Source organism: Oncorhynchus masou, chromosome 31, assembly GCF_036934945.1.
Source record: "Oncorhynchus masou masou isolate Uvic2021 chromosome 31, UVic_Omas_1.1, whole genome shotgun sequence".
In the NCBI taxonomy this organism is placed as follows: domain Eukaryota; kingdom Metazoa; phylum Chordata; class Actinopteri; order Salmoniformes; family Salmonidae; genus Oncorhynchus; species Oncorhynchus masou.
The window spans coordinates 54,940,358-55,084,536 of NC_088242.1; the positions used below are offsets into that span (position 1 = coordinate 54,940,358).

At 42.0% G+C, this 144,179-nt stretch overlaps 2 protein-coding genes and 1 long non-coding RNA gene across 3 annotated transcripts; all 3 read left to right on the forward strand.

Annotated features, from left to right (window-relative positions):
- The first annotated feature begins 42,746 nt into the window (after nucleotides 1-42,746).
- On the forward strand, nucleotides 42,747-100,908 carry LOC135524135 (terminal nucleotidyltransferase 4B-like). Its single transcript, XM_064951348.1, has 12 exons — nucleotides 42,747-43,608; nucleotides 67,605-67,728; nucleotides 82,177-82,223; nucleotides 82,321-82,450; nucleotides 82,575-82,682; nucleotides 82,820-82,948; nucleotides 84,530-84,743; nucleotides 85,225-85,351; nucleotides 92,718-92,821; nucleotides 92,968-93,137; nucleotides 93,437-93,583; nucleotides 98,355-100,908. The coding sequence occupies exons 1-12, from the start codon at nucleotides 43,028-43,030 to the stop codon at nucleotides 98,532-98,534; spliced, it is 2,061 nt and encodes a 686-aa protein (XP_064807420.1). The 5' UTR covers nucleotides 42,747-43,027; the 3' UTR covers nucleotides 98,535-100,908.
- Nucleotides 70,653-79,808, forward strand: LOC135524136 (uncharacterized). Its single transcript, XR_010452910.1, has 2 exons — nucleotides 70,653-70,776; nucleotides 77,545-79,808. It is a non-coding gene; the product is annotated as an uncharacterized LOC135524136 (long non-coding RNA).
- Nucleotides 100,909-119,778: 18,870 nt separating the features above from the next.
- On the forward strand, nucleotides 119,779-131,215 carry LOC135524137 (sal-like protein 1). The gene is given in 4 exon segments (XM_064951349.1): nucleotides 119,779-119,869; nucleotides 124,408-125,303; nucleotides 125,306-127,807; nucleotides 129,191-131,215. Coding segments are annotated over 4 exon segments (3,906 nt in total). The 5' UTR covers nucleotides 119,779-119,796; the 3' UTR covers nucleotides 129,626-131,215.
- Nucleotides 131,216-144,179: the final 12,964 nt, after the last annotated feature.

The following is a 144,179-nucleotide window of genomic DNA, read 5'->3' on the forward strand; positions in this document are numbered from 1 at the left end:
CACCAGTTTTATAAACAGATTGTACAGATGTTATTTTGTGTTGTGCTGTGTAAATAAATACATGCCCAGCCAGTGATCCCAGTTCTTTGGTGTTATTTATTCTGACATTAGACAAGGGAAGCGCACATACGATGAGAAGCACTTGCAATTACAGTACCTTGCAAACACTATCAATAGTAAAAACATAATAAAAATACATTAATATAAATAAAACATAACGTAATTATTAACTCCACATGTTTCAATCAACCATACAGATGTGCAAAACACGCAAACATGGCGAATCAAAAAATATGTGGTTTAAAATGGCAGGATCCTCTGTGGAAGTCTGTCACTGAGATCTCTCCCTGACTTTACTTCCAGGCCCTAGGAATCCCAACCCTCATGGTCCCTGCTGCAAAAGTGCAGAGAAAAAGCTATCAAAATGTAACAACCTTGCTTTCTAACAGAGCTTACTGTTTCCTCAAGTTAAACCATAGCCAGGAAGTAGACAACATTCAGGTCCATCATTTCCTCTTTTCATTATCTTACACAATATCAACATTTCTCTTTAATAACTTTAACTGGGCCTGGTGCTGCTCTGATTGGACATCTGATGTGGACACTAGACAACACCTGTGAAGATGAGCACAACAAAAAAAGACCATTCAAATACATCTGCCAAAAGAGAGCTCTTCAATGATAATATACTGTACAGTGCCTTCGGAAAGTATTCAGACCCCTTGACTTTCTCCACATTTTGTTATGTTACAGAATTTTTCTCATCAATCTACACACAATACCCCATAATGACAAAGCAAAAACAGGCTTTTAGAGACTTTTGCTAATTTATAAAAAAATGTAATATTACATGTATGTAAGTATTCAGACCCTTTACTCAGTACTTTGTTGAAGCACGTTTGGCAGTGATTACAGCATAGAGTCTTCTTGGGTATGACGCTACAAGCTTGGCACACCTGTATTTGAGGAGTCTCTCTCTGCAGATCCTCTCAAGCTCTCTCAGGTTGGATGGGGAGTGTTGCTGCACAGCTATTTACAGGTCTCTCCAGAGCTGTTAGATTGGGTATAAGTCTGGGCTCTGGTTGGGCCACTCAAGAACATTCAGAGACTTGTCCCAAAGCCACTCATGCGTTGTCTTGTCTGTGTGCTTAGGTGAACCTTCGCCACAGTCTGAGGTCCTGAGCACTCTGGAGCAGGTTTTCATCAATGATATCTCTGTAGGATAGCTCTGTTCAATTTTGCCTCGATCCTAACTAGTCTCCCAGTCCTTGCCGCTGAAAAACATCCCCACAGCATGCTGCCACCACCATGCTTCACCTTAGGCATGGTAACAGGTTTCCTCCAGACGTGATGCTTGGCATTCAGGCCAAAGAGTTCAATCTTGGTTTCATCAGACCAGAGAATCTTGTTTCTCATGGTCTGAGTGTAAGAACCGACACTGGAGTAGAGAAGCAGGTACGGTTAGTCAAACATTTAATCGGAACAGACATGGAACAAGACAGGAACAGCATCAGCACACGGGTATACAAGGACATATGATAATCAATGCTGGGCCTCCCGGGTGGCGCAGTGGTTAAGGGTGCTCTACTGCAGCGCCAGCTGTGCCACCAGAGACTCTGGGTTTGCACCCAAGCTCTGTCGTAACCGGCCGCGACCGGGAGGTCCGTGGGGCGACGCACAGTTGGCCTAGCGTCGTCCGGGTTAGGGAGGGTTTGGCCGGTAGGGAAATCCTTGTCTCATCGCGCACCAGCGACCCCTGTGGCGGGCCGGGCGCAGTGCGCGCTAACCAAGGTTGCCAGGTGCACGGTGTTTCCTCCGACACATTGGTGCGGCTGGCTTCCGAGTTGGATGGCGCTGTATTAAGAAGCAGTGCGGCTTGGTTGGGTTGTGTATCGGAGGACGCATGACTTTCAACCTTCGTCTCTGCTGAGCCCGTACGGGAGTTGTAGTGATGAGACAAGATAGTAGTTACTAAACAATTGGATACCACAAAATTGGGGAGAAAAAGGAGTAAAATTCAACAACAAAAAACGAAAAAAATAAATAAAAGACAATCAATGCTGAAGAGTGGAATAAAGCGGGGGAACAGACAGATATAGGGGAGGTAATGACATAGGTGATTGAGTCCAGGTGAGACCAATAATCACTGATGCGCGTGACGGGGAAGGCAGGTGTGCATAATGATTGTGGCAGGTGTGCATAATGATTGTGGCAGGAGTGCGTAATGCTGGGGAGCATGGCGCCCTTGAGCGCCATGGGGAAGAGCGGGAGCAGGAGTGACATTGAAAGTCTTTAGGTGCCTTTTGGAAAACTCCAAGCGGGTTGTCATGTGCCTTTTACTGAGGAGTGTCTTCCGTCTGGCCAGTTTAAAATAAAGGCCTGTTTAGTGGAGTGCTGCAGAGATGGTTGACCTTCTGGAAGTTTCTCCCATTTCCACAGAGGAACTCTAGAGCTCTGTCAGAGTGGCCATCGGGTTTTTATTTTTTTATTTTTTTACCTTTATTTAACTAGGCAAGTCAGTTAAGAACAAATTCTTATTTTCAATGACGGCCTAGGAACAGTGGGTTAACTGCCTGTTCAGGGGCAGAACGACAGATTTGTACCTTGTCAGCTCGGGGTTCTTGGACACCTCCCTGACCAAGGGCCTTCTCCCCTGATTGCTCAGTTTGGCCAGGGGGCCAGATCTAGGAAGAGTCTTGGAGGTTCCAAACTTCTTCCATTTAAGAATGATGGAAGCCACTGTGTTCTTCGAGATCTTCAATGCTGTAGAAATATTTTGGTACCCTTCCCCATATCTGTGCCTCAACACAATCATGTCTCGGGGCTCTACGGATAATTCCTTCGACCTCATGGCTTGGTTTTTGTACAGACATGCACTGTCAACTGTGGGACCTATAAAGACAGGTGTGTGCCTTTCCAAATCATGTCCAAACAATTGAATTTACGACAAGTGGACTCCAATCAAGTTGAAGAAACTTCTCCAAGAATGATCAATGGAAACAGGATAGATAGGAGCTGCATTTCGAGTCTCATAAAGGGTCTGAATACTTATGTAAATAAGGTATTCCTGTTTTTGAACTTGCAAAACATTTTAAAACCTGTTTTTGCTTCATCATTATGGGGTATTGTGTGTAGATTGCTGATTATTTTTTTAAATATATAATCCATTTTATAATAAGACTGTAACGTAACTAAATGCGGAAAAAGTCAAGGGGTCAGAATACTCTACAAAGGCACTGTATATTTCAGTCACACAGCTCAGCTTAGAAGCAGAAGGCAACAAATAGGTAGGTGCCCAGGCTAAGTAAGTGACTGTATAAAAGCCAGCTAAGTAACTGTATAAACACCAGCAAAATATACATTAAACCTGTTTTCTCTTTTGGAAAGGAACATGTTTAGCCAGGAAACTCTGTACCCCCCCCCCCCCCCCGACTCACTTGATCTGGTCCTTCTGCACAAAACAACAATGAGTATGAAGATGACGGAGAAGGCAATTGGGATTGACACAATAGTGATTCTTGTTTCCTTGGATGGCCTGCCAGTGCCCTCAGGGGTCATTGTTGGGGCAATTGGTCCTGTGTGCGGGAGAGGAGGACAGGGGGAGCAGTTGAAGGACAAAGAAAACAAATGATCATCATCTAACACTGTTAGACACTACTACTATCTTCAGATCAGATTTTTGGAATTTCCTCGAACAACAACGAAGTCTCTATCACACACGAGCAAGAACTCAGTTTGTCTCTTTAATTCTTGGTACACACGATCTTGAGCTGAGCATTGCTGTTCTGTGGGTTTCTGCACTCACCAGGACTCCAAGTTAAACCTCCAGCTCCATCTGTTGAAGACAAAACACATATAGAATATCCAGACTGCTGATCTCTGTTATGGAATTTGCTCTTGTAATGTAACATTACCATAAGATGTGTTTTGTTTGAAATACAGTTTGAATATTGAATGGAACTCACCCATCTGATCAGTTGGAACAATGCCGGTGCAATCTGTAATGACAGTACAGGAACGATTAGTTGAAACAATGCTGGGACAATATGTAACGACAGTACAGGAATGATTAGTTGAAACAATTCTGGGACAATCAGGAAGGACAATACAGGAATGGTTAGTTGAAACAATGCTGGGACAATCTGAAATGACACTACAGGCATGATTCCCTACAACAACAGAGAGCTGGATAAGCTGGGAAATGCTCATAGCAGTGACTGGTTTGAGACACTGCTCTAAAGCATCACGTCATGCTCTATAATAAAATACAACTTCCAACAGCCCCTTAGCATTAATAATTGACACCTATGACGATTTTCCAGAAATCTGCTTTGTTTATTCCCTCTATTGACTATCCTCTTCCCCAGGTTGTACTGTCATGGGCCCTTACAGAAACTCACTGGCTTCGATGACAGGCATGGAGCTGCCTTGGCCCTCAAAGGCTGGCTTGATGATCTCTGAGTCACACACAGCGTAGACCTTCTGTCTCTTAACACACAACAAGCATTTTCCAGATGGTGGAGGGGAGGTTGTGGGACAGGGAGGCAGCTTAGCCATTTCACCTCGTGACCACAGGGTCAAATTAGTCGTCAAATGGTCATAAACAGACTCAATATTTTGGCATTGAGTATCGTTACAGAGGTAACAGACAGAGGAGATCTTCTGAGCTGCAAGAGAGAATGCAACAGGAAGAAGAGAGCTAGTTAAACAGAGCCCCCAGACAATATGAAATATCAGTTACTACACTTGGGTCAAAACACGACTATACAGTAATATACTATGCATACTCACTGTGCTTTAATATACGAATATAGGAATTATTTTTATGGAATTAAAATGCCCAAATTAAAATGGTGAGATCAAGTTGTCACCACTTTCATATTTCACTTTGAAACTTTCACTGACTGATCCGTGTTTCAGCACCAATACTTTGTGAAAATACTTTGTGAAACTATGACAATCCGGGGGAAGTGACTTATTTAGAGTGTATAAAACAAGGTACAGTATTCATTTCATGTTTACGCCATAATGAACACATGCATGGCAGGCATGAGAACAGCTCACCTTCAATAGAAGCGCCAGATACAGCCCAGCCAGCCAGACATAGAGCCAGGCAGACTGCAAAAATAAAAATCAAGGGTTCACGCATGTGGATGTCACTACAGTACAAACACCCATTCATGGTCTTGTTAACGGTTTCTCACTTTCAGTAATCTATATATGACTAAAACTCCAAACGCATTGTTGACTTACTTGGAAGTATCGATCCATTCATGTTTGGATGTTTCTGTGGAGTATCTGCAAATTAGAAAAAACACATTTAATCTAAACATTATGTAAACCATTGCTGCCGTTCATCAATCTAATATCCTCAAGAGTACTGAGCAGGTGGATCTAGGGGTGTGGGGTTACAAATATTTTGACAACACAACAATGATTCTGGTCAGGCTCCGGAGACAGGCACATCGCGCACCACTCCCTAGCATACTTCTCGCCAATATCCAGTCTCTTGACAACAAGGTTGATGAAATCCGAGCAAGGGTAGCATTCCAGAGAGACATCAGAGACTGTAACGTTCTTTGCTTTACGGAAACATGGCTCACTCGAGAGACGCTAACGGAATCTTCACGCATCGCGCCGACAGAAACAAACATCTTTCTGGTAAGTGTAGTAGGATGTCCCTTGGGGGTATCCGTACCTATGTAAGACATGCAAGGGTTAGCTTAATAAACAGGCTGGAGCTAGAACCTCGTTGTCGCGCGTCTTTATTTTAGATCATACTACATGGTGTCAGAAGTGGTTTTAAGTAAATTATAATAATATAATAATATATCCCATTTAGCAGACGCTTTTGTCCAAAGCGACTTACAAGTCGGCTGGGGCCACTACTTTTACATATGGGTGGCCCTAGCGGGAATCGAACCCACGACGCTTGGCGTTGCAAGCGCCATGCTCTACCGACTGAGCCACACAGGACCCAAATTACCAAGTAAATCATACATTCAGGCTGTTTCAAAGCAGGGAGGGCACAGTGTTGGAGATAAAACAGCGCATATCATTATTTTGCTAGCTAACGAGCAAGGACTAAGCCTGTCTTCGTCATTGACTCTCTGGCCAGACCGTTGCTGGGGCTGCCAGCAATTGAAGCATTGCAACTCATTGAGAGAGCGAGCGAACTGGAGGACCCAGGTGAGGTTTTCAAAAATAAATTCCCAAAAGTGTTTTCTGGTCTAGGAAGGATAGAAGGTGACTACAAAAATCTACCTGAAAGAGGATGCTGTCCCCTATGCCCTTACCACCCCCCCCCTCCCGCCGGGTGCCTATCCCTTTATTGGCCAGAGTAAAGGAAGAGTTGAGGAGGATGGAAGAAATTGGGGCGGTGTCTAAAATAGTCCCACAGACTGGTGTGCAGGGATGGTGGTGGTCCCAAAAGCCAATGGGGAAATAAGGATCTGTGTGGACATGAATAAAGTAAATGAGGCACTCTGCAGAGAGAGACACATCTTACCATCAGTGGAGCAGTCACTGGCTCAGTTGGATGGCTCACAAGTCTTCACAAAGTTGGATGCCTGCTCAGGTTTCTGGCAGATACCGCTGTCATCAGAGAGTAGGGCACTCACAACGTTTATAACACCGTTTGGACGTTACTGTTTTAATGTTTTGCCATTTGGAATCGCTTCCGGTCCTGAGCATTTCCAAAGACGCATGTCCCAGCTGTTGGATGGGCTGAGTGGCGTCATAGTCCATGCGGACAATGTGCTCGTATGCGGAAGGGACAGAGCAGAACATGATGTAAGGCTCACAGCAGTTCTGACCCGACTCCAGGAGACTGGCCTGACACTCAATGAAAAATGCACTTTTGCACAATCAGAGGTCTTGTTCTTGGGACACAAAATCAGTGCAGCTGGAATAGAGCCAGACCCAGAGAAGATCAGCGCCATCACAGATATGCCCACACCCCAGAATGTGGCTGAAGTCAGGACCTTCTTAGACATGGCCACATATGTGGGTAAGTTCCTCCCACAGTTCTCAGATACAACCAAACCTCTGAGAGACTTACTAGCCAAAGAGAATGACTGGTCATGGGGTCACATGCAACAGGTAGCGTTTGACAAAATCAAAGGAGATCTGGCCTCACAGAGAGTGCTGGCCCAGTACCGTCCCCACGCTAAGACAAAAGTATCAGCAGATGCATCATCCTTTGGGCTAGGGGCGGTCCTCATACAGATGCAGGGCGACATGGAGTGGCATCCAATAGCATACATCTCCCGAAGCTTATCCGACACAGAGCAAAGATATGCTCAAGTGGAGAAGGAGGCGTTGGAGGCATTGGCTATCGCATGTGAAAGTCTCAGCCAATACCTTATTGGCCTGCAGTTTACAGCAGAGACTGACCACAAACCACTGTTGGCTCTGTTAGGGACAAAAGCACTGGACGACTTGCCTCCCAGAGTTCAGCGCTTCCACCTCAGATTACTGAGGTTCAACTACAAGATGGTGTATGTGCCAGGGAAGGCACTGATCACAGCAGATGCACTCTCCAGGGCCCCAATTAAATGTCCATTATCAGAGGAGGAGCAATGTCTAGAGGGTTAGGTACAGGTGTCCATTAATGCAATAAGGGACAGCCTACCTGCATCTCAGACCAAACTGCAGCAGATTGCAGAGGAGCAACAACGAGACCACATCTGTCAACAGATAGTGCAGCAGTGCAAAAAGGGATGGCCCAGGCAGGAGGAACTGCCTCAGCTGCTGAAGCCCTATTGGGTGCACCAAAGTGACTTCCACTGTAAAGGAGACCTTCTCATGAAAGGACAACGGATAGTTATCCCAGAGACTCTACAACCAGAAATGCTAGACCAGGTGCATGATGGACACATGGGGATAACCAAATGCAGACTGAGGGCTCAACAGTCAGTGTGGTGGCTTGGTCTGAGTACTCAGATTGCCAAGCTAGTGGCCCAGTGTGAGGTCTGTACAAAATGTCAACCTTGTCATCCGGAGCCAATGACGGCAACGGAGCTGCCAAAACGACCATGGCAAAAGGTAGGGGCGGATATGTTCTATTGGAGAAATGACACTTATCTGTTAGTGGTAGATTACTACTCAAGATACATTGAAATTGCAAAGACACCCATAACCACATCAGCTGGTGTTATCAATGGATTAAAGTCAATTTTTTCCAGGCAAGGGGTCGCTGAGGTCCTGGTTACAGATAACGCTCCCCAGTTCTCTGCGAGCTCCTTTTCTGCTTTTGCCGCAGAATATGACTTCATACATGTGACCAGTAGCCCCTACCATGCACAGAGTAATGGTGAGGCAGAGAGAGCTGTGAAAACAGTCAAGGGACTGCTGAGAAAGTACAAGGATCCATACAGGGCTCTGTTAGCTTACAGAGTTACACCACTGCATCATGGGCCGTCGCCTGCCGAGCTCCTGATGGGCAGGAGGCTGTGTTCCCCATTGCCTGTCTCGCCGGCTCACCTTAAACCCCGATGGCCTAACAGAAAGGCCTTCGCTGAGAGGGACAAACGTCTGAAACAAACGCAAACTGGAGACTTTAATCTGAGACACCGTGCTAAGGAGAGGCCAGAGCTGACCGAAGGTCAACGCGTGTGGATTACAAACTAAAAGACACCAGCAATAGTGCTGAGGAAAGCGGATGCCCCACGCTCCTATGTGGTGGACACAGGCTCAGAAGAGGTACGAAGGTATAAAACACACCTCAGAGCTCTTCCAGATCTACCAGCCACACAGACCGAGACCACAGAAAAGAGGGTGAAGAAGAGAGAATGCTCACAGAGCCACAAGCGCGCCCAATAAGGGATGTGAAGCCACCAGAGTGGATGAAAACTATGTTACGTGAAGAGAAAACATACTGCTGGGGAACATACCCAGCAAAAAGAGACTGTACCTAAGTTAATGTTCATACTGTGTGATTTAATGCTTTCATACTGTTTCAGGATGGGACGTAGCATGTTAGAGAATAATACTGGTTTCCAAATTGCATTTCAGTTATGCTTCAGTGGTTATGCATGTTGAGTTCTTGTTAATGGGAGAGGGGAAGATGTAGTAGGATGTCCCTTGGGGGTATCCGTACCTATGTAGGACATGCAAGGGTTAGGTTAATAAACAAGCTGGAGCTAGAACCTCGTTGTCGCGCGTCTTTATTTTAGATCATACTACAGTAAGAAGAGGGGCAGGGGCGTATGCCTTATGGTTAACGAGATGTGGTGTGGTCACAACAACATACAGGAACTCAAGTCCTTCTGTTCACCTGATTTAGAATTCCTCACAATCAAATGTCGACCGCATTATCTACTAAGGGAATTCTCTTCGATTATAATCACAGCCGTATATATTCCCCCCCAAGCAGACACATCGATGGCCCTGAACAAACTTTATTTGACTATGGAAACTGGAAACCACATATCTTGAGGCTGCATTCATTGTAGCTGGGGATTTTAACAAGGCTAATCTGAAAACAAGACTCCCTAAATTGTATCAGCATATCGATTGTGCAACCAGGGCTGGTAAAACCCTGGATCATTGTTATTCTAACTTCCGCGACGCATATAAGGCCCTCCCCCGCCCTCCTTTCGGAAAAGCTGACCACGACTCCATTTTGTTGCTCCCTGCCTACAGACAGAAGCTAAAAACAAGGTCTGTTCAACGCTGGTCCGACCAATCTGATTCCACGCTCCAAGACTGCTTCCATCACGTGGACTGGGATATGTTCCGTATTGCGTCAAACAACAACATTGACGAATACGCTGATTCGGTGAGCGAGTTCATTAGAACGTGCATTGAAAATGTCGTTCCCATAGCAACGATTAAAGCATTCCCAAACCAGAAACCGTAGATTGATGGCAGCATTCGTGTGAAACTGAAATCATGAACCACTGCTTTTAATCAGGGCAAGGTGACCGGAAACATGAACGAATACAAACAGTGTAGCTATTCCCTCCGCAAAGCAATCACTCAAGCTAAGCGTCAGTATTGAGACAAAGTAGAATCGCAATTCAATGGCTCAGACACAAGAGGTATGTGGCAGGGTCTACAGTCAATCACAGATTACAAAAAGAAAACCAGCCCCGTCACGGACCAGGATGTCTTGCTCCCAGGCAGACTAAATAACTTTTTTTGCCTGCTTTGAGGACAATACTGTGCCACTGACACTGCCCGCAACCAAAACATGCGGACTCTCCTTCACTGCAGCCGACGTGAGTAAAATATTTAAACGTGTTAACCCTCGCAAGGCTGCAGGCCCAGACAGCATCCCCAGCCGCGCCCTCAGAGCATGCGCAGACCAGCTGGCTGGTGTTTTTACGGACATATTCAATCAATCCTTATCCCAGTCTGCTGTTCCCACATGCTTCAAGAGGGCCACCATTGTTCCTGTTCCCAAGAAAGCTAAGGTAACTGAGCTAAATGACTACCGCCCCGTAGCACTCACTTCCGTCATCATGAAGTGCTTTGAGAGACTAGTCAAGGACCATATCACCTCCACCCTATCTGACACCCTAGACCCACTCCAATTTGCTTACCGCCCAAATAGGTCCACAGACGATGCAATCTTAACCACACTGCACACTGCCCTAACCCATCTGGACAAGAGGAATACCTGTGAGAATGCTATTCATCAACTACAGCTCAGCATTTAACACCCTGGGTCTCGACCCCGCCCTGTGCAACTGGGTACTGGACTTCCTGACGGGCCGCCCCCAGGTGGTGAAGGTAGGTAACATCTCCACCCCGCTGATCCTCAACACTGGGGCCCCACAAGGGTGCGTTCTGAGCCCTCTCCTGTACTCCCTGTTCACCCACGACTGCGTGGCCACGCACGCCTCCAACTCAATCATCAAGTTTGCGGACGACACTACAGTGGTAGGCTTGATTACCAACAACGACGAGACGGCCTACAGGGAGGAGGTGAGGGCCCTCGGAGTGTGGTGTCAGGAAAATAACCTCACACTCAACGTCAACAAAACTAAGGAGATGATTGTGGACTTCAGGAAACAGTAGAGGGAGCACCCCCCCCCCCTATCCACATCGATGGGACAGTAGTGGAGAGGGTATTAAGTTTTAAGTTCCTCGGCGTACACATCACAGACAAACTGAATTGGTCCACCCACACAGACAGCATCGTGAAGAAGGCGCAGCAGCGCCTCTTCAACCTCAGGAGGCTGAAGAAATTTGGCTTGTCACCAAAAGCACTCACAAACTTCTACAGATGCACAATCAAGAGCATCCTGGCGGGCTGTATCACCGCTTGGTACGGCAACTGCTCCGCCCACAACCGTAAAGTTCTCCAGTGAGGTCTGCACAACGCATCACCGGGGGCAAACTACCTGCCCTCCAGGACACCTACACCACCCGATGTCACAGGAAGGCCATAAAGATCATCAAGAACAACAACCACCTGAGCCACTGCCTGATCACCCCGCTATCATCCAGAAGCGAGGTCAGTACAGGTGCATCAAAGCTGGGACCGAGAGACTGAAAAACAGCTTCTATCTCAAGGCCATCAGACTGTTAAACAGCCACCACTAACATTGAGTGGCTGCTGCCAACACACTGACTCAACTCCAGCCACTTTAATAATGGGAATTGATGGAAATTGATGGAAAATATATCACTAGCCACTTTAAACAATGCTACTTAATATGATGTTTACATACCCTACATTATTCATCTCATATGTATATGTATATACTGTACTCTGTCATCTACTGCATCTTTATGTAATACATGTATCACTAGCCACTTTAAACTATGCCACTTTGTTTACATACCCTACATTACTCATCTCATATGTATATACTGTACTCGATACCATCTACTGCATCTTGCCTATGCCGTTCTGTACCATCACTCATTCATATATCTTTTTATACATATTCTTTATCCCTTTACACTTGTGTGTATAAGGTAGTAGTTTTGGAATTGTTAGTTAGATTACTCGTTGGTTATTACTGCATTGTCAGAACTAGAAGCACAAGCATTTCGCTACACTCGCATTAACATCTGCTAACCATGTGTATGTATGTGTATATGTGTATTTTTGATTCCCCCAGTCATGAAGGTACATATATTATACTCTAGTAGGCTATAGTCTTGTCCCCACTGGACTGATCATTCCCAGGGGACTGTCTTAAAAGGGTTCTGAGTCTGTGTGTGGATATCAACCAACCTCAGGGATATCCATTTTAGCCCCATGGTTTCATGATCCCTCAGCTGTACCTCACCTACACTAAAGCTCAGTTTTATACAATGTTAATAGGCCTATTTCCACCTTGATTTATCCTGGTAAGTCTTATTGAGGCAATAAAAAAAACTCAAATCCACCTCAGTTGGATATTGCAGATCTATTCTTCTTTTCCGTATTGTAATATGAACCTTTAGACAAGCATGTATGGCATTCCTGACCTATAGTCTATGCTTTGGTATAACACAATATCACACTCAATTCGTGCAAATATGCATACAAATAATTTCAGCAGATTTCGTGCATTTTTGTGTGTCTTAATTTGTGTGAAAATACATTTTTTTTGTGCGACTTCATTCATAGGAAAATACATTTTTTTGTGGGCAAACTTCGGAACAATCTTTTGAAATGTATTGGAGCAATGCATTTTGGGCAATGGTGTTGTACACTGTCTTTTTTTGTATTCCACATGTTAACAACCCAATATTGTTAATCAAACAGGTTGTCAATGAAATAAATATAATATAATAGTAGCCTTACAGGTTTTATTTTTATTAATACCAATGCTGTTTTCTATGCTTGTTTTTGCTTAATACTTTGGCATACTGGTGCTATGTCTAACATTGTAAATAAACCCTTTTAAAGCATTTCTCACCATCTATTTACAGAGAGCAATTTTCGTTTTATAACAGGTAGTGTCCATTTATTTACAGTAGGGAATTATTACTTTCTTCAGTGGAAATACAGATTATATATAAAAATGTCAAATATACCAAAGCTAATCAAGCAGAGAACTACAAACATTTAACCAGTTAAAGAAATACATGACAACTAGAATATTTTATTATAAAGAATGCAAAAGAGTTGGCGATAACAGCACAAACAAACTGAGTGTGTGTAAACAGTGGGGAGAACAAGTATTTGATACACTGCCGATTTTGCAGTTTTTCCCACTTACAAAACATGTAGAGGACTGTAATTTTTATCATAGGTACACTTCAACTGTGAGAGATGGAATCTAAAACAAAAATCCAGAAAATTACATTGTATGATTTTTAAGTCATTCATTTGCATTTTATTGCATGACATAAGTATTTGATCACCTACCAACCAGTAAGAATTCCGGCTCTCACAGACCTGTTAGTTTTTCTTCAAGAAGCCCTCCTGTTCTCCACTCGTTACCTGTATAAAAGACAGACTCCAACCTCTCCACAATGGCCAAGACCAGAAAACTGTGAAAGGACATCAGGGTTAAATTGTAGACCTGCACAAGGCTGGAATGGGCTACAGGACAATAGGCAAGCAGCTTGGTGAGAAGGCAACAACTGTTGGCAAAATAGTTAGAAAATGGAAGAAGTTCAAGATGGCGGTCAATCACCCTCGGTCTGGGGCTCCATGCAAGATCTCACCTCGTGGGGCATCAATGACCATGAGGAAGGTGAGGGATCAGCCCAGAACTACACGGCAGGACCTGTTCAATGACCTGAAGAGAGCTGGGACCACAGTCTCAAAGAAAACCATTAGTAACACACTACGCCGTCATGGATTAAAATCCTACAGCGCATGCAAGGTCCCCCTGCTCAAGCCAGCGCATGTCCAGGCCCGTCTGACATTTGCCAATGACCATCTGGATGATCCAGAGGAGGAATGGGAGAAGGTCATGTGGTCTGATGAGAGGAAATAGAGCTTTTTGGTCTAAACTCCACTCGCTGTGTTTGGAGGAAGAAGAAGGATGAGTACAACCCCAAGAACATCATCCCATACGTGAAGCATGGAGGTGGAAACATCTTGAGGGGAGGATGGATGGGGCCATGTATCGTGAGATATTGGCCAACAACCTCCTTCCCTCAGTAAGAGCATTGAAGATGGGTCGTGGCTGGGTCTTCCAGCATGACAATGACCAGAAACACACAGCCAGGGCAATTAAGGAGTGGCTCTGTAAGAAGTATCTCAAGGTCCTGGAGTGGCCTAGCCAGTCTCCAGACCTGAACCCAATAGAAAATCCGTATGAAAGTCTGTACTTCCCAGCGACAGCCCCAAAACCTGAAGGATCTGGAGAAGGTCTATATGGAGGAGTGGGCCAAAATCCCTGCTGCAGTGTGTGCAAACCTGGTCAAGAACTACATGAAACGTATGATCTCTGTAATTGCAAACAAAGGTTTCTGTACCAAATATTAAGTTCTGCTTTTCTGATGTATCAAATACTTATTTCATGCAATAAAATGCAAATGAATTACTTAAAAATAATACAATATGATTTTCTGGATTTTTGTTTTAGATTCCGTCTCTCACAGTTGAAGTGTACCTATGATAAAAATTACAGACCTCTACATGCTTTGTAAGTGGGAAAACCTGCAATATCGGCAGTGTATCAAATACTTGTTCTCCCCACTCTATGTGTGTTAGTGTTTGTGTGTGCATGATTATTTCCAATCATACAACTGTATCTTCATTCCCCAATTGAATACCTTCATTGATAACACAAAAAAATATATATACTGTATGTATATATTTTTTGGTCCTATCTGGCAACCCTCATAAAGTTCAACTTAGCCTTGTATAAAATGCATTATGAAAAGAAATTGTGTAATGTACACGAAGATCCTTGTATTAAATGCATTATGAAGAAAATGTTTTCATGTATGATGATGGCCTACTTTCTAATAAGGTGGTAGGCCTAATTTGGTGTTTTACGATAAATAAATGTAAAAGTATATTCTAAACTTATTTTATACAATAGGCTTCATGTCGGTACCAACTTTCATTCAGAAATGATGGCTAAATAATAATAATAAAATGGTGCTCCCATAGGCTACATTAACAAAATGGCACTATACCACTGGTTATAATACATATGAAGTAATTGCCATGGGTGGTCAACTGATAATTCCAGCATCGTTTTGATTGGGACAGTATTATTTCGCTGCTTTGAGGCAAGCATGGGAACTCATCTTGATAAATCAATCAATGTCAGATCTTTGTTTTCACCGAATCTCCGTTTTGATATTTGGTTACAATTAGGCTGAGAAACGTTAGCTAAATTGAGGTGAGTGCTCATGATCATTAGTCTAGCAATTGAAGGCAATGCAGATTTTTCTCTACACACATAGATTAGGCCTATAGCATACCTGATGAGCTTCCCTAATGTTTTCATGAACTTTCCTGATGCATTTCAGTCACTTAGTCTACTGATGCGAATACACATTTGTATTAATTAAACAGCTGACTGTTTACTTGTGGCTGTCAATGAATAGCAGGCAGTAGCTAGAAGGTTTTTCAAAATACTTCAAAATACAACTGGGGGAAAATTTTGTTTGAATAGGTGAGTGCAACTGGAAAATTGTAGATGATAATTTCCTCATATTGTAGGCCTAAATTTGGTGTATCCACTTTTCATCAGAATATATGCTATTGGTTGCCTTTAAGTCATTGGTCGTTCATTGTCTTGATCTCGGTATGTAAATGTACGCTTGTCATTTTGATAATTTGTGTGATATAAAAAAATATTGTAACCTCTCCAGTCGTGCAAAATTATTTTTTAGAAAAAGCCAATTTTTTTCGCTCAGAACGACAAACCCCTCAGACCCTGGTCTTCAGGGCTGAGCCCCGAATGCTATGGAACTTTGGAGACGGCCGCGGCCTGCCCTATACATTATCTGTAGCATCAGAAAATATATTTAATGCGCCATAAGAACGAATTCAACATGACAATTCAACATGCGAAAGGCAAAATACTTTTCAATGTTGAAGGGACACAATTAACAGAACAACTAGATACATTTCTATGAGAATGTAGGACATTCAATTAATCAAATTAAATAGTAAACTCACGCAAATTCAATGTGTGTTGGTTGAAATCGTCTGGAATGCCTTTGGGTCTCTGAAACACTGCATTCGGCAACTTGCATTCAACGTGCTCGCTCTACGCGTATACTCCTTTCCACTCCGAGAAGTTCAGAAATGAATGAAAGTGCGGAAGTAAGGAAGAGCAGAATAGAGTCTCTTGATATGCTGGCTTGATAAACTTTGATTCCGCCCTCAACAACCAGCGGTCATAAAACCTGTGAAAAAATGTACGGATTGAGAACGAGTACTTGGAGTTTAAACTGAAGGCCAAATCCTCCAGACTTAGTTTATTATCGATAACGAGGGAAAATGGTTGGTGCAGTAATGTGCAACACACAGAATATTATTCTGGTTGCCTAACATATACTTGGAGTATTTAGTAGGCTATTTTGTTTCAGAAGGCTATAACGAATGTGTTATCAAGTAATTAGTATAGCCTATTTTAATGTCACTTTTATTAGTCCTATATTTTTGTGAATTTGTGGTAGAATATTGTTATTATGTGGGCTATTTTCTTAATTTTCAACAAAGTTTAATTAGCCTACCAATGTGGAATGACTCGAGTCAAGCTGTAGTGTGCTGAGCGGAGCGGGACTCGCTTCAAGATCACTTCCACCAACTGCTGGTCACAGCATGTACACAAGGACCATGCAGCGAACATATTTTACTCTTTGATTTCAATGTGTGTACAAGGTACTCAAAACAGCATTAAGTCAAAATAAAGTGTGGTCAAAATAAAGAGCTGGCTCTGGGGGGGCCCCAAACACGCCAATATATTTTGTAGAATAGCATGAGATATATTTTCTGGGTTGGGGTGATAACAATAGACATGACCACAGACAATTGTCACATAAATTTAAAGTATTGTATTCACAGTCTGAGATAAATATATGGGCTGCTTAGGTAAATAATGTATAACACAACTGATTCAGCTAATCAACTGACTGTTAATGGTCTTCAAACTAGACCAGGTATTCCCAAACTGTGGTACGGGTATCCCGAGGGGTATGCCAAATAAAAATGTGATACACATAAAAAAAAAAAAAAAATTGTTAAATTTTTTTCTTCACATTTTCAAACAGTACATTTATATTTTATGACAGGGCTACACATTTGGGTGAGGTTTTTTTCTCACCTGAGTAGCCTCGTTTCACCTTTAAAAATAAAATGAAACCATCTAGTGTTCAGCGAAATAACAACAATGTCAAATACAGGTAGCCTCGTCAAATAATTGACATCCAATCACATTAACTGTTACTCTCTCGCGGGAAACCTTTACTCTTGCGCAGACATTTAGAAATTAAACATGAGGGTGGGTCAATGTAAATTGTCCGGTGGCGATTTTATTAATTGTTCAGCAGTCTTATGGCTTGGGGATAGAAGCTGTTGAGGAGCCTTTTGGTCCTAGACTTGGCGCTCGTTCACACAACCCTCTGTAGCGTCTTATGGTCAGATGCCGAGCAGTTGCCATACCAGGAGGTGATGCTCTCGATGGTGCAGCTGTAGAACCTTTTGAGGATCTGGGGACCCATGCCAAATCTTTTCAGTCTCCTGAGGGGGAAAGGGTTTTGTCGTGCCCTCTTCACGACTGTCTTGGTATGTTTGCACCATGATAGTTCATTGGTGATGTGGACTTGAAAATCTTGACCCGCTCCACTACAGCCCCGTCGATGTTAATGGGGGCCTGTTCGCCCTGCCTTTTCATGTAGTCCACGATCAGCTCTTTTGTCTTCCTCACAATGAGAGGTTGTTGTCCTGGCACCACACTGCTGTTGTTGCCTTCTCTTACCACCTGGAGGCGGCCCGTCAGGAAGTCCAGGATCCAGTTGCAGATGTAGGTGTTTAGTCCCAGAGTCCTTAGCTTAGTGATGAGCTTCGTGGGTGCTATGGTGTTGAACGCTGAGTTGTAGTCAATGAACAGCATTCTCACGTAGGTGTTCCTTTCGACCAGGTGAGAAAGGGAAGTGTGGCGTGCGATTGAGATTGCGTCATCTGTGGATCTGTTGGGGCGGTATGCGAATTGGAGTGGGTCTAGGGTGTCCGGGGGGATGCTGTTGATGTAGGCCATGACCAGCATTTGAAAGCACTTCATGGCCTGGTAATCCAGCTGCTTTGTGGCCCAGCGGCTTTGTGAATGTTGACCTGTTTAAAGGTTTTGTTCATATTGGCTATCGAGAGTGTTATCACACAGTCATCCAGAACAGCTGGTGCTCTTGTGCATGCTTCAGTGTTGCTTGCTTCAAAGTGAGCATAAAAGGCATTTAGCTCATCTGGTAGGCTCGGGTCACTGGGCAGCTCACGTCTGGGTTTCCCTTTGTAGTCTGTAATAGTTTTCAACCCGGCATCAGAGCCGGTGTAGTAGGATTCAATCTTAATCCTGTATTGACGCTTTGCTTGTTTGTTGGTTCGTCTGAGGGCATAGCGGGATTTCTTATAAGCGTCCGGATTAGTCTCCCACTCCTTGAAAGCGGTAGCTCTAGCCTTTAGCTCGATGCAGATGTTGCCTGTAATCCATGGCTTCTGGCTGGGATATGTACGTACAGTCACTGTGGGGACGACATCATCGATGCATTTATTGATGAAGCTGATGACTGATGTGGTGTATTCCTCAATGCCATTGGATGAATCCCAGAACATATTCCAGTTTGTGCTAGAAAAACAGTCCTGTAGTGTAGCATCCGCGTCATCTGACCACTTCCGTATTGAGCGAGTCACTGGTACTTCCTCCTTTAGTTTTTGCTTGTAAGCAGAATTATGGTCAGATTTGCCAAATGGAGGGCGGAGAAGAGCTTTGTATGCATCTCTATGTGTGGAGTAGTGGTCTAGGATATTTTCCCCCTGGTTGCACATGTGACATACTGGTAAAAATTTGGTAAAACTGATTCAAGTTTACCTGCATTAAAGTCCCTGGCCACTATGAGTGCCACTTCTGGGTGAGCATTTTCTTCTTTGCTTATGGCCTTATAGAGTTGGTTGAGAGCGGTCTTAGTGCCAGCTTAGTTTTGTGGTGGTAAATAGACGGCTACAAATAATACAGATGAGAACTCTCTTGGTAGATAGTGTGGTCTACAGCTTATCATAAGGTACTCTACCTCAGGCGAGCAATACCTCGAGACTTATTTAATATTAGAGTGTGTAGAAAATGATTTAAGACTGAGACTCTCTTCAATACAACCCAACATTACAGAGTTATGTGCATCCTTTCAAACACACCCCTCTCATTAACCTGTGGTGAGTTATTCACCATTTTTGATGAACAAATAAGGTTTTATATGTAAGATGGCTAAATAAAGAGCAACATGATTGATTATTATAATACTATTATTTGTGCCCTGGTCCTATAAGAGCTCTTTGTCACTTCCCACGAGCCAGTTTGTGACAAAAACTCACACTCATTCTTTTGTTTAATAAATGTATCCTATAGTGTGTGTGTGGCAGGCTTACAATGACGGCAACAACAAAAAACATTTGAGAGTGCGCTGACCCTGGTGCTAGAGGGGTTACGCAGCTGGAGGTTGAATTTTTGAAGGGGTACGGGACCATAAAAAAATTGGGAACCACTGGTCTAAACCATAATTAGTTTGAAGCAGTGTTTTTAAAACTTGCCTGTTGTAAATGTGCAGAGTGGAAGCTATCATACTGTAAAAACCAGCTTGATGGGGAGACACATTGTGCTACTGCTACAGTAAGCAACCTGGCTGATAGAGCTGAAGGCCACCTGAACTTAAGGAGAACACTGTCCCCTCCAGTTGCAGGATAAACACACACCATGGGGTTAAATAGGACCTAGACAACATTTACCTTGTTAGAAATATATTGGAGGAGATATTCACATCTTGGCACACCACTATTCCCTGCAGGTCCAACTCTTCCTCAGCTGACAGTATCACACTCTTCAGTTAATCTGAATAGCACTGGGGTTCCCCTGATTTGACTGCTGGAGAGGCCACTGGAAGACACCTGAAGAGACAATCACTCAAATAAATCGGCCAAAAGACAGCACATTGATGATAATGTGTAAATCACTCACAGAGCTCTTAAAAATGCAGAAGGCAACAATTATAGTTAAATGATGAGAGTCAAGTTAGGTGGCTAGGCATAGTGACTGTATAACACGATACAGTTATCCGATAGAGAGGGACATGTAACAGCCAGCTTACTTAATCTGGCCATTGTAGCACCAAGCAACGAGGATGGCGAGGAAGGCGAGGGTGGCAGCTAAAATTCCAATAGTGATCTCTTCTTCTTTAGATAACCCCCCCAGTGCCTCCAGGGGTCGAAGTGGGGACATTTGGATCTGTGTGTGGGAGAGGAGGACAGGGGGAGCATTTGAACACAAAGAAAACTAATCATCATCGTCATCTAACACAATTATACACTACTACACATTGCTGATATCCAGAATTTATTTGTAGAATTTCCTTGATGAACAACAAATTGAAATACAGTTTGAATATTGAATGGCACTCATCCGTCCAATCAGTTGAAACAATTCCAGGACAATCTGTAATGACAGTACAGGAATGATTAGTTGAAACAATGCTGGGACAATCTGTAATGACACTACAGGAATGATTCCCTACAACAACAGAGAGATGTTCTGGGAAATGCTCATAGCAGTGACTGGTTTGAGACACTGCTCTAAAGCATCACGTCATGCTCTATAATAAAATACAACTTCCAACAGCCCCTTAGCATTAATAATTGACACCTATGACGATTTTCCAGAAATCTGCCTTGTTTGTTCCTTCAGTTGACTATCTATCCTCTTCCCCAGGTTGTACTGTCATGGGCCCTCACAGAAACTCACTGGCTTCGATGACAGGCATGGAGCTGCTTTGGCCCTCAAAGGCTGGCTTGATGATCTCTGAGTCACACACAGCGTAGACCTTCTGGCTCTTAACACACAACAAGCATTTTCCAGATGGTGGAGGGGAGGTTGTGGGACAGGGAGGCAGCTTAGCCATTTCACCTCGTGACCACAGGGTCAAATTAGTCGTCAAATGGTCATAAACAGGCTCAATATTTTGGCATTGAGTATCGTTACAGAGGTAACAGACAGAGGAGGTCTTCTGAGCTGCAAGAGAGAATACAACAGGAAGAAGAGAGCTAGTTAAACAGAGCCCCCAGACAATCTTTTATATCAAAGTTACTACACTTAGTTTAAGATCAGTCTGGATCAAAAAACTACTCTACATGCTCACTGCCCTTTAATATAGGGATTATTTTATGGAATTATGGAATTAAAATGCCCAAATTAAATGGTGAGATCAACTTGTCACCACTTTCAGATTTCACGTTGAAACGTTCACTGACTGATCCCTGTTTCAGCACTCTGGATTTTCTTGTTCTGGGCACCAAGATTCCAATACTTTGTGTAAATATGTGAAACTGTGACAAGGTTTGAAAAACCGTTATGTCAGGGAAGTGACTTAGAGTATATAAAACAAAGTACAGTATACATTTTATTTTGACGCCATAATGAACACATGCATGACAGGCAGAAGGGCCAGATACAGCCCAGCCAGCCAGGCAGACTGCAAGAAAAATAAAATAAAACAAGGGCTCATGCATGTGGATGTCACTTACAGTAATCTATATGACTAAAACTCAAAACACATTGTTGACTTACTTGGATGTATCGCCCCACTAATGTTTGGATGTTTCTATGGAATAAAGCAAAAAAAATGTTTTAAATGTAGTCTAAACATTATGTAAACCTTTGCTGCCGTTCATCAATCAAATGTCCTCAAGAGTACTGAGCAGGTGGATCTAGGGGGTGTGGGGTTATTTTGACAACACAACAATGATTCCCCCAGTCATGAAGGTACAGTGCCTTGCGAAAGTATTCGGCTCCCTTGAACTTTGCGACCTTTTGCCACATTTCAGGCTTCAAACATAAAGATATAAAACTGTATTTTTTTGTGAAGAATCAACAACAAGTGGGACACAATCATGAAGTGGAACGACATTTATTGGATATTTCAAACTTTTTTAACAAATCAAAAACTGAAAAATTGGGCGTGCAAAATTATTCAGCCCCTTTACTTTCAGTGCAGCAAACTCTCTCCAGACGTTCAGTGAGGATCTCTGAATGATCAAATGTTGACCTAAATGACTAATGATGATAAATACAATCCACCTGTGTGTAATCAAGTCTCCGTATAAATGCGCCTGCACTGTGATAGTCTCAGAGGTCCGTTAAAAGCGCAGAGAGCATCATGAAGAACAAGGAACACACCAGGCAGGTCCGAGATACTGTTGTAAAGAAGTTTAAAGCCGGATTTGGATACAAAAAGATTTCCCAAGCTTTAAACATCCCAAGGAGCACTGTGCAAGCGATAATATTGAAATGGAAGGAGTATCAGACCACTGCAAATCTACCTAGACCTGGCCGTCCCTCTAAACTTTCAGCTCATACAAGGAGAAGACTGATCAGAGATGCAGCCAAGAGGCCCATGATCACTCTGGATGAACTGCAGAGATCTACAGCTGAGGTGGGAGACTCTGTCCATAGGACAACAATCAGTCGTATATTGCACAAATCTGGCCTTTATGGAAGAGTGGCAAGAAGAAAGCCATTTCTTAAAGATATCCATAAAAAGTGTTGTTTAAAGTTTGCCACAAGCCACCTGGGAGACACACCAAACATGTGGAAGAAGGTGCTCTGGTCAGATGAAACCAAAATTGAACTTTTTGGCAACAATGCAAAACGTTATGTTTGGCGTAAAATCAACACAGCTCATCACCCTGAACACCCTATCTCCACTGTCAAACATGGTGGTGGCAGCATCATGGTTTGGGCCTGCTTTTCTTCAGCAGGGACAGGGAAGATGGTTAAAATTGATGGGAAGATGGATGGAGCCAAATACAGGACCATTCTGGAAGAAAACCTGATGGAGTCTGCAAAAGACCTGAGACTGGGACGGAGATTTGTCTTCCAACAAGACAATGATCCAAAACATAAAGCAAAATCTACAATGGAATGGTTCAAAAATAAACATATCCAGGTGTTAGAATGGCCAAGTCAAAGTCCAGACCTGAATCCAATCGAGAATCTGTGGAAAGAACTGAAAACTGCTGTTCACAAATGCTCTCCATCCAACCTCACTGAGCTCGAGCTGTTTTGCAAGGAGGAATGGGAAAAAATTTCAGTCTCTCGATGTGCAAAACTGATAGAGACATAACCCAAGCGACTTACAGCTGTAATCGCTGCAAAAGGTGGCGCTACAAAGTAATAACTTAAGGGGGCTGAATAATTTTGCACGCCCAATTTTTCAGTTTTTGATTTGTTAAATTTTTTTTGTGAATGTTCATTTTTTTCTTCAATTTTCCAAAATATATTTTTCTGGGTATGTTTGAATTTTTTTTTGTATTTTGTATATAGTTATTTTCAGCAATGTACCCATGTACCAATTCGGCCACTTGGGTACATTGGGAAACTTGTGAGGGACACCTGGGTGACTTCATACCCAATGGCATGTACCTCACTCATTCCTAGAGGTATCTGTCTGAAACTTTGGGCAAATACTGTTGCATGCTTTTTCTCTTATTTGAAAGTATCCACAGTAGCCTAACTGAATATGTTGATGTTCTAGTTGATTTTACAGTTGTGTTTTCTTCTACCAGATCTATTGTGTTATATTCTCCTACATTCAATTCACATTTACACAAACTTCAGAGTGTTTCTATCAAATGGTAACAAGAATATGCATGTCCTTGCTTCTGGGTCTGAGCTACAGGCTGTTAGAATAGGGTATGTCTTCAGGCGGAAATTGCACAAAGGGGGGGGGGGGTAGCCTTAACGAGATCGGTGTCCCTAAACCGGTTGCTCAATATGCGATAATGTGACTAGCCAACCTTCCGGGACATAGACATATCTTATTCGGGCAGAAAGCATAAATTCTTGTTAATCTAACTGCAGTGTCCAATTTACAGCAGCCATTACAGAAAAAAATACCATGCTATTGTTTGAGGATAGTGCACAACAAAACACTTTTATCACGGCAGCTGGTTTGATACATTCACCTCTGAAGGTAAATAATGTACTCACATTTGAGTAATCTTGCTCTGATTTGTCATCCTGAAGGTCCCAAAGATAAAATGTAGCATAGTTTTGTTTGATAAAATCCACTGCTGTCTCTGGCTCCACACCCACCCTGCCTATGCCATCTAGATGTGTGAAAGTTAGTGTATTTTCTGTAGGGAAGCTAATGATTCATCATGTATGACATTCCTGGGAGTGTTTAAACTTAAATGTTTTATTACCTTAGCATTTTATATGTTCTCTATAATTATGTACTTGAATATGTATAAACTGACCAATTCTGCACATTTGGGCAAACTCCTGGCAGACTTGATACAAAATATTTAGTAGTGATGTAATTATTCACTTAATCAGTCTGAAACTTTACACACACAGCTGCCATCTTGTGGACAAAATATAAATTACACATATGATCCTAACTCAAGGTAATGTGTTATATTCTCCTACATTCATTTCACATTTCCACAAACTTCAGTGTTTCCTTTCAAATAGTATCAAGAATGTGCATAACCTTGCTTCAGGTCCTGTGCTACAGGCAGCTAGTTGGGTATGTCATTTTAGGCCACATTTGAGGGATTGGGTGTGCCATTGGGCGGCGCACAATTGGCCCAGCGCTGTCTGGGTTTGGTTGGGGTAGGCCGTCATTGTAAATAAGAATTTGTTCTTAACTAACGTGCCTAGTTAAAGTAAAGGTTAAATAAAAAAATAAAAAGATTCTCTGGTCTGATGAAACCAAGATTGAACTCTTTGGCCTAAATGCCAAGTGTCACGTATGGAGGAAACTCGGCACCATCCCTACGGTGAAGCATGGTAGTGGAAGCATCATGCTGTGGGGATGCTTTTCAGTGGCAGGGACTGGGAGACTAGTCAGGATCAAGGGAAAGATGAACGGAGAAAAGTACAGAGAGATCCTTGATGAAAACCTGCTCCAGAGCACTCAGGACCTCAGTCTGGGTCGAAGGTTCACCTTCCAACAGGACAACGACCCTAAGCACACATCCCAAAAAAATGTCCTAGTGGCTTCGGAACAAGTCTCTGAATGTCCTTAAGTGGCCCAGCTAGAGCCCGGCCTTTGAATCTGATCGAACATCCCTGGAGACTTGAAAATAGCTGTGCTGAAACTCTCCCGACCTGACAGAGCTTGAGGGATTTTGCAGAGCAGAATGGGAGAAACTCTCCAAATACAAGTGTGCCAAGCTTGTAGCGTCATACACAAAAAGACTCGATGCTGTAATTGCTGCCAAAGGTGCTTCAACAAAGTATTGAGTAAACGGTCTGAATCCTTATGTAAAGGTATTTACATTTTGGGATTTTAATATATTTTTTTTAAATCCATTTGCTTTTTCATTATGGTGTATCATGTTAAGATTGAGGATAATTATAATTTTTAAAAATCAATTCTAGAATAAGGCTGTAACGTAAGAAAATATGGAAAATATCAAGTAGTCTGAAAACTTTCCGAAGGCAATATATACAGCCTAAATCAGTGGTTCCCAAACTTTTTATAGTCCCGTACCCCTTCAAACATTCAACCTCCCTCCAGCTGTATACCCCCTGTAGCATCAGGGTCAGCGCACCTGCAAATGTTGTTTTTTTGCCTTCATTGTAAGCCCGCCACACACACACTATAGGATACATTTATTAAACATAAGAATGAGTGTGAGTTTTTGTCACAACCCGGCTCGTGGGAAGTGACAAAGAGCTCCTATAGGACCAGGGCAAAAATAATAATATAATCAATCATGTTGCTCTTTATTACATATTAAACCTTATTAGTTCATCAATATGGTGAATAACTCACCACAGGTTAATGAAAGTGTGTGTTTGAAAGGATGAAAATAACTATGCAATGATGGGTTGTATTGGAGACAGTCTCAGTCTTAAATCATTTTCTACACACAGTCTGTGCCTGTATTTAGTTTTCATGCTAGTGAGGGACGAAAATCCACTCTCACATATGTACATGGTTGCAAAGGGCATCAGTGTCTTAACAGCTCAATTTGCCAAGGCAAGAAACTCTGAGCGCAGACCTATCCAGAAATCTGGCAGTGGCTTCTGATTAAATTCAGTTTTCACAGAACCGCTTGTTGCAATTTCGATGAGGCTCTCTTGTTCAGATATTGGTAAGTGGACTGGAGGCAGGGCATGAAAGGGATAATGAATCCAGTTATTTGTGTTGTCCGTTTCGGGAAAGTACCTGTGTAATTGTGCACCCAGCTCACTCAGGTGCTTCGCTATATCACATTTGATATTGTCCATAAGCTTGAGTTCATTTGCACACAAAAAATCATACAATGATGGAAAGACCTGTGTGTTGTCCTTGTTAATGCAGACAGAAAAGAGCTCCAAATTCTTAATCATAGTCTCAATTTTGTACCGCACATTGAATATAGTTGCGGAGAGTCCCTGTAATCCTAGATTCAGATCATTCAGGTGAGAAACTACATCACCCAGATAGGCCAGTCGTGTGAGAAACTCATCATAATGCAAGCGGTCAGACAAGTGAAAATCATGGTTATTAAAGAAAACTTTAAGCTTGTCTCTCAATTTTAAAAAATGAGGAAAAAACGAGAGAAAAACTAACCTAAATGCATAGCTCTGTTTGGACATATAAATGTACTGTTTGAAAATGTGAAGATATATATTTAATTTAAAAAACATTTTTTAATATAAAAACATGTTTTATGTGAATCACATTTTTATTTGATGTACCCCGACGGCATTGCGCTTGTACCCCAGTTTGGGAATACCTGGACTAGAGCTACAAAATCAAATTTCTCCGGGTGATTTAATGCTTAATTAAACAATCAAAATAGTACCGACATCACAAAAACGTTCTGCAGAAAAATCCACAAAAAATGTCTACGACTCTGAAGACATTCCCGTTAAACCTGCGTAGACTACAGCTATCCAAGTAATGTTTTTCTTTTTAGCTGAACTTTGCATCAATCAGAGAATTGTGTAATTGTCTAATATAAACATTTTTACTCATAGGGTTAGCCAAATGAGCATATGGTATTTGGTCCGTCATACACTTGTCAGTGGCATTAAGTCGAAGTCTTTTGTATGGTTGGATATTGGCCTGCAGTAGGTGTCATTAGTACTGTTCTTAATAACAATTACAGAGGTTAACAAATGCTAACATATGTGCTATTGTCAATTATCTTCAGTTATTGTCACGCCCTGATCTGTTTCTCATGTCCTTGTCTCGACCCCCTCCAGGTGTCGCTTATTTTCCCCGGTGTATTTATCCCTGTCTTTCCTGTCTTTCTGTGTCGGTTCATCTTGTTTGTTCAAGTTGAACCGACACAGAGAGAGTGTTTTTCTATTCTCTTTTACTAGTCCTCCCGGTTTTGACCTTTGCCCGTTTTCTGGACTCCATTCCCGACTGCCTGACCATTCTGCCTGCCCTGACCTCGAGCCTGCCTGCCATTCTTTGCCTGTCCACGACCATTCTCTTGCCTACCCCTTTTGGATTGTTAATAAACATCTTGGCCTCCTGTGTCTGCATCTGTGTCTCGCCTTGTGCCCTCATAGTTGTATTTATAGACATAGAACAGAAGTAACCTCGCTCTCAGTACAATAGTATTTCTCCCTCAAGCTTATAGAAAATAAATATTGATAAGCGTTACATAAATGGTACACAGGTAAGACGAGTGTGATCTTAATGGTCATTCGCTGTTGTGATGGACAGTGTGAGCAGTCTTCATGATCATAAACAAACCAATCATATTTGATAGTTTGCCAAATTCAAAAGGCCTATTCCGAAGAATTGCATTTTCCACAAACATTTATTTTCACTCTGAAAAGCTGTAAAAGAACTTGTCCTTGATGTAACACATAATATAATACAAACTTTGTTGATAGGTTTGACATTTTCAGAAATGAGCAGTCGCAGAGTAGACCTGCTCATTCCAGGACAACACAAAGACGAAATGTAACCGCTACGTTTCGGGTTAGTCTTCTTAGGGCAGGAGTCCAGCGCTTCACTGCTGAGGGTGGTAAGAATATTTTGGAGCTATAGATTCATTTGCCACCATTGTTGTTGTTACATTCGTAAGCAGTATGCCCTTATTCAAAACCATATTTTTTAAATTAACATTTGCCTTTTAGATGTCACTACCGCTCAGAGAATAGTGGTCTCAAGAGCACAATCTGATGAGCTGATGAGGATGGTGTCACGGTTTTCTTTAGGTGAAAGAGAGTCGGACCAAAATGCGGCGTGTCTATTGCGATCCATGTTTAATAAAACACGAATCAATACAAAACAAACAAACGTAACAAGAAAACCGAAACAGCCTAATACTGGTGCAAACTAGCACACGACAGACATAAGGACAATCACCCACAAAACCCAACACCAAACAGGCTACCTGAATATGGTTCCCAATCAGAGACCATGACTAACACCTGCCTCTGATTGAGAACCATATCAGGCCAAACACAGAAACAGACAAACCAGACACAACATAGAATGCCCACTCCGATCACACCCTGACCAAACAAAACATATATACATACAAAGCAAACTATGGTCAGGGTGTGACAGTACCCCCCCCCCCCAAGGTGCGGACTCCGGCCGCAAAACCTGAACCTATTGGGGAGGGTCTGGTTGGGCATCTGTCTGCGGTGGCGGCTCTGGTGCTGGACGTGGCCTCCACTTCACCATAGTCTTTGTCCGCCACCTTGTCCGCTTCCTTGGCCTCCTAACTACGGCGACCCTACTACATAACCCCACTGGACTGAGGGGCAGCTCGGGACAGAGGGGCAGCTCGGGACAGAGGGGCTCTTCAGACTCCGGCAGCGCCGGACAGGCGGGAGACTCCGGCCGCACAGGAGAGGAAGAAGGCTCTGGCAGATCCTGGCTGGCTGGCGGTTCTGGCAGATCCTGGCTGACTGGCGGATCTGGAAGAGTCTGGCTGACTGGCGGTTCTGGCAGATCCTGGCTGACTGGCGGATCTGGAAGAGTCTGGCTGACTGGCGGATCTGGAAGAGTCTGGCGGATCTGGAAGAGTCTGGCTGACTGGCGGATCTGGAAGATCCTGGCTGATTGGCGGATCTGGAAGAGTCTGGCTGACTGGCGGATCTGGAAGAGTCTGGCTGACTGGCGGATCCTGGCAGACTGACTGCTCTGGCTGCTCCATGCTGACTGGCGGCTCTGGCTGCTCCATGCTGACTGACGGCTCTGGCTGCTCCATGCTGACTGACGGCTCTGGCTGCTCCATGCAGACTGGCAGCTCTGGCGGCTTCTTGCAGACTGGCAGCTCTGGCGGCTTCTTGCAGACTGGCAGCTCTGGCGGCTTCTTGCAGACTGGCAGCTCTGGCTGCTCCATGCAGACTGGCAGCTCTGGCAGCTCCTTGCAGACTGGCAGCTCCTTGCAGACTGGCAGCTCCTTGCAGACTGACAGCTCCTTACAGACTGGCAGCTCTGGCTGCTCCATGCAGACTGGCAGCTCTGGCTGCTCCATGCAGACTGGCAGCTCTGGCAGCTCCATGCAGACTGGCAGCTCTGGCTGCTCCATGCAGACTGGCAGCTCTGGCTGCTCCATGCAGACTGGCAGCTCTGGCTGCTCCATGCAGACTGGCAGCTCTGGCTGCTCCATGCAGACTGGCAGCTCTGGCTGCGCTGAACAGGCAGGAGACTCCAGCAGCGCTGTAGAGGAGGAAGGCTCTGGCAGCGCTAAACAGGCGGGAGACTCCAGCAACGCTGTAGAGGAGGAAGGCTCTGGCAGCGCTAAACAGGCGGGAGACTCCGGCAACGCAGGAGAGGAGGAAGGCTCTGGCAGCGCTGGAGAGCCGAGGCGCACTGTAGGCCTGATGCGTGGTGCTGACACTGGTAGTACTGGGCCGAGGACACGCACAGGAAGCCTGGTGCGGGGAGCTGCCACCGGAGGGCTGGTGCGTGGATGTGGTACTGGGTAGACCGGACCGTGCAGGCGTACTGGAGCTCTTGAGCACCGAGCCTGCCCAACCTTACCTGGTTGAATACTCACGGTCGCTCTGCCAGTGCGGCGAGGTAGCCCGCACTGGGCTATGCAGGCGAACCGGGGACACCGTGCGCAAGGCTGGTGCCATGTAAGCCGGCCCAAGGAGACGCACTGGAGACCAGATGCGTAGAGCCGGCTTCACGGCATTTGGCTCGACGCTCACTCTAGCCCGGCCGATACGCGGAGCTGGAATGTACCGCACCGGGCTATGCACCCGCACTGGGGACACCGTGCGCACCACAGTATAACACGGTGCCTGCCCGGTCTCTCTAGCCCCCCGGAAACCACAGGAAGTTGACGCAGGTCTCCTATCTGGCGTCGCCATACTCCCTGTGAGCTCCCCCCCCCCAATAAATTTTTAGGGCTGACCCCCGGGCTTCCTTGCCAACCGTGTTCCCTCATATTGTCGGCTCCTCTCTCTGGCTGCCTCTGCGATACATGGACATTGGAGGAGAGGGATGCCCTGGTGGAGTCAGCCACAAAGTTCTACTTAGAAAGCAGGCTCCGGGATGTTCTTGAGCCGTGAGTTTCCATATATCTAAGGAATATCATAAGCTGAGTTAAATTCTTCAGGGCAAATACATTATGTGACTTTTTTAAAACTTTATAGATTCAAAGAGGGTCTGGAGTGTCTAGGTCTCCTGCCTTACATGAATAGGCACTCAGGCCTCTTCAGAGAGGTTTTCATCTACACTGAGCCTCTTTTGGCCAAAGACAAAGCTTCTCTCTGCAAAGCAGAGCTCTCCCCACCTGGTACCAATCAAAAAGCAATAGAGAGCAGAATCGTATGTTTCTGAAGGGACTGGCTGCTGGAGGTGGAAAGTTAGATGCAAAACCATGATCATTAAAGTTACACGGCCCACGTCAAAATGTATCACCTAATCACTCTCACAGCTGTGGGACAGCATTTTATAGCCTTGTTCTTTCATAGCCCCCCTAAGAACGTAATAGATCAATTAAATCCCTAACTACTTTCACTTAGAGTATTGTGTTCTCCAATAAGTGTTAATTATGGACTTTAATGCCCCCCCCCCCTTAGTTTTTCAGAGGGGAACGCATACCATTTATTAACGCTGGAGGAGGTTCTCATTTTCACTTCGGGGGCTTCGGCCATTCCTAGGCTGGAATTCCCAGTGGAGCCAAAGCTACAGTTCTTACACAAACAAGAGAATGAGGCTGCCAGGATCTTCCCGGAAGCAAATACATGCAGCATTGTTTTAAGGCTGCCAAATACACCCTAGTAAAGTTCGGAATACTGCAACCAATGTTAATTGGTGATGTGTCCCAAGAGGATTGATATATTATGAAAGTTTCTGACAGGATCGGCCATCAGCAAAAGAAAGTTGTTTAGCGAAGGTTTTCAAAAACATTACAACCAACCAGAATCGGTTGGACACAGTAATACATATTGCAGCTTTAATATTTTTAATAAATGTATGATTTCTTAGTAGAGTGGGTAAACGGAGCATTATGCTAAGTAGTTAGGTCATGTATGTCAACTGACTATAATGTTAAAAATATGTTCAATGTTACCATAAATACATCTTACAGTAAATATGGACAACATTTCACTTACATGTGTTACGGCAATAGAATACACTGTAGTTGGAACATAGGTTGTGGGGCAGCAAGTTGATGAGGAAAGTGGAGGTGCACTGGTGGGACTTTGAGTGAAGTGACTGAGGGCAGAAATGGATATCAGGGAGCCCAGGAACTTGAAGCTGCTGATCATCTCCATGTCAATGTGCAGTAGATGGGAGAATGGTCAAGTCTCACCATCTACTTTGTTTTGCTTAGGCTGAGGCTGTTGTCCTATCACCATTATGTCAGATCCCACAGCACCTTCATGTACTCGTGATCAGGTGTACCATGGTATTGTCGTCAGCATGTTTAGGTGTTGTGTCCATTCTGGGGATACACATTCTTGTGATAATGTAAAAAATGTAATTAGTTTTACAGGGTTTACACCCAGAGACCTGAGTCTGCTAACCAGTTTGTGGGTCAGGATGGTGTTGAAAGCAGAGCTATAAATGAAACCACGCTCTGACGTAGGTAAAAATGCATAACTGACAAATATGTTGGGACAATAGGCAAACTGGAGTTGGGCAAGTGAATTTTTGCTGCCATGTGCAACACGATATCTATTGTTCCAGTTTTTAAAATCGATATCGACTGGGCTGCAGTGAAGATGGTAAGAAGCTTTGATATCATGGGGACCTAACTTCTAACGTCCTTTCCTGGTACACCCACACAGACACCGCTGTCAAAAATGCCAACCAGCGGCTTTCCATCCTACGGTGGCTGAAGACGTTTTGCCTGATGTCAAACATTAACAAGAGTGTCGGATTGAAGTGTCTGGAAAAAATGTAAACAGAACCATAAGACCAGATCCCTTTTTTAAAATCTTTACTGGCACAGTGGTTTTTAAATCATTCCTAATTGTAGTCACTTTCAATTAATTTATTGACTCCAAGAACCGTAGATTGTTTGTAGTTCATTACTTTAACACACAACTGACATTAAACGTTGCTTGACAATAGATTGGGATACATGTTTTAATAGCATTGGATATTTGATTGGCCTTAATGTTGCATACCTTGCCGTGTTGCGCATTCCAACCAGGTCAGAATCACCAGAATAAACTGTGATACTTGATGAATCAGGTCTTCTCTACTGCTTTATCAGCCTCTCCCTTGCCCACTCCAAGCTCCTCTTCATGGCTCCCTTCTGCAAGACACAATTGTGTGAAAATAAAGCAGAAGGAACCCTATTCCTTTGTAGCAGTACTATATAGTACTGGGTATATGCCTGAAGTTGTTATTTTACCCTAATAGGCATTGATGGAATGTAAATATTCAAAAAACGAAGTGAACGTCCACATTAAAGTCTATTCTGTTCGAAAACTGATAAGTTGTAGATGTTAGCAAAGGTTTTACAAGGTTGTCACTGGACAAATGTGTTTTATGTGAGCTTTTCAGTGTCTTCATGCTAATCGTGAGCTAGCGCAGCTAACGCTAGCATTGAAATGACAGCCAGTCAGGCTGAAGAAGTTGCCTACCTTCAGCTGTTGTTTTGCTTAAATACAAGGTTTTGGGCTAAAAACGTAACTAAAAAACATGTCCTTCAATGCTGGCCGATAAGTCACGTTTAGGTAGCTTGTCTTCCTTTAGTCTATGATAAAGCAAAATAGAGACAACATAGTACAAAAATCAACAACTACCAGGATTATGAGTAGGGTGTTTTTTGAGTATCTCTGTTGTCTAATCTATATATGCCTGGCCCTGCATTCAAGCAACAATCTTGCTAGCATGTAATTTACCTCGATAGTGTTAACATAGTCCAATGTGTTCCCATGGCTGTTGTAGTTGATGTTTTTTCATCAGAGCTTTTAATAAAACACAAGATGGCGCCGTTCACTGCGGTTAGCAGTATGGCCGGGCAGAGGTTGAGGCTAACTATAATATAATATGGCCTGGGTTCGAGGCTACCTACGTTAGCTAAATTAGCTAGCCAGTATCTGACTTAGTTTATGCTAAGCACGGATCCTGGTGCTTGATTGTTAGCTGAATTTTATAGCCAATGAAACAGATCTTTCCACTGCAAACTAGCTGATAAACATTATGATTCAGTAACAACAATTTTCAAAGACAAAATCGTTATCTTGTGAAGGTTCATACTTTGCTAGCAGTGGAAAAGGAAGTTCCTTCAAACTGTGAAATATGGTTGAAAGGAGGACCTAGAGAAATTGGATGGTAAAAGAACATTAAAGAACAGCTAAATTAGCATGTGTCCATGTATATTTCGCAGCTGTAGGCGTTAATTTGACATGTGCAGGACCGCTTGCAGACGTTTATTTAGCACATGCTGGACCCCCTGCAAGCACATTTGCACGAGCTTAATTTAGCGAGTGAAGACGCTAATTTAACGCGTGTACGTGTTCATTTAGTGCTTGCACCTGCTTACTTTACATAAGTAGCGTTAAAAAATATTGTTTTGACCACGTGCTTTATGACCCAAACAGCGTTCCATAGACTGCTGCAACTGGTGGTACACGACTCCAGGATTTTTGTATTCGACCCGGACTCCTGTGTTTCCCAAAACATGCTGAAACGAATGCGCACACACGTACACACCACCTCATTATTGCGTATTCATACTAGGAATAATACATGTGTATTCTAGAGAGGACTTGCATGTGCATGATGCTGCCAATTTGCTTATCAACTTATAAAAAGGCATATTTTATTTGAATACATATGTATAAACTAGAATATTTCAGTGACATTTCTGCTGTGCGCAGCCTTGACAGCTCCCCTGGTTTTAGGCATCGCACTCTCTTCGTTGATAGGCATATTCGTTAACGATAGCTTGTGTAATTTAAATAGCCTAAAACCAGAGAGGAAGAAGCGAAGTAAACAGGTAAGTTAAGTGTTATAATAATCAACACTGTAAAAACAAAACAAGAACCCTGTCTAACATGAATATATTAGACTAATTAAATCCCTATGACAGGCGCGTAGGTCTATGTCAAAATGCAATTAAAAAAACAACAGTAGCACCAATTACACATTTACAAAAATTGCAGGGTTAACTCATGCCCATTCACAGAGACAGCGGAACAATGTTTTCACAGTTGGTTGCAGAAAAAAAGTTCCAAGCAACCAGTTGACTGGTTTCAAAGAAATAAAAAACTGTGAAAACAATCAAACATATTTGTCATAAGATTTCAGTTTGCCTTCAAGAAAAGGTTCCTGGAGTATCCTTTAGGCGTTCTTCAATTTGAAACGGTGGGGTACCCCTATAAGTTCTTTGAATAACCCTTTTTAATGGATCCTCAAAGAACCTTTTGAAGAGAATTTGAGTAATTGTTTTACATACCCCACCAGCCCAGTTATTATTATTATTACTATTCATTATAATATGCATAATAATAACAACAACACAAACTTCTAGTTCTCAGTGTTTGTTATGAATTTAGTAGCAAAGTCCAGTGGGTATATCCTCTGGCGTGTTGATGTTCTCCGTATCCATAGCCAGAATGATTTTGCAGCGAATGGTGATCGAGCAGGTTTCCTGTTATATTCATCAGAGGTGTAGGTATATGCCTCCTTGTCTGTATACCTGCAGACAGACATAAAAGTGAGCATTTTTGCCACAAAAAAAAACGATACCGATAACCGATATTTAAAAACGTAAGCATTCTAGTACAGTTAAATAGTTTACACACCCACATGGATGCAGCGGTCTAAGGCACTGCATCTCAGTGCAAGAGGCATCCCTACAGTCCCTGGTTCGAATCCAGGCTGTATCACATCCGGCAGTGATTGGGAGTCCCATAGGGCGGCGCACAATTGGCCCAGCGTCGTCTAGGTTTGGCTGGGGTAGGCCATTATTGTAAATAAGAATTTGTTCTTAACTGACTTGCCTAGTTAAATAAAGGTTACACACACACACACACACACACACACACACACACACACACACACACACACACACTGGCGGCTCAGGACAGACGGGAGACTCTGGCGGCTCAGGTCAGACGGGAGACTCTGGGGGCTCAGGACAGACGGGAGACTCTGGGGGCTCAGGACAGACGGGAGACTCTGGGGGCTCAGTACAGACGCGAGAATCTGGGGGCTCAGGACAGACGGGAGACTCTGGCGGCTCAGGACAGACGGGAGACTCTGGGGGCTCAGGACAGACGGGAGACTCTGGCGGCTCAGGACAGACGGGAGACTCTGGCGGCTCAGGACAGACGGGAGACTCTGGCGGCTCAGGACAGACGGGAGACTCTGGCGGCGCAGGACAGATGGGAGACTCTGGCGGTGCTGAGCAGGAGAAAGGCTCTGGCGGCGCTGAGCAGGAGAAAGGCTCTGGCAGCGCTGGACAGACGGGAGACTCTGGCAACGTTGGAGAGGAGGAAGGCTCTGGCAGCGCTGGACAGGCGGGAGCACCTGTAGGGAGAAGACAGAGAGACAGCCTGGTGCGGGGGGCTGCCACCGGAGGGCTGGTGCGTGGAGGTGGCACCGGATAGACCGGACCGTGCAGGCACACTAGAGCTCTTGAGCACCAAGCCTGCCCAACCTTACTTGGTTGAATGCTCCCCGTAGCCAGGCCAGTGCGGCGAGGTGGAATAGCCCACACTGGGCTGTGCTGGCGAACCGGGGACACCATGCGTAAGGCTGGTGCCATGTATGCCAGCCCGAGGAGACACACTGGAGACCAGATGCGCAGAGCCGGCTTCATGGCACCGGGCTCGATGCCAACTTTAGCCCGGCCCACACGAGGAGCTAGGATGTAGCGCACCGGGCTAAGCACGCATACTGGGGACACCGTGCGCTCCACCGCATAACACGGTGCCTCACTAGTACAATGCCCTATCTCCACGGTAAGCACAGGTCTCCTACCTGACTTCGCCACAAGCCCCGTGTGCAAGACATTTTTGGGGCTGCCTCTCGGGCTTCCTTGCCAGCTGTGTTCCCTCATTGCTGGCTCCTCCCTCCGGCTGCCTCTGCTCTCCTAGCTGCCTCCACCTGTTCTTATGGGAGGCGATCCCTTCCAGCCATGATCTCCTCCCATGTGTAGCAACCCTTACCGTCCAAAACGTCTTCCCATGTCCAGGAATCCTGACATTGCTGCTGCTGCTGCTTCCCGTTACCATGCTGCTTGGTCCTTTTGTGGTGGTTGTTTCTGTAAGGGTTTTCATCGGGAGAAAGAGAGGAGGACCAAAGCGCAGCGTGGGAAGTGTTCATGATGATTTTAATAAAAGAAAGACTGAACACTGAATCAAAACAAAAAAACGATGAAACAGTACCGTGTGGCCCAAACACTCACACGGAAACTCACACGGAAACAAACACCCACAAACCAAAAGTGAAAACCAGGCTACCTCAGTATGATTCTCAATCAGGGACAACAATTGACAGCTGCCTCTGATTGAGAACCATACTAGGCCGAACTCAAAAACCAACATAGAAAAACAAACATAGACTGCCACAACCAACTCACGCCCTGACAAAAACAAAGACAAAAACAAAGGAACTAAGGTCAGAACGTGACAGCTGTGCTGTTTTGTTGTTCATTTGTTCAGTCGTTTCATTCATGTCAATCAGGACATGAATATAGCTAACTATATAGCTAGGTGTAATCATCTAAAATAGCCCGTTCTTATTTGATTAATGGTGGTCGGACCCATCTATGTGAAGCTAGCCACAATAAGGATTAGCCACAATAATGGACTTTGCGGTTGGCCTTTAAAATAAAAGTATGGCATAATTCTACTATTTGTATTCATTTGCATCATTGTCAATGACATAGTTTTATTTTGAAGGCAAACCACAAATTCCACTATTGTGCCTAATCTTTATTGTGGGTAGCCTCACAACACATAACCCGGTCCGGTCTTGCCTCACTAGCCAGATGATGCTAGCTGGCTGCTTATTCGGGTTAGATTTGGGCAACAGGGTTAAGTAGCTGGCTAGCTATTTATTTTCATGAACTGAAGTTCAATTTCAATAGGTGAACAATAAGTGGCAACCTAGCTAATACTTTCTCACAAGGATTCCGAAATCATTGCTAAGAATAATGAAAATGACTGCAGTTCCTACTGGTCATTGTTTTCAGGCTGGTTGTATTGGTACTAGCTAGGTACCAAGCTAAAGCTAGCTACCCCAGAAGTTGCGGTCGAACAAATGATGCTTTATTATCAATGCGGTATTGTAAACACATAGTTCGTGGCTGGTGTTTGCATGTTTTCAGACTTTTTTTGTACAGCTTTGACAGTGGTACTGCATCTTTTTTGACACCCAAAGACCCAAACAGCGTTCCATAGTATGTATGTTGTGAAGCTATTACTGTGTAACTCCGGTAGGGCAACATCTGAAAAATAGCGCACTTGGTAGTGTGTACCGTTGCTCGACCAGTCGGTGACAGCCAACATCACCCACGACAGAAAACGGTTGATTGTCAAGGGCAATGAATTCCATTATCTTGGCTTTGATGGATTTTGCCTATGACTTGTCTCGCTGAAAATGTGTTACTTTTTAAAAAGACTGCTTGACTTGTTGACTGCTCGATCCACACAGCAGACATTGTGGGCTAGTTTAGGAATGCTGGGTTTTGCACATCGACGTTAAACTAGACATCGGCCGATACCGATGTTAGCATTTTTAGCTAATTTTGGCCGATTCAGATATGTTCACCGATCCCTAGTTCAGATATCTGCATGCAATACAGCTAGCCTTCAACATATTCTTATAGCCTACATATTCTTACCCGTTGATATCTGTTGAATTGTGTCCATTTTCTGTTTTAGAACGATGGGCACAAATATGAAAAGATAGATGGTATCATATTAAACAATATACATTTAGATTTAGGACAAACCTGATATTGAAGAGATATTTACATTTTTCAGTTAAGTGTCTGCACCTGTTGTCCTTTCAATATGTGTCTGTACTTACACTCTGTGAAGCATTTATTTGGCTGCAATCTGAGGTGCAGTTAACTCTAATGACTGTATCCTCTGCAACAGAGGTAACTCAGGGTGTTCCTTTCCTGTGGCTGTCCTCATGAGAGCCAGTTTCATCATAGCGCTTGATGGTTTTTGCGACTGCACTTGAAGGAACTTGCCAAATTCTTGACATTTTCCGCATTTACTGACCTTCATGCCTTGACCTTCTCACACATACCAACAAAGGGGTGTAATTATTCTACAGTGGTCTCTGCAGCGTACACCACTGTAGAATGTGGTTAGAACTTCAAGTTTCGGTTGATGCAACAATCAGCAATTGAGCTGCCCACACTTCTCTCACAGAAACATTTTGCACAAACACGGTCCTTACAAAGTTATGTCCAGAATGTGACCAGTTTATTTTTGGATGCAATGTTCAGACATTCACAGAAGTAGCTACAGCATAACACAATCATCCAACCTGGAAAATGTAGGCTACATTTGTCCTAGTGCCAACGGAGAAAAAAATTGACATAACAAGTGGTCATAACTTTCGCCTGACAGAAACTACAATATGAATTAGCTAATAGCAATTACTATTTATAATTAATCACATCATGGGTGAACTCACCATTGATGTAAATAATTGAGTAAAACACTTTCTAGAAATCTAAAGTAATCCGACGATGGGTAGTTTGTGCGTGCTGCCATGTTTGTTTTTTCGCATAAACCAAAGATAAGAGGAGACAAGATGAGTTTTGTCTGTTTATAGTATGCATGTATAGTATGCATGTTGAATGGGGTGTGTCTTCTAAGATCATTCACTTCCCTTCATTCACTTCCGGAAGTTTACCCGAAAGATGAGTGAACTATTCCTTCAACTCATTATAACATCTTTGGTCTGACAGATCTTTGGTCTGACAGCTGGCAAATTGCATAGCATTATCTCAGTACAACCTAAAAAAGTATTTTACACACATCATAAGTGTCCATTACAATCTATGCAATAATCACAATGCATTATTTGTCACCAGTACTTGAAAACATGTGAATAAAACTGTAAATACATTATGCTACATACATACATACTGTATACGCCTACAGTAGAAACGACAACACAATATACAGAAAATAAGGAACTTACTGTGATAGGAACGCACACATGTCCAAAGTTATTATTTGTAAGGAAAACAACAAGGAGGGCAATGCGAGCGCCAGCCAGAACATTTTCCAATTTGTGCAAGACTGTCTGCAAACATGATCTGCGCAAACATTGGTGAAGTGCGTGGGCTCTCCTCAAAGAGAGAAGTTTGTCCTGCTCAGTAAAGCCTCGAACATAAATTGTCCGCAACATTGAAATGGGCTACATCTATGTGAATTAATAAGGAGGTGGAACAAACCTTAATTAAAACTGTTAGAAAATACAACTTGTAAGAAAATATTTTGAAATTGACAAGTTGAAACACAGTTTATAGATAATTAGCAGGCAGCGCGTGTTAACTGTCCTGTTGCGTAATAATCACATTTTGGAACAGTGAGTGCATTCTGACATCATGTGCATAAAACAACTCACGCTGGGGTGACCATTAGATATATTTGGAACTCACATATTAAAAGGTTAAAGTAGGGCTATCTTCTGTATACCACCCCTATCTTGTCACAACACAACTGATTGGCTCAAATGCATTAAGAAGGAAATAAATTCCACAAATTAATTTTTAACAAGGCACACCTGTTAATTGAAATGCATTCCTGGTGATTTCCTCATGAAGCTGGTTGAGAGAATGCCAAGAGTGTGCAAAGCTGTCATCAAGGCAAAGGGAAGAATATAAAATATATTGCGATTTGTTTAACACCTTTTTGGTTACTACATGATTCCATATGTGTTATTTCATAGTTTTGATGTATTCACTATTATTATACAACGTAGAAAATATTAAAAATAAATGAGTGAGTAGGTATATCCAAACTTTTGACTGGTACTGTACATAAATAGTCTACTATCAATGAAGAGGGCACACGCAGCAAAAACACTGCAAAAAAACCGGGACACAGTGCCATTCGCTCGAGCTTGACAAGCCCTACTGTCTGGTAACGGTACGGGCTCATATCAGGGTGACAGTCACGGTAAGCACACGCATAAAACACATGAAGCAACAGTACATCTATCAACAATACTTTTAATAAAAAATAAAGAATTGCCAGTTTTATAATTGAAAATGTACACTTATTTGTGTAAAACTAAGTGAGATAAGACTCAGACTCAGACTAAAAACATAAGTCCAAACTCTCCCAGTATCGTAGCTCAATTTACGGTAGGTGCGTGGTAAGAAACGGAAGAAATAAAAACCTCAATCAAAACCGTCTAACTATAGCAGAACGCACCCACTTTACATTCAACACGCCCACTACTTTCCCTAAGATCTTTATAACTAAACCAAGATAGGCCACAGCCAGTCGTTTCAAATTTGAAGAAATTAGTCATAGTTAGCAGAACAATCAAGGAGGTAGGCAGAGCCAAGCACGAGTTAGCGAGATCCTATTGGCGCGTTCCAGCATATATTTTCATATTTCCGTTAGGGAACGCCTACTCTGTGAGACGCGAGTGTGCTGTCTCGCTCCCGCCTATCCTTTCTTTGGATTGGTGGATACTTCTCATTATTTTATCTTGATTTTAATATTCGATGAGGGTTGTTTTAACTAGGCAAGTCAGTTAAGAACAAATTCTTTACAATGACGGCCTACTGGGGTTAACTGCCTTCAGGGGCAGAACAACAGATTTGTAACTTGTCAGCTCAGGGATTCGATCCAGCAACCTTTCGGTTACAGGCCCAACGCACTAGGCTACATGTCGCCCCCTTTTTCAGGAAAAACCTTCTCAAACCTCAGTAGCACTGATAAACTTAAAACTTTTTCCTCTTTTCTACAGATCAACCTTTTGGCCTCAATCACTATGCCTACCTTCACATTTGCTTTGATACCATAGTGTGAGGGACCCAATACTCACCCCACTCTATATCTATAAACTCAGACTACCAATCGATTGAAGATTTATCTTTGCAGCTTTCACATTGGAGAGGAAGTTACCACTGTAGATACTGATCTTAAATAATTTTGCATGTTACTACCTCACGGTGAAGGTTAGGATTTTTGGAGGTAATCTGATTGGAGGTAATCTGATCTGTGTCGAAAGACCTATTCGCACTGGAGGAGTATTACTAAATCATTTTGGTTATGTAATTATAACCCCAGAATGTCCGTTATTCCAGAGCACGATTCGGACGGGACTATTTTTTTTCCAAACTGCCACCTCTAATTCTTTCCCTTTTTCAATAAATTGACAGTTCTGTCTGAAGCCTGGAGGTTCCATCAGCCTTCAGATGTGAGCCAAACAGCGCACTTGCACTTGATATGCATTTTTAGGCTGTGGATGAGAAAGCGAACTTGTAATTTCCAAACGTTTAGCTCAGTTGTATGCTGCTTTGCGATCTATTAACAGCACGGGTTGCATTAAATAGACGCAATATTTGTTTATGATGCATTTAGCTTAGTTCAATTAATTCGCACAAAACGTATTTACAAAAGCATTCACTGTGAAAGTTGATACATGTATTATAGGCCCTTCATATATATACTATATGCAGCACTTCGTTTAATTTATCGAATCAGTTACTGTTTTCTTACTCAAACCGCGAGAAACATCTGTCAAACTCAGACATTTCTCAGGGATGTCGATTCGCACGGGGCAAGTATTATCAGAGGACTTTGGAGTTTGCCAAAAAAAAACAGTAGGTTATTCTGGCTGGAATTGTTACTCTCCTGCCATGTAAAAATTACTGACATGGCAGATTCGAACGGCACTAAAATTACAGATGTGCTGTTTTGTGCTTGTGCACATAATTACGTTACCCCAATACAACGAATCCAGTCCGAATATGGCTTTAAAGCTTGGCAACTACTCCAAGTAGTGGAGAAATGAAGTGGTTAATATCATTATTGGCACAGCCAAAACAGATAGCAATAAATACTTATGGAAATATTCAATAATGTCGAATATAAGATAAAACATCAATGTCTGTCTATTTTGTTCATATTTTAAGCAGATGGATTGTTTCCCAGCAGCCAGAGTGATATAATTTGTCAAGCTCCGTGACTTCGGAAACACCCCTTTCCGCCCACCTCCAGTCTACTGTCCCAAGAGTGGAGTTTGCGCAATGTTATCAGCTCCGCCATTGACGGAGTCGCTGGAGAAAATTGCACATAGCCTGTCGCGTTTGTTCTTAGTAAGTATTCGACGTCTAGATCATGTATTCTCACAACTGAATTTAGTGTCGTTAATACATACGGTTGTTTACATCTACATGATTGGATTTGCATAAACTGTACGGCAGAAGTTGTCAAGCCTCCTGCATCGTTAGCTAGCTTACGCACACCTAGCCAGCAGCGAGCGTGTCGTGCACGGCTGCGTCGCCCGTGTGCTCCACTCCATGGATCCAAGAATCGCCTGGTTCCAGCCAGAACAGCTCGGCCCTGCCAATAGCGCGTGGATGAATATTTGGGAAACGACACAAGGTCTGGGCAATTTGAGTTTGAGTAATCATAACAACCACGGCTCTGCTGTGTGGAACACGCCCACCACCAAGACGAGCCCTAGTACAACGGTATCCGTGAACTGGGGCACGGGCAACGTGATTCAGAACGGAGTCCCCGACGCTGTCACGAGCAGCAGTGAGACGAGGATGCAAGGGACGATAAATCCAAAAGGCGATAATGAAATAGAACATAAATTCGACCTATTGGAAGCAAATATCAACCAGCATCCTGCGGGGAGGGGTAGTAGTGGACCTTGGGTAGTGGGTGGCACTGCGTTCGGTAGCTGGAGAGAACGAGAGAGAGAATGTGGATTTGGGAACAGACGGAGAAGAGACAACCGAGCGAGCACTTTCGGATTTAACCGCAGTTTATTGAGTATTGGCAGTAACTCTGCAGTGGACGACGCTGGGTGCCGTGGAGTTGGTTACACAGGCACGCCTTGGAAAACCAGGAACTACTCTGCAGGGATTTTGGGGTAAGGAAGGATGCCTGGGGCAGCAGAACTCCTCTACACACACGTGTCATGTTTGAACTGGCAGGATGTCAATGTATTACAGAACACAGGGAGGGACATTGGTGTGTGTGTGTTGCCAATAAGTTATAGCCACCTGATAAGTTGATCTACATGAGGAGATTTCTCACACAGAATGATCACATATTGCCTGTCTTTTCTAGCTCTTCAGTGATAAAGATCTTTCGCTGAACATCATATGTACTATTCAGCAGCAGTTGTTTCAGAATATGTGAAGTCTTATCATAAGACTCATGCAAACACACATTTGGGATCATGTGAGTTGAAAGAGTAGGGGTCCACATTAGAGTAGACCGCTGTTATTATTCTCAGTTTTGTTTCCTTTCTCAGAACATGACCAGGTAGATCTGAACTGGCACCACACAAGGCAAGGCTAGCTCAGCTCTGTTACATTCCAATGACTCATCTGGTTCAGACTTCACAAACTCCTTCCTACTTGACATACTGAGAAGTTCGTGGTACAAGTGTTTTTCAGTGAGAAGCGTGCATTTCTCAATTTTCCATTTATGATTTTATAATAGTATGGGCTCCTTGAATTATGGATATTTCATCGCTATCCTATATAGTTTCAGAATCAGAAGTAGGTCCTACACCCAAAACTATTATGTGTGCTCGCAGCACACATATGAGTAGCTTACCAAACAATTATGTTCCACTGCAAACTGTCATAAACAAGACCCCGTAAGTCCCCAGCTACTTACTAATCAATGCAACACTGACATTATCCAGGGCTTGACATTCACTTTTTTTTTTTTGCCTTTAGGCAAGTAGGACTGATTCTTTACTTGTCTGAAAGCTCAAGTCACTTGTCGCCCCCCCCCCCCCCAAAAAAAAGGTGATTTATTTTTTATTTATTGTACGATGCAAGGAACCACTGTACAAAATAACCTTAATTATTGTCACTGGTTATTGACAATGGGAGGCTGCTGGCCTCTTATCCCATGTATCATATCTTCTGCTGTTGTGGCCTTGAGCAAGGCACTTAACCCCCCACAAATTAAAATTCTACACTGATGGGTAACTGATTCAAAACCATGTGGTCTGTCAACCCTCCATTTGGAGAGCTACTATCCAACCCTGCTCAAACACACCAGTCAGTTTATCAAGGTCCAGTTGATTGCCAGATTATTATTATTTTTTTACAATGTGACGTTACCCCTAATCGTTCTCCTTAATGCTGAGAGCTAAACTGAGATGCATCATGTCCCATTTTTACAGTCGGACTCACGACCTTCCAATCTCAGGGCAGACACTCTAACCACAAGGCCACTGAGATGGTCAGTTAGGCTATTCTAATAATATATATTTTTCCTTTGTCAGAATTACATGGCCAGTATTGAATAGAGGAGAATCCGAGCCAATTTTGAGTGCTGCCCTAAATGCACCACCATCAAGCAGCTTAGGGAAGAGATCCTCTGTCTGTTAGCTCAGCTGCGAAAAAGGATAACATGCTTCTGAGTAAACCTCTGTAACCCAGGCAAATCGAATCTCAGTTTTAAATGCCTGCTATAGCAAAGCTGTTGCTGAGTCGGGCGGTGTTGCTCTGTCCCAATCCAACGGACAGATGTAAAAGCTCAACTCCGCGGCCCACGGGAGACTGGTAACTCGCAAGGCGTAGAGGATTGGGGAGGCAGTCTGGGCACACTTTCATCTATACGAAAGATCCGATCCATCTATCGAACAGCTTTGCCCCTCTTGAGACGGACCTACCAGCCCCAGGAGTCTGCACGGATCCTGGGTGTATACTAACAGCCGGCAGGTGCCCGGTGGCACCCTCCCTAACAGCCACCACAGTTCAGCAGATCTCTTCCCCATCAGATTCCATCAACACCATTATTGTGGGCAGCTCGATGGTGAGATTTTGGCCTGCTTACGATCTGTGGACTGACCAAGGTCCACTGTCACCCAGGAGCCTGTGTCCATGACATCAACTCCCCCCTGCCCACGGTTCTGGCCAACTACTCCAATATTGACACCATTGTCACTCACACAGGTTTTAACTACCTTTTTTTAGGCGATCTGAGAAACATTTTCCAAACACCCTCGCTAGCAAAGGGAAGATAATAATTATCTATGGCCCCCTCCCGTGTTGCCGAAGGGGTTCGTAACTTTTCAGCTGACTCTTTGCCCTGAACGAGTACACAAAGAAACTTTGTAATGACAGGAATGTATATTTTTGTGACAACTTTGATTTGCTGTGGGTGCAACAAGCACTTTTTAAAAGAGACAAGATTCGTCCTAACCGCAGCGGTTCATGATTATTTCCAGCAACATCGCAAACTGTTTTGAGACTGACGGACAGGGTCTATTAGTGCTCCAGTTCGCCCTGTCAGAAATAAGCAACAGAGAACTTGGAAAGCCTATCAACTCCTGTTGAAATGGCACTATGGTTATTGTGAGGGGGGGGCAGCCTCTATTTTTATTTTTTACTAATGCTCTCAGCTGTAAGACCATTTGTTTGGCGACTTTGGGTCTTTTGAGCATCATGCTGTACTGTTTAAATTTCAGGCACCCGTGCTTGCCATAACCCCATATAGGCCACCAAAACACAGTGGTGTAAAACTACTTAAGTAGAAATACTTTTGAAGTACTACCTTAAGTAGTTGTTTTGGGTACTTTACTATTTATATTTTTGACAACTTTTACTTTACTACGTTCCTTAAGAAAATATTGTACTTTTTACTTCATACATTTTTCTTGACACCCAAAGTATTCGTTTCATTTTGAATGCTGAGCAGCACAGGAAAATGGTCCAATTCACGCACTTATCAGCAGAACTTCCCTGGTCATCCCTACTGCCTTTGATCTGGTGGACTCGTTAAATAAACACACATGCTTTGTTTGTAAATCATGTCTGAATGTTGGAGTGTGCCCTTGCTATCCACAAATTAAAACAATTGCGTATAGTGCCGTCTGGTTTGCATAATATAAGGAATTTGAAATTATTTTTATTTCTACTTTTGATACTTATGTCAATTTTAGCGCTTACATTTACTTTTGATACCTAAGTATATTAAACCAAATACATTTTAAACTTTTACTTAAGTAGTATTTTACTGGGTGACTTACTTGAGTCATTTACTATTAAGATATCTTTACTTTTACTGAAGTATGACAATTGGGTACTTTTTCTACCACTGCCAAAACACTGCCCCACTTTCTTTACTGATTTAACTGAACTATTGTCTTTGAGAACTATGATAAAATAACTATTGGATGTATTTTTAATATTCATGTTGACCAAGATACTGACTCCATAGCCATTTCATTTCTGAATCTTTTGAGCTCTATGGACTTTATCCAGCATGTTACTGGGCCCACCCATAAATGCAGCCATACTCTGGACCTGGTTATTACCAAAGGGCTTTCTATTGACGTATCCTCTATTGTTGATGTTGCTTTATCTGATCACCACTGTTTATTCTTTTACTACCTTGTTGCCTATTGCACAGGGTAATACTGAACACATTATTAAGAAATGCTATCTTACCTGTGAAGTTGCTACAGAATTTGAGTGTATGAACAATACTCCACCTATTCTGCCTTCCTCTTGTGATGATTTAGTTGATCACTTTAATTGCAAAATAAGGGCAGCTTGGCATATATAACAAGGCAATTTAGAAATGCCAGACGTGCTCATTTTTCTAACTTGCTCACTATTTATCAGAATAATCAGATAGTGCTCTTCTCGACCATTGATGGCTTGATAAATCCTACCCCCGCAAATCTCTGAACTTTCCTCCACATCTAAATGTAATGAGTTTGCGCCATATTACAGAGAACTTAAATTAGGCTGGGTATCAGTCAAGCAAGACCCTGTGAGAATTTTGATATGTGTCCTAGGCTACCACGCAAAGGGATTATGGATTTATTTTCCCTGGTTGCACAGACATGCACTGGAAAGGGATATCACAACTTAAGCCTTCTACCTGCCTTCTCGAGGCTATCCCCACCACCTTCTTCATATCTGAAGAAGTGCAAGCTATTGTTAATCTCTAACTGTTCACAGGCACTTTCCCCACTGCACTAAACTGCTATGGTGAAACCCCTTCTGAAAAAAGTAATCTAGATTCTTCTGATTTTAGCAAATTTTCAGCCAATTTCCAACCTTCCATTGTTAAGCAAAAATCTGGAGAAACGTGTTATTTGTAAGTCCCAACTTTATTTTAGAAACATTCCAATCTGGTTTTTGTAACATCCACAGCACAGAGAAAGCCTTAGTTAATGTGATTTTAGCTGTTTGGCATCTGTGTTGGCTCTATCTAGTTAGTCTCGTGCATTCAGAAAGTAGTCAGACCCGTGCCTTTTTCCACATTTTGTTACATTGCAGCCTTATTCTAAAACATATTAAGCTGTTTTTTTACCTCAATCTACACACAATACCCCATAATGACTAAGCAAAAACAGGTTTTCGAAATGTTTGCAAATGTATTAAAAATAAAAAAATACTCTCAAATTTACATAAGTATTCATTACTATGAGACTTGAAATTGAGCTCCAGTGCATCCTGTTTCCATTGATCATCCTTGATGTTTCTACAACTTGATTGGAGTCCACTTGTGGTAAATTCAATTGATTGAACATGATTTGGAAGGCACACACCTGTCTATATAAAGATCCCACAGTTGACAGTGCATATCAGAGCAAAAACCAAGGATTTGTCCGTAGAGCTCAGAAACAAGATTGTGTCGAGGCACAGATCTGGGGAAAGATACCAAAAAATGTGTGCAGCATTGAAGGTCCTCAAACACATAGTGGCCTCCATCATTCTTAAATGAAGTTTGTAACCACCAAGACACTTCCTAGAGCTGGCCGCCAGGCCAAACTGAGCAATCGGGAGAAGGTCCTTGGTCAGAAAGGTGACCAAGAAACTGATGGTCACTCTCACAGAGTTCCATAAATCCTCTGTAGATATGGGAGAACTTCCAGAAGGACAACTATCTCTGCAGCACTCCACCAATCAGGCCTTCATGGTAGATTGGCCAGATGGAAGCCATTCCTCAGTAAAAGTCACATAAAGACTCTCAGACCATGAAAAATACAATTCTCTGGTCTGATGAAACCAAGACTGAATCTTTGGCCTGAATGTCAAGCAAAACATCTGGAGGAAACCTGGCACCATCCCTACGGTGAAGCAAGGTGATGGCAGCATCATGCTGTGGGGGAATGTTTTTCAGTGGCAAGGACTGGGAAACTAGTCAGGATCGAGGGAAAGATGAACGGAGCAAAGTACAGAGATCCTTAACCTCTTACACCTAGGTGGGCGCTATTTCATTATTAGATAAAATGTGCCCGTTTTAAGCGCAATATTTTGTCACAAAAAGATGCTGGCTTATGCATATAATTGACAGCTTTGGAAAGAGAACACTCTGACGTTTCCAAAACTGCAAAGATATTGTCTGTGAGTACCCCAGAACTGATGCTACAGGCGAAACCAAGATGAAACTTCAAACAGGAAATGAGCAGGATTTTTGAGGCTCTGTTTTCCATTGTCTCCTTATATGGCTGTGAATGCGACAGGAATGAGCCTGCCCTATCTATCGTTTCCCCAAGGTGTCTGCAGCATTGTGACGTATTTGTAGGCATATCATTGGAAGATTGACCATAAGAGACTACATTTGCCAGGTGTTCGCCCGGTGTCCTCCGTCGAAATTGGTGCGTCATCTTCAGCTGCACGTCTTTTTCCAAGCGATTCACAAGAGAAAGTAGACATCCACGAACGATATATCAATGAAGAGATATGTGAAAAACACCTTGAGGATTGATTCTAAACAGCGTTTGCCGTGTTTCAGTCGATATTATGGAGTTAATTTGGAAAACAGTTCGCCGTTTTGAGGACTGAATTTTCGTGTTTTTTTTGGTACCCAAACGTGATGTACAAAACGGAGCGATTTCTCCTACACAAAGAATCTTTCAGGAAAAACTGAACATTTGCTATGTAACTGAGTCTCCTCATTGAAAACATCCGAAGTTCTTCAAAGGTAAATGATTTTATTTGAATCCTTTTCTGTTTTTTGTGCAAATGTTGCCCGCTAAATGCTTCGCTAAATGCTATGCTAGCTATCAATACTCTTACACAAATGCTTGTTTTGCTATGGTTCTAAAGCATATTTTGAAAATCTGAGATAAGTGTTGTTAAGAAAAGGCTAAGCTTGAGAGCTAGCACATTCATTTCATTTGCGATTTTCATAAATGGTTAACGTTACGTTATGCTAATGAGCTTGAGGCTATAACTGGATACAGGTTTTTTCATAGCCAAACGTGAACAAAACGGAGCGATTTGTCCTACACAAATAATATTTTTTGAAAAACGGAACATTTGCTATCTAACTGAGTCTCCTCATTGAAAACATCTGAAGTTCTTCAAAGGTAAATGATTTTATTTGAATGGTTCTTGTTTTTGTGAAAATGTTGCTGGCTGAATTCTAGGCTTATAGCTATGCTAGCTATCAATACTCTTACACAAATGCTTGTTTAGCTATGGTTGAAAAGCATATTTTGAAAATCTGAGATGACAGTGTTGTTAACAAAAGTCTAAGCTTGAGAGCAAATATATTTATTTAATTTCATTTGTGATTTTCGTGAATAGTTAACGTTGCGTTATGCTAATGAGCTTGAGGCTATAAATAGGATCCCGGATCCGGGATTGCTCGACGCAAGAAGTTAATGAAAACCTGCTCAGGACCTCAGATTGGGGCGGAGGTTCACCTTCCAACAGGACAACAACCCTAAGCACACAGCCAAGACAAAACAAGAGTGGCTTCAGGACAAGTCTCTGAATGTCCTTGAATGGCCCAGCCAGAGCCCGGACTTGAACTCGATCGAACATCTCTGAAGAGACCTGAAAATAGCGATGCAGCAATGCTCCCCATTCAACCTGACAGAGCTTGAGAACATCTGCAGAGAAGAGAAACTCTCCAAATACAGGTGTGCTAAGCCTGTAGCGTCATACCCAAGGAGACTCAAGGCTGTAATCGCTGCCAAAAGTGCTTCAACAAAGTATTGAGTAAAGGGTCAATGGACAGGCTCTCAATACCTACAGTTGAAGTCAGAAGTTTACATACACTTAGGTTGCAGTCAGTAAAACTCGTTTTTCAACCACTTCACAAATTTCTTGTTAAAACTATAGTTTTGGCAAGGTGGTTAGGACATCTACATTGTGCATGACCCAAGTAATTTTTCCAACAATTGTTTACAGACAGTGATTTATAAATGAAAAAATCTATCACAATTCCAGTGGGTCAGAAGTTTACACTAAGTTGACTGTGCCTTTTTAAACAGCTTGGAACATTACAGGAAATTTTCATGGCTTTAGAAGCTTCTGATAGGCTAATTGACATCATCTGAGTCAATTGGCGGTGTACCTGTGGATGTATTTACATTTACATTTACATCATTTAGCAGACGCTCTTATCCAGAGCGACTTACAAATTGGTGAATTCACCTTCTGACATCCAGTGGAACAGCCACTTTACAATAGTGCATCTAAATTATTTAAGGGGGGTGAGAAGGATTACTTTATCCTATCCTAGGTATTCCTTGAAGAGGTGGGGTTTCAGGTGTCTCCGGAAGGTGGTGATTGACTCCGCTGTCCTGGCGTCGTGAGGGAGTTTGTTCCACCATTGGGGGGCCAGAGCAGCGAACAGTTTTGACTGGGCTGAGCGGGAACTGTACTTCCTCAGTGGTAGGGAGGCGAGCAGGCCAGAGGTGGATGAACGCAGTGCCCTTGTTTGGGTGTAGGGCCTGATCAGAGCCTGGAGGTACTGGGGTGCCGTTCCCCTCACAGCTCCGTAGGCAAGCACCATGGTCTTGTAGCGGATGCGAGCTTCAACTGGAAGCCAGTGGAGAGAGCGGAGGAGCGGGGTGACGTGAGAGAACTTGGGAAGGTTGAACACCAGACGGGCTGCGGCGTTCTGGATGAGTTGTAGGGGTTTAATGGCACAGGCAGGGAGCCCAGCCAACAGCGAGTTGCAGTAATGCAGACGGGAGATGACAAGTGCCTGGATTAGGACCTGCGCCGCTTCCTGTGTGAGGCAGGGTCGTACTCTGCGGATGTTGTAGAGCATGAACCTACAGGAACGGGCCACCGCCTTGATGTTAGTTGAGAACGACAGGGTGTTGTCCAGGATCACGCCAAGGTTCTTAGCGCTCTGGGAGGAGGACACAATGGAGTTGTCAACCGTGATGGCGAGATCATGGAACGGGCAGTCCTTCCCCGGGAGGAGGAGCAGCTCCGTCTTGTCGAGGTTCAGCTTGAGGTGGTGATCCGTCATCCACACTGATATGTCTGCCAGACATGCAGAGATGCGATTAGCCACCTGGTCATCAGAAGACCTTCAAACTCTGTGCCTTTTTTCTTGACATCATGGGAAAATCAAAAGAAATCAGCCAAGACCTCAGATAAAAATTTGTCCTCCACAAGTCTGGTTCATCCTTGGGAGCAATTTTCAAATGCCTGAAGGTACCACGTTCATCTGTAGAAACAATAGTACGCAAGTATAAACACCATGGGACCACGCAGCCTTCATACCGCTCAGGGAGGAGACTCATTCTGTCTTCTAGAGATGAATGTACTTTGGTGCGAAAAGTGCAATCTATATCCACAGTAAAACTAGACCTATGTCGACAACCTGAAAGGCCGTTCAGCAAGGAAGAAGCCACTGCTCCAAAACTGCCATAAAAAAGTAAGACTACGGTTTGCAACTGCACATGGGACAAAGATCGTACTTTTTGGAGAAATGCCCTCTGTTCTGATTAAACAAAAAATATAACATTTTGGCCATAACGAGCATCATTATGTTGGGAGGAAAAAGGGGAGGCTTGCAAGCCGAACAACACCATCCCAACCATGAAGCAACATCATGTTGTGAGGTTGCTTTGCTGCAGGAGGGACTGGTACACTACACAAACTATATCAATAGAATATGAGGAAGGAAAATGATGTGGGGCTGTATTGAAGCAACATCTCAAGACATCAGTCAGGAAGTTAAAGCTTGGTCGCAAATGCGTCTTCCAAATGGACAATGACCCCAAACCTACTTCCAAAGTTGTGGCAAAATGGCTTAAGGACAACAAAGTCTAGGTATTGGAGTGGCCATCACAAAGCCCTGACCTCAATCCTATAGAAAATTTGTGAGCAGAACTGAAAAAGCGTGTGCAAGCAAGGTTGCCTACAAACCTGACTGGGTTACAAAAGCTCTGTCAGGAGGAATGGGCCAAAATTCACCCAACTTATTGTGGGAAGCTATTGCAATGCAACTCAAAACGTTTGACCCGAGTGAAACAATTTAAATGCCATGCTACCAAATACTAATTGAGTGTATGTAAACTTCTGACCCACTGGGATTGTGATGAAAGAAATAAAAGCTGAAATCGCTCTACTATTATTCTGACATTTCACATTCTTCAAATAAAGTGGTGATCCTAACTGACCTAAGACGGAATTTGTACTAGGATTAAATGTCAGTAATGTGAAACTGAGTTTAAATGTAATTGGCTAAGGTGTATGTAAACTTCTGCCTTAAACTATGTTTAAGGTATTACTGTTTTTATTTTAATAAATTATCAATAAATTCGTTACCTGTTTTTGCTTTGTCATTATAGGGTCTAGTGTGTAGATGAATAAAAATTAAAAAATCTTTCAATGTAACCTTTGTTTAACTAGGAAAGTCAGTTAAGAACAAATTCTTATTCACAATGACAGCATAAGAACCGTGGGTTAACTGCCTTGTTCATGGGCACAACAGATTTTTACCTTGTCAGCTCGGGATTGATCTAGCAACCTTTCGGTTACTGGCCCAGTGCTCCTGCCACCCCTTGTATTGATGAGGAACATTTATTTAATTGATTTTACAATAAGGCTGTTACATAACAAAATAGTGGAAAGGGTCTGAATATTTTCCGAATGCTTTGTAATGTATTAGATGTATTAGAGGTCGGCCGATTTGTAAGTTTTCATAACAATTTTCATAGCATTTTTGGACACCGATTCATGGCCGATTACATTGCACTCCATGATAAGCATCGTAGCAGGCTGACTACCTGTTATGCGAGTGCAGCAAGGAGCCAAGGTAAGGTGCTAGCATTAAACTTATCTTATAAAAAAAATCCATCTTAACATAATCACTAGTTACAGTGCCTTGCGAAAGTATTCGGCCCCCTTGAACTTTGTGACCTTTTGCCACATTTCAGGCTTCAAACATAAAGATATAAAACTGTATTTTTTTGTGAAGAATCAACAACAAGTGGGACACAATCATGAAGTGGAACGACATTTATTGGATATTACAAACTTTTTTTAACATCAAAAACTGAAAAATTGGGCGTGCAAAATTATTCAGCCCCTTTACTTTCAGTGCAGCAAACTCTCTCTAAAAGTTCAGTGAGGATCTCTGAATGATCCAATGTTGACCTAAATGACTAATGATGATAAATACAATCCACCTGTGTGTAATCAAGTCTCCGTATAAATGCACCTGCACTGTGATAGTCTGAGGTCCGTTAACCTCTTGAAACTCTGGGGGCAGTATTTCATTTTTGGATGAAAAACTTTCCCGTTTTAAACAAGATATTTTTTAAACAAGATATTTTTGGAAAGAGAACACTCTGACGTTTCCAAAACTGCAAAGATATTGTATGTGAGTACCCCAGAACAGGAGCTACAGGCAAAACCAAGATGAAACTGCAACCAGGAAATGAGCAGGATTTTTGAGGCTCTGTTTTCCATTGTCTCCTTATATGGCTGTGAATGCGCAAGGAATGAGCCTGCCCGATCTATCGTTTCCCCAAGGTGTCTGTAGCATTGTAATGTATTTGTAGGCATATCATTGGAAGATTGACCATAAGAGACTACATTTGCCAGGTGTCCGCCCGGTGTCCTCCGTCGAAATTGGTGCGTCATTTTCAGCTGCTGGTATTTTTCCATGGGATTCTGAGACGAAAGCAGGCTTCCACGAACGGCATATCAATGAAGAGATATGTGAAAAACACCTTGAGGATTGATTCTAAACAGCGTTTGCCGTGTTTCAGTCGATATTATGGAGTTAATTTGGAAAACAGTTCGCCGTTTTGAGGACTGAATTTTCGTGGTTTTTTTGGTACCCAAACGTGATGTACAAAACGGAGCGATTTCTCTTACACAAAGAATCTTTCAGGAAAAACGGAACATTTGCTATGTAACTGAGTCTCCTCATTGAAAATATCCAAAGTTCTTCAAAGGTAAATGATTTTATTTATTTGGTTATCTGGTTTTTGTGAAAATGTTGCGTGCTAAATGCTACGCAAAATGCTAAGCTAGCTTGCAATACTCTTACACAAATGCTTGATTTGCTCTGGTTCAAAAGCATATTTTGAAAATCTGAGATGACAGTGTTGCTAAGAAAAGGCTAAGCTTGAGAGCAGGCATATCATTTTCATTTCATTTGCGATTTTCAGAAATCGTTAACGTTGCGATATGCTAATGAGCCTGAGGCTGTATTCACCATCCCGGATACGGGATGGGTAGTATCAAGAAGTTAAAAGCGCAGAGAGCATCATGAAGAACAAGGAACACACCAGGCAGGTCCGAGATACTGTTGTGAAGAAGTTTAAAGCCGGATTTGGATACAAAAAGATTTCCCAAGCTTTAAACATCCCAAGGAGCACTGTGCAAGCGGTAATATTGCAATGGAAGGAGTATCAGACCACTGTAAATCTACCAAGACCTGGCCGTCCCTCTAAACCTTCATCTCATACAAGGAGAAGACTGATCAGAGATGCAGCCAAGAGGCCCATGATCACTCTGGATGAACTGCAGAGATCTACAGCTGAGGTGGGAGACTCTGTCCATAGGACAACAATCAGTCGTATATTGCCCAAATCTGCCCTTTATGGAAGAGTGGCAAGAAGAAAGCCATTTCTTAACGATATCCATAAAAAGTGTCGTTTTAAAGTTTGCCACAAGCCACCTGGGAGACACACCAAACATGTGGAAGAAGGTGCTCTGGTCAGATGAAACCAAAATTGAACTTTTTGGCAACAATGCAAAACGTCATGTTTGGCATAAAAGCAACACAGCTCATCAACCACAACACACCATCCCCACTGTCAAACATGGTGGGTGCAGCATCATGGTTTGGGCCTGCTTTTCTTCAGCAGGGACAGGGAAGATGGTTAAAATTGATGGGAAGATGGATGGAGCCAAATACAGGACCATTCTGGAAGAGAACCTGATGGAGTCTGCAAAAGACCTGAGACTTGGTCGGAGATTTGTCTTCCAACAAGACAATGATCCAAAACATAAAGCAAAATCTACAATGGAATGGTTCAAAAATAAACATATCCAGGTGTTAGAATGGCCAAGTCAAAGTCCAGACCTGAATCCAATCGAGAATCTGTGGAAAGAACTGAAAACTGCTGTTCACAAATGCTCTCCATCCAACCTCACTGAGCTCGAGCTGTTTTGCAAGGAGGAATGGGAAAAAATTTCAGTCTCTCGATGTGCAAAACTGATAGAGACATAACCCAAGCGACTTACAGCTGTAATCGCAGCAAAAGGTGGCGCTACAAAGTATTAACTTAAGGGGGCTGAATAATTTTTGCACGCCCAATTTTTCAGTTTTTTATTTGTTAAAAAAGTTTGAAATATACAATAAATGTCGTTCCACTTCATGATTGTGTCCCACTTGTTGTTGATTCTTCACAACAAAAATAGTTATATATCGTTATTTTTGAAGCCTGAAATGTGGCAAAAGGTCGCAAAGTTCAAGGGGGCCGAATACTTTCGCAAGGCACTGTAACTACACATGGTTGATATTGCTAGTTCATCTAGCTTGTTCTGCGTTGCATATCATCGATGCAGTGCCTGTTAATTTATCATTGAATCACAGCCTACTTCGCCAAACGGTTGATTTTAACAAGCGCATTCGCGGAAAAAGCAATTCTTTGCACCTAACCATAAACATCAATGCTTTTCTTAAAATCAATACACATTTATATATTTCTAAACCTGCATATTTAGTTAATATTGCCTGCTAACATGATTTTTTTTAAACTAGGGAAATTGTGTCACTTCTCGTGCGTTCTGTGCATGCAGAGTCCGGGTATATGCAGCAGTTTGGGCCGCCTGGCTCGACGCGAACTGTGTGAAGACCATATCTTCCTAACAAATACCGTAATTAATTTGCACATTGTACATAATTATGACATAACAATTATTATGACATATAATTATGACATAACATTGAAGGTTGTACAATGTAACAGCAATATTTAGACTTAGGGATGCCACCCATTAGATAAAATACGGAACGGTTCCATATTTCACTGGAAGAATAAACATTTTGTTTTCGAAATTATAGTTTCCGGATTTGACCATATTAATGACCTAACATGCCGACCAGACCGGACACGTCGCAAAATAAATGTAGAAATCCTTGTTATTCAATTATTGAACCCACACTGCTCACGCGCACCAATGAGAGTCTGCGACGCCAAGGGCTAAAATAGAACTCATTCCTATTTCTGACGCAGACCGCGCTGCAAGTCCTACCTCTCCCATCTCCTCATTGGTTTAAAGAAACCGGTACCCACATGCCATCTCCTCATTGGTTATACCCAAGTGGGTGAATGAAAGACTAACTTTTGCCGGTAGTCGTGGTAATACAATGAAAGTTTAGATGCGATCACCATATTAGTTAAACAATGAAAATGCCTGGAATGAGGAGAGATGACTAGAAACGATTCGGTTGGCCGTTTTATGTGTGGATTAATTGTCGGAGTAGAGGTCCTTGTGCATTTCAGGTAAAATAACAACTCAATGTTTATATCCCAGGACAAATTAGCTAGCAACAACAAGCTAGCTAAATAGGACAAATTAACTTTAGCTAGCAGGTGCAAGCTAATATTACGAGCTAAATTGCCATACATGTTTAATGCTTTTCGACCTGTCCCCAAATTTAATGTCATTGGTTCAGTTTGTTTTTATATTTTAACCTGCGTATCGTGATCGCGTTTGGTGTGGGGGGGCAAAATAAATGTATGCACGATAGCGCATGCAGCCGGTTTTGGTTCCGTGTAAGTCTCGTATTTCTGTGTTTATATTATAATTGTGTATGATTTGATAGATTAGTCTGACTGAGTGGTGGTAGGCAGCAGCGGGCTCGTAAGCATTCATTCAAACAGCACTTTCGTACATTTGCCAGCAGCTCTTTGCTGTGCTTCAAGCATTGCCCTGTTTATGACTTCAAGCCTATCAACTCCCGAGATTAGGCTGGCAATACTAAAGTACCTGTTAGAACATCCAATAGTCAAAGGTATATGAAATACAAATATAGAGAGAAATAATCCTAGAATAACTACAACCTAAAACTTCTTACCTGGGAATATTGAAGTCTTCTGTTAAAAGGAACTTCCAGCTTTCATATTTTCTGAGCAAGGAACTGAAACGTTAGCTTTTTTACATGGCACATATTGCACTTCTCCAACACTTTGTTTTTGCATTATTTAAACCAAATTGGACACTTCATTATTTATTTGAGACTAAATTGATTTTATTGATGTATTATATTAAGTTAAAATAAGTGTTCATTCAGTATTGTAATTGTCATTATTACAAATACACACACATATATATATATATATATATATATATGAAAATTGGCCTTTTTTTATTTATTTTTATACAGATCTGATTTTTTTTGTTCTTCCAATAATTGCCGTTGAAACGTTATAATCGGTCGACCTCTAGTATGTATGTCTCTCTGGGTTTATCTGCCCTTTCTTTGCTATGTCCGGTCCTCTCCTTCCTGCCTCCGTCTCCGTCTGGTGCAAGCTGCAGTCACTTTATGACCAACTTCTCCATCTTGTAGCCTTGAATGTCAGTGTTTTTCCTGATGGTATCTTTTGAATAATAGAAAAAAAGTAGTTACAACAATTACTCCAATTTTGACTTCACACAAACATCAAAGGAATCAAAATCTAGACCTGAAATGGGAAGCACATCAACAAAAAAACCAACAAGGTTTTAAAATTCAAAACTGTGTCAAACAGATCAAGAGATATACAGTGGGGCAAAAAAGTATTTAGTCAGCCACCATTTGTGCAAGTTCTCCCACTTAAAAAGTTTAGAGAGGCCTGTATTTTATCATAGGTAGACTTCAACTATGACAGACAAAATGAGAAAAAAAATCCAGAAAATCACATTGTAGGATTTTTAATGAATTTATTTGCAAATTATGGTGGAAAATAAGTATTATGTGCCTATTGTAGCGCCACCGTGTTGTCAATCTGAATGTGCTTGCATGTGTTGAATCTTGATGGGGTTTGGAACTTGTACCAAGTTTGGTTACAATACAAGTATCTGTTTGATTTTGTATGCGTTTATGTTCCAGACCACGCCCACATGCATGTTTATTGGTCAGTTTTGACATACTAGCATGGAAAATATTGAGTTGAAAGACCTTGGTCAAGTTTCATCCAGATCGGACCTGTGATTCCAGAAGAGATGTCATTTAAGTGTTTTTCAAATTCAAAATGGCGGAAAATCCATCATGGCATACTTTGAGGGTCCGTGAGGCACATTTGTTCCTTGTGAGAACAGGGACCGATGCACAGAATTTCAGGACTCTAGGTCGGGGATGAGCAACAGGCGGCCCATGGGACACAAAGGCCTCGGATCAATTTCCCTCTGAAAATAATTGTTCTCTGTGATCTATTGTCAGGCTATGTTATAATAGTATCCTCATTCTATGGTCAGGCCACAGTATGTCTCTCACACCAGTCTATTGTCTTGTGTCCCCTTGCCCAGTATTCATGGATAAAGCTCTCAGGTGATAAACATATGGTCCATGCTATTCAGAATCCTTTGGACTTCCCTACCCCATTTGAAGTTGACATTTTAAAATGGTTAGGGTTATGATTTAGGGTAGGGATGTCCCAAGATTCCAGATAGCACTGACCATAAACATGTAGGAGCTATGGATGCAAGGACTGGCTAACCATTATATACAAATGATAGTTTTAACCATGTTTTCAGATAAACAGGCTTATGTTTAGTTCTGATGGGGAAGAACAGTTTAACTAAGCTCAACATAACTTATCTTCAAGAATCAATGGGTATACAGTGCCTAGGGAACGTCTACACACCCTTGAACAGTTTTCACATTTAAGATTGACTCCTTTACTGTCCAGCCACACCAGCTCAAGCTCAGGGTGCCAGCCTTCGGATTCACATTTTGAGTATTTTTGGCGCACGGTGGTGGAAGGTAGAGAGACTCCATCAGAGAGGCTGAGGGTGGAGAGACAGTCTGCTGGCAGGAAGACAAACAAGAAGACATGTATTGTAGAGCACATCACTTTACCTGGGGTTCAAGTGATGAAGGGGGTCAGCTGGAAACACTCGTCATTTAACCTATAGAATGTTTTACATTATAATTAGTTATTATTAGTGGCAAGTTAAAATGTATCGTAAACCAGAATAGATGAACAAATTATTGTTCAACAAATACTGTTATTATGAGTGATAACTGTTTTGTCACAAGTTTCTGCCTGTGAACAGTGAGTATTTGGTGCATGGTGGTGGAAGGTGGAGACAGTCTGTCAGAGAGGCTGTGTGGTCGACCACTACTGGAAGCTAACGCACTTCTGTACATCGTGCTGTAACTTACAATGGACCTTATTTTAGCGTCCCAAAAACGTAATACTTCCAGGTCAACTGTAACATGAATACCATTCTAAAGCACAATCATTGATGAGACCAACATGCTGCCCGTCTCTGCATGATTGAAGAAGGCGATGAGCTCCGCCATGACAACATTTTCTGGAGTTTTCCAAGCTGTTTAACTTCTCTAGGGGGTGTGGGATGGTAGCGTCCCACCTGGCCAACATCCAGTGAAATTGCAGAGCGCCAATTTCAAAAACAGAAATCCTCATTATAAAAATGTATAAAGCATGCACGTGTTATACATTGGTTTAAAGATGAACTTCTTGTTAATCCAACCACTGTGTCAGATTTCAACAATACTTTATGGCGAAGGCATACCATGTGATTTTCTGAGAACAGCACCAAGCAGACAAATAGTTACCAGCCAAGTAGAGGAGTTGCACAAGAAATAGCGATACAATTAATCACTTACCTTTGATCTTCATATGGTTGCACTCACAAGACTCCCATTTGCTCAATAAATGTTTGTTTTGTTCGATAAAGTCCCTCTTTATATCCAGAAACCTTCGCTTTGTTTGTGCGTTTTGTTCAGTAATCCACAGGCTCAAAGGCAGATGAAAAATCTGAAAACTATCAGTAAAGTTCATAGAAACATGTCAAACGATGTTTATAATCAATCCTCAGGTTGTTTTTAGTCATAATAATCAATAACATTTCAACCAGACAAAAGCTTTGTCAATATAACAGGAAAACAAGAAAAGCTCGCTCTCGGTCGCACGCATGGGGAAAAACCTCTGGGACACTGCGGTGTCCACTCATTCAGAGTGGTCTTACTCCCTCATTTTTCAGAATACAAGCCTGAAACCATTTCTGAAGACTGTTGACATCTAGTGGAAGCCATAGGAAGTGCAATTTGAGTCCTAAGTGAATGGAATCTGTATAGGCAGTCAATGGAAATCTACAAACATAAATCCATCCAGGAAGTGGGATTTCTTCGCAGGTTTTTGCCTGCCATTTCAGTTCTGTTATACTCAGACATGATTTAACAGTTTTAGAAGCTTGAGTGTTTTCTATCCAAATCTACTATATTCATACCCTAGCTTCTGGGCCTGAGTAGCAGGCAGTTTACTTTGGGCATGCTTTTCACCCGGAGGTGAAAATAGTGCCCCCTACCTTAGAGGTTAAAGGCACAGTCAACTTAGTGTATGTAAACTTCTGGCCCACTGGAATTGTGATTCAAGTAAAATCTGTATGTAAACAATTGTTGGAAAAATGACTTAATAATAATAATATATCCCATTTAGCAGACGCTTTTGTCCAAAGCGACTTACAAGTCGGCTGGGGCCACTTTTGCATATGGGTGGCCCCAGTGGGAAACGAACCCACGACGCTTGGCGTTGCAAGTGCCATGCTCTACCGACTGAGCCACACAGGACCCTGTACAAAGTAGATGTCCTAGCCGACTTGCCAAAACTTTAGTTTGTTAACAAGAAACTTGTGGAGTGTTTGAAAAATTAGTTTTAATGACTGCAACCTACGTGTATGTAAACGTCCGACTTCAACTGTTTTTGAAGGTTTGTGTTGGTTTTGAATCAGGTTTTTGGGGCGGTGCTAAAGTTGTCTTCAGAAGTTAACAGCGGCTTTTGAGAGTCATGATGGCTTGCAGTGATGACGCAAGAAATGTATGCATTCAGTTGTACAATTGACTAGGTATCCCGCCTGTCCCTTTCTTATTTTTAAACTGCGAGAGAAGTGCAACACCTGGTGGAGAGAGGCTGTACAACACAGAATGAGTTGCATTATGCGTACGTTACGTCATGACACTACACAATTTAACGTACAGCATCCGAGGGGTGGGTTTATTTTCTCCAACTTTTCTCCAATACTATTGGGCCATTACATTTCAATCAATGCTTGAATAGAAACGTAGTTTACACCCCAGCACAGTTGCTACAGTCCCATTAGTCTTTATTGCAGTCTCGTTTGAATGCCGTGGTTGCGCAAATTTGTATGGAGTGGGGTTAGTCAACAACAGTAGCTAATTCCAAGTAATTCAGGTAGCAAATGTTACACAGAACCATCGGGACCATATAAAAATAAATATGTATACATATATTTTATGTGGAACTGTAATTCAGCCTTTAGCTGCCATAGTACACATGAAACTAAATAAACTTATCATTGAATCTTGGCGCGTTCTTTGCCAGTTGGGGTCGCGCAAGTCCTTTATTAACTCACTGGACCTAGTCAGCTAGCTAGCAAGCAAATGATAGCTAGCTAACTGTCACTGTTAGCTAGCTATGCATATCATGTGCTTTCCTAGTCTTAGCTAGACTACCAATGTTTTACAAATAAAAACACTAGCTAGCTTAATTAGCTACCTAATATCGGTCCAACGCCCCAGCATAGACATGCCGAGAGAACAAGAACAATAACGACCCCCAGGACTATTCTTTTGACTGTGGACGTACGGGAGAGACAGAGCCTGACCTTCCACCCGAACCTGGCCCACCACAGGAAGCCCAGGAGGAGCGGAGATATCCTATTCGACAGCGAAGGGCACCTCAAAAGCTTGACCTGTGAGTTGAGCTGGTTAAGGAGGTAACGGACAGTAAAACAAACACTTTAATATGTCCTAGATAAAAGGAAAGAAAAAGGACATTACCTGGGTTAGTTATTAGGACACATACTCCATCTTCGGGGCAGAATAATCCCCTGGATTTGTGCTGGGCTCTGAAAAGTCTGCTTCAACCCAGTAGTTGAAAAATGTTTAAGAATGCATTGTTCAGATATTGCATTAGTAGTTACCTAACATATTTACCTTGTTCTCTGGGAGTTAAACACTATGGGGGAGGAGTGTAGTATCTGGGATCTACATCTGTTTATATTAGTTACTGTGCTGTTATGCATTACGGCAGTGTTACGTTACTACACCTAATAGGAAATGCGCACTGGGGTGCCGAGAACTGTAGAGCACGAGGGGTTTCGACTAAACGAAAACTAACTGTACTCCCGTCTCCTGCCTGGTCATTTCTCCACAACAAATATTACATTATGGTCGTTATTTATTTGGCTATTTTAATAGGCTATAGACTACAGTAATTTGCGGTAATTCAACATGCATGGTTGTATGGTCCATCACTCTTTCAGCCAAGGTAACAGATTATCAATTGGAAGATTTTGGCCTACTTTTTTTTTTTTGAAAATACAATTATTCTACGTCCTAGGCTACAACAACCCAGTGTAATGAGGAATGTATTATTGTTAGTACACAATTTGTCTAGGCTGTAGGCTAATTTTGAATGACCGCTCAAATGTCCTTTTGTGTTTCATGCCGAAATAAAGCCCTGATTTATACAACCATTTGGATCAGTTATGGGTTTATTCTCGACAGTTTACAAGGTCCAGAAAGTGAAACTAGTCCACTCATATGGTGTATTTTGTCAGGATTTATCAGCATTTACAGATGGGCCTACCATAGAAAAATAGGCTATAGCCTACGACACTGATGTGATGTCTGTTGTGGATCATGTATCCCAAGTCGTCCTATAATTAACCTGGCCTCCACCATATGCATAAAAATTGTCAATGCCATTTCATATTAGGGCAGCGTTGGCTGAATGACTGAAATTAATAGAATTAGTGTGAGTGGGGTTCCAAAAAACATCTGTAGTAAAATGTTATTTATTTACATCATAGATTCTCTAGGGGCCTTCTCCATCTGATATAGACTATAGTCTATAGACTGAACATTTGCTAGCAAATTCAATCTGAGATTAGTACATTAATTTGTTTTTGTTCTTCCATCACCTGCCGAATAAAAACCTCATATTGCCCTACTATTGAAAATGTTAATTGTGCCAGATATACTGATGTGGACTTGGGCCGAGTACCATTAGTCGGAACCAAGAGTAATATGATTCTGCCGTACTCGGGAAGAGCTCAGCCTGTATGAAGCATTCCAAGTCGATGCAGTCTCAAACGTAATAGGCCCGAACCCACTGGTGTTGATTGGGTATTAATGCCCATGATTTTGGAATGAGATGTTTGACGAGCAGGTGTCCACATAATCATGATATGCACTACATGACCAAAAGTGAGTATAATGCCTTCAGAAAGTTTTCAGACCCCTTGACTTTTTCCAAATTGTTATGTTACAGCCGTATTCTAAAATGGATGTAAAAAAATACTGCAATCTACACATAATACCCCATAATGGCAAGGCAAAAACAGCTTTAGAAATTTTTACAAATCTATTAAACATCAAATACAGATACCTTATTTACATACGTATTCGGACCCTTTGCAATGAGACTCAATTGAGCTCCGGTGCATCCTGTTTCCATTGATCATCCTTTACGTTTCTACAACTTGATTGGAGTCCACCTGTGGTAAATTCAATTGATTGGACATGATTTGGAAAAGCACACACCTGTCTTTGTAAACATCCCACAGTTGACAGTGCACGTTAGAGCAAAAACCAAGCCATGAGGTCGATGGAATTGTGCGTAGAGCTCAGACAAGATTGTCTCTCGGCACAGATCTGGGGAAGGGTACCAAAAACATATCTGCGGCATTGAATGTCCTCAAGAACACCGTGGCCTCCATTTTTAAATTGAAAAAGTTTGGCACCACCAAGACTCTTCCTAGAAATGGCCGCCCAGCCAAACTGCGTAATCGGGGGAGAAGGACGTTGGTCAGGGAGGTGACCAAGGATGCGATGGTTACTGTTACAAATCCCTTTTGGCCTGACAATCTAAGGGGGATGGTAACGAGACCCGTAACATGACTCATGCAAATTATAATAGTGAAAAAGAGTGAGAACGAAATAACCACAGACAATTAAATGACCGTCAAACCCTCATGGTTTATTTGAAAACACACGGTAATGGGGGGAGCAGGAAAAGGGGCTGAGCTGGACCCAAGGAAAGGAATAATAAGTATCCAAAAACACCCCCAAGCTAGACTAGCCTACTTCACCAACAGCTAACTAACTAACCAGAAATACAGTTGGTGGTAATCCCAGTTCTAACTAGTGTTTTTATACAAAGTATTCCTACGGGTAATGTATGCCCATGGGCAACTTTTCCCACCGTCAAACACCATAACAAAACCAATACTCACAGGTGGGGACAAAGTGACATGTAGATGCAAAAACCAAACAAGAGATCTACAGACAGATGGCATTGACAGAGAGATTGAGCTCTAGAGGAAACAACTGAATGGGTTTTTAAAACAAGGGAATGTGATAGGGTAATGGAAACAGGAGGAGGTGTCTTCTGATTAGCGATTGATTGGGGAATGATGATTGCCACCTGTGAGGAGGGGAGAAGGAGAGAAAAGAAATACACACAGGATACACACAGGATACACACACAGAATACCTGTATCCATAAGTCACTCTGACAGGGATCCAGAATTCCTCTGAGGAGATGGGAGAACCTTCCAGAAGGACAACAATCTCTGCAGCACTCCACCAATCAGGCCTTTATGGAAGAGTGGCCAGACGGAAGCCACTCCTCGGTAAAAGGCACATGACAGCATCTAAAGACTCTCGGACCATGAGAAACAGGATTCTTTGGTCTGATGAATCCAAGATTGAACTCTTTGGCCTGAATTCCAAGCGTCACATCTGGAGGAAACCTTGCACCATCCCTACGGTGAAGCATGATGGTGGCAACATCATGCTGTGGGGATGTTTTTCTGCGGCAGGGGCTGGGAGACTAGTCAGGGTCGAGGGAAAGATGAATGGAGCAAAGTTTAGAGAGATCCTTGGTTAAAAACCTGCTCCAGAGCCCTCAGACTGGAGCAAAGGTTCATCTTCCAACAGGACAATGACCGTAAGCACACAGCCAAGACAACGCAGGAGTGGCTTCAGGACAAGTCTCTGAATGTCTTTGAGTGGCCCAGCCAAAGTCCGGACTTGAACCCGATCAAACATCTCTGGAGAGATCTGAAAATAGCGGTGCAGCAATGCTCCCCATCCAACCTGACAGAGCTTGAGAGGATCTGCGGAGAAGAGAAACTCCCCAAATACAGGTGTACCAAGCTTGTAGCATCATAGCTAAGAAGACTTGATGCTGTAATCGCTGCCAAAGGTGCTTCAACAAAGTACTGAGTAAAGGGTCCGTGTACTTATGTAAATGTATATTTCATATATTTTTTTGGGGGGGATAAATTAGCAAACATTTCTCAACATGTTTTTGCTTTGTCATTATGGGGTATTTTGTGCAGATTGAGGAGAAAAAACCATTTAATACATTTTAGAATAAGGCTGTAACGTAACAATGTGAAAAAAGTCAAGGGGTCTGAATACTTTCCGAAGGCACCGTGTAGCATTTGTATCTATTTGTTGTTTGATAACTTTGTCATGAAATGAGCAGCAGCAGTTCAGAACCATCGCTAGACTGACACATTACTCACTCGCTAGATATGCAATTAAAGTGCCAAATCAAAGAAAACAAAATACCAGATGTAAAACAAATTGTGTGTTGATGTGATTTAAGCATTGACATGGACTCAACATTCCAATTCCATTGTTTCTTTATTAACAATTGTAATTTTGAAAGTGAAAAACAGAAAATGACAGATTTTGTGGGGGAAATCTCAGATTCTTAGTTTATTAACCTTTATTTTACCGGGTATATTGACAGAAAACAACAGTGTGCTACTTTCTCTTGTACACAAAGGACCTGGGGAAGAGTTACAAGGGAAAGGATAAGAATCTGCCTATTTGTAAGAAATTTAAAGTAGCTCTCATGCTAGAAAAGGTTGGAGACCCTCGGCCTAGCGTAATGCAGCAGATAACCGTTTCTTGTACACCATGCAGAGAAGGGGTATTCTAAAGTGCTTTATTACTCTGGATGACATATTGAAAAGCAGCTGGCTGGACTGGCACACATTACATGTCCTCCTGGGAATACGCACTGCTGCTCTTTTAGTATAGTTGCATATGTGTCCACTAGAGTGTATTTATAGTAGCTCCCTGCTCTGTAATCACAGGCTTCATAGCACACTGACAGACTGAAGGCCACTTCTAGGCTACATACTGTAGTGCTACGGGATTAGTTGGCTATAACAGAAACCTATCAAATGTAATGGGTGTCTGGCCTACCTGTTTCTCAATACGCTCTAGACTTTATATAAACAGATTTAAATGAATGAATCGTATGAAATGTTTGTAGGTTGTTTGTTTTTTCAGTTTCATGGCTTTGCCAGGGAACCCCTGACTGCATTACTATTTAGGGATTTCACACGTGTTCTAACCACTGTGTGTGTGTATGTGTGTCTGACTTTGTAGGCTCCATGAGGAGATCCAGGATTTCTATGCCTACATGTCTCCACGGCCGGAGGAGGAGAGGATGAGGAGGGAGGTGGTGGAGAGGATAGAGCGGGTTATTAAGGACCTTTGGCCCACTGCTGACGTAAGTCAATCCCTTTCACTGTCGTAAAACATGTAAAAACCCCTTGACCGTTGACTTCCTTGTCCAGTTATTTATTGGATTTGAAATGGTGTAGTAATTCTGATTTACATTTGGATACCATTGGATACCAGTATGATAATGTTGTAGCTTATGGTTGCTATTAGGGATGCAACGAGTCACCAGAACGCATTGGTCCCCGGTTCAAATGTTTTTAAAATGCGAGTGCATCGGTCCGCGGGAGCCTAAAACGATCCAAATGAAGCATGCATCGGTAAGAAAACCAATTAAAACATTAGGAATCGCAGGTTTTACAAAAAAAAATTCTGCCTTATTACGAAATACCTTTTAATCTGTTGTGATTGAATTCATGCGTCTCTCCTTCAGCCTATCACATTTTTATGCATGTCAACACCGTATGACATTAATCTACAAGTCAGATGAGAACTGTGCGCACAGTGCGGGAGACGCAGCTGCTCGCACCAAGGAGAGGAAGGCCTACCCTACCCCTGTTTTATATTTATAGGCTACATCTGTGTGGCACCTTCAGCATTCAGATGTTTGTAAAAATGGCTTTTGTAATATTAAAAATAGGCTTTATTAATTGAGGGGCAACCCCATTTAAGTTGTTGGGCCAATGTTACCAAATGCCTGTGGAAAATTGTGTTTTACCGGCAGAGCTGTGTAGACTACTGGAATGAACACAACTCACATCTTGCTGATTGCACATCTAACTGCTGATAGGGGCTTTTCGATTGTCAGGTTCACCGTACAAAATATTTTTGGTAGTTCTGCTTTAAAGAGTCATTGCATTTGGTAACGTTTACATGAACCGCATAAAGGTGGAATTTCATAACAAGGACAGCAATCATTTTTGCAAGCAGGACTGGTCGGAACGGGAGAAGCAAGCAGCTCTCAAAGTTCCAAACAGTCAAAACCATTCGCTCTGAGACTGGTGAAATCCAAAGCTGTGTTGTATTAATTGCCTATGTTTTCATAGCTAATTTCTAAAGATAAATATTGACATATTACTAGCTCAAAGCATTTGACCCTTTCCAGCCCGTCCATTAAAAAATCAGAAACATGTTTCCGATGGTTGTCAATATCGCTCCCTAAAAACACAACCTTATGGAACAATCATTGGATAGCTTTTCAGAATTCACCAATAAATTGGTCCACATGGAAAACTAAAGGCATAAAAGTAGTACAAAACTTAGTAACATGAAATACATCATTTCCATGACAATATAAAACAAATGATAATATTGGAACCCAACATTTTAAAAACTGTTGGTGCATAGCTAACAAAATAACAGTTAGCGAAAATGTATGTTAATCCAGTATAACCTAATGTATAGAATGTATTATACAAATTCTACAGCATAACGGCAGTCATGTATTAAGTATCAAATTAAGAATGACTCAATAGGTCATGCTTTCTGGGAGTGATTTAAAGTCCGGAAGTTGTGGGCAGAGGTAGGAAGTTGGCTGTCAGAAGTATTGCAATGTAAACGTACTTTTAATTCATCTGCCGGCATATTTTGAGACATGGCATATGGGGGTTTAGTGACTAGAATGCTTTTCCAACAGTCTTGAAGGAGTTCCCACATATGCTGAGCACTTGTTGGCATCTTTTCCTTCACACTGCGGTCCAACTCATCCCAATCAATCTTAATTTGATTGAGGTCGGGTGATTGTGGAGGCCAGGTCATCTGATGCAGCACTCCATCACTCTCCTTCTTGGTCAAATAGCCCTTTCACAGCCTGGAGGTGTGTTGGGTCATTGTCCTGTTGAAAAACAAATGATAGTCCCACTAAGCGCAAACCAGATGGGATGGCATATCACTGCAGAATGCTGTGGTAGTTATGCTGGTTAAGTGTGCCTTGAATTCTAAATAAATCTGTCACCAGTAAAGACACATCACACATCCTCCTCTATGCTTCAAGGTGTGAACCATACATGCGGAGATCATCCACTCACCTACTCTGCGTCTCACAAAGACACGGCGGTTGGAACCAAAAATCTCAGATTTGAGACCAAAGGACAGATTTCCACCGGTCTAATATCCATTGCTCATGTTTCCTTTAGTAGTGGTTTCTGATTCACGCCACCCTGATTCACGCAGTCTCCTCTGAACAGTTGATGTTGAGATGTGTCTGTTACTTGAACTATGAAACATTTATTTGGGCTGCAGTTAATTGCCGATTTCTGAGGCTGGTAACTCTAATTAATTAACTTTTCCTCTGTAGCAGAGGTAACAATGGGTCTTCCTTTCATGTGGTGGTCCTCATGAGAGCCAGTTTCATCATAGCGATTGATGGTTTTTGCGACTGCACTTGAAGAAACTTTCAAAGTTCTTGAAATGTTCCGCATTGACTGACCTTCATGTCTTAAAGTAATGATAGACTGTCGTTTCTCTTTGCTTATTTGCGCTGTTCTTGCCATAATGTGGACATAGGTACAGAAGAAAGCCCTATTGGGTAAAAGACTATCTCCTACCTTGTAACAACACAACTGAATGGCTCAAACGCATTAACCTCTACGAAATTCCCCAAATTAACTTTTAACAAGGCAGGTTAGTTGAACTGCATTTTATGTGACTACCTCATGAAGCTGGTTGAGAGAATTCCAAGAGTGTCCAAACTGTCAAGGCAAAGGGTGGCTATTTGAAGAATCTCAAATTTCAAATATTTTTATTTGTTTAACAATTTTTTGGTTTACTACATGATTCCATATGTATTATTTCATAGTTTTGATGTCTTCGCTATTATTCTACAATGTATAAAATAGTAAAAATAATTTAAAACAAACTTTGAATGAGTAGGTGTACATAAAACCCCTCTTTTGATAGTTTACAATGTATGCATCAACGATATATGATTGATTTAGGGGTTTCAGGGGCGGGATTTAGGCTTTCTCTCAAGGTAAAACTCAACACGAAAATGGCTCATTTGACGCTGCTGGCGCAGGGAGACGTTTCTCCCCCACTCAATCGGATAGGGTATGAACTTTGGCAGCGCCACCATGCCGATTTGGACGACAATATCAAGGTAAGAAACTATATAATTTGTTTTATGTTGGTAATAATAATATTTGCATTTTAGAGTACTTTTTCCGATTGATAAGATGTTCGTCTGCAAAATGAGCTTTTGACACCTGGTGAGCTAACTACCTACCAAGCCGAGTAGACTTGAAAAGTAAAATCCGCTTGAAAGTGAGTTGACTATTTCTGAGGTAAAAGTTCATATCTGCTCAATGACGACATAATTCTTGAAGTACATGAAAAGCTTTATTAAGTGAATCAAAGCTTTTAAAACATATCCTCAGATAAACTAGGTGGCAATCTAGCTATAACTATGATGACTAGTTAGCCTGTGTTGGTCTAGTCAGTCACTCAAGATGGAATGGAGCAAGGTATGCTAACAGTACTTGCCTTCGTGATGTTCATGTTTTCAATGATAACTGTACAAAATAAAATGCATTTCTCATTAGGTATTAGAGCTTCACTAACGTTAACTCACCCCATTCCGTACAAATGTGTGCAACTGCAACATTCAAACGAGGCTACAAAGAAAACTAATGGGACTGTAGCGACTGTGTTGACGTCAAATTCGGGGGTGTGAACTAGGTTTCTATTCAAGCATTGATAGACATGGTAATGGCTCTATAGTATTGGAGAAAAGTTGAGAAAACTGACCCTCCTTTACATCTTGACGTGTTATGTCGTAACGTACAGCATGCATAGAGTAGAGCTACTGAGTTGCCTACTTTTAGCCCTAGTCGGCCAGCAGTGGTATATCAAGCACGTAGTATATCAAGAAGAATGAGCGTCCCTGTTTCTAATGTCATAAAGTGGGACATATGATTAATGATTGCTTCCTGCTAAAACGCAAACAAGGGGTGCCTCTTCGTGCCAAGCCGCCAACAGGTGTTCGGCTAATTCGTACGGTTGTGAGGTCTGAAACTAAACAGGTTGTAGTTTGAAAGTCCCAGTCCCCGACCGCAGTTATGAACCGTTCATTTGAGGGGTTTGTGTCCCTAATGAATGACGAAGCGTCTCAGCGTCCGGTTAAAATCCTTAGAGATACTGGTGCGGCGTAATGACATATTATATAAACTCTTTATAGTGTTTTATTTACATTTTAGAGGCGATAAGTTGGACAGATCGAGTGGAAAAAAGCAATTTTCCCACACAACATCTCTCCTTCTCACTATCACGCATTAGTTTCGCTTCTCCACTCGACATTTAAAAAAAGACCTGACTGGGCTCATTGCCTGCTTGACTTATGCAGAAATGGGGAGCGTTTAGGTCATGTAATTGATTCTGTTGGAAAGGGGAGAAATTGTGCTTTACAATGGTATTGACATTACAGTTGATCTCGGAAGTATTACGTTTTTGGGGCGCTAAAATAAGGGCAATTGTACGGACCAAGGCGATGTACGAGTTTACATGAGTTTACGTTAACTGGCTAGTGATATTATATTTTGACCGTAGCTAGCCAGCCAAACGAGAGACGGGTGCTGAGAAGGAATGTACAGTGTTTTTGGAAAGTATTCAGACCCCTAGACTTTTTCCACACTTTGTTACGTTACAGCCTTATTCTAAAATGTATTAACTTGTTGTTGTTTTTTCTCATCAATCTACACACAATACCCCATAATTACGAAGCAAAAAGAAAAACTATCACATTTTACATAAGTATTCAAAGTATTAGTACTTTGAAGCATCTTTGGCTGAGATCACAGCATCGAGTCTTATTGGGTATGACGCTAAAAGCTTGGCACACCTGTATGTGGGGAGTTTATCCCATTGTTCTCTGCAGATCCTCTCAAGCTCTGTCAGGTTGAATGGGTTGCATTGCTGCACATCTATTTTCAGGTCTCTCCCAGAGATGTATGATCGGGTTCAAGTCCGGACTCTGGCTGGGCCACTGAAGGACGTGATGCGGCTTGTCCCGAAGCCACTCCTGTGTTATCTTGGCTGTGTGCTTACGGTCGTTGTCTTGTTGGAAAGTTTAACCTTCACCCCAGTCTGAGGTACTGAGCGCTCTGGAGCATGTTTTCATCCAGGATCTCTCTGTTCTTTGCTCCATTCATCTTTGCCTCGATCCTGACTAGTCTCCCAGTCTCTGCCACTGACAAACATCCCCACAGCATGATGCTGCCACTACCATGCTTCACCATAGAGATGGTGCCAGGTTTCCTCTAGACGTGACACGTGTAATTCAGGCTAAAGGGTTCAGTCTTGGATTCATCAGACGAGAATCCTGTTTCTCATGGTCTGAGAGTCTTTAGGTGCCTTTTGGCAAACTCCAAGCAGGCTGTCATGTGCCTTTTTACTGAGGAGTGGCTTCCGTCTGGCCACTCTACCATAAAGGCCTGATTGGTGGAGTGCTGCAAAGAGGGTTGTCCTTCAGGAAGGTTCTCCCATCTCCACAGAGGAACTCTGGAGCTCTGTCAGAGTGACCATGGGGTTCTTGGTCACCTCCCTGACCAAGGCCCTTCTCCCACGACTGCTTAGGTTGGCCGGGCGGCCAGCTCTAGGAAGAGTCTTGGTGTTTCCAAACTTATTCCATTTAAGAATGGAGTTCACTGTGTTCTTGGGGACCTTCAATGCTGCAGAAATCTTTTGGTGCCTTATCCTCAGATCTGTGCCTCGACACAATCCTGTCTCGGAGCTCTACGGACAATTCCTTCAACCTCATGGCTTGGTTTTTGCTCTGACATGCACTGTCAACTGTGGGACCTTTATATAGACAGGTGTGTGGCTTACCAAATCATGTCCAATCAATTGAATTTACCACAGGTTTACTCCAAGTTGTAGAAACATCTCCAGGATGGTCAATGAAAACAGGATGCACCTGAGTTCAATTTTGAGTCTTATAGCAAAGGGTCTGATTACTTATGTTAATAAGGTAATCCTGTTTTTTTTTATACATTTGCTAAACTTTCTTAACCTGTGTTCGCTTTGTCATTATGTGTAGATTACTGAGGATTGATTTTTATTTAATACATTTTAGAATAAGGCTGTAAAGTAACAAAGTGGAAAAAGTCAAATGGTCTGAATGCTTCCGAAGGCACTGTATGTATGTACTGGCATTCTCAACTTTCCTAATATTATGCACACTGTTTATTTTTACAACAGGAGTATAGCCTACCTGGCTGGCACATATCTATAAAGTAGTATATGTAAAGACAAGATTAAATCAAGAATAGGCTGATGGGTGACAATATTAGCCAATCGCTTGTGAATTATATATTATCACTTTTTAATGATGCCCAGCATAAGAAACTGCCATTTTTTTGCGAATTTTTCAGAATCATAGTCACGCACCTCTTGTAGCCTAGCCCATAGGCCTATATGTTTTGATAAGGTTTTTATCACAAGTAACTTTAAAAAATTAAGCACATTAGGCTCTAAAACCTTGTAAAGCAGACTGGCATACATAAGCAGTGCGTGAGTTTTAAGTTTGGGGAAGCTAGTTGTCACCATAGAAATGCACCTTATATTATAAAAGCATTATGTGCCTTGTCACCTTTGCGTTCACTTTTGATAATGGTGTTTTACTGCTAATGAAACATTTGCGCTAATAGCCTACAGCAATGTGGGTGTTGCTGCACTTATAATGTGAAGAAATAAACTCTTAGGCTATCAACATTTTAAGCTAAATGTTCTGATCTGTTGCGTCAACCACATTGAGTAATTATTTTAATTATTTTTTTTCCTAGTGATTGTATTAATTGGGGATCTATTGCATCCCACAACTGTCCCAGACCTATGTTTGTAATATTTATTTCTAGAAACAGAATAGAATAGGTTGACTTTTGTACTATGCGGGATAGTAGATTGACATAGGCTAGTGGTTTTGCTGTTCGTTAGGCCTACACATCTTGTTGTCTGACAAAGTAAATGTGGAGAGTTCTGGATAAGGGTGCGTGCAGTTGCATCCTTGATGTGTCTGTCTTCACTTGTAGCCTGTGAGAAAGACCCGGTCACGTGATGGGGAGCCATGTGAGTGAGAGGTGATTAGGAGCGCGCAGCACTCGAGGAGAAGGGCACAATGCAGCACTCCGGGCCAAGGGCATGGATTGTTTTAGTGTGCATTACGGCCACTATCAAGTGCTTGTCAAATTGTAAATGAGAGACGAATGAAGTGTGTAGAGCCTGCGCAGAGCTCATGCCTTTCAAGCAACTTTTTTCAGATAATCATTAGTCGCATCATGCAGCCTTATATTGTATTAAAATCAAAACATATAGCCCAACGTATATAGAACTGCAGTTACATTAATACCTATTTTAACCGCTCAACACAATGGTTGCATGTGCGCACACCCTCAAATCTTTGGAGAGAGAAATTATATTTAATCACCTTTGTTCAATTGTATTCTTCATACTATAAAATAATGCCCTGGAATTCTAGGCAAATCTTGTCTGCTAAATGAACTAGTTTAGCCCACAGCCATATGGCATAGCCAGATCAGGACCTAACATAAGGACAACTTAGAGTATGCTATTCTGTTGTTCTGAAAAAGACTACATTTTCTTCATATCATGCTTCTTTAGACCGGTCTAAAAAATAATGAATTTATTGTGAAGGTGTAGGCTATATTACATGAATATTATTATTTATTTATTTTAAATGGTGGATGTTCCAAAGGTTTGCATCAGTGGCTTGTAGACTGTGTGGAAGCCAGGAGATGCTAAATGTGTTTGTTAATTGTCAATTACCGTGAGGCCGGAAGTTATTTGCTTGACAATCACCGGTTGACAGAATTTTGTGACCGCCACAGCTCTAGTCTGGAGGAAACATGGCACCATCCTTATGGTGAAGCATTGTGATGGCAGCATCATGCTATGTGGATGTTTTTCAGCAGCATGGACTGGGAAAATAGTCCATTTTAATGCATTTCAGAATGAGGCTGTAACGTAACAAAACGTGGAAAAGGTCAAGGGGTCCTAATACGTTCCGGCTGGCTGGCAGGTTCCATAGACAAAAATTGGCAGTAGAACGGCCTTACTAAAGAGCTCAGTGACTTTCAATGTGGCATCGTCATAGGATGCCACCTTTCCATCAAGTCAGTTCATGAAATTTCTGCCCTGCTAGAGCTGCCACAGTCAACTGTAAGTGCTGTTGTGAAGTGGAAATGTCTAGGAGCCACAACGGCTCAGCCGCAAAGTGGTAGGCCACACAAGGTTATAGAACAGGACCACCGAGTTTTGAAGCGTGTAACAATCGTCCTCGGTTGCAACACTCACTACCGAGTTCCAAAATGCCTGTGGAAGCAACGTCAGCACAAGAACTGTTGATCGAGAGCTTCAGCCTAAGATCATTGGACTTTGGAACAGCGGAAACGTGATTTCTGAAGTGATTAATCACGCTTCACCATCTGGCAATCCGACGAAAGAACGCTACCTGTCCTAATGCATAGTGCCAACTACATTTTGCTGGAGGAGGAATAATGATCTGGGGTTATTTTACATGGTTCAGGCTAGGCCCCTTAGTTCCAGTGAAGGGAAATCTTAATGCTACAGCATACAATAGCATTCTAGACGATTCTGTGCTTTCAACTTGGGGGGGGGGGGACCCGTTCCTGTTTCAGCGTGACAATGTCACTGTGCACAAAGCGAGGTCCATACAGAAATGGTGTGTCGAGATGATAAGTTTGGAAGAACTTGACTGGCCTGCACAGAGCCCTGACCTCAACCAAATCGAACACATTTGGAATCCGGACTGTGAGCCAGGCCGAATCGCACAACATCAGTGCCCAACCAACACTAATGCTCTTGTGGCTGAATAGAATCAAGTCCCCACAGCAATCTTCCAAAATCTAATGGAACGCCTTCCCAGAAAAGTGGAGACTGTTATAGCAGCAAAGGGGGGACCAACTCTATATTAATACACATGATTTTGGAATGAGTAGCTAGTTATATCCCCAAAGCCATGGAGTCATCCCCTGATGACGTTTGAGAAATTTACCGGACTCATAAATGTTGGGTGCGTAACCTGATTAGGGCGTCCACCCACAGTGCTCAGACTGACAGAAATCACATTTAGAATATGGTAATTATTTATATTAACATAACAAATTCTGATGTGCACTTTGGATATGTTAGAATAACTGTCCACATTTACTTTTCCTCAGCCAACAAGACAAGTAACAAATAGCAAAATCACTAGCTTATGTCAATCTATTGTAGAGAAGTTTAGGCTACCTATTCGATTGGTCAGCTTGTTGAGAAATAAATGGCCTTTTCCAAACAGACTCTGGGACAGTTGTACAACCTGTAGGCCTAGGCTACAGTACATTAAGTAAAATAACAACTTTAAAAAGCAACAAGTCTGCAACAGATCAGAACGTTTGCCTCACATGTATTAAAACATTCAAGTTTCAAACGTTGCTTATTGCAAAGTGGTGTGTGGCGTACTGATGAAGCCTGCCTTCCATTGCCGTTTGATGCATTCAAAACAACTGGGAAATTGGAAATCTCTGACTTCCGACTTCAGTTCGTTCAAAGATAACTGGGAAAAAATGAGCACAGACTGGGGAAAAGTATTTTTGAACCGTCATCCAACTCGGAATTTCAACTCAGGAACTCTAGCGTTCCGACCTGCAGATCACTGACGTCATGATTTGAGTTCCCAGTTGTCCTTGTGATTTGATAACGTGTGGATACACTAATCACCTTCATTCATGATTCCCATTTTTATGTACTGAAGTGTATTCTGAATATAACTTTGTCAATCTTAAGCTATTCTTCGGCGGGGTTGTCACTGATTTTACATTTGAAATGTACATTTTCCTTGTTTGTCTTTGAGTTTTAGAAATGGACAGAGGGGACCAGTACCATCGAATAATGCAGTCCCTGTCTATGAGGAGGACACTGATGGCAAATGAGCTGCGGGTCATTGCCGCACAAGTCCTGTAGGATGAGGAAGACAATGAAGACATGGCCTTCTTAAAGGAAGATACCCTATGATGCGGAGCTACTCTGAGAAGAGTAATGAGATCAAGGAGCCAGAGGAAGTGGAGCCACCAGCTGAGGCCTCTCAGCCAAGCTCTTCAACTGGAAGGTAACTATAGATGTGTTATTGTTAGATTTATCAGGCCCGATAATAGATATCTAAAGGACAGTTTTTTTTTTAAATATATTGAGCATACTAACAATTTATTTATTTTCTCTCGTCTTGTCTCTTAAGTCTTTCTGTTCGTGCTCCACTTCCCGTTAGCGTAAATGCTCTGTCTTGCCCGATAGCATGTTTCAGTCCTATGGTGATGTTGATACAGAGGCACCAGAGTCCATCTCTTTCAGGCCTGAACATCCAGCAGGTTTAAGTCTTGGCAGTGTACGTCAGGCAGTTCGGTCGACGGCTCAGGATAGACTAAGGGCGATAGACTTCTTCTTCTTCTTGTTTTTCATGCAGGTGGTGGTGGTTTGTGGGTTCCCAAATAGTCACGGTTGGGGTCTTGTTTTGGGAGTGCCCGTTGTATGGTGATTCCGTCAAAGCATGGCTTGAGGTTTCTTGGACTGCTCGTTTACATGGGATTTACCGAACTGCCGGACCTTCATCGGTACTGGGGTGCAAAGTCTCTTCAGGGCTCTCTTGGGCTAGAGCTTTAATGTTGCGTAATCGCTTCAAAGCTCTGTTGGCTGCTTTACACGTTGTGGATCCTGCCACTGAGGATAATGCAGATAGGCTTATAAAACTGCAGTCCTTTCCTGGACCACCTGAAACAGACCTGTAAAAAGCCAAAGCGAAGTGTAGACCTAGATGAGTGCATGTTCAAATCAAAGGGGCGATCAGGATTCAAGCAGTATTTGAAAGGGTGGCCAACTAGGTGGGGAATTTAGATGATGGGTCATTGCTTCATCTGACACAGGCTACACTTCAGGTTTTAAAGGTTTACATATGGGGATATGTGTTGGCGTAGGATAGGGGGCAATGTATTTGCCATGCAGTAGAGAGACACACGTACTGTTACTTGCCTTCCCAATTTTTCCCAATGTAAATGATTCCAGTCAAGTATAGGAAGGTGGTCCGCCAGCCTCCTGTAATCCACGATTACAACAGACATATGGGAGGGGTTGACAGGTTTGATAAGTTCAAATTTGATCTGTTGATCAACTCCTCCATTGTTTAGCAGAACACCCAGAAGTGGTGGGAAACACCCCCACCCCCACTGTGTTGATATTGCAGTCATCAACAGTTAACTTTTGTTGCAGGATTGGTAGCGTAATCACGCAGCACCTGGCAAGGCAAATGAGCAAATTGGTTACTGCCAGATTGCGTTCAGAGACGCTTTCTCATCAGTCAGGAGGTAATTGTGTTAATGACCGGTATCTTTTGACAGACCTTTGTCTGTGAAAACTGTAAGCTCATCTTTTCACACACAGCACGTGCCCAGTCTACAGGCGCCCTCTATAAATTGCTGGCTATGTTTCTTGTGTCACAGGAAAGATAAAAGAGAACACGACCCGGTTTGTTTGTGTGGCATATGATTTTGCATCGTGGAGGACCGACATTGTTTTAGGTTGTGGCACTCATCTGAGTTTGACTAATAGCAGAAATGGGCACTAGTAAAGGGACTCGGATGTAGCCCAGATGTTCACTAGTAATTTTGCCTCTCTTGCATGTTTCCTTTTCCTGCATGTCCCTTCACCTGCATGTCCTTTCTTCCTTGGATGTTTTCCCAGTCTTTTCTGAGACATCCTGCATGCCAGCCTCCCTTTATGTTTCATTCATGATTCTAATGGCCTTGGGGATGTAAAGGACTTGTAAATTGTAATGAGTGTAAAATAATGTTGCGCTTTTGGAATTGTTCCTGTACTGACTATTTGTGTAATAGAGTAAATGCTAGTTGAATGTAGAAATGGAAGTTGTAAAAGCTAATAATTATTGTTAAATGCCTTATTTGTTCATATTTTGTCATTCCAGTTCAATTCTGATGAAAGTAGCCCTGAAATGAATGTTGTGTTATGGTTATGATAGCGGTTTTAAATGGCTTTATTTTCAGGTTTGAATGAGATAATGTATTCTGCTAAGATTATTCTTTCAATAAAGTTCTTGTTTTATTAATATTATATCACTTGTTTGTCTTTTCTTATCATATGTAAGACTAAATGCTAGTTGTAGTTTTTGGTGCAGATACAGTTGAAGTCGGAAGTTTACGTACTCGGGTTGGAGTCATTAACTCGTTTTTCAACTACTCCACAAATTTCTTGTTAACAAACTATAGTTTTGGTTTAGTCGGTTAGGACATCTACTTTGTGCATGAAACAAGTAATTATTCCAACAATTGTTTACAGACAGATTATTTAACTTATAATTCACTGTATCACAATTCCAGTGGGTCAGAAGTTTACATACACTAATTTGACTGTGCCTTTAAACAGCTTGGAAAATTCCAGAAAATGTCATGGCTTGAGAAGGTTCTGATAGGCTAATTGAGTCAATTGGAGGTGTACCTGTGGATGTATTTCAAGTCCTACCTTCAAACTCAGTGTCTCTTCGCTTGACATCATGGGAAAATCAAAAGAAATCAGCCAAGACCTCTGAAAAAAAAATGTGTAGACCTCCACAAGTCTGGTTAATCTTTGGGAGCAATTTCCAAATGTCTGAAGGTACCCTGTTAATCTGTACAAACAATAGTACGCAGGTATAAACACCATGGGATCATGCATCCGTCATACCGCTCAGGAAGAAGACGTGTTCTTTATCCTAGAGATTAACTTACTTTGGTGCGAAAAGTACAAATCAATCCCAGAACAGCAAAGGACCTTGTGAAGATGCTGAGGAAACAGGTACAAAATTATCTATATCCACAGTTAAACGAGTCCTATATCGACATGTTGTGGGGATGCTTTGCTGCAGGAGGGACTGGTGCACTTCACAAAATAGGTGGCATCATGAGGCAGGAAGATTATGTGGATATATTGAAGCAACATCTCAAGACCTCAGTCAGGATGTTAAAGCTTGGTCGCAAATGGGTCTTCCAAGTGGACATAGAACCCAAGCATACTTCCAAAGTTGTGGCAAAATGGCTTAAGGACAACAAAGGCAAGGTATTGGAGTGGCCATCATAAAGCCCTGACCTCAATCCCATAGAACATTTGTGGGTAGAACTGAAAAAGTGTGTCAGCAAGGAGGCCTACAAACATGATTCAGTTACAACAGCTCTGTCAGGATTAATGGGCTTAATTCACCCAATTTATTGTGGGAAGCTGGTGGAAGGCTAGCCTAAACGTTTGACCCAAGTAAAACAATTGAAAGGCAATGCAACCAAATACTAATTGAGTGTATGTAAACTTCTGACCCACTGGGAATGTGATGAAAGAAATAAAAGCTGAAATTAATCACACTCTACTATTATTCTGACATTTCATTTTCTTAAAATAAAGTGGTGATCCAAACTGACCTAAGACATGGACTTTTTACCGGGATTTAATGTCAGGAATTGTGAAAAACTGAGTTTAAATGTATTTGTCTAAGGTGTATGTAAACTTCTGACTTCAACTGCATGTGTTTAATATACTACCCACATAAGAAAGTGTCTGATCACAGAACATTCCATAGAATTTGAGAAAAAATACCATCTGTCACTAAAACGTCTAACTCATTCACAGTAGAAATTTATTTCGATTTTTATTTCGGATCAATCCTTACAAAATAAGGAAGACTCAAATTTCGACAAGTTTTTCCTCGATCGTCATGAGAGAATTTTGTAAATTGCAGTTGTTTTGGAGAAAAGCATTGATTTTTGTGTAAGATGCCCATTTTCACAAGTGTTTTTTCTTGACTGATTTAAAGTTTGATTGAGGTGGTGCTATTGTATATCATACCATTTGAAAGAAATGTTTTTCAGCTTTGAAAATTTGTAACATGTTTTACTATAAATGTTTTGACCCCAGCAAATTATTCAAATTTATGTACACCGAGGTCATGGTCCAGCAAAATATAGAACATTCCGCTGGGCAGGAAATGGTTTTAATCTGCTATATGACAAATTAATCAGTGGTGCATTAGGATTTCCGATAAATTTGAGGACAAAAACAAATTGCCCAACCTAATCAGATAGGGCAGAATGTGAATCTATCGCTCAGCTCACACACTACTTCATTCACTGTCACACACACACACACACACACACACACACACACACACACACACACACTGAGCTCAGACAGATCCAGCTGAGCTCCATCAGCATCAGATATTAATTTAGAATGTAAAATGAACGTGTTAATGCAGCAATTGTTAGTGCATCGTATCAAACCGAATGGCATCAATTCGCTCCACCGATCAAATCGAATTGTTTCAAACTCGTTCTTGTATCTAGATGCATATCGATTCGTGCTTGGAAGGAGAGATGCACATCCCTAGTTGCTGTCATGGAGTTTTATATGCAATGTCACAATCTAATTTACTAATGCTGTGAACAATGCTTTGCAGGTTCAGGTATTTGGGAGTTTCAGCACAGGTCTCTATCTACCTACCAGGTAAGCTGTCCTTCCATTTCAAGTCATTTGAAAGGTTTTCATAACTTATATTCCACCTTGGCATGAGTTTGTGATAATGTGATTCTTTGTGTTGCAGTGACATTGACCTGGTGGTGTTTGGGAAGTTCAGGGAAGGAGACAGCCTCCCTCTGTGGAGGTTAGAAGAGGCCCTGAGGAAACACAAAGTGGTGGAGGAGAATTCTGTCAAAGTGCTGGACAAGGCCACGGTTGGTGTTTTGTGTCCTGTCTGTGGAGGAAAGCCTCTTAAGAGTGTGTGTGTGTGTATGTTGTGAAGTTGGTCATAATTCTGTGTCTGTATGCCTGTCAAATCTGATCTCTCCTTGTCTTCAGGTGCCAATAATCAAACTGACAGACTCTCTCACGGAGGTCAAAGTTGACATCAGTTTTAACATGAAGAATGCTGTCAAAGCTGCTGCCCTCATTAAAGATTATAAAAAGGTACAATGCTCCCAGTGTGTGTGCTTGCACGCGCATACGTGTGTACGTACGTATTTGAGCTCATATCTGCATTTGAGCACAATTCTCCTAGTTTGAACTGTTGTTCTAATGTTTTCTCTCCCTCGCTCTCTCCTCAGAAATATCCTGTGCTTCCATACCTGGTGCTCGTCCTGAAACAGTTCTTATTACAAAGAGACATGAATGAAGTGTTTACAGGAGGAATCAGCTCCTACTGCCTCTTCCTCATCGCTGTCAGCTTCTTACAGGTGGGTCGGTGGCCTTCCTCTCTATACTGTATTCAGACCGTTTGCTATGAGCCTCGAAATTGAGCTCAGGGGCATCCTGTTTCCATCGATCATCATTGATGTTTCTACAACTTGAACGGAGTCCACCGTTTGTAAATTCAATTGGTTGGACATGATTTGGAAAGTCACACACCTGTCTATATACAGTTGACAGTGCATGTCAGAGCAAAAACCAAGCCACGAGGTTGAAGGAATTCTCCGTAGGGCTCTGAGACAGGGTTGTGTCGAGGCACAGATCTGGGGAAGGGTACCAAAACATTTCTGCAGCATTGAAGGTCCCCAAGAACAACATGGCCTCCATCATTCTTAAATGGAAGAAGGTTGGAACCACCAAGACTCTTCCTAGAGCTGGCTGCTCGGCCAAACTGAGCAATCGGGGGAGAAGGGCCCGATGGTCACTCTGACAGAGCTCCAGAGTTCCTCTGTGGAGATGGGAGAACCATCCAGAAGGACAGTCATCTCTGCAGCACTTCACCAATCAGGCCTGTATGGTAGAGTGACCAGACGGATGCCACTCCTCAGTAAAAGGCAGCCCGCTTGTAGTTTGCCAAAAGGCATCTAAAGGACTCTGACCATGAAAACAAGATTCTCAGGTCTGATGAGACCAAGATTGAACTCTTTGGCCTCAATGCCAAGCGTCATGTCTGGAGGCACCCTGGCACCATCCTTACAGTGAAGCATGATAGTGGCAGCATGGGCATGTTTTTCAGTGGCAGGGACTGGGAGACTAGTTAGAATCGAGGGAAAGATGAACGGAGCAAAGTACAGAGATCATTGATGAAAACCTGTTCCAGAGCGCTCAGGACCTCAGACTGGGGCGAAGGTTCACCTTCCAACAGAACAATGGCCCTAAGCACACAGCCAAGACACCGCAGGAGTGGTTCGGGACAAGTCTCTAAAGATCCTTCAGTCGCCCAGCCAGAGCCCGGACAGAGCCCGAAGCCGATTGAACATCTCTGCAGAGACCTGAAAATAGCTGTGCAGCGTCGCTCCCTATTCAACCTGACAGATCTTGAGAGAATCTGCAGAGAAGAATGGGAGAAACGCCCCAAATACAGGTGTGCCAAGCTTGTAGCATCATACCCAAGAAGACGCTGCCAAAGGTGCTTCAACAAAGTACTGAGTGAAGGGTCTGAATACTTATGTACACGTGATATTGCTGTTGTTTTTTTTGTTTTTTTATACATTTGCAAAAATGTCAACCTGTCTTTGTGGGGTATTGATTGTATTTAATCCATTTGGAATAAGGCTGTAACGTATGTTTTCTTTTTGAAAAAGTCAAGGGGTCTGAATACTTTCCTAATTCACTGTATCATAGTTGTTACACTCACAATCTAGTATTCTAGTGAAATTATTATATGAAGGATTTTCTCTGCCTTTTCTCAACCATTGAGAGCAAGGAATAATTACTTCTGTACTATTGACTAAACTTTATGATCCCCAGAGGGGAAATTGGATTTGTCACCTGCAGTATAGTGTTCTTACTAATATGTGTTCTTAAGGTAGAAGCAAGTTATAGGCTGTATTGTGTGTGTGTTTCAGCTCCATAGCAGAGAGGACGCCTGCAGTCCCAACGCCAACACTGGCGTCCTGCTCATAGAGTTCTTTGAGCTGTACGGCCGCCATTTTAACTACCTGAAGACAGGGATCCGGATCAAAGACGGGGGCTGCTACCTCTCCAAAGACGAGGTCCAGAAGAGCATGCTGGATGGATACAGGCCATCCCTGCTCTACATCGAGGATCCACTGCAGCCAGGTGAGCCCTGGCTCTCACACACACACCTTTAGTTTGTCTGAGATTGCTTACTGCAGTGTTTCCAAAACTCGGTCCTCGGGACCCCAAGGGGTGCACATTTAAATTTTTTCCTATCATTACACAGCTGATTCAAATGTATAAAACCTTGATGATTATTTTAATCAGCTGTGTAGTGCTAGGGCAAAAACCAAAATGTGCACACCTTGGGTTCCGCGAACAGAGTTTGGGAAATCCTGGCTTGCTGCATATGGTAGTCAAAATATGGTAGCAAGCTAGCTAGCTAGCTACCTATGATGTCTCTGAAAAGTACGCATTCAATGAAGTGTCTTGTGCTTCAGAGTTCTGCCATAACTAAGACATCAGATGTAGTAGTTTTATAGAGATGTTTGAGAACTCTTATGGTAGGCCAGATGCAATAAGCAGCTGCCAAGTTCGTTTGTACCTGACCGTGAGCGTTTGGTGTTTGTCCTGTGTTGACCAGGTAATGATGTGGGCCGTAGCTCGTACGGGGCCATGCAGGTGAAGCAGGTGTTTGACTATGCCTACATGGTGCTGAGCCACGCTGTGTCGCCCATCGCCAAGTACTACCCCAACAACCACAGCGAGAGGTACAGGGCAGGGCTGGGACTCATGGGGGAAGGTTACTGTCACATAATCAGTAGTGATGGCAGAAATAGACGATAATTACATATCGCAGTTTATTTTTGGACAATATTGGATCGATATTTGACTCCCATCCTATAGCTTGTTCTCCGTCTTCTTTTTAAATAGTGAGCCAACATTTTTCAGCACTTTTATTTCCCTGACTGATCAAAACGTGTATTGTTTTTATTTTTTTCAGTGAGGGTTTCAAATCACAGACAGGCAATTATCTTCCAAAAGTACTTTGATCCACTACCCCCTCCCGGCGACCAGAAAAAAAACTCTCCCCATACCACCCTTTCCATGTGGGCCTGAAAGCAAAGAAAGTAAAAATATATATAAAAATAGGTATATAATGTGCCTTCAGATAGTATTCACGCATACGCATACCGATAGGGGAGTGAGTAGCTCTGTTTTGTACCGATTAAACTGTGGTTATATGTAGAAGCCAGACAAGAGTTCAACTTAAGTGTCTAAAATTGCTAGATCAATATATCCTTAAGCAACTGGGCACGAGTGAGTGGTCAGTTATGTACAACAGCGAACCAATCAGTTGGTAAAGCAATGAGGCGACAAAAGCCCAATGAGCCATTGTTCCTCGTCTTTTCCTCTGAGGAAAACAATCTGGAGATGCAAATTAGAGTAATGAACAGCTAAAGGAAATCCAGAAAACATCGCTAAAATGCTCTGTGCTCATCAAAACAAGCTGTCACAATCTGTTGTTAAAAAAACGATTTGTTCGAAAGGAAAGTGGAGTCTGTCATGTCAGACATGTTTATACAAGGTTTGCGCATAAACGCCAGACATTGAAATTAGCCTTCTGGAAACAAGGTTGCAAACTTTAAGAGATGAACTGAAACAGAAAGAAAACAAAATGAGATGAAACATGGGAATATTGTCCTTCCCGGAAGACGTGAACAAAGGAGACCTTTCCAGCTACGTGGTCAAACTGATATCAGAGGAGCTTGGCGTGGATTTATCACCAGAGGATCTGGAACGATGCCATCGGATCAGTGTGACACAGAAGAATGCTAAATACTTGCATGGCAATTTTCAAGCTGTGGAACTATCAGACCAAAGTCAACCTTCTGATGACACGGGAGGAAAGGAGATCAAAATCCACGGCCAGTCCATTCGTCCAGGACCTGTCTGCGAAGCTGAGAAAGAAGCCACTGGAGGAAAAGGAATCAAGTCTCAACTTTGCTTCCCAGCAGTGCTGTGGGTTTGGAAGGGAACACAAAAGCTGGAATTCACAAGCACCGACGAAGCCCTAAACCGTCTGCAAGAGACGTATCCAGTTGAAGGAGAGCCCACTGCCCGGAGGAGAGGACAAAGCGGGGAAAAGCAATAAGCACATAGTGATGTCTAAAACCAACTTATCGTAAATTGAGACAATATTCTTTCCCATTTCCCCCAATACAACCTAAACTCTACTGTCCCCAAGTAACTGTTCTTCTCTAGGAAGTAATGATAGAAGTACCGATGCCAATGGACTACATGGACACAGAAAAGACAATACAAAAGAGAACATTTAACACGCATGTCAATAATTGTTGTGTGTGTGTGTGTGTGTGTCTGTGCGTATGAATGGGAGGGTGAATATGAGGGTGGATGCATAGGGTATATGTTGTATGTGAATAAATGAGAATGGATAAGTCGATGGGTGTAAATGTGTCTGAGAAGAGGAGATGGGGAAAAGATGGGAGGTTGGGATGAACTTTCCCTGGACGCATAAGGGAGGGAATGGTTCGGAAGTGGTGGGGCAAGGGTGTGTAAGGGTGAGAGGTTGGGACAAGCTTGGGTGGGGTAAAGGGGGGAGAATTGGGAAAGGGCGGTGGAGAGGGAAGGGTTGGCTTGGGAGAGAGAGAAGGAAGGAAGGATTTAACTATACTACAATGTCATTTTTTTATTTTTGAGAAATTAGCAGAGAATGTCGAGTCATTATTGTTCCTTGTTTGTCATTATAGCTAAGATTCAATGGTGGTTATTGGTGAGAGTGTAGAGGGGCTCTATCCACAGTATTGGGATGGGGTGACTGGGAGGGCATCTGACACTTCTCAGACGTATGTGTGGGGCTCTACTCATCCCACTTCGGTCATCCCACTTCCAGCCACTATACTTTTAATTTACAAGGTAATACAAACTGACCACAGTTCTTATGTGTCCGTGTTCCTCCAATGTATGTACAATGACATAACCCAGTCTTCTGGATTTTTTTGTTATATTAGGAGAGGAGTTGGCGTTTGAAAGCCCTAAAACGGCATAGCGCCACAAAGTACAAAGAAATACTTTGCTTTATGTTTCCTGTGTGTTCTCGGTTAAATGTCTGCTCAGCCCACATGCTCACACACTATATATGTAATGTATATAATAACTATGTATTCATACTATGACTATCCCATTCCATGGAAGGCCCACCGCCCTCCTATGACATGTCGGCTGAAATGTTTTATCTGGTTTGTCAATGATAGGGGGAACAGACAAGGTTGACTTTGATTCTATTCAAGTAAAGACCCCAAAAAATCCAACTTATAACTTGGAAAGGTCACGGGCTTCATGATAGGGAAAAAAAGCATATGGTTCTTGAACACTTAGAGATTGTCAGTTGTAGTAACAGCAGAGGTGTAGGCATCCTGATAAATACGAATACACCCTTTTTCCTTATATCCCAGGAAACGGACTAAGGAGGCCGTTTTCTAATGTTGAATTGTACATACATGGTGAAGAATACACATTGTTTTCATTGGAAGTGAGTAAATGTTTTACTCACGTTGGCCACGGTGAAGGAGAGCCCACAGGCTTTGGTAGCGGGCCGTGTCAGTGGCACTGTATTGTCCTCAAAGCGAGCAAAGAAGTTGTTTAATTTGTCTGAGAGCAAGACTTCGATGTCCACAACGGGGACGGTTTTCTTTTTGTAATCCGTGATTGACTGTAGACCCTGCCACATACGTCTCGTGTTTGAGCTTTTGAATTGAGTCTACTTTGTCTCTATACTGGCGCTTTGCTTGTTTGATTGCCTTGCGGAGGAAATACACTGGAGGGAATAGCTTGCATAGCTGTTTCTATTCGGTCATGTTTCCGGTCGCCTTGCCATGATTAAAGCGGTGGTTCGCGCTTTGTTTTGCGCGAACGCTGCCATCAATAAACTGTTTCTGGTTAGGGGAGGTTTTAATAGTCACAGTGGGTACAACATCACAGATGCACTTGCTTATAAACTCTCACCGAGTCAGCGTATATGTCAATGTTGTTGTCTGAGGCTACCCGGAACATATCCAAGTCCACGTGATCTAAGCAATCTTGAAGCGTGGAATCCGATTGGTCAGACCAGCGTTGGATAGACCTAAGCACAGGCTTTTCCTGTTTTAGTTTCTCTCTATAGGCTGGGAGCAACAAAATTGAGTCATGGTCAGATTTGCTGAAGGGAGGTTGGGGGAGTTGAAGACAGAATTTGTCTAGAACATTATAGTTTACACAGGTTCCACCACTGACATTCAACATTGATGGGCTTGTGGTGTTCGGGGCCGTGGTGATGACCATGCTGGCTTCTCATCTCGGCAAGGGACACACTTGTATGTGGACAATTGGTACAGCAGTCCCACACTCTTCTAGCATCTGCTCTCCAACAGCACAGGGGCCTGTGGCACAGTCAGGTCGAACAGGAAGGGGATGCGCCGGCATTCAGATGCAGAGAGGGGAGGTGGAGTTCAAGGAGAACGGTCAACAGCTCGCAGTAAAGTGGCATGACAAACGGGCTATGTCCTCTCCACTGTCCAATCAGCAACCGTGTTGGCCACAGGGAAGGTGGATCACCTGACTGGAGTGAGAAAGATCAAACCAGACTGTGTGCTTGACTATAACCTCAAAATGGGGGCAGTGGATAAGGCGGACATGATAAACAGCTTTGTGGAATGCGCTCTGAAAACTACCAAGTGGTATAAGAAGATATTTTCCCATCTGATCGACACTGCTGCCCTCAATGGCCACATAGTTCACCGCCAACTGACAGGTGAGATGATTACTGAACAAGGTATTTTTTGGAATTGGACGTAGTTCACATACAGTTCCATTATGCAATTATAGTGACAATATCTCATCCACCTACCCACTGCCTCCTCTCCCTTTCCTCATCCTCCACACTCCCTCTCCCCCATAGGTAAAGTAATTAAAAAGTACAGAGAGAACCTAATGAGAGCGCTGCTGGAAGGAGCACCACACCCCTCGGCGCCCATCCACTAGGGGCTGTGCTGCCGCAGAATCCCCTACGCCTCGCTGCACGGCATTTTCCCTACGAAATCCCTCAAACTGCTACTCAAGGTAGTCGCACACGGAGGCACGACAAAGTCTGCCTGTCTGGCGCCAGGAGAAGGAAACCGAGGTTGACAAATTACATGTGTTCAGCTTGCGACACACCTCTGTGTTTCAACCATGCATTGGGGAGTATCATATGCTCAAGCACTATTGAGCACATCTGCAGCAATTAGTGACTGACTGACCTGACAGGTGACTTGATAGGTGACCTGCTATGATGCTATGCCTTTAGGGGTGGGGTGTGGAAATGCAGTTGTTGTTCAATCACTGCATGAATATGAAATATGGGTTATGCATATTCATAAGTTGTCTGTCTTTTCTTGCAGTTTTTTTTTCTCCTCTAGCAAAACAAGTTGTTCAACCGCAACCAATACTTCAATAAAATAGACGACTATTACATATAGGCCTATGTGTTTTCTTGCTTTGTTTTCATCCATTAAAACTGTTGAGGGTACGCTAGCATACAAAAGCTCTCCTCAATCTTCACCTCAAAAGATGTCCGGCTCCATTTCTGATATTGGCAAATGATGTCCAATACGGTTTGTGTGTGTGGTTTTTGAAAGTACAGAATAAAGAGGAATGATTTTGTAATTATAATACAATATCAGGATATAGCAATACAACAATATTACAAAGAAGTAACATAACACTGCTTAAAAAAATAATAATACATCGTATTGACCACATCCTAAATATGAGTTATAGAGCAGTAAGAAACGGTAGCTGTTGTGCTCCACAATTGTGCAGGGCAGGACAGCGCTATGCTAAACGTGCCAAATGAAAACCAACCATAGTCATAAGGCCAGGGTAGCTTCAAAAGGACAACACAAGCTAATACTTCTCTGACGCAATTATCATTTGTTTTACAGAGCTAATAGAAGAATGTAGCTAGCTAGGTAAGGACGATTGTGTATAACACCATAAAGGTTATGAAATAAGTAACGTTACCTCACGTGTTCTCAGTTATAAGGAAAACACACATGATGCTCCTTACATACAGTGAGCTACAGTAGAAACAACATACATAAACTATTATAACATAAGGCACTAATTTTGATAGAAACGCACACATGTCCAAAGTTATTATCATGTAGTAATGAAAACAACAATGAAGACAATGCTGTCACCAGCTGGAAAATTCGGCTCAGTAAATGCCTAAAAAAATGTATTGTCCGTGAAAGTGAAATGGCCTACATTTATACGAATTAATGAGGAGGCAGAACACACCTCCATTCGAACGGTTAGAAAATAAAACAAGTTAGAAAAGCATTTGAAATTGACAAGTTGAAACAGCCTGTAAGTAAACGCAGGCAGCGTGCCTTAGTTTGAGGGCATGACACATTCCATGGCACATGGTTTATGAACTGATATGCAAAACAACGGCAGATTCAAAACTTAAATTATTATACAAAATTCTTGCAATCAATGGAATGTTATATACAGTAGCAGTCAAACGTTTGGACATTCAAGGGTTTTTCTTTGACTATTTTCTACATTGTAGAATTTTCTACATTGTAGAATAATAGTGACGACATCAAAGCTGTGAAATAACACATGGAATCATGTAGTAACTAAAAAAGTTTTAAACAAACGTAAATATACTATATATTTGAGATTCTTCAAATAGCCACCCTTTGCCTTGATGACAGATTTGCACACACTTGGCATTCTCTCAACAAGCTTCATGAGGTAGTCACCTGGAATGCATTTCAATTAACAGGTGTGCTTTCGTAAGTTCATTTGTGGAATTTCTTCCTTAATGCATTTGAGCCAATCAATTATGCTGTGACAAGGTAGGGGGGTATACAGAAGATGGCCCTATTTGGTAAAAGATTAAGTCCATATTATGGCAAGAACAGATCAAATAAGCAAAGAGAAACGTCAGTACATTACATTAAGACATTAAGGTCAGTCAATACGAAACATTTCAAGAACTTTGAAAGTGCAGTCGCAACAACCTTCAAGCGCTATGATAAAACTGGGTCTCATGGGGACTGCCACAGGAAAGGAAGACCCAGAGTTACCTCTGCTCTAGAGGATATGTTCATTAGAGTTACCAGCCTCAGAAATTGCAGCCCAAAAAATGCTTTACAGAGTTCAAGTAACAGACACATCTCAACATCAACTGTTCAGAGAAGACTGCATCAATCAGGCCTTCATGGTCAAATTTCTGCAAAGAAACCACTAAAGGACACCAATAATAAGAAGAGACTTGCTTTGGCCAAGAAACACGAGCAATGGACATTAGACGGGTGAAAATCTGTTCTTTGGTCTGATGAGTCCAAATTTGAGATTTTTGGTTCCAACCGTCGTGTCTTCGTAAGGCGGATGATCTCCGCATGTGTGCTTCCCACCGTGAAGCATGGAGGAGGTGGTGTGGCGGTGCTTTGCTGGTGACACTGTCAGTGATTTATTTAGAATTCAAGGCACACTTAACCAGCTTGGCTACCACAGCATTCAGCAGCAATATGCCATCCCATCTGGTTTGGGCTTAGTGGGACTATCATTTGTTTTTCAACAGGACAATGACCCAAAATACACATCCAGGCCTTGTAAGGGCTATTTGACCAAGAAGGAGAGTGATGGTGTGCTGCATCAGATGACCTGGCCTCCACAATCACCCTACTTCAACCCAATTGAAATGGTTTAGGATGAGTTGAACTGCAGAGTGAATGAAAAGCAGCCAAGTGCTCAGCATATGTGGGAACTCCTTCAAAACTGTTGGAATAGCTGGTTGAAAGATTTCCCAGAGTGCAAAGCTGTCATCAAGGCAAAGGATGGCTACTTTGAAGAATCTAAAATATATTTTGCTTTGTTTAACACTTTTTTGGTTACTACATGATAGTATTTCATAGTTTTAAGGTCTTCATTATTATTCTACAATGCAGAAAATAATGAAAAACCCTTGAATGAGTTGGTGTGTCCAAACTTTTGACTGGTACTGTATATATTTTTTGTTACAATATTAAGTGGGGAAAAAGATTGCACAACCTGTGGTAACATTGTTTGTTGTGTGTCCTGCAGTATACTGGGCAGAATAATCCGGGTGACTCAGGAAGTGGCAGAATACAGGGACTGGATCACCATGAAGTGGGCTGATCTATCACTGAACTCCCTGACCTTAAACGGTAAGGAGATGAGACATTTTAAAGCCCATTTTATATAATTGATTTTTAATAGATTTTCACAGTTATCCAGTCCAAGTACAACACTATATCAAAACAGTGTAAACTTGTCTTGCCCCACATTTCTTACTTTTTCCCCTATGTCACAGGAAATGATGTCACGTTGCTGGTGGAGCCTCAGCAGACGTACGAATGCAACAACAATCTCTCTGAGGAAGGGGTGGAATCACCAAGCTCCTCCTCTCCTCCTCCTTCCTCTCCATCCTCCTCTTCATCATCCTCCTCGCCGCAGTCTTCATCAGCTAGCTCCAGCGATGCTGTGGGTGCCTTGTGAAACCGAACGTGTTCTCTCCACACACTTTGCACCTTAAAGATCAGGGGCTGTATGTGTCAAGTGATACTCTGAGACGCTTAATACCTACAGCCCCAGTGCTGACCTTTCCTTAGCAACTATGATGTAAAATCTCTAAAGATAGACTAACTATTAGTTAGAAAAATATTTTATAGCTATCAGAAAGGTCCCTTAGGCAATCTACCCTTTCATGTGTTAGAAGTTTGAGATACCTGTCGTTAAACTGTATTTTGCCCATGTTTGATTGGATGCTCTGAACCCTCCAGGATTCGGACGGAAGCCCCTGTAAAACGGTGTTGCCGCGTGGCAGGCGGGGCTTATCCGCACACAGAGCTGCCCCCCTAGGATTGACCAATCACAGGGCTACAAGTTCCTCTTCCGGAAGCCACGTGAGCCACTCGAACAAGAGCAAGGTAGGTGACTAACTATAGCATTGCTCACTAACCGGTCGGTCGCGATCGACTACTCGATCTCCAAGACATCCGTAGTCGATCACCAAACATTTCTGTAAAAAAAACAACGATAAAACAGCGATTCCTATTTTATTTTCCAATTAGCTCTGTTGGCGGTAGGTGCACTTGATTTAGCAGCCCTAGTGCCAGGAAGGTAAAGTGTTCCCATTTTGAATAATTTCATGTGTCTGACAGTAGAGCTTACCCTGCAGGCCGACCGTGGCCAATCCGATAGCTCAGATCACTGTGTCTGCACAGTTTCCTCAAGCCATTTGTTGTGTAAAGAAGCCTCTAGTGCACAGCAAATTGAGACTGGGATTTCCAAACTTGACTAGAGAGATTCAATGAATACAGCAAAGAGCTGCTGTTTTTTAAAATTAATTTCATGTGTAAGTTGTTATTCAGCACAGTCATCTTGCTCAACACTTTTTTTATAAGCCATAAAATGTGTGTTCTTCGTACTTTCACTCATGCTACAACCAGTACTGCAGCTGCAATGAGTGAGTATAGCAAAGTGTTTTGATAAGCTTGCGTTGTTGTTATTCGAGGCAGAGGCTTGTCTTTTTTTAGTATCAAGGAATATTTTACTTTCTCTGTTCATAAGAGTAGCAACTTGAATTGCTGCACGATTCCGAAATAATGCAGTGCGACTTGAGTTTCGCCATCAGCTGGAAGACTTTGTCTCAGTGAGAGTGGAGGTACGGTGAGTCGGGTGAGAGGCCGTTATTCTCCTCTCTCCCTCCCCTCAGACTGACCATCAGATGCAGGACATCACACCAGTAAAATAAAATAAAAAGCTAAGGCCTTTTATATTCAGTGAAGTGCCCTTTTAATATAGGCCACAAGGAAAATGAAATAAATCAGACTGGCTAAAGGGCCAAAATTCAACACCATCTGTGACTTCTAGGAAGACAACACTTAACCCTGACATTTCTACAAGTTCTCTTTGCCAGTCAACTTCGGTACAACATACTGTGGGGAGTCGCACTCTCGTGACTTCGGTTGAAGGATCTACAATGAAATCTGTGCCTCGCTGGAAGCCAACCTTCCACAGGTGATAAGCGTGAGGCTTGGATTCATTCCTTCAATTATGCCGCTCTTCACCTCTGTTAACAGGAACAATTCACGCTACACAAACAAACAATTGGAACTCGAGACTGTCTTTTCGTTGCGCCAACTGAACTGTCCCTTAGTGTTAGAGCATAATCTCCCACTGGATGTTGTGGGCTGAAGTTTGTATGGTTCTCATAAGTTTCCTAATCGCAAACAATTAGTTAATCTTCTAATTGCTTGGCCTGGTTTTAGCAGTAAGTAAGATGGCTAATGCCACTGAAACAACGAAGGCAAACAAGCTGGGTTTGGTTTCACGAACATGCCCCAATCAATAGAAAGATACTCACGTGTGTTGTCTTGTATGTCTCTGCTCGGTGCATGATCAGGCTGCCCTCGTTCAAATCAGTTTGTGTGTGAGACTAGGGGATGTCTGGCACTGTTCCCCTACTAGTCCGCGGTCCAGGTTCTGTTGACAATCGTGTAGCATTCTTTAGGGGCCTTGGTGTTTCCGATAGTGACACTCTCTCCCGGATGCCCGTACCTCGGATGAGTCGGTGAGTCGGTGTTGCGGAGTCTGATGTCGGGTCAAATGTCTCCTGGCTTCTGTGGGTACAGAAGCCAGTGTCTGCCTTGGTTAGCCAGTGTCCCCCCCCGCTGCCAGTGTCTGCCTTGGTTAAGGGTTTCAGGTCCCACCTCTGTGATCCGGTCCTACATAGACTTACACGACCAGGCTAGCTAACACATGCTGCATAGAGTGCTAGCCTGGCTAGCTAACTTGCCAAGGTGAGCTAGCTACTACTAGCTTTTCCTGTCTCCCCCGGGTGGAGTTGCTTGGGTAGTAGCGCTCTTGTTTAGTATAAGTAGCGCTATGTCAATTAGTTATTCTAAATGTACTGTGCTGCAGTCAGAAGCTAGCTAGCTTAGCTTAGACTAAAGAGCCTCCTGACTAACTGGCTATCATGCATAACTTCCAGTGAATTAAGCTTACTAGCATTCCCCCAGTGCTATGGCAACCCCATCCCTATTTTCTATTCCTGGAGTTGGGAGGGGTAGACCGAGCGGAGCTTGCATGCTCCTCCGATGAGGAAGTAGCCCCTGAGCAGCTGCACCACAGAAACATTGCTATGACGACAGTGCTCCCACATTTTGCTAGGTCAAACAGGATACTACGTCAGTCATTGCCAGAGCCCTCTATGCCCATAAGAGCTGGGCTTCAGGCAAACCTGGGCACATAGATTGAGCAAGCCACTCAACTGACGCATCTTGCAGCCAAAGCTGCTCACTTCAGGTGTCCCTGTCAGGCATATGGGCCATGGCCCAGTGGTGGAATCCTCTGCTATTGTCAGGGAGCTCTCATGGGCTGAGTTGTATTCCGTAAGGTGATCACATCAGACGCATCCTACGAAGGCAACTCTGCTCATCTGCGTGAACATGCCTTAGGCATCCTGCAAGGAGGCGTGAGGACTGCAGATTTTGCCAGATAAATAAATTGCAATGTTCGTACTGTGAGATGCCTAAGACAGCGCTACAGGGAGACAGGACAGACAGCTGATCATCCTCGCAGTGGCAGACCACATGTAATAACACCTGCACAGGATCGGTACATCCAAACATCACACCTGAGGAACAGGTACAGGATTGCAACAACAACTGCCCGAGTTACACCAGGAACGCACAATCCCTCAATCAGGGCTCAGACCGTCCGCAATAGGCGGAGAGAGGTTAGACTGAGGGCTTGTAAGCCTGTTGTTAGGCAGGTCCTCACCAGACATCACCGGCAACAACGTCGCCTATGGGCACAAGCCCACCATTGATGGACCAGACAGGACTGTCAAAAAGTATTCTTCGCATTTATCGTCAAAGGAATGAGTGTTACACCGAGGCCTGAGCTCGATTTGGAGGTGGAGGGTCCGTCATGGTCTGGGACGGTGTGTCACCTCATCATCGGACTGAGCTTGTTGTCATTGCAGGCAATCTCAATGCTATGCATTACAGGGAAGACATCCTCCTCCCTCATGTGGTACCCTTCCTGCAGGCTCATCCTGACATGACCCTCCAGCATTACAATGCCACCAGCCTTACTGCTCGTTCTGTGCGTGATTTCCATGGCTATGGCCAGCGAAGAGCCTGGAACTCAATCCCATTGAGCACATCTGGGACCTGTTGGATCGTAGGGAGAGGGCTAGGGCCATTCCCCCCCAGAATTGTCCGCAAACTTGCAGGTGCCTTGGTGAAAGAGTGGGGTAACATCTCACAACAAGAATTGGCAAATCTGGTGCAGTCCATGAGGAGGAGATGCTGGTGGCCACACCGACTGTTACTTTTGACCCTCCCCCTTTGTTCAGGGACACATTATTCAATTTCTGTTAGTCATAAACGCAGTTGACAGTGAGAGGATGTTTCTTTTTGTTGCTGAGTTTAGCAGCAAGAGGCAATGCTTACCTAGCAGTGTACGCGCCCACTCCACCAGGGGTCTGTCAGCGTCTTGGGCATTGTTTAAAGTGTTGACTGTAAGAGATATTTGTGATGCGGGGAGTTGGGCATCACCACACACTTTTGAGTTTTAGTGTTTGGATGTCACTGCTCCCAGTGTAGCCCACAGCATGCTTACGGCTGGGTCAGGGGAAAGTCACTAGGCAACGCAATACCCAGACTTCCGCATCTGGCAGGGTCAGGTCTGGGTGGTCTTCCATGGGGCGTTTTTTTCATTTTGTATCTGTTGGCGTCTGTATGGGTGGTGATTATTTCCCCATAATATGTTGTACCGACATTGAATGACTGAAAGGTAAAGTAACGTTAAGACTATAACTACTTTTCCCTGAAGGAGGGAATGAGGTACATCTGTTTGGCCCCGCGCCCCCCGTTCCTGGGCTCGGTGAAGAGCGGTATTAAATTGAAGGAATGAATCGGAGCAACTCCCATAGTATGTTGTATGTAATTTCCCTACTTCAGGGAACAGTAGTTATAGTCGTAACATTGTTTTCACCATCATTGCAAAGCCATAGTTTTGCTTTGACCAAGTCATTTCTGAATGTTAATTATTTCATGAAATGAGTGATTAATTTACGTCTGTCCCTCATTTTAAGGTCAACTCTGTTATGTGAACTGAACTTTCATTTGGTATTTTTTTCAAAGCAACATTAAACATCTAATAGTCAGATTATAGTGTAAAAGCAGGTGAGCTGGTTCTACTCTTTTTGGCCCTTTTCTGGTGTTTTGTGGTGGACAATTGAGCATCAAATTGAGCATTACCCATAGGTAGACAGGCTATAATGTTTTTTCAATTTAAAATTAATCTTGCTTTCAATTGCGTCTTTTCACAAGTGGATTAATGGCTGATTTAAGATGAAATCGTCAACCTGTTAATTTATTTGCCATTTAATAGACACTTATTATAGTATTATTTTTATTTATTTAACCTCAGCAAATAGGAATACAACTTTTTTTAAAGTTTAACATCTGCTCTTTATGAAAATGTTAAAATGTGGTGATATCCCGTATTTTTTTACCAAGTTACATGTCTCAAAAGACACGGAATTGGTGGAACGACCCTATATCAAACAAGCTTTAGTGTTAACTTAACACACATCCATGTATGTCACACTAAATGTTATTCCAAGACAAATTTCCCATCGGGACAATACAGTTCATCTTGTCTTATGTGTTTTCCTGGCAACAGGTGGACAGAGAAAGTTTGACGTCTCGTCAGAACAGCCATGCCAACACACAGCCAAGCACAGAAACAGGACAGTCGTCATGCAGGAACCACCAAGGCAGCAGGCGGAGCTGTACGGGCAGGAGGAAGAAGCCTCAGCACCAACGCAAACCTGCGCCTGCGGTGGAGGACCTCTGTAGATAGGATGTGCCATGTCACAGAACTCAACTCCACTCTCTGCCGCCGAAACAAAGGCCATCGTGTTACTCTTACCAGGGCTTTTGGTTGTGATATTTTTAAAGCCAAGTTGGAAGGAGATTTCTCCTTTTTCTGTTAGTTGATGGGCAGATTGACGCTATCCTCGTCTTGAGGGCATAGTCTTTCTGTAATTTGAACACACTGCCCATTGGAGGAAGGTCGTCAAGCCTGAACAGTTGTTCCTGTACTTTATGAAGTGGCAATACACCCTGGTGCATTGGTTGGGTCTATACTGGCAGTTAAACTTTACAGCATAAATGACAAGGGAAAATGTATGGTATAAAACTATGGATATTATTGCTATATTGGGCAAAATGCTTGCACTGACAACACGAGTTGTTGAAAATGTACATATTTCAGCAACTCATCTACATTTGCAATGAAAAAAGTAGAGCAAAATGTTATTTAAAAAGGCGAAATGGAGGTTAGAGTGAGACAACAACAAAAACAACAATGGATAGGGATTGTATATTTTTCACCAGCTGAATTAAAATGAATATCGATTTGCCATCTCTCTCCTGGACTGGTCCAAGTGTGGGTTCTAAGTGCCAACTCCAACCATCAGCAAAATAGATTACTACAGTACCATGTATGAGAGCACAAGATCACGAAAGGATCAGGCCAAGGGATCAGCCCAAATGGACCAGTTTCCGTGCATAAAGGGGATGATTTTTGTAATGATCTGTTCAATGGATATTTCACAATCCTGTTTAATCACCGTAATATCTTACAGTCTAATGTACCTACTGGTAGAATACAAAATGCCACAATATCTGCAATTTGCAAACTTCCTGTACATGAAAACATCAGTACTCCACTATTTTGCCTATTTACAAAATGATTTGTATTTGTTTATGTATTTATTTTTTTAGTATATTTATATGAATCTATAAATGTTACGCCCTGTGGATGGAAAGGTTAGGAATAGCCTGTATGCGTGTGTAAGAGAGGGTTCAGATGCACATTTTGTGCCGACTATCTCAGACGCCTCTGTTCTAAAAGTCTTACACCCCAGAATGGTTTTGGAAATGGTGTCTAACACTTTGCTTTTACGTATCCGGTGCTTTCAGGCCACTGATTGAAAGTCATTGGCTTTGTTCAATTTCTTTCTCTAGCCCTTTTCTCTAGCTCTTACTTCTTCCTTGTCTGGCTTTTATATAAAAGGATTGGACTGGATGTAAACAATATGGTGATAGTTCCTCCGAGCCTTTAACGAGGGTGAGTTCCTCCAAGCCTTTAACGAGGGTGAGTGCCGCTTCTTCCCAAGTCACTTTCACCCATCTAATCCTTTCAGATCTGCCTAAAGAATATAGGCCCAACTTTGACAGTGCAAATAAATTGTGTTACTGTTAATTGAGAACATTATACACCTTACACACTGCATTCATTTTAAAAGTTACATAAAGTTTCAACAAGAGCACTACTTTTGACGTTATCAAAATGACAGGTTGACGTTTATTGGGATGAATCTCGTCTTGGAAGCAGAGCGATTTCTGATAAGGTTAGCAGTGTGGTTGGGGGTTAGGGTTCAAATCAGATGTTGACTGTGGCTGTGCCAGCTAGTGACTAGCCTGCAGTGGCCTCCAGTACATGAGTCATCCCAATAAATTCCAGCATCAAAATGTCACTAAGGGTTGGGCCACTGTTTGTCCTAGCATTTTCTTCTTTTTTTTTTCTTCAAAAATTGGTCATCACAAAACATTTTGTGTGCAGTCCAGACATTTGTTCCAACCTTCAAGATAGCTCATTGTTTTACAAGTGATAATATATTGTAAAAGAAATGCGTGTTTCCCATTGCCTGTTCTTTATTATATGTGATTAGAATATAACAAAATTCATTGACTAAGGAATGTTTTTTTTCTTCCTGTTTTTGTCTTTCACGGCAAATTTGTTCATGTGTTCACTGCCCAATCATTTCAACATTGAATTGGTTTTTCAAGCAGACGAGCCACCATCAAACATCCTAGAAGTCAACAAAATGATTATTTACATTCAGTATGCCATTGTCAATTCAATACCAGTCAACATTTCTCTCCGCGTTCCAACCATGAATGAATTTGAAGTTGGGAAAAAGGTTTTATTGCTGTGAACAGCAAAGCTGTTTTGTTGAATGGTAATTTTCCTTATCTTTTCTTAGCGTTGTCTACAGCAAGTGTACAATCCCTGCATTGAAGTTGTATTTTCATATGATTATTGATATTATTTAGCTAATTATATTTTTGTGGAAGATGAATAGATATAAATGTCAAGAACCCTGAGGGTAAAAGTGGCAAGTGGGAAAATGTAAGTCTCTCATTATTAAAATAAACTTTTGAAAGAACTGCTGGTCTGTCTGCGTGTACATGTCCCATTTAGCACTCTTTTGAAAACGTTCTCCCCAGTTGAAGTTTTTCCACTACTCTCCCATTGATGACATAAAATATTTTACAATAAAGTATAAATTGTGCACCAACGAACAGCATCGTGAGTGAGAAGAGCCGAATGAGATACCATTGAATGCCTACCATTGAACGTCTGACTGACATGTCGTGATACCAACAACTGACTAATGTCTGCGTGACACCTGCATCTTAAATAGCATTGAGCTATATTGTTAATCTGTGCAGGCTATTATAATACTGTAAAATTCAACTGCGTGAGGGTCTACTCATACAATTAGATTGTATTTATACTGAACAAAAATATAACTGCAACATGTAAAGTGTTGGTCCCATGTTTCATGACCTGAAATAAATAAAAAATCCAGAAAATGTTCCATAAGCACAAAATTATTTACCTTAAATTTACATCCTGTTAGTTAGCATTTCTCCTTTGCCAAGCTAATCCATCCATCTGACAGGTGTGGCATATCAAGAAACTGATTCAACCGCATTATCATTACACAGGTGCACCTTGTGCTGGGGACAATAAAAAGGTAATTCTAAAATGTGCAGTTTTGTCACACAACACAATGCTACAGATGTCTCAAGTCTTGAAGGAGCGTGCAATTGGCATGCTGACTGCAGGAATGTGCACCAGAGCTGTTGCCAGAAAATGTTTATTTCTTTTGGTAGTACGTTCAACTGGCCTCACAACAGCAGACCACATGTGGGCGAGCGGTTTGCTGATTTCAAAGTTGTGGAAAGACTGCCCCATGGTAGCGGTGGGGTTAGATAAAGTTTCAATGTTATTTCAATTAATTTTAGCACATTTGTAAGCTAGCTGCTGACTTAGCTAGCTAAACAGAAAAGGCTACTTTAATTTGCCACTTTATAAGCTGGCCAGCTAGCTAACTCTTCCAAATAAAGGTAATTTTTTATTAAGGGATACACTAAATATAATTACAGACCCAGCCAGACATTGGCAATTAGCTAAGTTTATTTCAGGGCGCAACATTCACTGGGGACCGGGGGGACATGACCCCCCCCCCACATTCCTTTTTGTGCCCCAGTTTTATCATTACACTGTGATAAACTCGGTGTGATTTAGGACTAAGTGGACAAGTCCGAGAGGTCGGGTAGGCTGTTTTCCGGTTTAGGACCGCACAGACACCACAGAGCAGAGCGTGCAGACAGGCGGTGTGAAGGCAAAGCTTCTGTGTTGGACCAGCATAGGAGAGATGAGGTAGCTGCTGTCTGTTGCACCTTTTCTCCGAGTTGTAAAAGCAAGCAGAGCAGAAACTGGCTACTCTTTGGTTGACTGATCTAGCTGGCAAGATAACTACTGTTTGACAGAAGAAGAAAAATGTATTCCTAGTGCTGAGCTAGTAGTGTAAGTGACATGTTACATTAGCTAATGTTTCATCCCCTCTGGACTGAAGTGAATGAACTACAAGCAGCTAGCTAATAGCTACTACAGCCAGTTCAGCTCTAGCTAGCATCTACCTATCTGTCGGGTAGCAGTTTCTAACAGCTGTTGTGTGTATGGAAATGTTTCTAGCCTTTTTTGTCCGGTTTAAACAAGTAAATTTGATGTACCATTTAGCTAGAGCTAGCCAAAAGTTGGCTAACGTTAGCTTGCTAGCTCACTAACTTTAGCTATTGTTTTTGCCTCAGTCACACTAGACTTGAATCAAATTATGAAACCAGCAGCCAAACGATTGAAGACCTATATTCTGATGTTTTTTCAGCACAATGTGAGTTTTATTAGTCAGTATTGCAATGTAACGTTATCTGTCAGTTTCCCTAGCTAATTCCCTATTTTTCACACTAACACCACATAAACAGCATCGCTGTTCAGCTATTTTCAAGTATCTTCCGAGATGTTCAATCGGGTTAAAGTCCAGGCTCTGGCTGGGCCACTCAAGGACATTCAGACTTGTCCCGAAGCCACTGCTGCATTGTCTTTATTGTGTGCTTAGGGTCGTTGTCGGTTGGAAGGTGAACCTTTGCCCCAGTCTGAGGTCCTGAGCGCTCTGGAGCAGGTTTTCATCAAGGATCTCTCTGCACTTTGCTCTGTTCATCTTTCCCTCGATCCTGACTAGTCACCCAGGCCCTGCCACTGAAAAATCCAGATGGATTACCAAGACGTGTACTACAAGCATGCACTGACCAACTGGCAAGTGTTTTCACTGATATTTTCAACTTGTCCCTGACCGAGTCTGCAATACCAACATCTTTCAAGCAGACCACCGTAGTCCCTGTACCGAAGAACACCAAGGTAACCTGCCTAAATGACTACCAACCCGTAGCACTCACATCTGTAGCCATGAAGTGCTTTGAAAGGCTGGTCTTGGCTCACATCAACACTATTATCCCAGAAACCCTAGACCCACCCAATTTGCATATCGCCCCAACTGATACACAGATGACGCAATCTCTATTGCACTTCACACTGCCCTTTCCCCCCTGGAAAAAAAGGAACACCTACATGAGAATGCTATTCATTGACTACAGCTCAATGTTCAACACCGTAGTGCACTCAAAGCTCATCACTAAGCTAATGATCCTGAGACTAAACACCTCCCTCTGCAATTGGATCCTGGACTTCCTGGTGGGCCGCCCCCAGGTGGTAACAACACATCTGCCACGCTGATCCTCAATACGGTTGCCTCTCGGGTGCTCAGTCCACTCCTGTACTCCCTGTTCACCCATGAATGCATGGCCAAACATGACTCCAACACCATCATTAAATTTGCTGACTACACAACAGTGGTAGGCCTGATCACCGACAACGATGAGACAGTTTATAGAGAGGAGGTCAGAGAGCTGTCAGTGTGGTGCCAGGATAACAACCTCTCCCTCAACGTGATCAAGACAAAGGAGATGATTGTAGACTACAGGAAAAGGAGGACCGAGCACACCCCCACTCTCAACGACATGGCTGTACGGGAGCAGTTTGAGAGCTTCAAGTTCCTTGGTGTCCACATCACCAACAAACTATCATAGTCCAAACACACCAAAACAGTTGTGAAGAGGGCACGACAATGCCTATTCCCCCTCAGGAGATTGAAAAAATTTGGCATGGGTCCTAAGAGCCTCAAAAAGTTCTACAGCTGCACCATCGAGAGCATCCTGACTGGTTGCATCACCGCCTGGTATGGCAACTGCTCGGCCTCCGATCGCAAGGCACTACAGAGGGTAGTGTGTACAGCCCAGTACATCAATGGGGCCAAGCTTCCTGCCATCCAGAGGATGGCCCAAAAAATTGCCCTAGACCCCAGTCATAGACTGTTCTCTCTGCTACTGCACAGCAAGCGGAAGTGGAGCACCAAGTCTAGGTCCAAAAGGCTGCTTAACATCTTCTACCCCCAAGCCATAAGACTCCTGAACATCTAATCAAATGGCTACCCAGATTATTTGCATTGTAGTCGTCCCCCCACCCCCATTTTTAAGCTACTGCATCTCTCTGTTTATTATCCATGCATCGTCACTTTACCTCTACCTACATGTACATATTTCCTCAATTACCTAGACTAACCTGTTCCCCCGCACATTGACTCTGTACCAGTACCCCCTGTATATAGCCTCGGTACTGTTATTTTATTTTTTTACTTCAGTTTATTTTAGTAAATACTTAAACTTTTTTTCTTAACTGCATTGTTGGTTAAAGGTTTGTAAGTAAGCATTTTACTGTAAGGTCTACTACACCTGTTGTATTCAGGGCATGTGACAAATACAATTTGATTTGATTTGAACTCTGGAGCTCTGTCAGAGTGACCATCGGGTTCTTGGTCACCTCCCTGACCAAGGCCCTTCTACATCGATTGCTCCGTTTGGCCGGGCAGCCAGCTCTAGGAAGAGTCTTGGTGGTTCCAAACTTCTTCCATTTAAGAATGAGGGAGGCCATTGTGTTGTTGGGGACCTTCAATGCCGCAGACATTTTTTGGTACCCTTCCTCAGGTCTGTGCCTGGACACAATCCTCTGTCTGAGCTCTACAGACAATTCCTTCGACCTCATGGCTTGGTTTTTGCTCAGACATGCACTGTCAACATAGAGACCTTATGTACAGTAGTCAGGTGTATGCCTTTCCAAATCATGTCCAATCAATTGAATATACCACAGGTGGACTTAAACATCTCAAGGATGATCAATTGAAACAGGATGGATTTGAGCTCATTTTCGAGTCTCATAGCAAAGGGGTTGAGTACTTATGTGAATAAGGTAATTCTGTTTTTTTACAATTCCAAAAATCTGTTTTCACTCTTTCATTATTGGGTATTGTGTGTAGATTGAAGTGAAAAAATAAATATTTCATCCATTTTAGATTAAGGCTGTAACGTAACAAAATGTGGAAAACGTCAAGGGTCTGAATACTTTCCGAATGCACTGTATCTGCTTATATTATGGTCCTTGTGAAGGCTGGCTGAATTCTGGCAAAGAGTATGTTATTTTATCACAGCATATCTACAAATTGTCCCTGCTCCCTGTTTTTGTTTACTTGGAAATGTTGATACTGGAGACTTGGCAGAAACGGTGTTAGCTAGCATTTATAGGGGCTAAGAAATGCATTGCCATTAATTGGAAGGTTGCTCCCACAATGGATGGAATAAATATCAAGTTATGTATCACTAGATATGACTTATTACAAGATTTAGGGTATACTGTGCAACTTTCACAAGGTCTGGATGCCTTATTGGGAATACTGTACAACTAAAGGAGTGTGTATTTTAAAACATACTCACATCAGGGGAGATACCTATTTCGGCAATCCCGAGCTGCTGGGCTGCTCAGTCCTGGCCCTTGGGGTCTACCGTTTTGTTGGTTGCCACTCTGGTCTTGGCCAAACATACCTGAAACCAATAATGAATATTTCACTAAGATCCTAAAGCTGAGTGGGATGTGTTGGGTTGGGGCGCTGCAGGGCCGTGGACCCCTAGGGGCAGGACGGGGTGACCCAGCTGTATTGTGTGCAAGTAAAAAGAGCTCTACAGTACTATTAGGCATGTGATATGAATTACATGGAGGGTCTACTGTTTCTGTGTATTATTGTGTGGGTGTATGTGTGTTTCCCTTGAGATAGAAAAAAATAAGATGGGAAGGAATTTGTTTTGGGGAGAGTTGAGGTATTGACTAGGCTGGTGGGGGGTAGAGCGTGTAGGCGGCTCAGGCTGGCTGAGCAATCTGGCTGAAATGTGATACAGGATGTCTTAATACTTTATTTGTACTTTATTTGTAAGTTGTTCATTTGTTAGGCTGTTGAAACTGTTGCAACACAATACTGATTCAGAGGGGTTGGGTTAAATGGAAGACACATTTCAGTTGAATGCATTCAGTTGTAGACCTGACTAGGTATCCCCCTTTTCCTTCCCCTATTGATTATTGTATCATTGATTTAGTTCAGTCTTGTAAATCACTGAATCATATTTAATAAGGATCAGTTACCTCGCTTGATGACTGTGGGCATTTTGTTTACTTTTTGTTCTAAATAGAAACCGCTAGAAGGGTCATATTAAATTGTGTAGAAATGCAGGAAATTAACTTTAATGTCCCAAAAAATGGGAGGACCCTCTGGCCAAGTTATGTCCCCGCCACTTCTGAAGCCAAAGTTGCGCCCCTGGTTTATTTTATTTCAGTATTTCAGTGTGGAGTCAACTAAGGGGACAAGCCTGTTTTTCATAGCCATTTTCAAGACGTTTGCTGACTGAGAGGAGGTACAAGTGCCTTCAGAAGTAATCAGACCCCTTGGCATTTTTGACATTTTATTTTAAGTTACATCCTTATTCTAAAATTGATTTTTTTTAATCCTCAGCAATCTACACACAAAACCCGTAATGACAAATTGAAACAGGTTTTTAGACATGTTTGCAAATGTATTAAAAATTAAAAACAAACCTTATTTACATAAGTATTCAGACCCTTTGCTATGAGACTTGAAATTGAGGTCAGGTGCATCCTGTTACCATTGATCATCCGTGAGATGTTTCTACAACTTGATTGGAGTCCACCTGTGGTCAATTCAATTGATTGGACATGATTTGGAAAGGCACAAACCTGTCTATATAAGGTCCCACAGTTGGCAGTGCATGTCAGAGGTAAAACCAAGACATGAGGTCGAAGGAATTGTCCGCAGAGAGCCGAGACAGGATTGTGTCGAGGCACAGATCTGGGGAAGGGTACTAAAAAAAATGTCTGCAGCATTGAAGGTTCCCAAGAACACAGTCATTCTTAAGTGGAAGAAGTTTGGAACCACCAAGTCTCTTCCTAGAGCTGGCCACCCGGCCAAACTGAGCAAACGGGGGAGAAGGTCCTTGGTCAGGGAGGTGACCAAGAACCCCATGGTCACTCTGACAGAGTTCCAGAGTTCCTCTGTGGCGATGGGAGAACCTTCCAGAAGGACAACCATCTCTGCAGCACTCCACCAATCAGGTCTTTATGGTAGAGTGGTCAGACGAAAGCCACTCCTCCGTACATGACAACTCGCTTGGAGTTTGATAAAAAGCACCTAAAGACTCTCAAACCATGAGAAACAAGATTATCTGGTCTGATGAAACCTAGATTGAACTCTTTGGCCTGAATGCCAAGCATCACGTCTAGAGGAAACCTGGCACCATCCCTACGGTGAAGCATGGTGGTGGCAGCATCATGCTGTGGGGATGTTTTTCAGTGGCAGGGACTGGGAGACTAGTCGGGATCGAGGCAAAGATAAATGAAGCAAAGTACAGAGAGATCCTTAATGAAAACCTGCTCCAGAGCTCTCAGTACCTCGGACTGGGGAAAAGGTTCACCTTCACAGGACAACAACCCTAAGCACACAGCCAAGACAATGCAGGAGTGGCTTCAGGACAGGTCTCTGAAGGTCCTTGAGTGGCCGAACCAGAGCCTGGACTTGAACCTGATCGAACATCTCTGGAGAGACCTGAAAATAGCTGTGCAGCAACGCTTTCCATCCAACCTGACAGAGCTTGAGGGGATCTGCATGGGATAAACTCCCCAAATACAGGTGTGTCAAGCTTGTAGTGTCATACCCAAGAAGACTCGATATTGTAATCGCTGCCAAAGGTGTTTCAACAAAGTACTGAGTAAAGGTTCTGAATACTTATGTAAATATGATGATTCTGTTTTCTTTTATTTTTTAAATATTAATTAGCAAAAATGTCTAAAAAAACAGTTGTTGCTTTGTCATTATGGGGTATTATGTTTGGTTTGATGAGTGGGAAAAACAATTTAATACATTTTAGAATAAGACTGTAATGTCACAAAATGTGGAAAAAGGCAAGAGGTCTGAATACCTTCCGAATGCACTGTATGTATAAAGTATTTATAATAAATGATGTATAATAAGTATTGGTCATTTAATAGTTAGTTTAAGTTGGAAGTTTACATACACCTTAGCCAAATACATTTAAACTCAGTTTTTCAATTCCTAACACTTAATCCTGGTAAATATTCCCTGTTTTAGTTCAGTTAGGATCACCACTTTATTTTACGAATGTGAAATGTCAGGAAGTAGTAGAGAGAATTATGTATTTCAGCTATTATTTCTTTCATCCCATTCCCAGTGGGTCAGAAGTGTACATACACTCAATTAGTATTTGGTAGCATTGCCTTGAAATTGTTGAACTTGGGTCAATCGTTTTGGGTAGCCTTCCACAAGCTTCCCACAATAAATTGGGTGAATTTTGTCCCATTCCTCCTGACAGAGCTGATGTAACTGAGTCAGGTTTGTAGGCCTCATTGCTCACACACACTTTTTCAGTTCTGCCCACACATTTTCTATAGGATTGAGGTCAGGGTACTAGCCACTCCAATACCTTGACTTTGTTGTCCTTAAGCCATTTTGACACAACTTTGGAAGTATGCTTGGGGTCATTGTCCATTTGGAAGATCCTTTTGCGACCAAGCGTTAACTTCCTGACTGATGTCTTGAGATGTTGCTTCAATATATCCACGTAAATTCCCTACTTCAATGATGCCATCTATTTTGTGAAGTGCACCAGTCCCTCCTGCAGAAAAGCATCACCACAACATGATACTGCCACCCCCGTGCTTCACGGTTGTGATGGTGTTCTTCGACTTGCAAGCCTCCCCCTTTTCCTCCAAACATAACCATGGTCATTATGGCCAAACAGTTCTATTTTTGTTTCATCAGACCAGATGACATTTTTCCAAAAAGTACCATCTTTGTCCCCATGTGCAGTTGCAAACCGTAGTCTGGCTTTTTTATGGCGGTTTCGGAGCAGTGGCTTCTTCCTTGCTGAGCGGCCTTTCAGGTTATGTCGATGTAGGACTCGTTTTTACTGTGGATATAGATACTTTTGTACCGGTTTCCTCCAGCATCTTCACAATGTCCTTTGCTGTTGTTCTGGGATTGATTTGCACTTTTCGCACCAAAGTACATTCATCTCTAGGTGACAGAACGCGTCTCCTTCCTGAGCGGTATGACGGCTGTGTGGTCTCATGGTGTTTATACTTGCGTACTATTGTTTGTACAGATGAATGTGGTACCTTCGGGCGTATGTAAAAAAAAAATAGAAAAAATATTCTGAGGTCTTGGCTGATTTCTTTTGATTTTCCCATGATGTCAAGCAAAGAGGCACTGAGTTTGAAGGTCGGCCTTGAAATACATCCACAGGTACACCTCCAATTGACTCAAATGATGTCAATTAGCCTATCAGAATCTTCTAAAGCCATTAAATCATTTTCTGGAATTTTCCAAGCTGTTTAAAGGCATAGTCAATTTAGTGTATGTAAACTTCTGACCCACTGGAATTGTGATACAGTGAATTATAAGTGAAATAATCTGTAAACAGTTTTTGGAAAAAGTGCTTGTGTCATGCATAAAGTAGATGTCTTAACCGACTTGCCCAAAATATAGTTTGTTAACAAGAAATGTGTGGAGTGGTTGAGAAAAGAGTTTTAATGACTCCAACCTAAGTGTATGTAAACTTCCGACTACAACTGTATGTTTGGTCTCATTGAAATAGAGTAGGCTGACTACATGGGGAGAGCTTCACATGGCAGTTAACTTAAAGTTGCACTGTGCAGAAATCGCTCTGCCATTTCCTGGTTGCTAAAATTCTAATAGTTTGTCTAATTTCAGTTTTTGTGACAAAATATGCTAGTATAGTGTAGAGAATCATTGTGGAGAATATATTCTCCATAACCAAAAATATTGTCAAATGAAAAAAGGAAACTTATGAATGGGAAGCATAGAAATAGGGCACATAGAACAAATCTACCGCTTCTTAGACTTGCTTTCAATGAGAATGACATAGCTATAACACACACTTCTATGTGAATTTAGTTAGTCCCCAAAGAGTTATATATTGACACTTTAAATATGATTAGACTGTAGTTTACTACAGTGTCTGTACATAAATATTGTTAATGGAAAGAAGTGGCGGGCATTGAAAAGGAAAAGGCACATCACGCGCATAGGTTAGGCTAATATGGTGAGCGAGCGTTGCACATTTTCTTTTTCATTAAGTATATGATGTCCCATTTATTTGTTTCTACCTGTAAACCTTCTTCCTAAAAAAGGTAGTCTATATCCTATAAGAAAAACGCAGCAAGTGTGGCTGTCATCATTCTTGCTGCTTCAAGTTCAGTAGCCATACCTGCAAGATCCAAGGAAATGTACGTCCTAAATATGATTAGGCTATAGTTGTTTACTACATTGCCTGTAAATAAATATTGATCACCCATATTTCTCTGTCTGAAATTCTTCCCATTCCTATAAGGTAGGAAATAGAAACAGCTCAAAAGAAAAGGGCAAGTCTCTTCAACCCTGCTCTATTCAAACTACATCTACATCTAGAATATTAGCACATCAAACTACATCTAGCATATTGGCTGATATAGCCCAGTAATATAAACCTAATCTAATGGGGCAAGTGAGAATCTCTGGTAATTTCACTGGTGTAAAATGCTTAAGTAAAAATACTTTAAAGTTCTACTTCACTCCACTACATACCTAAAGAAAAGTATGTACTTTTTACTCCATCCATTTTCCCTGACACCCAAAAGCACTCGTTGCATTTTGAATGCTTAGCAGGAGTAAATAAAAATTAAATTGTGTGAACTTGTTTGCTTCATTTAAGGAATTTGAAATGATTCATACTTTTACTTTTGATACTTAAGTATATTTTAGCAATTAAATTTACTTTTGATACTTAAGTTTAAAACCAAATACTTTTAGACTTTTACTCAAGAAGTATTTTGCTGGGGGACTGGGGGACTTTCATGTTCTATTAAGTTATCTTTACTTTTACTCAGGATTACAATTGGGTGCTTTTTCCACTACTTGGTAATTTAACCTATTTGTTAAGTTATTTTTGCTGATTTGATATTGCCTATATGGTGCAGAATTGCGGGGACCATGGCTGGCAAGTGAGCTGTGTCACACATGCCTAAAACAACATTTTGGGACTGTGGTTGGGTTTGGGATCAATTCTTGCTGGTAGTTAGTGTGAGTCCGACTGTAAGCCAGTGGGTGCGGGCGTGGCGCGGTATGAAAAGTTGCATGGGATGAAGAAATCAATCCCGCGCAGACCTCTATCGCGAAGCATAGAAGTAGCACACATAGAACAGATATAACATTTATTAAACTTGCTTTCAATGAGAATGACAGATACATAACACATTTCTATGCGAATTTGGTCGAGTCGCCCAAAAAAGTTACATATTGCTGCTTTAATCACCATCCCTGTGTAGCCTATGTGGATCCATGATTCCATGAGTTCAACTGTCTGTTTATAGGAACTCCTTCATATGCACTGATCTAACAAAAAACACCTGGCGGAAGAAAGAAAGTCCCTGGCTTTCAGCTGTCATGTCTTCTCATCTTGATCCAGATAAAGGAAAGGTGATTAGGAGGAAAATCACTGATTTAGATGCAGCTCATGTCTTCCCTCAGCCTGTGTGAGGTATGCTCAACACAGTATCATAGGTTATTGTGAAATAGACACAAATTGCATGAGGCCTGACCAGGTTAGGAAAAACTGGCATAGTGGATTAGTAGTACCAGCTATGTCCTCTAGATGGCGACTTGTTCAAAGGATGGTTATATCAAGGTTTGCTTGGCTGTCTATAGCTACATTGTTGGCAGCAGTCAATCAGTATCATTTGGTTCAAAGTGTTTTCTTCAGGTTTGTTTCAGGATCTTAATATGCAAAAAAAAAGAACTAAACAAAACAAATTAAGACAATGCATTGTACATGGTTGGGAATGTTTTTGTTGTGCCAATGAGAATTAATGCACATGGACATAGACAGTTCAATTGTGTTGGTGACAATGCCATCATGACTCCACCTCACTTGCATAGTGTATATTTTTTTAATGACATCATTCAAAGAAAAGTGCATATCCACTCTATTTTATAGAATACAAAGACAGGTAGGAAAACCCCATATATACAATACCAGTCAAAAGTTCTAGAACACCAACTCATTTAAGGGTTTTTCTTTTTTAGTGAAGACATCAGAACTATGAAATAATACTACATGGAATCATGTAGTAACTAAAACAGTGTTAAACAAATGAAAATATACATACACACATACATGCCCACTCTGTGAGCACCCTACTACGGCCCTCTATCCATGGGCGCCCTCCCTGACTGATTTATGGACGGTTTAAAATATGGTAACCACCCTTTGCCCGGGTGACAGCTTTGGACACTCTTGGCGTTCTCTCAACCACCTTCACCTGTAATGCTTTTCCAGCAGTCTTGAAGGCATTCCCACATATGCTGAGAACTTGTTGACTGCTATTAATTCACTCTGCGGTCCAACTCATCCCAAACCATCTCAATTGGGTGGAGGTTGGGTAACTGTGGAAGCCAGGCCATCTGATGCAGCATTCAACCACTCTCCTTCTTGGTAAAATAGCCCTTTCACAGCCTGGAGGTGTGTTGGGTCATTGTCCTGTTGAAAAACAAATAATAGTCCCACTAAGCGCAAACCAGATGGGTTGGCGTATCGCTGCTGAATGCTGTGGTAGCCATGCTGGTTAAGTGTGCCTTGAATTCTAAATAAATCACTGACAATGTCACCAGCAAAGCACCCCCACACCACCACACCTCCTCCATGCTTCACGGTGTGAACCACACATGCAGAGATCCTCCGTTTACTTACTCTGCATCTCACAAAGGCACGGCAGTTGGAACCAAAAATGTCAAATTTGGACTCATCAGACCAAGAACTGATTTACACTGGTCTAATGTCCATTGCTCGTGTTTCTTGGAAGAGCAAGTCTTCTTCTTATTGGTGTCCTTTGGTATTGGTTTCTTTGCAGAAATTCGACCATGAAGGCCTGATTCACACAGTCTCCTCTGAATAGTTGATGTTGAGATGTGTCTGTCACTTGAACTCTGTGAAGCATATGTGACCCGTTTCAGTAAACTATGCATATGGAGAGCCGTTTGAACGTAATTTTTTTTTTTTAAAGGACAGCAACCTTCCCGCTATCCATGATTGGCTGAGATAATGAGTAGGCTGGACATGCTGAGAGAAGAGTTTGGATTGGTCTGCCACATAGCACGCTTCTGTCTATTTGAGCTGGTCAGTATGTGTACGGTAATCCTGTCTAACGCAGCTTTAAAAAAATGTATTGCGTATTAAAACTTAACAAAAGACTCCAGTATGCAAGTATCCAACAACACCAATGCTCTGGATAACATGAAAACAGAATAACCGGCTATGCTTGGGCTGCAATTTCTGAGGCTTGTATAACTCTAATGAACTTATCCTCTGCAGCAGAGAGGTAACTCTGGGTCTTCCTTCCATGTGGCGGTCCTCATGAGAGCCAGTTTCATCATAGCGCTTGAGGGTTTTGCGATTGCACTTGAAGAAACTTTCAAAGTTCTTGAAATGTTCCGTATTGACTGACATGTCTTAAAGTAATGATGGACTGTCGTTTGTCTTTGCTTATTTGAGCTTTTCTTGCCATGATATGGAATTGGTCTTTTACCAAATAGGGCCATCTTCTGTATACCTTGTCACAACACAACTGATTGGCTCAAACGCTGGAGTGGTGTAATTTACTTTCAACAAGGCACACCTGTTAATTGAAATGTATTCCAGGTGACTATCTCATGAAGCCGGTTGAGAGAATGCAAAGAGTGTGCAAAGCTGTCATCAAGGGCAAGGGTGGCTTCTTTTTTCTTTAACCCTTTTTGTCTTACTACATGATTCCATATGTGTTGTTTCATAGTTATTCTACAATGTAGAAAACAGTAAGAATAAAGAAAAATTCTGGAATGAGTAGCTGTGTCTAAACTTTTGACTGGTATTGTACATTACACAAGGTTTTGTGTGTACTGAGCAGCAAGTTGTAACATCGGATCTATCTCACGCTCAGACATGAGCCACAGTTCCAGCTAGTGTATAACTGTGAGACTGATGCAGATGAGAGCGTTGTCCTTTAAACACCAACCAGCATCCCTTCATGAAACAGTCCAGTGTCTGTCTATCTAGTACATCCATAAGCACATAAATGAACGCTTGTGAGGAAAAACAATGGCATTTCATCAGAGCCCATTGTTTTCCCAACCGAGCTGGGACGCTATGCATTTATTTCTTCGATTTGGTGATACATTTCTCTCTGTTTGTACCAGTGACTGAGCATAATTCTGTTTTTGTTCTGAGGCCTGTGTGTACAGTGTGCTCGAGCAACAGCTGCGAGAGATGAGTCTGTCTCATTGTGATTGTTAGCCTACTAGCTGAGCTACTAATGCAGGCTGCCATTTGAAATCTGCTATAAGGAATGGGTCATTGTTACGCATAAGTGGTGAGCAGTGAGCAATATTCTAATGTAAACGGTTGCAATCAATAACAGCTGTAATAGCTCTATTTGTCCCACTTAACCTGTCAAGAAAATGTCAGATGTGATATAGATGATGACGTTCTTGAAAGCCTTAACTTCATGTTTCGCTACTTGTCTGTGGAGAGATCCTAATAAATGGTAATAAACTCTTTGTTATGTCAGAGTGGGATTATTTTACATGACAGTGATCAGCTTCTGCCAACTGATTGAGTTAAACCTCTCTAGTCAATAAAATCTCATCTCCAAAGTGATGAGATGACAATCACTTATAACTCAAAGTGCATGTTGAAATGTCAGACCCATTTTGAAATTGATTGGTGTTAAATTAAATAAATTCCAGGTTTATGAAGGCTGTAAGCTTATTGATAATTTATAAGGCATTGTTCACCTGAATAATTAATGAATGGGAAGCCGTTATGTCACCGCGCGATGCCTCTGCATATTCATACAAGCCATTAGTCTTTTCAATTTGGTTTAAATAGAACTTTACAGACATCTTTTGTGCTTGATGTCCATTCAGATGCAGTGATATGCAAAAGCAAAGCCTAACTTCTACAGTGAAAACCACCAAACTCCCTCTCTCTGCCGCAAGGCCTGATGGACAGATTTAGTTAAGTAACACAATGTTAATCAACGGAGAGGAATTTGAAGAAAAAAACCTTGTAAGAAAAACTTGGACAACTTGGCGAGACAATAAGAGATGAGGTTTTGACAGCTCTACCTTTCAGTGGAATAAGGTGAAAAGAAACAGAAACCTTGCTTATTTGAAAAGCAGTGAAGCCAGAGGAATCTGCCAGTCATAACTGAAGGAGGGAAATATGGGGGAAAATACAATTATAATTATAGAATACTTCAGGCACCCAGTCTTCAAAATGAATGTGTTGTCCCCATAGGTTTCAATGTATCTAGAGGCAGATTTCATGGATAAATTCGATTTTGGGATGTCTATTGGTACAGTGTTGACCACCAAGGAATGTTACCTTAGTATTGAGTTGTCTTTGCAAAGAAAACTCAAAAAAAGGGAAAGAACCTAGGCTTACATTACATCCTTTAAAAAAAGCAGAATGAATCAAGACATTGTTGTCTGATGTTTCTAATATTAATTCATACACTGGCTCATAAGTAAGTAGGCTGTAGAAATACATAACTGTCTGGACTGCCTCTTTAAGGTAGCTAAGGTGGGAAAGAAACTGTTTTTTAATGTTTACACGCCTCACTGTTCTGCAACCGTTTGGCCCCTGATTCTGTTTCTAAGGCCCTGCAGGCCTGGGACTGGGATGTTTATGTGCCATCAGGCCCCTTCATATCTAATGACGGTAGGCAGGTGAGTCATAGGATGTAGCAGGGAGCACCTGGCGCGCTCTCTGTCAGCCCTTACCTGTGAAAGAGGCAGGCCAGACAGATATGTATTTCAGCCTCGAAATGAGTCAGCCATGAATCAAAGGATTTGGTGGACAGTAGTTGTCATGTTCATAGAGCTTCAAAGGAGGAGGCAAATTCCAAACCTCTAAGGTAGTTGGTTGACTGACTCAGGTCACCCAAGTTTTTGTTCATGAGAACACTGAAAAAGTGCCAGTTAATGATATTGTATGGAAACAGTGGGCTAGAAGTTTTCTAATCTACAATAAGATAAAATGAAAACATACATAATTGTCATTTTAAGATGAATGAGTAAACCAATAGCCTTATTCGCGTAAACTGTTTCATCCAAATGATTGCACACACTCACCGATTTGTGACATTGCACCCTCAGATACACACTTCCACAGATAGGTAGCACATAAACACTCACAATCCATCTCTTTCTTCCCCCCTGTCTGTTTCGGTACAATAGCTTGGTTACCAATAGCAGTGCTGGCCAGCATTGAGGACTTCAAGTCATGCTGAATACTAGAAACAGACTACAATATCAAACACTTAACAATGAGCACAATAACAAAGAGCCTATTTTTAATCCACTTCCTAAGGACTTTTCCAGTGATTTAATTGAATGCAAAAACAATTCAGTAAAACTGTGAAGTTTGTTGAATTTCACCTTTAGTTTATGTGTACTTTTTCAAGTATAGGACAATTGGTTGGGATATCAACACTACCCAGCAGCTTGACTATTATTGATAGATGGGTTGTTCCACCAATTCGGTGCCTTTAGTAAAGTGGCGGCAGGGTAGCCTAGTGGTTAGAGCTTTGGACTAGTAACCGAAAAGTTCGAATCCCCGAGCTGACAAGGTACAAATTTGTCGTTCTGCCCCTGAACAGGCAGTTAACCCACTGTTCCTAGGCCGTCATTGAAAATAAGAATGTGTTCTTAACTGACTTGCCTAGTAAAATAAAGGTTAACAAAAAAAAGTGTAAATTGGTCAAATAAACGTTATGTCATAAAGAGCACATGTTCAACTTCAGAAAAAACAAGTATTCCCATTTCAAGAGGTAAAATTTATTTTAAAATAATGCTATAGTAAGTGCTGATTAACTGCCAAATAAAGTAGCAGGGTTGATGATTTCTGCCCTGGTCAACTACAGGGCATTCAGAAAGTATTCAGACCCCTTCACTTTTCCACATTTTCTTATATTAGAGCCTTATTCTAAAATGGATTCAATTGTTGTTTTTTCCCCTCATCAAGCTATTTTCAGCTCTCTCCAGGGATGTTCGATCGGGTTCAAGTCGAAGCCACTCCTGTGTTGTCTTGGCTGTGTGCTTAGGGTTGTTGTCCTGTTGGAAGGGGAACCTTCGACCCAGTCTGAAGTCCTGAGCGCTCTGGAGTAGGTTTTCATCAACAATCTCTCTGCACTTTGCTGACTAGTCTCCCAGTCCCTGCTGCTGAAAAAACATATATTGAATGCATTTTAGAATAAGGCTGTTACGTGGAAAAAGTCAAGGAGTCTGAATACTTTTCCAATGCACTGTATAAGTGCTGTTATTGTGTTGTGAAAATGTGCAGGAGCAACAACAGCTCAGCCGTGAAGCTCACAGAATGGGAATGCCAAGTTCTGAAGCGCTTAGCTCAAATCCTTTGTCCTCGGTTGCAACACACCCTACCGAGTTCTAAACTGCCCCTGGAAGCAACGTCAGCACAATAACTGTTTGTGAGGGTCTTCATGAAATGGGTTTCCATGGCTGAACAGTCACACACAAGCCTAAGATCACCATGCGCAATGCCAAGCGTCGGCTGGAGTGGTGTAAAGCTCGCCACCATTGGACTCTGGAGCAGTGGAAACGTGTTGTCTGGAGTAATGAATCTGGGTTTGGCAGATGCCAGGAGAATGCTACCTACTCGAATGCATAGTGACAACTGTAAAGCATGGTGGAGGAGGAATAATGATCTAGGCCTCTTACTTCCAATGAAGGGAAATCTTAACACTACAGCATACAATGACATTCAACATTTTGTGGCAACAGTTTGGGGAAGGCCCTTTCCTGTTTCCGCATGACAATGCCCCTGTGCATAAAGCGAGGTCCCATACAGAAATGGCTAGTTGACATCATTGTGGAAGAACTTGACTGGCCTGCACGGAGCCCTGACCTCAACCCCATCAAGCACCTTTGGGATGAATTGGAACGCCGACTGCGAGTCAGGCCTAATCACCCAACATCAGTGCCTGACCTCACTAATGCTCTTGTGGCTGAATGGAAGCAAGTCCCCGCAGCAATGTTCCAACATGTAGTGGAAAGCCTTCCCAGAAGAGCGGAGGCTGTTATAGTAGCAAAGGGGGGACCAACTCCATATAAATGACATAGATTTTGGAATGAGATGTTCAATGAGCAGGTGTCAACATATTTTTGGTCATGTAGTGTATCTTATTTCAACATGGAGTTATAAGCCATTTAACACACTGCTCACTTGTGATAATCAGCCCTATCACAGTATGGGGTTGGTTGTCACGGTGTTGTTTTTCAGCAACAATTGAACCAATTTACAAAGTCTTTTGAAAAAGTAAAGCCTTTATTTGGAGAAAAAAAAAGGTAAAGCCTTATTTATTGAATAGTATTTATATTTAACATAATAAAAATGAAGTAAAAATATAAATAAATTCAACATAGTTGAATATGTGATTTGACATTGTAGTTCGTACTCCACTTAAATCATCATATCAATGCTTAATAAACAAAAAGTAACCATCTGATATTTGGATGAAAATTAAATATTTTAATAAAGTGAAAAAAGTAAAGCTGTAAACATTTGTGTTAACTCCATTTTTTGTTGAAAACAAGGAATGCTTGTTCAAACAGGAACAGGTGTGTGTGTGTGTGTGTGTGTGTGTGTGTGTGTGTGTGTGTGTGTGTGTGTGTGTGTGTGTGTGTGTGTGTGTGTGTGTGTGTGTGTGTGTGTGTGTGTGTGTGTGTGTGTGTGTGTGTGTGTGTGTGTGTGTGTAAATGTTGCTGACTTTCAGACACAGTTTTGACAAGCAGATCCAGACCAGGCCAAATCTGAACCAATCATAGACATCTAAGTTTGGACAGCACAGAAGTAGAGCACAGTATTTACCGTATAGTATATTCAGTAGAATACAGTAGGGCACAGTAAAGTACAGTTCAGTACTACTGTACTCTACTGAATTAAACTCAACTATACTCTTCTTTGCTCTCTACTGTGCTATACTGAATTCAACTATACTGTACAGTACTCTAACACACTGTAAAAAAAAAACATTTTTTTAAATAAATACAAATAAATTCCTCTCACCTCAATGTTTTGTCATCCTGAAATGAATTGACCACATGAATGTCCTCTCCTATAGAGGACACACATTTTTATCTTGAAATTATTACACCGTGACAACCAAACCCGTGAGACAACCAATCCCGGTCTCCCCTACTGTGTGTGGTCAAGTGCAGACTGCTCCTTGAAAGAGAAACTGGTGGTGGTGCACGCTCAGTCAGCTGGCAGTTAGCCTACAACTACAGAGTTCATAGGACCCAAACTGGGTGGGTGGATTCAGCTTCCGTAACTGAAGACACATTATTTTTTGTATTTTTTTTAACGTTTTCTCTTCTGTCTGAATTGATGTTTGCGCCTTGGACATCATGTCGCGCAGGAAGCAAGCTAAGCCTCAACATGTACAGTCGGATCATAATTTGTCTTTATTGGAAGCCACCGGTAAGTTTGGGACAAGACTGTAGGTTTAATTGTTATTACTGTGCAATTGAAAATTAAATGTATGTAATTTAATAGTTGTGTGCAATTCTGTACTGAGTTTGGGGCAATGTTAGCCTTGACATTAGAAGTTTAAATTATAATTGTTTCATTGAGTGATGACTTACAATGGAGCCTTCACATGTAACTTTTCTTTCATGAGTTTCACCATGCTAAATATGATTGTTAGTCCAATTGTCTGTATATTTAATTGTTGTAGGTCTATTTATTAATGTAGACCTAATGATGCCCAAATAAAGTTTGAATAATGATCACGATTCAGTTTTCATGTCGGACATTGTGTTTATGCCCCTTTGAATTGAAAATAAATAATGTATTCTGAAAAGTAATTATAGTTAATAGGTGTTACTGATTGGACTATCCTGAGTAAATACATCAAAATCAAATGACATTTTCAATATTTTCAATAGGCAATAAATGATTTGGCTACATTAAATTATATTGAATTTATTAACTGAATTTCAAATTGATGAAAAAGGTGGGCAATTAGGCTACATGACCAACAATATTATTAATTTTATCACTGTCCTTGTGATACTCCTGAAATAATATTTATAGAGGAAAACGTGCCATTAGTGGCAGAGGTTTACCATAGAGTGGGTAGGGATCTGAACAAAATATCAGAGCTACTCCTCCATCCCCTTAGACAGGCAGTGTCTCTTGTACCTGACACCTTTGTGAGTGTAATCTCTCCTAAGCTTGTAGATTTGGAAAAGCCTTGAGCTCTGAGACTAAAGGGTTCCCTTACATTATTTTATTACTGTTGATCGTAGGCAATTGCTGTATAACATACAGTTTAATAAGTGATTACCCAATGTCACTACAAGGGGTACAAGTGCATACAATAGCTGTTTTTCTCTTCCTTTCTTTTTCGCTATGGGTCAGTCAATGAGGTGGTGCTCGACAGAATATATTAAATAAAGTCAGAGTAGAGCGGGGTAAGTTAAGTCATTTTTTTAATATTCAGCATCACTCAGTCAAGGGAAATATAATATTCTTTCTAACAAAGTTATTTACATATACAGTATTTCAGGATGTTGTGTATTCATGTAAACATTGTAAACATAGCTTGTCCAAAAGTAGTGGTCTCTTGGCATGGGGAAGGGGTGAGTTGAGCCGCGGGACAGGGTAAGTTAAGCCGCCTACAAATATCTGTACTGAATGAAATATTACCACTACCTTTTAAAAACCATTGTCTATCTTTACTTCGCAAACACTATACAACACATTCACAATTGTTTTTTTGTCCTTTAGTCATTTGAATAATCTTTTCACACAAGCGTAACACCTAACAAACACTTTATACTTGTTTTTTAACACTTTTAACATAGACCAGGCCCTTTTGTTACCTGATATCCCAGCGATAATGCCTTGCATTACACCTGGGAAGAAAACTTTGATGAACTTGCCATTGGCTCAACCATTGACTCAACTTACCCCATGGCCATTGCCACAACTTACCCCATGGCCATTGGCTCAACTTACCCCATGGCCATTGGCTCAACTTTCCCCATGGCCATTGGCTCAACTTACCCCATGGCCATTGGCTCAACTTACCCCATGGCCATTGGCTCAACTTACCCCATGGCCATTGGCTCAACTTACCCCATGGCCATTGGCTCAACTTACCCCATGGCCATTGACTCAACTTACCCCATGGCCATTGACTCAACTTACCCCATGGCCATTGGCTCAACTTACCTCAAAAGGCAAACATTTTGACTACATTAGCCCACACAGCTACAAGGATGCACTTTCACGCTAAGTTTAAGACCTCATATTGACGCTTATAGAGAACAATCTTAAAATACATGTATCTACTTCGGGCTTGGATACAAGCATTGTGAAACCTCTAACACAATAAATTAATTTGACTTGGTGAAAATCAATTTTTTTGGACATAACTTGCTTGTCACTTTTTCCATGTGGTTTAGCCCTTCACAGACTCCATGAAATTATCATCTCTTCCTAAGTACTTGGTCAAATGATTAATTTGGTGTATGGTGTCCTAGAAACAAGTCTCAACTTACCCCTTTGGCTCAACTTACTCCACTCTCCCCTAATATAAATTCTATATATAGTCATAGCTGCGGGATGTATGGGGTGTATTTGGTGTATGGGGTGCTGAGGAGCACCCCTAAAAAAATCCCGATAAAAAAAACTATTTTTCAGCATCTCTGCTTTGGCAAAAAAAAGATGGTTGTATAATTAAGAACAGTATCTGGCAGGATTCAATAGTTGGAATTGTAAGAATTGTTTCCCTGTCCTTTCGCTGTGATTGTCCTTCTAATGGAATCCAGAAAGAACAAAACTCTCAAAAGATGCAAAGTTATGGGCAAAGACACAAAACATCCACATCAAATTAAATACTTTTCTTGATCAAATAACATGGAAAACAACCTCTTTTTCTGCAGTATTAATTCACTATCCTTACAAACCACTTAATGCAAATGTACAGTACCAGTAAAGTGTTTTTCTTTCTTTTTTTCTTGACAAAAAAATATTTTAGATTTTAGATTCTTAAAAGTAGCCACCCTTTGCCTTGATGACAGCTTTGCACACTCTTGGCATTATCTCAAGCAGCTTCACCTGTAATGCTTTTCCAACAGTCTTGAAGGAGTTCCCACATATGCTGAGCACTTGTTGGCTGCTTTTCCTTCACTCTGCGGTCCAACTCATCTCAAACCATCTCAATTGGGTTGAGGATGGGTAATTGTGGAGGCCAGGTCATCTGATGCAGCACTCCATCAATCTCATGCTTGGTTAAAAAGCCCTTACACAGCCTGGAGGTGTGTTGGGTCGTTGTTCTGTTGAAAAACAAATGATAGTCCCACTAAGCACAAACCAGACGGGTTGGAGTGTCACTGCAGAATGCTGTGGTAGCCATGCTCGTTAAGTGTGCCTTAAATTCTTACTAAATCCCACACAGTCACCAGCAAAGCACCCCCACACCATAACACCTCCTCCAAGCTTTACGGTGGGAAATACACATGAGGAGATAATCCGTTCAAACCCACACAGCGTATCACAAAGACACGGTGGTTGGAACCAAAAATCTCCAATTTCACCACATGTGGAGTTCATCCGTTCACCTACTCTACTTGGCCCAAGCAAGTCTCGTCTTCTTATTGGTGTCCTTTAGTAGTGATTTCTTTGCAGCAAGTTGACCATGAAGGCCTGATTCACACAGTCTCCTCTGAACAGTTAATGTTGAGATGTGTCTTTTACTTGAACTCTGTGAAGTCTGTTAACTGCAATCTGAGGTGCAGTTAACTCAAATTAACTTATCCTCTGCAGCAGAGGTAATGCTGGGTCTTTCTTTCCTGTGGCAGTCATCATGAGAAAGGTTCATCATCGCGGATTTTGCAAATGCACTTAAAGAAACTTTCTAAATTCTTGAAGTTTTCCGGATTGGTCGTGTCTTAAAATAATGATGGACTGTCATTTCTCTTTGCTTATTTGAGCTGTTCTTACCATAATATGGACTTAGTCTTTTACCAAATTGGTCTATCTTCTGTAAACCACCCCTACATTGTCACAACACATTAAGAAGGAAAGAAATTCCGCAAATTCACTTTAACAAGGCACACCTGTTCATTTAAATGCATTCCAGGTGAGAGAATGCCAAGAGTGTACAAGTATGTCATCAAGGCCAAGGGTGGCTACTTTGAAGACTCTCAAATATAAATATTTTTTGATTTGTTTAACTCTTTTTTTGGTTACTACACGATTCCATGTGTTATTTCATAGTTTTGGTGTCTTCACTAATATTCCATAATTTAGAAAATAGTAAAAAATGAGAAAAACTCTTGAATGAGTAGGTGTGTCCAAACTTTTGACTGGTACTGTACATTGCTGTATTCTACATAGGCTGGTCATCTATGCTTGTACCTGTAGACTTTCCATCCCTGTGAAGAAAAACAATGCACAATACAGTACTTGAGTACAATGAGACATCAAGCGGTTTGTGATGATGTGATGATGAGACTCAGTTGGTATAGCATGGCAATTGCAATTCTAAATTCTAGAGTTGTGGGTTCATTTCCAACGGGGGACCAGCACGAAAATGCATGCACTCACTACTGCAAGTTGCAATGGATAAAGAATGAAAAGACCATTTCAGTTTTCACATAGAAAGAAGTTGCATTTGCAAAGTATTTCAAGAAACTGAAAAACATATATGAAGCAAGTATTTTATATTCCACAAGTATTATCAGATTAACTTTTTTGTACAGGTAATTATAAGACTCAATTTACAAATGCTGGTAAATACTGAAATCCATTAAATGTTGTTTTTTTTCCACAAAAGTAGTACACTGGGCCTTTACTAGTCCTGCATTAGCGGACCGATATAGACATTTTCAGTGTGGGGACATACCCCCCACCCCCCTCCCCCCGGCATTTCTTTTTTTGCAGCATCCCTCCCCCCAAATACTTCCCACCGCTATGTATAACCCTTGTTTCCTTCTTGTCTGTTTCAGGGGGCACACACCAGGGTATAGGGACTCCCCCCACCTTGGACTATTGTGCTCATGTCTGCAGTAGATGCTGTGCTGAGTTTGTTGAACGATCAGATCTGGAACGACATGTCAGGGATTGCTTTTCCAATCAGTTAGTCCTGATTGTCAATGGCAATGAAGACCTGGTGTCGTCTGCTGAAATGTTCCCTCTAGCCTCGTCGCCCAGTACACCAGGCGAAACAGTCAACAACTCTGACATGAAAGAGTGCAGTGATCTGTTGGAGGAGAAACCAGAGGGGAATGAAGACTCTATGGATGTTTCCAGAAGTAAGAGAAGCAATGGCCGGCTAGATAGCACCAGTAGCAGCCGGAGCAGCAGTACTGACAGCCTGACTGATATTGTCTCATGTATCTCAGTTCTCCCAATTTCACTACCTCAACCTGGCAACAAACTGTCGGAACAGCAGGGGACATTATCATGGTTCAACAGCAACGTCATCATTGAAAACCTAGAGAGCACTAAAGTGGCCGTGGCCCAGTTTTGCCAGCAGAGCCGATCGGACACCGGCTACAGTGGCAGCAGTAAGATGGCCGTCTCATCTCTGATGGAGAAACTCCTGGCTCTGCAGCTGCAACAGATCCACCAGTTGCAGCTGATGGATCAGATTTGTCACCAGGTCTTACTGTTTGCCTCCCAGAGGTCAGAGGAATCAGAGTCTCCAACACAGACACCCACCAGCTGCCCTCAGGGTAGTCTAGCATCAACGCAGGCCAGCCAGCTGACAACCCTCAGTACTCATCTATCCCAGCAGCTAGCTGCAGCCACTGGGTTAGCCCACAGTCTCACCACTCAGTCTGCCAGCATCAGTCACTTTAAACGATTAACAGCAACAGTACAGTTACCACAGAGCCCCCTGGTAGCAGCATTGTGCACTCTAGCACCGAACCCTTACAAAGCATGGGTAAACTCATAGCTTCAGCAGTTAGCAAGCCCCACTCTAGAAGGAAGTACACCCATACTAATGGTCTGTACCCTCAACTAAATGTTTCAGCCCATACCAAAATGAACTCACCAGCACTTGGCACAGGTATCTTGCTAAACCCATCAAATAAACCATGTCTACCTCAGCCACCATCCAGCAATCAAACACTCTCTAGTGCTGGACCAAGCATTGGTGCAATTGTGGAGGATCTGAATGCTTTGACGGCATTAGCCCAACAAAGGAAAGACAAACCAACCAATGTGACTTCTTTAGAACGCAAAATGTCTTCTGAACGGGCTTACTTTAAACACAAATGCAGGTTTTGCTCTAAGGTATTTGGGAGTGACAGTGCCATGCAGATCCATTTGCGATCCCACACTGGGGAGAGGCCATACAAGTGCAACATCTGCGGGAATCGTTTCTCCACCCGTGGGAACTTGAAGGTACACTTCCAGCGGCACAAAGAGAGGTACCCTCACATCCAGATGAACCCTTACCCTGTTCCAGAACACCTTGACAATATCCCAACCAGCACAGGAATCCCTTATGGTATGTCTATGCCACCACAAAAACCAGTTACATGCTGGCTGGAGAGTAAATCATCTCTAGCCACCTTGACTACTTCTGTTGGCCGGTTGCTCCCAACTGTATCGCCCAACTTACCTTTTCTTATCAAGAAAGAGGAGCAGCCTGTCTCAATAACCATGCTTTCCAGTCCAGGCGTACGTGAATCATCTAGTGCAGTAAAGTCTACCAAGAGTGTTGACCTTGTAGAGCCTGGAAAAGTCCCCACCGTCCCCACCTTGAATCTGAAAAGAGAAGAGGTTAAACCCCCTTTGACCTTTGTCTCAAAGATGAGTTCGAGAAGAGAAGGATCAGCTGACTATATATCCGCCAACATCACTTCCATTAGCACAAATCCCATCAAGTTGGAGCAGTTCAAGATCAAACATCCCTTTGGAGGAGGAGTCCATGATCCCCGACAGACATCAGAGACCTCAAAACTCCAGCAGCTAGTGGAGAACATTGACAAGAAGATTACGGACCTCAACGAGTGCATCATTTGCCACCGCATACTTAGTTGCCAGAGCGCCCTCAGGATGCACTACCGCACCCACACAGGAGAGCGGCCCTTCAGATGTAAAGTGTGCGGACGGGCGTTCTCTACCAAAGGGAATCTGAAGACGCACCATGCAGTTCATCGTGCCACGCCGCCACTGAGGGTCCAGCACTCCTGTCCCATATGCCAGAGGAAGTTCACCAACGCTGTTGTCCTACAGCAGCATATTCATATGCACATGGGTGGCCAGATTTCCAACACTCCTCTCTCTGAACAGAGCTACCCAAACTCAATGGAGTCTGGCAGAGGTTCAGTGGATGAAAGGAAATTAGAAGAGTTAGAGAACCTTTCTGATGATGATATGGACTTCAATGACTGTGGGATTGCAGGCATGTCCAGGTTTATTAACTCCTTATCTGGCAGTTTGTCTCCTTCTGATAGTACAGAAGCAGGCTCCTTTGATGCCCAGAAGAAACTCAACTATCTTAGGCCAGTGGAGGAGATGCAGGTCAGCTGGTTTAAGACAAAGGGACTGGCTAAAGAGGATCAATATGCCTATGACTCATCATCTCTTTGCGGTGACCGAAGTGATGGGAGACTTGCTGTTTCTGAGAATACAGCTGCAAAGCACTTTTTTTCCCCAAGCGAGAGTGTTCCAGTATGTTCTAGCCCCACAAGCTATGAGGAAAGGTACCAGAATGGTTTATCCCAGGCACGTATCAATCCAAGTCCTCTGCAATTCACTGACACTGACATGGCATCTCTTCACCACCTAAAATCTTTAAACCCACTAACGAATCCCACTAATATGGTCCACACATTCTGTGAACAACGAGGCATTTTTAAGAACACTGCATGCAATATTTGCAGCAAGACATTTGCCTGCCAAAGTGCCTTGGATATCCATTATCGAAGCCATACCAAGGAGAGACCCTTCATTTGCACAGGGTGCAACAGAGGGTTCTCCACTAAGGGGAACCTCAAGCAGCACATGCTAACCCATCAGATGAGGGACCTGCCATCCCAGTTGTTTGAGCCCTCCATTCCCAGCCTTGCTTCCAGCCCCAATTCCTCTGTAAATCCTCTGGCCTCCCAAATGATTAAGCCAGAAGTTAACAGTTTCCTGGGTAGCGTCCCCTATGGGGAACCAAGGGATCTTCAAAGCAGTTTGAGTTTGAGGATGTCATCAGCCTCCTCCTCCCCAGCGCTCGCTGCCCTCCCACCTCGACGAACTCCCAAGCAGCATTACTGCCACACTTGTGGGAAAACCTTCTCTTCCTCCAGCGCCTTGCAAATCCACGAGAGGACTCACACTGGGGAGAAGCCGTTCGCTTGCACTGTCTGTGGTCGGGCATTCACCACCAAAGGAAATCTGAAGGTATGTTCCACTTTTGCATTTACAAGATAGGGTTTAGACTGATTGACTAGCAAAAAAAAAAATCAAAACTGTGTTTTTGGGGCATTGTTTCATGCATTAGTGCTGCAGAATTAACAAAAATGTAGCTTATTTTTCAGTTTTTAAACAGCTAATTGACCGACATCGGTTCAATTATTTGAATGCCATTTTCAATTCATATTTGCTCTGTGAGCTCCTAGTGCAGTTTTTGTAGAGATACATCAGATCAAGCCTGAACTGTGCGATGTAGTAGGGAGTTGTAGTTTCCAACAGGCCAATATTCCACATAGTTTATATCAGTAAACGTGGTAATTAACTACAATGACCATATTCCATAGTCTATGCAGAGCAAGACATTGAGACTGAGAGAAGAGAAAATGAGCGATTGAGAGGGATAGAAAGCAGTTAATTCACAAGACTGAAAATACATGATCTAATGGCTTGTTCACACTTCAGGCCTTCATGCTCAAGTCAGTTGTGTTTTCAAATCCATTTTGGAATACTGTCTGTCCAAACAGCAAGAGACAAGTAACTCCATTGGATTTGTGTGTGTTCAGACAGCAGTCATTTGCTGACACAACTATGCTAGTTGTCATAGTAATGGCAGGTGTGTGCACAGAGGTGTAGGCTGATTGGTGATGGTGCTCAGGCTTCCTATCACTAGGAAGTTATGTAGCAAGCTAAGGTGACAACAATGCCTGCCATGGACGTTTCCCAGTTACTTTGGATGTTCAAAATCATAGTGCAGGAACACTTTTAAAGCCTCGAAGGATAAGATGATACAACTTTTCAAAAGTCCTTTTTTGGCTAGCCAGGGCAGTCAACTGAGTTAGCTACCAAGGTAGCTGTTTAACTTTCTATCACATTCACTCATTTGTTTGTAAATCCTGAACAAGCTAAATAGGTACCACATGTTCTTGTCAAACTGTCAACAGAGTAGTTAGCAAGCAATGAGATATGCCAAATAACAGTCTAAAAAAAACACTCGAGGGCAAACAAATTAGATTTGACTGTTACAGACACATGTCACATGGGCAGGAATCAGATTTGTATCTGACTTCAAACCACCTACGAAGGCCTCAACATCCCAGAATAAAAATCTCACGCCAGCTCCTCAATTAAGTTTTTGGGGAGATGTATGAGAAAATATACTAAAGGGGCGAGCGGAAGCAGGGCGGTTGCTCCACCCCCCTCGCTCTGCAAGTTTTGGTCAATGCTATGGGCCAAATGTCTCCTCCCCTTCCCAATTTCAAAAGGTGCTCAGACCTGCTAAATCGTGGGAGATTAAGTATATCGAATCATTACACTGTGATATTTGTCTTCATAAAAGGAGTGTAACTCACCATTGCTCTCTTCCTCATGTAGGTCCATATGGGAACTCACATGTGGAGTAGTGCCCCCACCAGGCGAGGACGCAGACTGTCTGTGGACGGACCATTGATGTTTATGGGAACCCATCCTGTGAAGCTATCAGAGCCAATTCAGAGGCCAGACATTAGGTCCAGTAATGGAGACTCCTTTAGTCTCTGGAACCACTGTACAGACTCCTTCTCTAAGAATTTGGCCTTGAGGACCAATGACATCTCAGTCATCCAGAACGGAGGCGGGCCTTACCTCTCTGGACCAATGGGGCATGGGGCCAGCTCACCCAAAGGGAGTGTAAATGTTGGTCTAGACAAATTTCCCAGTACAGAACACAATGCTTCTTTGACGCTGCCTGGGGAAAATGATACAGAAAGATCGACTTACTTCCGTTTCACTCATTTGATGGAGGAGAGGAAGGAAATGATTGCCAATTAAAGAGACTGTATATTATTTTAGGGAGAGGGAAGGCTGCTGTTGTTGATGGACTAGAGCTTTCTTTTTTGAAGGAAATTAACTGCGATGTTGGAATAGACTGAGTTTCTTTGAGTTTGTGTATAAATTATAATAACTTTATTTGGAGTCAAGTGTCTAGTAAAGTCTCCCTGCTTTTCAGTGTGCTTATTAGAGTTTGACTGTTTTTTATGACCTATTTACATGGGTAAAATAGCCTATTGGTTGTGTAATTATGCTTAATGTTACGGTTTTATCATTCTAATAGAATTTTGAGGTGTTGATTGTGTTATTGAAGAGGAATTCACTTGTAACATACTTTGTCATATCTTTGTGAAACACATGGATATATAATTGGTGTCAATATCAATGTACTAATATACTTTATACATCGGGTGGGTCTAATCCTGAATGCTGACTGGTTAAAACCGTATTCCAGACGGTGTCTATTCCACAAGTTACCACTGGCTAAATCTATGATGTTAAAATGCCTATTTACTCTCTTCCATCTGTCTACACAATCCACTGTCTCATCAGCTCATAATTTTTATGGATATATACAAAGAAATGTCAATTGAAAAAAGGTCAAACGAAACAAAGTGCAGCTAGTTTGCAGTCTTTCCAGCTTCAGTTTGAAGTGATTGTGTTAGCTGTGTTGTTGTCTAGCTCCTCTGAACAACAGTGTCCTGGCGTGAGAGCACATTTTCTAAGGCAGGTGAAATAGTGCATCATTAGCTCATTGTTATGGATGTATCCAAATAAATGTCACTAGAAAACAGCTTAAACAAATGCAAATGCAGCTACTATTGTTATTCTGGCTGCACTGTTTGACATGACTGGAAGTTAGCAGTATGGCAATGGAACATTACAAAAAAAGAATGACTGGGACACGTCCATAGATGTAGAACAAAATGACTGAACGACTGGGTCGCATCTCTGGCAACCGAACCGATAGGACGGAGGACCAGCCGGCTTGGGTAGCAACCCTAGATTTGTGTCAGGACTATATCTTGTGGTAGGATGAAATAGTATTAATAAATTAATCAAAATGAAGTTCATGAAAATATGTCAACCATTATTTGAATATGCTGGTAACCCGTTGTATAAAAGTGATAATGCCCTCAAAGCCGGTGTTTGGAGGACATATTGGACCTAGACAAAGTCTCTGGCCTAACATCACCCGTGCCAATATATCCCAGAAACACCGGCTTCGAGGGCATTATCACTTAAGTAATTCATGTTCATTTACTATTTCTCAAACACTCACAGCAAAATATGACTAATATGTAATAATGACATTTCAAATAAGGAGACAACATACATTGCACATGTAGGCCAACTGTAAAGAGAAGTGCTGTTACTTGAGGTGCTGCAATACATTGTAAATCTTTTTGCCATTGGTTTTCAGAGAATGATTGGCCATTACACCACTTCTGTACCTCAGTTGTTGAATAATCCTATTCTGTGATATGCTGTGGAAACTGTTATCCTTTCCCCTGTTCAATAACAATTGATATACATATTAATGTTAAAGGTGGACGTCAAAATGAAATAAAAATATTGAGATGGGTTATAGCTTTGAATCACGTTCTTCTCGATGTCCTTCCTGTGGGCGGCAGGTAGCCTAGCGGCTAGAGAGGCAAGCCAGCAGCCGGAGGGTTGCTGGTGTCAAATCCTAGATGCCATTGCCTGCCATTGTGGGCACTTAAGGCATTTAACCCCCCACAACATCGGCTCCCAGGGCGCTCAGTGAGGCAGCCCCCAAAACCTCTCCAAAAACACATGAACAGTGGGACAAAAAAGTATATAGTCAGCCACCAATTGTGCAAGTTCTCCCACTTAAAAAGATGAGAGAGGCCTGTAATTTTCATCATAGGTACACTTCAACTATGACAGACAAAATGAGAAAAAAAAATCCAGAAAATCACATTGTAGGATTATCCATGATTTTATTTGCAAATTATGGTGGAAAATAAGTATTTGGTCACCTACAAACAAGCAAGATTTCTGGCTCTCACAGACCTGTAACTTCTTCTTTAAGAGACTCCTCTGTCCTCCACTCGTTACCTGTATTAATGGCACCTGTTTGAACTTGTTATCAGTATAAAAGACACCTGTCCACAACCTCAAACAGTCACACTCCAAACTCCACTATGGCCAAGACCAAAGAACTGTCAAAGGACACCAGAAACAAAATTGTAGACCTGCACCAGGCTGGAAAGACTGAATCTGCAATAGGTAAGCAGCTTGTTTTGAAGAAATCAAGTGTGGGAGCAATTATTAGGAAATGGAAGACATACAAGACCACTGATAATCTCACTCGATCTGGGGCTCCACGCAAGATCTCACCCCGTGGGGTCAAAATGATCACAAGAACGGTGAGCAAAAATCCCAGAACCACAAGGGGGGACCTAATAAATGACCTGCAGAGAGCTGGGATCACTGTAACAAAACCTACCATCAGTAACACACTATGCCGCCAGGGACTCAAATCCTGCAGTGCCAGACGTGTCCCCCTGCTTAAACCAGTACATGTCCAGGCCCGTCTGAAGTTTGCTAGAGAGCATTTGGATGATCCAGAAGAAGATTGGGAGAATGTCATATGGTCAGATGAAACCAAAATATAACTTTTTGGTAAAAACTCAACTCGTCGTGTTTGGAGGACAAAGAATGCTGAGTTGCATCCAAAGAACACCATACCTACTGTGAAGCATGGGGTGGAAACATCATGCTTTGGGGCTGTTTTTCTGCAAAGGGACCAGGACGACTGATCCGTGTAAAGGAAAGAATGAATGGGGCCATGTATCGTGAGATTTTGAGTGAAAACCTCCTTCCATCAGCAAGGGCATTGAAGATGAAACGTGGCTGGGTCTTTCAGCATGACAATGATCCTAAACTCACCGCCTGGGCAACGAAGGAGTGGCTTCATAAGAAGCATTTCAAGGTCCTGGAGTGGCCTAGCCAGTCTCCAGATCTCAATCCCATAGAAAATCTTTGGAGGGAGTTGAAAGTCCGTGTTGCCCAGCAACAGCCCCAAAATATCACTGCTCTAGAAGAGATCTGCATGGAGGAATGGGCCAAAATACCAGCAACAGTGTGTGAAAACCTTGTGAAGACTTACAGAAAACATTTGACCTCTGTCATTGCCAAACAAAGGGTATATAACAAAGTATTGAGATAAACTTTTGTTATTGACCAAATACTTATTTTCCACCATAATTTGCAAATAAATTCATAAAAAATCCTACAATGTGATTTTCTGGATTTTTTTTCTCATTTTGTCTGTCATGGTTGAAGTGTACCTATGATGAACATTTACATGCCTCTCTCATATGTTTAAGTGGGAGAACTTGCACAATTGGTGGCTGACTAAATACTTTTTTGCCCCACTGTATGTACTCTATGCATGAACCAATAAAGTAATTTGTTTCTGTTCGGAGGTGTTTAGTCGCCTCATGCAGCATTCAAGTGTGTATGCTCTCTGCTGATGATACAATTTGTTGATTTCATATGACATATCAATTTCCCGTTAACAGCTAATGGAGATATGCTAATCTGTTCTGTACTACACCTTGTCACTTTTAAATGGAGACGATACAAAGTGTCAGTCACCTAGGGATATCATGTGTGTTTATCTTGAAAGCTGGACTCAACAATGTCATGCTATTGCTGTTACACTATCATATTGTCAATTTTGTCAGTGTTTTAACAAAGACCAATAAGCACATTTTGGCTTATCAAACAAGTTTAATTTCACATGAAAAGTTTTTCATTTTGTATATTTATTTTCATGTTGCATCACTAATTCACAAAATTAACATTTGAGTCAGGAGTTAATACGTTTGTCTCCTGTTTTACTCTAGGGAGTAAATCTGATTCCTGCTGGTTGTGAAACACTACCCCTATCTAGCCTGTATGGCTGTAGCAGGTTCCCGGCTTAACAAATGCACAACACCTCTGACTCATAATGGCCACTAATATTTCCATTGACGGTAACCACATTCATCCCACATATCAAATCCCCTGTGAAAGAGACATGGTCCCTGTGCTGTCACAACCTATTATACATATCTGACCAGCTGACAGGGCCGAAACCTTAAACCAGCTCTTCGCCATTAGCATTAGAACATGAGTAATCAACTGGAATGAACCATTACAGAGCCCAAAACAAAGGCCAGTTGGTCTGAAGCTTTTCAAAGATACATATCTGATAGAGATAGATGAATGTCACGCACACGCACATGCGCACGCACACAGTCTTGTACAGCTAACCTTGTGGGGACACACAATTCCGTCCCCTTCAAAATCCTATTTTCCCTAACCCCTAACCCTAAACCTAACCCATATTCTTACCCTTACATTAACCTTAACCCTAACCCTAACCTTAACCCAAAAACCTAACCTTAACCCAAACCCTAAACATAACCCTAGCTCCTAACTGTTATGTATGGTACGACGTGCTGTTCGTCGTACTGTACGTTGTTATGGTTTACGACAGTGTACTGCTTTACGGGTGAACGGGTTGTCAGAATGAGAGTGATGTACAATGTGAAACTGTGCAGATGTGCATTGTTTGACAGATAAGCTAGATATAACACTAACCCTGACCCTAAAACTAACCCTAGCTCCTAACCCTAACCATTAACGTAATTCTAACCCAAACACTAATTCTAACCTTAACCCTAAACCCCCTAGAAATAGCATAATGTGCCCAGTTGGCCAAAACAAATGTTGTTTACTATTCTTGTGGACACACACACACTCTAAACTTTGTTTAAGTGTGTTATCACTTGAGATGTAACGTATGCACTGGTGGAAAAAGTACCCAATTGTCAATCTTGAGTAAAAGTAAAGATACCTTAATAGACATTTACTCAAGTAAAAGTAAAAGTCACTCAGTAAAATGCTACTTGAGTAAAAGTCTAAAAAGTATTTGGTTTAAATGGAAGTGCTAAAATATACTTAAGTATCAAAAGTAAAAGAATAAATAATTTCACATTCCTTACATTAAGCAAACCAGACGACACAAACCAGTTTTCTTGTTTACGGATAGCCAGGGGCACACGCCAAAACTCAGACATAATGTACAAATGAAGCATTTGTGTTTAGTGAGTTCGCAAGATCAGAGGCAGTAGGGATGGGCATGGATGTTCTCTTTATAAGTGAGTGAATTTGACAATTTTCCTGTCCTGCTAATCATTCGAAATGTAACAAGTACTTTTGGGTGTCAGGGAAAATGTATGGAGTAAAAAGTACATTATTTTCTTTAGGAATGTAATGGAGTAAAAGTTGTCAAAAATATAAATAGTAAAGTACCCTAGTAAAGTCTAACAAAATAACTACTTAAGTAGTACTTTAAAGTATTTTTACCTAAGTACTTTACACCACTGAACGTGTGTTGAATCATTTGAATCACATGGGTCACTTGGGGAATGGTATTTTCTAGTTCTGAGAATACTGGCAAGTTGAATATGTATTGTCAGACTGAGTTTGCCCTTGATGGACATGTTGACTTGGCCGACAAATAGCAGACAAAAGTTATTTGTTGGTTAAAATGTTGAATGTACATGACAACACACATAAAATATCTGGTGATATCAGTCTAACAAATGAGTGGTTTGCATGGGTGTGAGTGAGTGCATTAGCTTTTACAGTGAATAGTATCCTTGGTGTTGTTCCACAATAGAAACATAGAATTCTCTGGAGAGTCACCAAATGCATTCCAAAATGATTATACCTCTCTCCAGGGTTATTATTATTGAAATATGTGCAGTGTTTTTCAGAATACATTGTAGAGAATCAGACAGAGGAGCAAGTGAGGTGTGAGTGAGAGGCTGTACACAATGAATTCAACAGCTTACTTTTTAAACTCATCACAGGCAAACAAACGTGCTTTTCTAATCATTGCATATTTCACTTCAAAACTGCCGAGGTCAGCATGCTGTTTGCAAGATGGCATTTCCTTTGTACGCATTTGAACAGTGATCCTCACACTTTTGTTACAGTGACAATGGAAATATTCAATAATAGAAGACCTGCCAAATCTCCGGCGGGGCGAAAATCTATCCCCCCCTCCGCCGAACCAGAGCGTTGATAACATTGTGATTATGCCTTTGTGTCTATCTGACGTGCCTATTGCACAGATCATTTCTGATCATAAACGTGCATGGGTCAACTGTTTCATGGTGACCCACTGGCCAGCCGACTCCATTTGTGCTTGTGTTTCTAGAGACAGGTTGGGAGCAGGCAGCTTTAGCCTGAATCCATCTGTCTACATCAACCCTCTGATAGCTCACAGCCCATAGCTGGCTTAGTGCTGTAGCCTAGTACTGTATCAATGTCACTTTGACAAGAATTGCCCTGTTATCTGAATAGAGTTATAGGTCCCACTTCAAATAAACTTCAACTCATAAAGGCCATATAGGCATTAGTTGTCTATGAAGGTTTGTGAAGGCTTGAAAGTCGTTATTTGTTGAAAGTGTGATCATAAGGGTTGTTCCATACTAATAATAATCAGTTATTTACAATTTGCATTTGTCCACAGATCACCACACGTATGAAATATTTTATGAACAAAGTAGTTGGGATATACTAAGCTAAAATATGGAATTATTTTAAGGTGGTCATACCATGGCTCGTTTAGCTATTTGATTTGGAATTTTATGACCTCTGTAGGTATATAAAAAAATATATATAAAACAATTATTGATATTGTATTTGGCCTTTACTGCTATAGCCCACAGAAACGCATTGAATAACAGATTAATAAATGCCAAAACATAAAATCAAAAATAATTCTTAAGGATTAAGGTTTAGATATGTCTGTCCTAAATCTAGGAAAGAAAGCTCAAGAATGATAAAAAAAAACACATTTATGACACATACTTGACCCCTTTTTGGGGGGCACAAAAGAAAACTGCTTCCATACTTCCATTCATTTTTTAAACCGGTACTCGGTTAACTTCAGATGAGTTCCGTGACATTTGTGGGGTCATACAACAAAATGGAGAATACCATTCGTGAGAGTCTCATCTTTCCATTGAGCGGTATATCGTCTGTAGGCCAAACCGTTTGAATGCTACAAATGTTTTTTTTGTGGGAAGACTGATCTTTGAGATGTTTCCTGGTCGCACAAACAGCGCTGTAGCTCTGCCACTTTCAACCGCAAATGCGGAAGACCGACATAGGCGGATGAGGTGGATTGAAACAGCAGATAAACGTTAACATAATCTTTCAAGTCTGCTTGATTCACAGGTATGTATATATCATTCCCTCCCTGAATCAATACAACCACATTGTAGATTTACTTAGTTAACACTAACAGTGACAAATAGCATTGTGTCGATAAATCTCTCTCTGTCATCACTCATTCTGTAAAATCATTCATATTCTGACAATCTCTGAAACTGACTTAGATAATACCTTTGATGATACAGTGGTAGCAATACATGGTTAGAAGATTTAAAGAAAATACAGAAATACCAAAAGTGGAGGTATGGCTGTTTATATTCAGAACCACATTCCTGTAAAGCTTAGAAAGGATGTCATGTTAAATACTGTTGAAGTAATAAGGCTACAGGTTCATCTGCCTCACCTAAAGCCCATTCTGATAGGAAGCTGCTATAGACCACCAAGTGCTAACAGTCAGTATCTGGATAACGTGTGAAATGCTTGATAATGTGATATCAATAGAGAGGAATATTTTCTGTGTGATTTAAATATTGACTGGCTTTCATCAGGCTGCCCACTCAAGAGAAAGCTTCAAACTGTAACTAGTGCCTGCAATCTGGTTCAGGTTATCAATCAACCTAGGGTAGTTACAAACAGCACAGGAATTAAATCATCAACATGTACTGATCACATCTTCACAAACGCTGCATAAATGTTTTTGAAAGCAATATCCAAATCCTTCAGATGTAGTGATCAGCCATGTCTTTTAAAACCAAAGTTCCAAATACTGGGCCTAATATAGTGTATAAAAGGTCACACAATACGTTTTGTAGTGATTCCTATGATGTTGATGTAAAGAATATGTGTTGATCCGTGGTGTGTAATGACGAGCAACCAAACGCTGCACTTGACACATTTATGAAATTGCTTATCCCAGTTACTAATAAGCATGCACCCATTAAGAACATGACTGTAAAAACTGTTAAATTCCTGTGGATTGATAAGGAATTGAAAAATGGTATGGTTGAGCGGGATGAGCCAAAATAAATGGTAAATAGGTCTGGCTGTACAACCAATTGGCAAACGCGTACTGCAAATTGAGAAATCATGCTAGTCGCACTGAATAAAAAGAAGAACAAACTACACTATGAAACAAAGTTAAATGACACAAAGAATGATAGTAAAAAGCTTTGGAGCACCTTAAATTATATTTTTGGCAAAAAGGCAAACTCCGCTCCATCATTAATTGAATCAGATGGCTCATTCGTCACAAAACCCACTGATATTGCCAACTAATTTAATTATTATTTAATTGGCAAGATTAGAAAACTTAGGCATGACATGCCAGCAACAATCACGGACACGACACATCCAAGTATGTCTGACCAAATTCTGAAAGACATGCATTTTGATTTTGAATTATGCAAAATAAGTGTGGAAGAGGTGACAAAAAAAATTGCTGTCTATCAACAATGACAAGCCACCGGGGTCTGACAACTTGAACGGAAAATGACTGAGGATAATAGCTGACAGCATTGCCACTCTCTTTGACATATCTTCAACTTAAGCCTACTCTAAAGTGTGTGCCCTCAGTCCTGGAGGGAAGCCAAATGTATCCTCCTACCTAAGAATAGTAAAGCCTCCTTTACTGGCTCAAATAGCCGACCAATGAGTTATCAACCCTTAATAAACTTTTGGAAAAAATTGTGTTTAACCAGACACAATACTATTTTACAGTAAACAAATTGACAACATATTTTCAGCACAAATTGATTAAAAAAAAGATTGTGGGGGCTGTTTTGTTAGTCTTCAGTGCGACTTTTCAGTGCGGAAAAACATATACTGTATGTTATGGCTTTACATCCTCTGCTATATTGTGGATAAAGAGTTACCTGTCGAACAGAACAGAGGGTGTTCTTTAATGAACAACAAAATTCAGAATTCCCCAGGGGAGCAGTCTAGGCCCCTTACTTTTTTCAATCTTTACTAATGTCATGCCACTGGCTTTGAATAAAGCTACATGGAACTCTATTCCACATCAAGTAACTCATGCAAGCAGTAAAAGTAGATTTGAAAAACAGATAGAAATACACCTTATGGAACAGTGGGGACTGTGAAGCAACACAAACGTAGGCACAGACACATGCACACAAACACACGATAATATATGCACTGTACACACACGTACACATGGATTTTGTGTGTAGATATGTGGTGGTAGAGTAGGGGCCTGAGGGCCTACACTTACTATGTTGTGAAATCTGTTGCAAATGTATTGTAATGTTTTAAAAAGGTATAACTACCTTATTTGCTGGACCCCAGGATTACATAATAAATACAAATACCTCTGCTTTCATTATTCACACCATTGCCCTCATCAACTCAGCACCTGTGATATTAGTTGACATGGATATAGTGGTGTCAGTAATACTATAGCTTGTTTCCTCACACCTCTGACTGCTGTAACTGCTCTCCTCTCACTGTTTATCACACCTGTATTATATCAATCTATCTGTCTCGTCTCTCAATGCATACTCCAAAAACAGAGAGCCAACATCCTGGTCTACTTTTCTTATATGTCCTATACAGTGGTGTAAGTTTACTTCTGAGTGACATTGTATCAGGTGTAGAGCATGTAGGTTATCCTTCCCTCAGGGTTGGCTAGTTCTCTGTCCATCCTAATATCACTCAGCACCTGTCATCTCAACCTCATATCCCCACTAAACACCTGATCTCCTCTCTGTCACACACAGAGGCGCCGTGCATATATGTTTTAATAAATGATTATGGGTAGCCTGTGGCTAGGAGATAGACTCTGCACCTGGAGAGCATTCCTCTATGGTTACTAGGCTGTGTTTGTTGTTTAGTGAACGTGTATGTTTTCATCCCATTTGATGTACAAAAGACATGACAGTATTACATTCTGATCAGCAGGCCTCTGACCTATAATGTGTGTCCCAAATTGCACCCTATTTCCTTCATAGTGTACTAAATTTGAAAAATATAGTGCACCATAAAGGAAATAGTGTGCCCTTTGGCCATTTGGGTCATAACTGGGTCCTGTGTTTAAGGAGTCACACAGGGAGGGAGAAAAAAATCCTTTGGAGTTTTTGAAAAATGTGTCAAGTTCATTTTTCAACTTGGCATGTACATATAGGCCTTGAAAATTCCAGGTGAGTGCACTACTTTTGACCATAGTCCTATGAGCCCAGGTAAAAAGAAGTAGGCCTACGCTATGGAATAGAGTGCCTTTTGGGATACACACATAGTATGTTTTTTCATTCAGTGAGAGAGCAGTCAGCTCTCTGAATAGTAATAGCTTGGTACTGCTGGGAAATCTGTGTCACAGAGGAGCCGTCTGTGGAGGATGAGGGTGGACATGGTAGATGGTGAGAAAGGTGAAACTGCCATTCACAAGGCTCTGATCCCCCGAGAGAGAGAGAGAGAGAGAGAGAGAGAGAGAGAGAGAGAGAAAGAGAGAGAGAGAGAGAGAATTTACCCGCATTCACTCCCTATTCTGCTCTTGAACTTGATATACGGTAGAGGTAATTGTCTGCAATTGTAAATTATTTACAACTTTACCCATGCATTGTAAATAATGCCTATATTCTTAAACCTGATAGGATATAGCCTACAGCACCCCTTTTAAAATCTTAGAACGAATTCTGTGTTATCTGAGCAAGTGGTTAACATCAGTTCAGTTGAGGTTAATAATCAGGGGCGCAACTTTCACTTGGGATCGGGGGGGAAACATGACCACCCAACATTCTGAAATTGCATTTTTGTCCCCCCCCCCCGCAATTTTATAATTGCCCTGTGATTCATAACACAACACCGGTGTGCTTTAAGACCATGCGGATGCCTCAGAGTGGTTGGATAGGCTGTTTTCCAGTTTCAGTCGGCTGGATTTAGTACCACACAAACACCACAGAGCAGAACAAGTGGACAGGCTGTGTGAAGGCAAAGCTTCTGAGAAGCTGCCATATAGGACCAGCACGGGAGAGATGAATAGAGGCGGATGCTGTCTGTGTTGCACTTTTTCTTAAAGTTTTAAAAGCAAGCAGAGCAGAAACTTGCTTCTCTTTAGTTGACTGATCTAGCAGCTGAAGTCAATTCTGTTTGACAGAGCTAGTACTGCAACTGATATGTTACGTTAGCTAATGTTTCATCCCCTTTAAACTGAATTGAACGAACTACTAGCAGCTAGTTAGCTAGCTAGTACAGTATATTCGGAAAGTATTCAGACCTCTTGACATTTTCAACATTGTGTTATATTACAGCCTTATTCTAAAATGTATTAAATTGTTTTTTTTCCCATCATCAATCTACACATAATACCCCATAATGACAAAGCAAACTGTTTTTAGAATTTATTTGCAAATGTATTAAAAATAAAAAACTGAAATATAACATTTACAGAAGTATTCAGACCCTTTAATCAATACTTTGTTGAAGCGCCTTTGGCAGCAACTACAGCTTCGAGTCTTCTTGGGTATGACACTACAAGCTTGGCACACCAGCATTTGGGAAGTTCCTTAATTTATTCTCTGCAGATCCTCTCAAACTCTGTCAGGTTGGATGGGGAGCGTTGCTGCACAGCTCTTTTCAAGTTTCTCCAGAGATGTTCCATCGGGTTCGAGTTTGGGCTCTGGCTAGAACGCTCAAGGACATTCAGAGACTTGTCCCGAAGCCACTCCTGCATTGTCTTGGCTGTGTGCTTAGGGTCGTTGTCCTGTTGGAAGGTGAACATTCGCCCTAGTCTGAGATCCATGAGCACTCTGGAGCTGGTTTTTATCAAGGATCTTTCTGTACTTTGCTCCATTCATCTTTCCCTCGATCCTAACTAGTCTCCCAGTCCCTGCAACTGAAAAACATCCCCACAGCATAATGCTGCCACTACCATGCTTCACTGTAGGCATGATGCCAGGTTTCCTCTAGATGTGACGCTTGGCATTCAGGCCAAAGAGTTCAATCTTGGTTTCATCAGACCAGAGAATAGTGTTTCTCATGGTCTGAGAGTCTTTAGGTGCCTTTTAGCAAACTCCAAGCAGGCTGTCATGTGCCTTTTACAGATGTGCTTCCGTCTGGCAACTCTACCATAAAGGCCTGATTGGTGGAATGCTGTATAGATGTTTGCTCTTCTGGAAAGTTCTCCCATCTCCACAGAGGAACTCTGAAGCTCTGTCAGAGTGACCATTGGGTTGTTACTCATCACCTGCACCAAGGCCCTTCTCCCCCGATTGCAAAGTTTGGCCTTGGTGGTTCCAAACTGATGATGGAGGCCACTGTGTTCTTGGGGACCTTCAATGCTGCAGACATTTTTTTGGTACCCTTTGCCAGATCTGTGCCTCGTCACAATCCTGTCTCTGAGCTCTACGGACAATTCCTTCAACCTCATGGCTTGGTTTTTGCTCTGACATCCACTGTCAACTGTGGGACCTTATATAGACAGGTGTGTGCCTTTCCAAATCATGTCCAATCAATTGAATTTACCACAGGGAGACTGCAATCATGTTGTAGAAACAGCTCAAGGATGATTAATGGGAACAGGATGCACCTGAGCTCAATTTCAAGTCACATAGCAAAGGGTCTGAATACTTATGTAAATAAGGTATTTAACTTTTTATTTTTTTTATAAATGTACAACAATTTCTTAAAACCTGTTTTCACTTTGTCATTATGGGGTATTGTGTGCATATCAATAAGGGGGAAAAAATGATTTCATATATTTTAGAATATTGCTGTAATGTAACAACAGGGGTCTGAATACTTTCCGAATGCACTGTAGCTACCACAGCCAGTTCAGCTCTAGCTAGCCTCTAGCTATCTGTCAGCTATCTCACTAACTTTAGCTATTGTTTTTGCCTCAATCACACTAGATCTGAATCAAACAATGAAACCAGCAGCCAAACAATTGAACACCGATATTCTGATGTTTTTTTCAGTACACTGTGAGTTTTATTAGTCAGTATGGAAATGTAGCGTTATTGATCTGTCAGTTTCCCTAGCTAATTCCTTACTTTTCAGACTGAGTGGTGTGAGTTGGGTTCGGGCGCTGCAGGTTTGGAAAACCTGGCCGTGGACCCCTAGGAGCTGGACGGGGTGACCCAGCTATATTGTGTGCAAGTAAAAAGAGCTCTACAGTACTATTACGCATGAGATATGAATTACATGGAGGGTGTACAGTTTCTGTGTGTTAATGTGTGGGTGAATGTGTTTTTTTATAAAACTTTTGTTTTCCCAACCTTTCCCTTGAGACATTAACTGGTGGGGTTCAGGCGTGCTGGCGGCTTGGGATGGCTGAAATTGAATGTAGAGGATGTCTAAATCAAGACAATGAAAAATATTTGTTATTTATTTGTAAGAGTTGTTAATTTGTTAGGCTATTGGTTAAAGATATTTTATTATTGAATTATTGATTATTGAATTATCATTGATTTAGTTCAGTCTTATCAATCACTTAAACATATTTAATAAGGATCTCTTCCCTAGCTTGATGACTGTGGGGATTTATACTTACTTTTTGTTCTAAATCGAGACAGCTGGAAGGGCCATAGGTCATATTAGATTGTGTAGAAAGTCAGGAAATTAGCTTTAGAGGTCTCCAAAGATGGGAGGACCCCAAGACCCCCCCCCGCCAAGTTGTCCCCCCCACTTCTAAAACCAAAGTTGCGCCCCTGTTAATAATACAGTCCGCAGTGCAGGATGATGATATTTAAGATGACAAACACATGCATCTCCTCCTATCTGCAGCTGCACCTATTATCAGTAACCTCTAATATAAATATTTAAATCTACTGCTCGGACAATACAATCTTCACTAGAGGCAATTCGTCTCCTTAAAGATTTCATTTGCATGGGGATAGGGACCATGCATCATCACGCCATTTCTGAAACCAAATATGAATCAATTGTGAGGAGGCCTGAATTGTCCCGAAGCTGCCAAGGTTGTCGTATATATACATACAGCAAGGCCATAGACTTAAACTGTGATGTACATATTCACCCCTATAGTAAGGATAAAAGTCACAAGATAATTCAGCTTTGGCATCAAAATTCATTATTAAGGGGCAAGACCTGCCCTTATCACTCTTTAGCACAGAGCCTATCTGCTGTGGAAATCATGCACCTCACCACTCCATTCAGCCAGTTAACCTTGACTGGCCATTGCACCTACTACTTAACCACAACCCTATATGGTGTCTGTCTGGGCAGAAATGAATGGGAGCCGATAATATGTAGACTACACTAATACACTGTTAATGGTATTCATTGAGCAGAAACGTCAAATGTGGGCTATTATTAAAGGTCGTATATATCATTCAACTTTCCTTCATTTGACTTAATTTGTCAGCATTCTTTTCATCGT

What these genes read in the sequence shown, in the direction of transcription:
- LOC135524135 (XM_064951348.1), top strand. Translation starts at nt 43,028, where the DNA reads ATGGATCCAAGAATCGCCTGGTTCCAGCCAGAACAGCTCGGCCCTGCC. An exon ending in ACCTTTGGCCCACTGCTGAC is followed by an intron (nt 67,729 to 82,176) that starts GTAAGTCAATCC and finishes AATGCTTTGCAG; the next exon opens with GTTCAGGTATTTGGGAGTTT. An exon ending in TCATTAAAGATTATAAAAAG is followed by an intron (nt 82,683 to 82,819) that starts GTACAATGCTCC and finishes CTCTCTCCTCAG; the next exon opens with AAATATCCTGTGCTTCCATA.